The sequence below is a fragment of the Silene latifolia genome, chromosome 2, assembly GCF_048544455.1.
Source record: "Silene latifolia isolate original U9 population chromosome 2, ASM4854445v1, whole genome shotgun sequence".
Lineage (NCBI taxonomy): Eukaryota > Viridiplantae > Streptophyta > Magnoliopsida > Caryophyllales > Caryophyllaceae > Silene > Silene latifolia.
In genome coordinates this window covers 192,548,757-192,689,088 of record NC_133527.1, presented here as the reverse complement: position 1 = coordinate 192,689,088, position 140,332 = coordinate 192,548,757, and the positions used below count along the sequence as shown (strand labels likewise).

General features: G+C 37.5%; 15 protein-coding genes, 1 long non-coding RNA gene and 4 other non-coding genes across 25 annotated transcripts; 13 read left to right on the top strand and 7 right to left on the bottom strand.

Annotated features, from left to right (window-relative positions):
• Positions 1–26,691: 26,691 nt before the first annotated feature.
• Positions 26,692–31,806, top strand: LOC141644094 (uncharacterized). Its single transcript, XM_074453541.1, has 9 exons — positions 26,692–26,936; positions 27,999–28,119; positions 28,203–28,270; positions 28,425–28,484; positions 28,850–29,008; positions 29,597–29,743; positions 30,015–30,229; positions 31,218–31,326; positions 31,419–31,806. Exons 1-9 carry the CDS (start codon positions 26,802–26,804, stop codon positions 31,509–31,511), a joined length of 1,107 nt encoding a protein of 368 aa, XP_074309642.1. The 5' UTR covers positions 26,692–26,801; the 3' UTR covers positions 31,512–31,806.
• Positions 31,807–32,158: 352 nt separating this feature from the next.
• On the top strand, positions 32,159–32,230 carry TRNAP-AGG (transfer RNA proline (anticodon AGG)). The gene has a single exon. It is a non-coding gene; the product is annotated as a tRNA-Pro (tRNA).
• An 8,696-nt stretch (positions 32,231–40,926) lies between these two features.
• On the top strand, positions 40,927–43,430 carry LOC141644093 (ureide permease 2-like). The gene is made up of 5 exons (XM_074453540.1): positions 40,927–41,413; positions 41,575–41,713; positions 41,820–41,994; positions 42,079–42,214; positions 42,580–43,430. The coding sequence occupies exons 1-5, from the start codon at positions 41,177–41,179 to the stop codon at positions 43,108–43,110; spliced, it is 1,218 nt and encodes a 405-aa protein (XP_074309641.1). The 5' UTR covers positions 40,927–41,176; the 3' UTR covers positions 43,111–43,430.
• A 475-nt stretch (positions 43,431–43,905) lies between these two features.
• Positions 43,906–43,979, bottom strand: TRNAN-GUU (transfer RNA asparagine (anticodon GUU)). Its single transcript has one exon. It is a non-coding gene; the product is annotated as a tRNA-Asn (tRNA).
• Positions 43,980–45,958: 1,979 nt separating this feature from the next.
• LOC141644092 (N-glycosylase/DNA lyase OGG1) lies at positions 45,959–49,834 on the top strand. Its single transcript, XM_074453539.1, has 2 exons — positions 45,959–46,264; positions 48,124–49,834. Exon 2 carries the CDS (start codon positions 48,242–48,244, stop codon positions 49,568–49,570), a length of 1,329 nt encoding a protein of 442 aa, XP_074309640.1. The 5' UTR covers positions 45,959–46,264; positions 48,124–48,241; the 3' UTR covers positions 49,571–49,834.
• On the bottom strand, positions 45,978–46,051 carry TRNAN-GUU (transfer RNA asparagine (anticodon GUU)). Its single transcript has one exon. It is a non-coding gene; the product is annotated as a tRNA-Asn (tRNA).
• Positions 49,835–50,551: 717 nt separating the features above from the next.
• Positions 50,552–57,467, top strand: LOC141644091 (putative inactive purple acid phosphatase 1). The gene is made up of 13 exons (XM_074453538.1): positions 50,552–51,043; positions 52,528–52,722; positions 52,860–52,951; positions 53,075–53,141; positions 53,277–53,399; positions 53,704–53,796; positions 54,038–54,167; positions 54,789–54,870; positions 55,060–55,192; positions 55,453–55,658; positions 55,744–55,869; positions 56,255–56,564; positions 56,959–57,467. Exons 2-13 carry the CDS (start codon positions 52,552–52,554, stop codon positions 57,262–57,264), a joined length of 1,839 nt encoding a protein of 612 aa, XP_074309639.1. The 5' UTR covers positions 50,552–51,043; positions 52,528–52,551; the 3' UTR covers positions 57,265–57,467.
• Positions 57,468–58,059: 592 nt separating this feature from the next.
• LOC141644090 (putative inactive purple acid phosphatase 1) lies at positions 58,060–61,606 on the top strand. Of its 2 annotated transcripts, XM_074453536.1 has the most exons (12): positions 58,060–58,313; positions 58,412–58,503; positions 58,640–58,706; positions 58,835–58,957; positions 59,096–59,188; positions 59,292–59,421; positions 59,571–59,652; positions 59,726–59,858; positions 59,949–60,154; positions 60,235–60,360; positions 60,809–61,118; positions 61,199–61,606. In XM_074453536.1, the coding sequence occupies exons 1-12, from the start codon at positions 58,137–58,139 to the stop codon at positions 61,502–61,504; spliced, it is 1,845 nt and encodes a 614-aa protein (XP_074309637.1). In that variant the 5' UTR covers positions 58,060–58,136; the 3' UTR covers positions 61,505–61,606. The 2 variants fall into 2 exon arrangements, with proteins under 2 accessions (XP_074309637.1, XP_074309638.1); XM_074453537.1 differs by lacking the exons at positions 58,835–58,957; positions 59,096–59,188.
• Positions 61,607–62,348: 742 nt separating this feature from the next.
• LOC141644089 (uncharacterized) lies at positions 62,349–64,890 on the top strand. Of its 2 annotated transcripts, XM_074453534.1 has the most exons (3): positions 62,349–62,610; positions 63,360–64,303; positions 64,387–64,890. In XM_074453534.1, exons 2-3 carry the CDS (start codon positions 63,438–63,440, stop codon positions 64,745–64,747), a joined length of 1,227 nt encoding a protein of 408 aa, XP_074309635.1. In that variant the 5' UTR covers positions 62,349–62,610; positions 63,360–63,437; the 3' UTR covers positions 64,748–64,890. The 2 variants fall into 2 exon arrangements, with proteins under 2 accessions (XP_074309635.1, XP_074309636.1); XM_074453535.1 differs by having other exon boundaries at positions 63,360–64,507.
• A 39-nt stretch (positions 64,891–64,929) lies between these two features.
• LOC141644088 (ninja-family protein AFP1-like) lies at positions 64,930–69,674 on the bottom strand. Of its 2 annotated transcripts, XM_074453533.1 has the most exons (3): positions 69,311–69,674; positions 68,093–69,108; positions 64,930–65,635 (listed from the first exon to the last, which is right to left on the bottom strand). In XM_074453533.1, exons 2-3 carry the CDS (start codon positions 69,084–69,086, stop codon positions 65,205–65,207), a joined length of 1,425 nt encoding a protein of 474 aa, XP_074309634.1. In that variant the 5' UTR covers positions 69,087–69,108; positions 69,311–69,674; the 3' UTR covers positions 64,930–65,204. The 2 variants fall into 2 exon arrangements, with proteins under 2 accessions (XP_074309634.1, XP_074309633.1); XM_074453532.1 differs by having other exon boundaries at positions 68,093–69,620.
• A 7,450-nt stretch (positions 69,675–77,124) lies between these two features.
• On the bottom strand, positions 77,125–81,632 carry LOC141644087 (nuclear transport factor 2). Its single transcript, XM_074453531.1, has 9 exons — positions 81,510–81,632; positions 80,407–80,645; positions 79,270–79,579; positions 78,959–79,182; positions 78,648–78,864; positions 78,402–78,523; positions 78,245–78,304; positions 77,982–78,045; positions 77,125–77,657 (listed from the first exon to the last, which is right to left on the bottom strand). Exons 2-9 carry the CDS (start codon positions 80,626–80,628, stop codon positions 77,449–77,451), a joined length of 1,428 nt encoding a protein of 475 aa, XP_074309632.1. The 5' UTR covers positions 80,629–80,645; positions 81,510–81,632; the 3' UTR covers positions 77,125–77,448.
• Positions 81,633–84,426: 2,794 nt separating this feature from the next.
• On the bottom strand, positions 84,427–84,498 carry TRNAT-CGU (transfer RNA threonine (anticodon CGU)). Its single transcript has one exon. It is a non-coding gene; the product is annotated as a tRNA-Thr (tRNA).
• Positions 84,499–84,552: 54 nt separating this feature from the next.
• LOC141644086 (uncharacterized) lies at positions 84,553–93,211 on the top strand. Its single transcript, XM_074453530.1, has 14 exons — positions 84,553–84,877; positions 85,382–85,709; positions 86,432–86,610; positions 86,719–86,854; positions 87,287–87,547; positions 88,020–88,117; positions 89,004–89,115; positions 89,280–89,385; positions 90,187–90,280; positions 90,845–91,038; positions 91,513–91,612; positions 91,695–91,811; positions 92,542–92,598; positions 92,769–93,211. Exons 1-14 carry the CDS (start codon positions 84,776–84,778, stop codon positions 92,874–92,876), a joined length of 1,992 nt encoding a protein of 663 aa, XP_074309631.1. The 5' UTR covers positions 84,553–84,775; the 3' UTR covers positions 92,877–93,211.
• Positions 93,212–93,881: 670 nt separating this feature from the next.
• LOC141644085 (cell division control protein 48 homolog B) lies at positions 93,882–101,553 on the top strand. 2 transcript variants are annotated; one of them, XM_074453528.1, is made up of 12 exons: positions 93,882–94,083; positions 94,238–94,282; positions 94,901–94,956; positions 95,332–95,481; positions 96,074–96,178; positions 96,905–97,004; positions 97,123–97,404; positions 97,844–98,013; positions 99,000–99,128; positions 99,576–99,663; positions 99,896–99,973; positions 101,013–101,553. In XM_074453528.1, exons 1-12 carry the CDS (start codon positions 93,955–93,957, stop codon positions 101,481–101,483), a joined length of 1,803 nt encoding a protein of 600 aa, XP_074309629.1. In that variant the 5' UTR covers positions 93,882–93,954; the 3' UTR covers positions 101,484–101,553. The 2 variants fall into 2 exon arrangements, with proteins under 2 accessions (XP_074309629.1, XP_074309630.1); XM_074453529.1 differs by having other exon boundaries at positions 93,931–94,083; positions 94,238–94,277.
• A 3,902-nt stretch (positions 101,554–105,455) lies between these two features.
• Positions 105,456–106,291, top strand: LOC141641854 (uncharacterized). The gene is made up of 2 exons (XM_074450501.1): positions 105,456–105,688; positions 105,745–106,291. Exons 1-2 carry the CDS (start codon positions 105,456–105,458, stop codon positions 106,289–106,291), a joined length of 780 nt encoding a protein of 259 aa, XP_074306602.1.
• Positions 106,292–107,300: 1,009 nt separating this feature from the next.
• Positions 107,301–109,301, top strand: LOC141644084 (protein SPIRAL1-like 1). 2 transcript variants are annotated; one of them, XM_074453526.1, is made up of 3 exons: positions 107,301–107,466; positions 108,418–108,696; positions 109,038–109,301. In XM_074453526.1, exons 2-3 carry the CDS (start codon positions 108,430–108,432, stop codon positions 109,116–109,118), a joined length of 348 nt encoding a protein of 115 aa, XP_074309627.1. In that variant the 5' UTR covers positions 107,301–107,466; positions 108,418–108,429; the 3' UTR covers positions 109,119–109,301. The 2 variants fall into 2 exon arrangements, with proteins under 2 accessions (XP_074309627.1, XP_074309628.1); XM_074453527.1 differs by having other exon boundaries at positions 107,316–107,403.
• A 151-nt stretch (positions 109,302–109,452) lies between these two features.
• On the bottom strand, positions 109,453–112,569 carry LOC141644083 (ubiquinone biosynthesis protein COQ4 homolog, mitochondrial). The gene is made up of 3 exons (XM_074453525.1): positions 112,428–112,569; positions 111,121–111,320; positions 109,453–110,221 (listed from the first exon to the last, which is right to left on the bottom strand). Exons 2-3 carry the CDS (start codon positions 111,301–111,303, stop codon positions 109,718–109,720), a joined length of 687 nt encoding a protein of 228 aa, XP_074309626.1. The 5' UTR covers positions 111,304–111,320; positions 112,428–112,569; the 3' UTR covers positions 109,453–109,717.
• Positions 112,570–117,364: 4,795 nt separating this feature from the next.
• Positions 117,365–120,711, top strand: LOC141632164 (uncharacterized). Its single transcript, XR_012537764.1, has 3 exons — positions 117,365–117,432; positions 117,891–117,941; positions 119,749–120,711. It is a non-coding gene; the product is annotated as an uncharacterized LOC141632164 (long non-coding RNA).
• Positions 120,712–124,648: 3,937 nt separating this feature from the next.
• LOC141644082 (serine/threonine-protein kinase 1-like) lies at positions 124,649–137,124 on the top strand. The gene is made up of 18 exons (XM_074453524.1): positions 124,649–125,649; positions 126,507–126,595; positions 126,688–126,795; positions 126,880–126,987; positions 127,234–127,324; positions 127,778–127,830; positions 128,386–128,448; positions 128,567–128,611; positions 129,182–129,217; positions 130,400–130,455; positions 131,979–132,060; positions 132,718–132,846; positions 132,938–133,085; positions 133,942–134,092; positions 135,229–135,424; positions 135,835–136,032; positions 136,130–136,218; positions 136,857–137,124. The coding sequence occupies exons 1-18, from the start codon at positions 124,929–124,931 to the stop codon at positions 136,954–136,956; spliced, it is 2,463 nt and encodes an 820-aa protein (XP_074309625.1). The 5' UTR covers positions 124,649–124,928; the 3' UTR covers positions 136,957–137,124.
• A 509-nt stretch (positions 137,125–137,633) lies between these two features.
• LOC141641853 (F-box/kelch-repeat protein At3g06240-like) lies at positions 137,634–138,332 on the bottom strand. Its single transcript, XM_074450500.1, has one exon. The coding sequence runs from the start codon at positions 138,330–138,332 to the stop codon at positions 137,634–137,636; it is 699 nt and encodes a 232-aa protein (XP_074306601.1).
• Between the last annotated feature and the right edge of the window lie 2,000 nt (positions 138,333–140,332).

Here is a 140,332-nt window from a genome sequence, read left to right as displayed (position 1 = left end):
TGGTAGAGTGGAGTTGAATGGAGGAAGTATATATAATGATGAGGTTTTTTGTCTATAATATTGGCCGAAGTTGGTGAACGGAGTAGATGGTTGATTGGTGTTAGTGACTCGGTGGTTAAGGGGATGAAGGAAGTGGGAAAAAAAAAATCAATTTAGTGAGTGATGAAAAAAAATGAGAAGGATAGTATGGTAAAAAGCATAAGTAAAAGAGTAAAATCTATATGTGAAAAAATATATTCCTAAAAATATTGCAAAAGACGGGCTTGCTAAGCCGCTGGTTTATGGGCCTGAAAATTAACGTGAGTCTAAGTGTCTAACCAATATCTATCTCAAAGGCCGTATTTAATCATTTCTAGGCTTCTAGTTATTGCAAGATTAATTGGAATACATTTTTTACAATAGTCTGTCTCATTATAGATGGATACTATTCATCTATACCTATAGATGAATAATGTCCTTCTCATAAATGAACGTGGGTAGTGCAAGTAGGGGTATCTATTTCCCATCCACTTGCGCTATTCACTTTCATTTGTGAGAGAGACATTATTCGTCTATAGGTATATACGGATAGTGTCCGGCTATAATAAGAATTTGTGTTTTTACAATAACACACATCCAATGGCGTACTATACATACATTTAAAGTGAACAAAAAGTACGTCCCATGACTACCCCCTATTTACTAAAAGAATAAGTGATCTCAAAAGTTTTCCCGCCAAAATGCACATTTCTCAAATAGGGGAACTAATGATAATTAAGTGCATTTACAAAATAAGGAAACTAATGATCATATCATATATATTTCTTTAATGCAATAGCCAAGTTGCTGACGTGGCATCATAGATTTTCATCAAAAGTTGTCATGTCATTTATTGAGAAACAGTTATATAAAGAAAAAAATAAATCTAGAGAGTAATTAAAAGTTACCTATTATAAAAATAGAAATTCCATGATATTCCCTATTTTATTTCGAAAATTCAAATTTAAATGTTCACACTACTAAAATAACTAAAATAAGGATTTTATTAGTAATTAACTGAATTCAAAAATATATATTGGCTTATTTTTTAAGAAATAAATTAAAATATTTTTCACATAAAATGGGTAAAATGTTTTCCCAAAATGTTAGAAAATTTTATGCATACTATAATAACCATATTTGTCAATATTACTACTGGGTTTTTCTAAAATGTGCCCAATAGGCACATGTTAAGATGCTAAGAAAGTAAATATTTACATTAATATATCATGAAAAATTGCATCCAAACTCATTATTACCATACTTGGAGAAAATGATATAAATCTTTCCTTTCTTAGCATCTTAACATGTGCATATTGGGCACATTTTAGAAAAATCCCTGCTAAAAAGATCAATGTGTGAAAAAGATTTGTAAATTTGAATATGTTATAATTTTATTAAGGCCCTGTTTGGTAAACAGCGGATTCATTTCAACATAAGCAGATTGCAAAAGCAGATTATAAATGGCAGATTTTATCAGAAGGTTTGACTAGCATATTATAGTTAGCAGAATTAATTTGAGTGTTTGGTAATTGGCAGATTACGATTAGTATATTGTTACTTTTCTTTGTAAAATGGAGAAAAATTTCTTATTTTACAATATGCTAACCAATATGCTAGGGTAAGCAGCATATTGTAAATCAGCATATTGACCCCAAATATGTTGTTTCAATATGTTGTCTACCAAACACTAAAATTAGCATATTGATTGGTCAAACATGCTAAAACCCTTGAATATGCTAAAAATTGGCCAATATGTTGTTTACCAAACAACGCCTAAATACTAGCTTTATTTAAAAATGAGCAGTATAAATGGAATTAAGTTTCTAATTTTCAGACTATAACCACTCCCAATTTAATTAGCAATTTTGAGTCAATATACTCATTACTTATACACCCAATTTCAAAATGATTTTTCAGAGCATGTATAGATTTAGTTTATTTGTGTAGATCTTACGAATAATATTTCCCAATAATAAAAAAACGTAATTATTATCTTAATATGCTTAACAATAACAAAATAATAAAATCTAATTTTTTCTTTCATTTTCGAATATATATAACTATGTTTATCGCCATTAGTATTGACATTATTATCATGACTATTAACAATGTGTTATAATTATATAAAATAAGTCCTTAAATAAGGAGTAAATTTTCCATGTAGTTGTTAATATTAAAATTATTAAAGCAATCCCGTGAATTTTCACGGGTTTAAACCTAGTTACAATTTATTTCATTTAATTATTATCATTTCATTAAAATTAATCTTTTCATCAAACTAATTTTAAACCCGTGCAAAAAATGCACGGGCGTTATCATTGAATATAGGAGCATATAAATAAGATTCAATATCATGACATTATAAATAGTTGCAGTGAAGTATCTAGTTGGGGATCAATATGAACACACGCAGGTAATGATACTCGCTTGCTTGTTGCTTCGTTGAGCTAATATATAAGATATGAATATTAGGTAATATACACTCATTTTATTTTAGTCATTTCAAAAAAAAATTCAAAAACGTCTACTTACAATAAAATTTAACATGGTAAACTGAATATTGATAATAAAACTAATTTAACATGTTATATATAAATAGTGATAATAGAAATAATTAAGATGAAAATAATTATGTTTTTAATAGAGTTATAAATAATAAAAAACATTAAAAGAAATAACCCGTTTAACAAACAATTGGGTCGGGGGAAGTAATAAATTAGAAAACAATAGCCCAATTACAAATTATAAAATTGCATCCCATATACCCGACCAACCATATAAACGTCTTCAGCGACCCTACTAACCCTAAAGCTCATATCAGACACTATAAATATGTATCATGCTCTTTATTTTATTTTGTAGATAAACAAATCAAACATCGATTTAATTAGTTAGATTTTTCAAGGTTAGATGTTTTAATTGTTGCATTTTTCATGTAAAATTCGTTTTGTACACGACTCTAGTCATTTTTATTGATTGTTCTACAAATTGAGTAATTGTCTAAGAAAGATTGTAATTATAGATTACTTGAGATCCAAATTTATTTGTAGAACATATGTTTTTGCAGTTATTTACACATCGTTGTTTCATTGAAATTTAGATTTTGTTTTGCATGTTACATTTACGATACTTTATCAAACTCAAAGTATTTTTTTTTATGTTTTATATACAAATTTGACATTTTTTCTGAAATTGACCAAATAGTTCCATATATTTACTTCTAATTATTTTACTTTCAACACAAATGTCATATCAATATATATATTTATTTTGTTAAATTTGTGATGTTGGAGTATAATATATAGTCATGCTGATTTTTTTCGTTTGATTTAATGAATTTGACTACTAATTCCGGATGATTAATCAATATGCATTGTTCACATTTTATTTGTCTAGCTTAGAAATAGGAGGACGATTATTTGAAATTTTATTAATTTTTTTAATTGTAATTTATTAATGTGTAATTGTATAATATATGGTTTTATATTGTTTTGTGTAAATGTGTAATCTTAATTAAATAAGATTAAGAGAGTAAGAGTGGTATAATTAATTCTATAGAGATAATGGGGGGGGGGGGGGGGGGGGGTGGCCATTAAAAAAAAAAAAAAAAAAAAAAAAAATTAGCCAATAAAAATCCTTTAAAAAACCCAACTTTTATACTATGTAGATTATATTATTTTTACTAAATTCTAAATTATTAAAATTTTTAATTAAAATAAAATAAATTTGATATAAAACTATAAATTGTTAAAATTTTGATTGATGGTGTTATTAGATAATACTTGACCCATATCCCGTATAAAAACAAAATTGTAAATCGTTGTTATTAGTTTCATGGCAAAAATATTTGAGAAAAAAATTATAAATTGAAATCATTAGCTTTGTTGTATAAAAATATTTTCATTAAAATACATTTTGGCTATTAGTCAATTCTCTTGATTAATTTTCAGTTCCAACTTTTTGTTGTCAAAACTAAAAAAATGTGAACAATTATGAGATACTTATTTATACTCCCTCTGAATTAAAATACTTGCCCTATTTCATTAAAATATAAGACTCATATAATATAGAAAACTCTAAATATCATGCATGTATTGCACGAGTCCAAACTAATTATTGATAATGTGATTTGGATGTCATTTCTCAAACTTTTAGTCAATCGAACAAAATGCTAACATTTTTCTTCGACCCAATCTACCGATCCGTCTCGTGAGAAATACTTGTGTCCTCCTTACATTAAAGGAGGAACATCGTCCTCCTTATTTTTATTTTTACAAATTCTCATTATAGACGGGCCAAATACAATATTACTTTCCTAAAACAACAAGTGAGGTGGCGGGGGCAAAAAATGTGACCACTTTCATTGTATTGGACCCGTCTATAACAATAGACGGATATACCCATCTATAGCAAGACTAATTATTCTATTTTATTCCTTTTAAGTGTAAGGAGAATATTTTCCCCGAGGATACTAGTATTTTTCTAGTCTCATTGGTAAAGATTACAAGTACTATTCTGTCACAAGTACTATTCACATTTGCGACGGCTAAATGTGACAATTTTATGAGAAAATGTGACCATTTTTTTATAAGTAATATTTTATGAATAGTACTTGAGTGGTTATATTTTTTCAAAAAGTGATCACATTTATCCGTCGCAAATTGTGACAGTCACAAGAGAGAATTGCTGTAAAATGTTTGTACTTCGTACTTTATAGTTGTCTAGTCTAGCTATAAGTAATATGACTTCAACCTATAAAATATGTCATACTCCAACGAAAAAGGAGAAGATTTACTACGTTATAAACGAGTAAGCTACATTTATGCAATTGATTAATTGTTATTCATTGGTGTTTTAACCCTACATTTTATTGGGCGTGTTTGGCCTAGTTTGTAAAAGTGTTTTGAACTCAAAAACACTTTTTGGCCAAACACATTATTTTCTAAAAGTTAAACAAAAATTCTCAAAGGCTGAAAATCCATATTTTTGCTCATAGAAATAGAAGCAGCTATTTGTTGTTTCTGCTTTTGAAAAACACTTTTGAAAAATTAAGTTTAAAAAACAAAAACTCATTTTTAAAAATCAAGGCCAAACATGCTCTTATCGCAACGTAACAGTTGAGTTTTATTCTTTTGTATTGAAACTAGTATAGCTCCCGTGCTACAACATGATATTTTTTAAATGTTATTGTCAAAGAAATATCATATTGATAATACTTAAATTCACGGCATTTAAGTATTACTTTCAACTCATTTTGAATTTGTTGAGGGTTCATATTGATAATATTTCGTATTAGAAGAAATAAATAGAAAGATCAATTGTTGATCCGGATGAATTAATGAATTTTCCATAATATTTAGTATTGAAATGGTTGGTCATACCTATTTCATTTCTATAACTAAGTGAATAATACTTGACCTATATATTTTTTTTCCTGGCAGAAGGTAAGTATTGTATTGATAAAATTATCGTAACCATATAAGGTAGAGACCTATGTTAGTGAATTTTCCATAATATTTCGTATTGGAATGATAAAGGTTAATAATTTTGGAAAAGATTGCATAATATATTAGGGATATTGATTGTTTCCTTATAGAATCAGTAAAATATGTGTAATATAGATACTGATTGTTTCCATGTATAGGAGTTAAAGTATACGGAATACGTTTAGATTAACGGGCATGTTGTAGTTTTTTTTTTTTTGGTGCGTAAGAGGGGCAAAGCCCCGAAATTAACTACGAGCTATTACACGGGGAATAGCCACCCCAAAAATGTCCTCCCTAAGAATAGGGCTTAACTCACTAGAAGGAGAATCTAAATGCGTAATTAAAGTACTAGAATTAACTCCCTTATTAGCAAGGAAATCTGCAGCTCTGTTTGCTTCCCTATATGAATGCTCCAGCTTGATCCTCCAATGGCTCTCAGCTATCAAATCTTTGCAACTTTTAACTATGAATTTTAGACTGTTGCTCACTAGTTGCTCTTCATTGATGAGATCGACACAGGGGGAATTATCCATATGAACGGGCATGTTGTAGTGATAATATTCAATAAGACAGGTCCATCAGAAATTAGTGAATGTTAGGCGGGGAAACTACTTTGAGATTTTATTCTCTTAGTAGTAAGGGAGAAAGGAGATTGTTTCAATTGAATAAACTGATCAGACAAAATAAATTAAATAGTACTACTAAATTAAATGGAAGTCATATGAATTTTATAGTAAGCATAAATTAACTTAAAAAAACCTTTAATATCCTACTAAAAAAAGTTTACCAAAACAATAAGGGGAGAACAAAGATATTGACTTTACAATCACTTATGTGGAATAGTCTCGTAGCATGAATCGTCCCATCACCCAATAATTGACAAATGATGTGGAAATATTGGACCCCATTTTTAAAATAATCTAAAAAATAAAGTATTTGTTGTTTTGGGTCGGTTTTAAAAATATTTGTCAAAATGGTGTTCATGTAGGCTCGGGTTTTCAAAACCTGAAATACGGAACATACACGCCATTACTAATGTATTTATAGTACGTAGGAAAAAAACTTTTATAAAATGGATTAAAGGAAACACGTCATTGTGAATGGCGGGTTTCGGGGAGGAAACACGCCACTCCCAATGGCGTGTATGTATATTTTTTTTTTCTTTTTTAAGTTCATGAGAGTCTATCAGTTAGGAAAAAATTGTATAGACACGCCCAATGCTAATGACGTGTTTCCTTCATAAAACACGACATTGATAATGACGTGTTTGTTCCATATTTTAGATTTTGAAAACCCGAGCCTACGTGGACACCATTTTGACAAATATTTTCAAAAGCGACCCAAAACGATAAATATTTTATTTTTGATCATTATTTTAAAAAACCGTTCGAAATATTGCCATTGAAATTGGAAAAATAGCAAATGGATCAAGTCATCAAGGTAGCGAATTACATAGAAATTGTGCATATAAATTAAAAGAAGGCTTAACATTATTAATGTAAATTTTCTATCATATGCCGACATGAAATATATGGAATATTCGTCTTTCTTCAGATGCAGTCCTTTTAATAATTACACAAATTTTTGTTTGTGACGGCACATATTCGTCACTCTTGAGTAACGGATACCATTTACCTCACAAAGTACCCATTTTTTCTCTCTCTGCAACACTATTTATGTGGTCCCCTTTCTCCACTAACCCATTTTGTTACCATTTTAACTCACAAAATATCCGCCACAAATGATAACCCGTCACAAGGGAGACCAATTATAATAATTATTAAAATTAAAATTGTCAACTAACATATCATTTTAGTGTCATATTGCAAGTCATATTTTTCAATACTCACATTAACATGCACATCGATCTTAATTTACTTAAACAATTTAGGTATATTACTTACTCTATATCTAATTAAGTTAATTTAATCAATATAACCAATCATAATACTAAATTCGGTTTTTCTAAAATGTGCCCTAAGGGCACATGTTAATAACCTTAATATGGTAAGATTAACAATATATTCTCACTAATTATGGTAACAATGCGTTTATAGTTAAATATCTCATGAGAATATGTTGTCGATCAACCCTCCACAACCCCACCCCCACCGACCACCCCTTCCTGCTACGACAACCCCTCCCCGCGCGCCTACAACCTACAACAACCACCGAATTCGACGACGCATCCCTGACATTCGACAACGCATCCCTGCCCCTCCGACCATCCTACCCGGCCTGATTACCCTACAACCACCCCTGCAACAACCAAACTCAATCGAAATCCTAAATTGTTGATAAAACGGCACGGCGAAGGGATGAGGGTGGTCGACGGTTTGTGATGATTCTCATTGGAGATGGGTGGTCGACGGTGCAAAGGGTGGCCAGGGATTGAGATGGGTGGTCGGGGATGGTGAGGAGTTGCAGTGTGTTTTTTTTTCTTTAATTTCTTTTATAAAAAGGGTAATAACGGAATAATAGTGGAAAATGTGTGGGATTTAAGCAAAAGGGTGTGCGGGATTTAGCAATTGCGTAAAAATATTGCAAAAGACTAGCTTGCTAAACCGCTTATTTATGGACCAAAAACTTAACGTAAGTCCAACCCAAATATCCAACTCAAAGCCACATTTAATTATTTCTCAATAAGTCTTGGTATAGACGGGTGGGGCGAACAAACGGATAAAGACCTCTAATAAAATGGGTAGAGGGACAAGGTGGGGCACCCCTAGGGATGTCAATTTCACCCGCATCCATCAAAACCCGATCCACCCGATCCTAAAAGATGAATGAAAACCCGACTTAAATGGATGATGGATGGATGACGGATGAGACGAATGATGGATGACGGATGGGTTGGATGAAGAAATTTCATCCGACATCCACCCGACATCCATCCATCACCCGATTTTATTATTTTTTATTTAATTTTTTTTACATATAACACATTATTAAGATATAAAATATTTAAATTTTCATATTTGTCTACCCTCAATATAGATATTTTGTGAACCTACCCACTAGAAAGTTAGATTAAATAATTATCTAACTTTATTTTTGTAGAGAAAAAAAATCATCATTTTTTTTTACTTGAAATATATAAATACACAACACCCGTTTATCACCCGATCCACCCGTTTCATCCATGGATGATGGATGGATGGATGACGGATGATATGTTTCACGGATGACGGACGGGTTGGATGAGATTTTAAAAGGACGGATGAATGATGGATGAGGCTTCACCCGATCCGAACCCGATCCATTGACATCCCTAGGCACCCCCATGTACTTCCCACTTTATGGCAAATGGGTATTTTATGAGGGAAAATGATATCCGTCTATACACTTATAGACGGATAGTGTCCGTTTATAATGAAAATTTGTGATTATTTCTAGGCTTCTAGCTATTGCAAGTTTAATTGGAATACATTTTTTTTCCAATAACAAGACAACCAATAGCGTACTATACATACAATTAAAGTCAACAAAATGTACGTCCCATGACTAACATCATGAGAAATAATTGTGTCCTTACATCAAAGGAGGAATACCATCATCCTCATTTTCATTTTAGTTCTCCTTCTTTAAGTGTAAGAAGGACGTTCTCCGGGATGTCACAAGTATTTTTCCGTGTCTAATTAGTCATTAGTAAAGATTATAAGTGATTTTATTTTCTAATCTCCTTTTTGTCATATTAAAATGTTTGTATTTCGTACTTTATAACTATCTAGTCTAGCAACTTTGTGAATATGACTTCAACCTATAAAATATGTCATTCTCCGTATGTAATAGGATGGAACTTGGAAGTAGACCTGTCAAACGGGTCGGGCGGGTCGGGTCCCGGGTCGGGTCATACGGGTCGGGTCAAATACGGGTCAGGTCAGATACGGGTCGGGTCATACGGGTCACGGGTCGGGTTAGGGTCAGAATACGGGTCAAGAAATAATTTTTAACGCCTTTTTTAGACGATTTTTTTAATTTAAAAAATATATTTTTAAAATTTAAAATATGTTTAAAATTATTATTTTAGTCATATTCATCATATACAATAATTATATTGACATAATTATTAAAATAAAGTTTTTTTAATAATTATTTTATTATTAAATATTATAAAAATTATATAAAATTGACTTTTTAGTTGAATTTTTAATTTTAAGTAATAAAAAAATAATTTTTTAACTATATTTTCAAATATAATACATAAATAATAATATTTTTAATAAAATTCATGATTTTCCCTTGACCCAACGGGTCGACCCGTTCGGGTCGGGTCTCGACCCTAAAATAATGGGTCATTTCGGGTTCGGGTCAAACGGGTCGCGGGTCGAAAAAACCGGGTTTGTAACCCTAAGAAAACGGGTCGGTCGGGTCGGGTTTTCGGGTCGGGTCGAGTTTTGACAGGTCTACTTGGAAGTGTCTATCATCCAACGAAAAAGGAGAAGATTTACTACGTTATAAACTAATAAGCTACATCTGTGCAATTGACTAACTGTTATTCATTGATGTTTTGAGTTTTAACCCTACATTTTGTCGCAATGTAATAGTTGAGTCTTATTCTTTTGTATTGAAAATTGTTTCAGTTGAACAAACTGAATTTTATCAAACAAAATAAATTGAAAAGTACTAAACTAAATGGAAGTGTTCTACATTTTATAGTAAGTATAAATGTATAATAAATTAACTTAAAAAAAGCCTTTAATATCCTACTAAAAAAAGTTTACCAAAACAATAATCAATTAGGATTATCTCCATTTCCTAAGAGAAATGGAGAGACCATTTCCTATAACAATAAGTCTCCCTTGTGACGGGTATATCCGTCACAAGCTTATGACGAGTCAAGTATCACCCACATGGGTAGATAAAACAAAATTAAAAGTACCTAGGTAATCACAAAAGTTTGTCTTTATCTTCCCAAGTGGATTTTATTTGATCCGTCACAAATGAGAATTTGTATTCCTATAAACGGTCTAAATTTCATCCTGTAACGATCTATCGGACCCGATTTTAGTATGAAAAATAAAGGAAAAAGCAAGCGGAATCAAAACAATAATATTAAATTGTATTGTAAAAGGGAAATGAAATCTCATTCTTTTAGGAAATCGAGAGGAAATTTGCCCAACAACAAAACAACAATGGAAGTCACTTATGTGGAATAGTCTCGTAGCATGAATTGTCCCATCACACAATAATTGACAAATGATGTGGACATATCGCCATGGAAATTGGAAAAATAGCAAATGGATCAAGTCACCAAGGTAGCCAATTACATAGAAGATGTGCATATAAATTTAAAGAAGGCTTAAAGTTAAAACAAGGCTTAAAGTTAAAACGTAACCTGGCAACAATATTTGGGAATATTTTTGTGTACCTTTTTATTGAACAACACAAATTCTCATTATAGACGGACACTATCCGTCTATACGTATAGACGGATACCATTTTCCCTCATAAAATATCCATTTGCCATAAAGTGGGAAGCACATGGGGGGTGCCCCACCTTGTCCCCCGACCCATTTTATTAAATGTCTTTACCCGTCTGTTCGCCCCACCCGTCCATACCAAGACCTATTGATTGAACAATACAACGTATTTATAGTTTACAAACTTGACGATATTAGGAAAACTAATATTTACCAAATAACCTACGACCCAATATACCATAATACAATATACAATAATACGGAAATAATATATTTCCGCAACACCCCCCGCCCCCCTTTCAAGTTGGTGTGTGGGGATCAAGCACGCCCAACTTGGACATTAATAACTGAAACTGACGCACACCAAGAGCCGTAGTAAACAAATCAGCGAGTTGTTCGGTAGTATGAACATACGTTGGACATAGAATACCATCCCGAATAGCATCACGAACCACATGACAATCTATCTCAATATGCTTAGTGCGGGCATGGAAAACCGGATTCCGGGCAAGAGACAAAGCAGACTTATTGTCGCATCGAAGAACAGCTGGACGAGCGGTTGAAACACCAAAACAACGCAACAGACCACGAACCCATTTGATTTCACACGTAGCAGCTGCCATAGACCGATACTCTGCTTCGGTGGAAGACATAGACACGGTAGGCTGTTTCTTCGTTTTCCAGGATACAGGACAACCACCCAAGTAGACCAAATAAGCGGAAATCGAACGACGGAACACCGGACAACTCGCCCAGTCGGAATCACAATACACTGTCAAATCTAAACTGGAATTAGGACGAAACAAAATACCTTGGCCGGGCCCTTGCTTTAAATAACGAACCACCCGAAGGGCAGCGTGCCAATGAGACATACGAGGCTGATGCATAAACTGGGACAAAATATGAACCGGATAGGATAAATCAGGACGCGTAATAGTAAGATAAATAAAACGACCAATGAGACGCCGATACCTATCCGGGTTTGTCATAATAGAATCATCGGCCAATGCTAGACGATGATTTTGAACAATAGGCACATTCTCCGGCTTCCCTCCAATGAGACCAGTTTCGGTCAAAATATCAAGACAATACTTACGCTGACAAATAAATATTCCCGTCTTACTTCGCGCCACTTCTATGCCCAAAAAATATTTTAAAACACCCAAATCTTTTATGTGAAAACAGCTTCCCAAATATGACTTGACATGACGAACAGCCTCAGTTGTGGTACCACCAATAACTAAATCATCGACATATACTAAAATATACACCTCAACACCATTTTTAGTATAAGAAAACAGAGAGTAGTCAGAGAGACTTTGGACAAACCCGTAACCGATTAGTGCAGCGGAAAGTTTAGCAAACCAACAACGGGGGGCTTGACGCAGACCATATAGAGACTTCCGCAACCGACAAACTTTCCCGGGACCTTCCACAAAATAACCCTGAGGAAGCTTCATGTATACTTCCTCTTCTAAGTCACCGTGCAAAAATGCATTATGAACATCCATTTGATGCAACTCCCAATTTCGAGACGCGGCAATAGCAAGAAAAATACGAATCGTAACTGTTTTAGCAGGATTTTCCTGGAAGGATCCGGCTTGATTATATAGTAATCAGGGTATCTAGTTCTATATGATTGGAATAATACGAGTAAATAACAAAGGAAGAATTAAGTATAAGGAATAACGTTTTTATTGTCTTGATAAGCTGAGTACAATATTGTATGTATATCTGAATATTCAAGAGTAGAAAGAGATAAAGTGTAAAATAATTGACTAAGATCGAATGCCTCTACAATTGTTTAGTTTCTGCTATTTATAGTTCTCAACACTATTCTCAACGTTACAATGAACAACGTTACAATGATCAACCTCCTCCCCAAATGTAGGAGTTGTTGCCGGATTAATAGGGCATGTCCCCTATTAATTCGCTTGACTTATTCTTCTTTGAACAAATCTTAGGCTCTTTTTCTCCTTTCCGTCTTAATTCATAAATGATAGGGTTTTTTGGTTGGACTTGGTCTTCCTTGAGTATAGGACACGGTTATTTGACTTATACAACTGTATTTCTTGTTTATCTTCTTAATCCAGCCTGCTTTAATAATCTGCCAAGCTATTCTATACCGACCATCAGGCTTCTCTTCCAGGATTTAGTAGCCTGCTTGCCATAATATTCTTCAACAGCTAAATAATAGTTAGATTTGTCCGGTCTTCGTTTCCTTCAATCAGCCTTGTAAGGTCAGGCCAGGTTATGGTCAGGCCAGGTAAATCTGGGCCTAACAATTGCCCCTTGACATTTTACCCGTGCTGGATCAGGCCAGGGGTGAGATGTCAATTTTACCGGGTTGAATAATAAAGAGACTTACACTTAATCAATGACTCTTAGACTCCTAGTTACCGTTGAACACTATAACGGCTAGGTGATGTCATGCTGAGAGTTTTGCAATCCCTAGGGTTTTCACACCGTTATAGATTTTCTATAAATACGGTATTTAGGGCAAGGTTATTTTTCACCAAATTTCCTCCACTTTCTTTGCTAAATATTCTTCTGAAATTCTTCTGAAATTCTTCTGAAATTCTTCTCAGCAATCCTGTTCTGCTAGTTTATATTTTCTCGACAATTTCATCACAATAAATCAAACACTCAGAGATATGGGAGCCAAAAAATGCCCTACATCCCAGAAAGCTGCTGCTGCTGAGCCTGAACCTATAGACGCCCAGGAAGAAGAGGTGATGGAGATTGATCCTCCTGCTCGTGCTGTGGCTTTTAAGTACAAGGATTCTGTTTTCACTGCCCTTCAATCTTTGGATTCTTCTTTCCCTGAGGAGAATTTACTAAAAACAAACTATGACAAGATTCTAAGGGAGAAGAAAATAATTCCTGAATCTACTGAGGTATGGATCCCTGAGTCTTGTCCGGTCAGGGCTAACTGGGTATCACCTGGCTGGTTCTGTATTTTTGAATGGGCGTTCAAAGCAGGTTGTAAGTTGCCTTTTACTCCCTTGATGATTGATACCATTCGTGCTATGGAGGTGTCACCTTTTCAGATTATGCCAATGGTTTGGAAACTTGTCCATTCTATTGAAAATTTATGTGCTAAACATAATCTTGTAATTACCATTAATGATATCAAGGCAGTTTATCATATGAAAAATCCTGTTGATGGTCGTTTTAATTTGAGAATAAAATCGAAAATGTCTCCATTAATTACTAACCTGGACTCTGGAGATGATAAGAATTGGGCAAAGACTTTCCTGTTTGTCCGGACTGAGACTTTGGGATCAGGCTTTGATTATTTGAGATATCCTCCCTTGGAGAGTGGTAGGTTCCTTGTACTTTTTATTTTGCAGTATATATTATATGAAATTAATGGATTCTGATTCTTACCTGTGTAACTTTGACGGTTTTTGCAGCTCCTGATTGGAGTTGTGATCCCCTTGATGAGGAGGTGGTTTCCAGGATAGAAGCTTTCCTTGCTATTCCTGAGGAGGAGAGGACCTGGCCAGCTAGTTTGGGCAGGGAGTTGTTGCCCCGGTATATGAAGACCAAGTTGACTGGGGTCAGAGTACCCAAAGGCAAGCCTAGTTCTACTGCTCTTTCCTGTACGTCTTCTGTATGCTTTTATGTTGGCCGTTATCTTCATGTCATTCTTTGCTTGATATTCACGTATATTTTCTATATATTCAGTATTTAGGTCTTCTGCTAGGCTGGCCAGCTTTTCTGCAAAGGATTTGAAGGCTGGGGTGGCTAGGATTGCTGAACAGTCCAAGAGCCAGGAAGCTAGTGGGAGCGACAAAACGCTTGATATTCTGGTTTCTGAGATTCAGCCTCTTCAAGATCCTCCCAAGATAGTATCGCCTGAGGTCGTCCAGGCTCAAAAAAGGAAGAGGGAAGATGTGATCCTGGAAGAGGAAGAGGGAGGGAAAGAGCCTATTCAGGCTCAGCCTCTCAGGAGTATAAGGCAGGTGCCCGCCAGGATTGATGATATGGATGCTGCCCGGGCACAGATAAACGAGTTTTCTGAAAAGATGGGCGGCCAGCTATTGTCTGCTAGTACCCTTGAGTCGTCTACCAGGGCGGTTTCTATTCTGGCTTCTCTCGTAACAAAGGCTGTTGAACTTGCTTCTCAGGCTAAGGAGGTTGGTTGTAAGGGAATGTTTTTAATTGTTTATGTGTGTGTGTGTTTTTTTTTTTTTTTTTTGTTTTGTTTTGTATTTGGCTGATTGATTTCGTTCTGTCGTAGGGATTGGATGTTGGTTTGGCTGCCGCCTGTCAGTTCAATGATGCCCAGGCCAAGGTTGCTAATTTGGAGGAAAAGTTGGATAGGCTAAACCATGATCTGCACACATCCAGGGGTAATGAAGTGGTACTTCAATCTCAGTTGGGGACAGCTAAGGAGGCGGTCAGGGCTGCTGTAGTTTGTGAGGTGGCTGCAAAAAACGCTGAGAAGGTTGTCAGGCAAGAGTTGGAGGCTGAGAAGTAGGCAATGCAAGATCAGTTAAGAAAAAACGAAGAGCTTGCTGTTGAAAAGGAGTTGGTGGAGGCACGGTTGGCTGATGCTGCTCAGTATTTCTTCGGGAAAGGCCGGGTCGATGCTATGAGGGATCCAGAATCTGACCGGGCTGGTTGGAATCCGGACCGGGATGAGATGGCTTTGGATGCTCAATATCCTGATTTGGCCAATATAGGTCAAGAAGAAGAAGTGGATTCTCCTCCTTCCAAGGCAAAGTCTGATGATCAGGAAATGGCGGATGGTTGTGAGTCGGTCACTGGCTCAAAAGTAGCTTAGTTTTGTTTTTCTTTTTGGTTTTGGTCTATCCAGGGGGAATGTCCCTGGAATGAATATTTAGAAAACATTTTTTGACCCATCCAGGGGGGATGTCCCTGGAATGGAAAAATTTTTTAGGCGTGTGGTAAGGCCATTTATTTTGGATGAATAAATATTTGGTCAAATTTTCTTCTTGTGTTTTCAAAAGGTGATGTTGAATGTCTACTGGATCTGGCCAGTTATTCAACTGGATCGGCCGCTTTTTTGTCTTTGGATCTCGCCGATTTAATGTGTTATGGGTGGGATCGTTGCACATGCCTGGAGGGCTTATGTCCCTTGCCTGTCTGGAGGGCTTATTACCCATTTATTTTATACAATCCAGGAATAGATTTTCCAGGTTTGTATGATAAGTTGAGCTCAGTATTATAAGGCCTGTTTTGCAACTGAATTTTGGATATCAGTTGGATATTAGTTGAATGTCGGTGGGGGTGGCCCCCAATCTTTAAAATTTGTTTTAAATAGAATGCAGTATGTAAAAACAAGTATTGAAGATTCTACTTGGTAAAAATATGGGAACATAGATCAGTACTTTGGCACGTAATTTTGAAGAAATCATATATTGCATTTATTCACGTAATGGCAAGTATCATACATGTAATTTCATATCAAGTTGGGCAGGAAATGTGAACACAAAGGTTATACCTGAACCGGGAAATATATTTTATATGTGGAATAATTTTAGGTGTGCAATGTTCCAAGCTCTTGGGATCATTTCGCCTTCCAGGATTTGTAATCTGTAGGCTCCCTGGCCGACTATTGAGTCAATTAGGTAGGGACCTTCCCAGGTTGGGGCCAGTTTGCAAGCATTCTTTTCTTTTGTGTTTTGGAATACTTTCCTGAGGACAAGGTCTCCTACCCTGAATACCCTGCCTTTGACAGTCTTGTTATAGCTTTTTGCAACTCTTTGCTGGTATGCTGCTAATCTGATGCTGGCTGCATCTCTTAGCTCTTCTGTTAGGTCCAGGCTGTCCTCCATTAGAGGTATATTGCTTGTGATTGTATTCAGGGTGCATCTGGCTGATGGAATGTCCACCTCAGCTGGGATTACTGCTTCACATCCATAGACCAGGGAGTAGGGGGTTTGGCCTGTGAATGTTTTTGGTGTGGTTACTCGGCCCTAAAGGACCGGGGGAGTTCTTGACCCATCTGCCTTTCTTTTTTTCCACTTTTTCTTTATGCGGTGATTACCACCTTATTACTTTGGATTCTCGCTTGACCGTTGGCTTTTGGATATCCTGGTGTGGATGTTACTAGATTGATGTTCCATTGAGCACGAGAAGGTTCTTCATTCTTTTTCCCACAAATTGCGTGCCATTATCACATACTATTTCAGAGGGGATGCCATATCTACATATGATGTTGTGTTTAATGAATGCTATGACATCCTTCTCCTTAACTTGCCTGTATGATTCAGCTTCTATCCATTTGGAGAAGTAATCAGTCATTGCTAACATAAAAACCTTTTGTCCGGGCGCTTGAGGTAGTTTTCCTACTATATCCATGCCCCACTTCATAAATGGCCATGGTGCGGATATGGAATGTAGTTCCTCAGATGGCTGATGGATATATGGTCCGTGAATCTGACAAGCTTTGCATTTAGAGCTAAAATCCAGGCAATCGGCTCTCAAGGTAGGCCAATAATATCCTGTTCTGAGTACTTTGCTTGCCAGGCTTCTTCCACCTTTGTGATTTCCACAGTATCCTTCATGGATTTCTGATAATATCTGCTCAGCTTCCTGTGGTTCCAGGCATCTGAGGTATGGCCCGGCCTGCGATTTCTTAAAAAGCACGTTGTCAATAATAATATATGAAGCAACTTTTATTTTTAGTGCTCTGGCATCTTGCTTATTTAAGGGAAGGATTCCCTGTTGTAGCCAGTCATAATAAGGTTTTGTCCAAGAATTAGGAATGTAGATTGGGAAACTCTCATCTTGTTTATTTATTGCAGGTTCTAATAAATGCACGATGGGTATTTTGTCGAAGTCAAGGGGACTAAAGTTGGATCCTAGGCCGGCTAGAGCATCGGCATGGGTATTCAAATCCCTGGGAATTTGGTCAATGTTAAACTTTTGAAATTTACCTTTTAAAATTTGGACAACGTCCAGATAAAGCATCATTTTGGGGTCTTTTGCAGTATATATCCCATTTACTTGGTTGGAAATAAGAAGGGAATCAGTACGTACCTTTAGGTTTTGCACACCCAGGTCAATACATACCTTTAATCCGGCTATCAGGGCTTCATATTCTGCCTCATTGTTGGTAGCCTCAAATGCACAGCTTATAGCCTGTACTATCTTATCCCCCTGTGGCGATTTTAGTACTAACCCCAGTCCTGTGCCCCTCATATTGGCTGCACCGTCGACGAATAGGGTCCATTCTAGGTCTGTTTGGTCGCTGGTCAGTTTATTTACTTCTTTTATTAGGTCGGGTTCTAGGGTTGGACTAAAATCAGCCACAAAATCAGCTAATGCTTGTGATTTAATTGCTGTTCTTGGTTCAAATGTTATATTGTATGTGCTTAGCTGGACTGACCATTTGCACATTCGTCCGGACAATTACGGTTTCCTAAGTACAGACTTGATAGGAAGATTGGTTCTGACTATTATTGGGTGACTCTCAAAATATGGTCTTAATTTTGTGCAACTCATAATTAAAGCTAAAACATATTTTTCAAGTAAGCCATACCGATCTCTCGCATCCATAGACTTTTACTTACATAATAGACAGTCTTTGTTGTCCGTCTGCTTCTTTGACCAGGATCGCACCGACAAAGATTTAGTGGTACGGATATCTTGTCGGGGTTCATCTTTGACTGGTTTTGCCAAAGAAGGGGGAGAGGATAGATATATTTTCAAGTCTTCAAAGGCGGCTGATGATCGGGGGTCCATTGGAAGTCCTTGTTCTTCCTTAGCGGTTATAAAACGATTTGCATCTTTCTCGATGATCTTGAAATGAATCTGTTCAGTGGCGCTATTCTTCCAGATCGCTTTTGTATGTCTTTGACTGTCTTTGGTGGTTCTAGCTCCAGGATAGCTTTGATCTGTTCAGGGCTGGCTTCTATTCCTCTTTTTGTCACCTTGTAGCCCAAGAATTTGCCTGCTGAGACTCCGAAGTGGCATTTTTGTGGGTTGAGCTTCATATTGAATTTTTCCAGTATTTGAAAGGCTACTTCCAGGTCTTTGACGTGGTCTTCTGCCTTTTTTGATTTGACTACCATGTCATCTATGTAGGCTTCCATGGTGTCTCCTATCTGATCTTTGAACATCATGTTGACTAGCCTTTGGTAGGTTGCACCTGCATTTTTAATCCAAAGGGCATAGCAAAGATAACAATATATACCTCTTTCAGTGATGAAAGCTGTGCTTTCCTGGTCTGCTGGGTGCATTTTTATCGATTGAATCCATTTGGAGGCATCCATGAATGTCAACATTTCGTCGTGGCTGCAGGTGGCATCTACCATTGCATCGATGTGTGGTAAGGGAAATGGATCTTTTGGGCAGGCTTTGTTTAAGTCAGTTTAATCTATGCAGACTCTCCATTTGCCATTTTTCTTTTGGACGACTACCACGTTTGCAAGCCAGTCAGGGTACATTACTTCCCTGATCATTCTCATGTCCAGTAGCTTGTCAACTTCTTGGTTGATGATTTCGTGCCTTTCTGCAGCAAATTTTCTTCTTTTTTGCTGTACAGGCTTAAAGGATTTGTCAATGTTCAACTTATGAGTAATAACATCAAAGATCTATACCATCATATCAAAATGTGACCAAGCAAAACAAGACATTTTAGTTTTGAGAAAGTGACCAGATTTGGTCCGATTGAGTCGGTGCATCGACCCTACAAGTACTTTCTGTCGAGGGAATTCTGGTCTAATGTGACTTCTCCTGTTTCCATCTGTGTTTGTGCTATATATTCTTCCCTGACAGGTGACTTTAATTGCTATGCAAGGGACTTACCTGACTTTGAGGGTTTCAAAGCCTGAGGGTAACATTCCTGACCCGTCCTTTGTTCTCCTCTGATGGTGGTTATCCCCCATTCTGTTGGAATTTTCACGCATTGATGGTATGTTGATGGGATTGCTTTGACATTGTGGATCCATGGTCTGCCCAGGATTACATTATACGAGGATAGGCAATCCATTACTCCAAATTTCTCATATGAAGCCACGCCTTCCACATAGGTAGGCAAGCTGATTTCTCCCAAGGTGTTCTTTGTTTCTCCACTGAATCCAACCAGGACGCTGGATTTCTTGATGATCTTCCCTTCGTCTATCCTCATAGCTTTAAGGACGTCAAGCATCACCAGGTTTATTGAGCTGCCTCCGTCTATCAGGATTCTTGACACCTTTGCTGTGCCGATTTGCATGGTGATTACCAAGCTGTCATGGTGTAGATCTGATATTCCTTGAAGATCCGAGTCATCAAAGGTAATAGCAGGCAATGACTTGGGCCTGGGAGGAGGTTGGAGTCTGGATTCCCTGGATATTCTTTTGGCGGCTGAGCTGGTTAGACCACAAATTTTTGATCCTCCATTTATGAATTTGACTTCATAGATGGGAGAAGGAGGAGGAGGGTCTCTGCTGCTTCCTGGGTCTCTCTTGTTTTGTCCTTCATCTTTGTTCTTTGGCTGCTGGATTATGTCTTTCAAGTAGCCTTTCTTTAGAAGATATGCCACCTGTTTCCCGAGCCGGATGCATTCTTCGTGGTGTGTCCGATGTCCTGATGGAAGTCACACCATCTTGTTGGATCTTTCCTGGGGTTGTCGGATTTCTTTGGCCATCTGACTGTATCTCCCAGGTTTTCCAGGCGTTTGATTAATCCTGCAGTATTAATAGAGAAGTTATATTCAGGAATAGTTGGAAGGCTAGAAAGGTTACCTTTATGTTCTTGTGCCATATTGACTTGGATCGTTCGGGCCTGGAATAGGGTGCTTTGATCTGGGATTGCCTCCTTTCTGGTAGGAGCTTTTCCTGTTAGTATGTCCATAGCCTTGCTTTCCTCCGTATGAGTTCATCCTGAAGTTGAGGTCTTCTTCTAATCTGACATGCTCTAAGGCGATGGATTGAACATGGCAAAGGTTGGACATGCTTTTTTGGTCAGATCTGCATAGATGTCACTCACAAGGACTCCTTACCCGAATGCTTCTACCGTTGTTTCTTCATCGCATCCGGGAATGGCCACCTTTTCTTTGACAAATCGGCCAGGAATTCTTTGAGAGATTCTTCGGGAAGTTGTTTTACCCCGAACAGTTCTTTGGGTCTCTTGGCCATATCTCTGCTACTTGCGAATTGTTGATTGAAGGCATTGATCAATTCTGCAAAATTCTTGATACCTCCATTTGGTAGATTGATGAACCACTGTAATGCTGCTCCGGTCAGGGTTGTGCCAAAGCCTTTGCACATGCAGACTTGCCTGAGTTCACTGGGTATTGAGGCAGCCAACATTTTTTGTTTGAATATGGCAACATGATTCTGTGAATCAGAGGTTCCGTCATAAGTTCTCATGGACGGAACAGTAAATTTCTTGGGGAGATCAATCTTTGCAATTTCATCTACAAAGGGTGAATCTGCAAAGCTGTCGACTTCTACTTGACCACGAGTGGTCCGCACTCCGGGTATATTTTCTATTTTGTTGTGGAGTTTTTGGATTTCCTGAAGCATAGCCATCATTATTGCTGCTTCAGTTTTGTTTGTCTCTTCATTGGGAATGGTTGGGGTACCGGATGATATATCCTTCTCCGGGGTTCCAAAATTGGAGAAATCTATGTTTTTGATAATGGATGAGAATGGGGTTCCTGGTTCGAATCTGGTTTTGGAGCCCGAAGCCTGATTTTCCAATTTCTTCTTCAGGCTAGATTCAGATTCTTTCAGCCTATTGATTTCTGCTTCAGCCTGAGCTGTCCTCTCTTGGATTGTTTCCAATTCTTTGATCTTGGCCAAGGCGGCCGCTAATTGTTGTTCTGCGGTGAGTTCCACCATTTTTGTGTGTGAATATTAAATGAAAGATGATAAGGAGAATTTTATTGGTTGAAGAACTAGATGCCCCACGGTGGGCGCCAATTGTTTTAGCAGGATTTTCCTGGAAGGATCCGGCTTGATTATATAGTAATCAGGGTATCTAGTTCTATATGATTGGAATAATACGAGTAAATAACAAAGGAAGAATTAAGTATAAGGAATAACGTTTTTATTATCTTGATAAGCTGAGTACAATATTGTATGTATATCTGAATATTCAAGAGTAGAAAGAGATAAAGTGTAAAATAATTGACTAAGATCGAATGCCTCTACAATTGTTTAGTTTCTGCTATTTATAGTTCTCAACACTATTCTCAACGTTAAAATGAACAACGTTACAATGATCAACCTCCTCCCCAAATGTAGGAGTTGTTGCCGGATTAATAGGGCATGTCCCCTATTAATCCGCTTGACTTATTCTTCTTTGAACAAATCTTAGGCTCTTTTTCTCCTTTCCGTCTTAATTCATAAATGATAGGGTTTTTTGGTTGGACTTGGTCTTCCTTGAGTATAGGACACGGTTATTTGACTTATACAACTGTATTTCTTGTTTATCTTCTTAATCCAGCCTGCTTTAATAATCTACCAAGCTATTCTATACCGACCATCAGGCTTCTCTTCCAGGATTTAGTAGCCTGCCTGCCATAATATTCTTCAACAGCTAAATAATAGTTAGATTTGTCCGGTCTTCGTTTCCTTCAATCAGCCTTGTAAGGTCAGGCCAGGTTATGGTCAGGCCAGGTAAATCTGGGCCTAACAGTAACCATCTTGGCAGTTGGTGCAAATGTCTCACAATAATCTATTCCCTCTTCTTGACGATTGCCAAGAACGACAAGCCGCGCTTTGTAACGTTCGACAGACCCATCAGCTTGAAGTTTCACCTTATAGACCCATTTATTCCCAATTATCTTCTTTCCAACCGGCAAATCCACAACATCCCAGGTTTTATTGCGAACAAGAGCCTCAATCTCCGCATCCATAGCCGCCCGCCATTTAACATCCTTTACAGCCTCACGGAAAGTACTAGGTTCAACATTATTATCGAGAGTAGACAAAAAACAACGATGTGGAAATGAAAATTGTTCATACTTTACACTATGCGCTAAAGGATAAGGCGTACCTGAGGATGACGAAATTGAGGAAGCAGACGAAAAGCTATCTCTGAGATCATGTGAGGGAACGATTTTTGCAGAAACTGTGACATATTCTTCTTTGTCATAATGAGACCATGGCACATGTGGCCGTTTACCTCTACCATATTCAGCATCAATTCGGCCAGCATCGGTGTTAGTACCACCACCACCACCCGTGGGCTGACCCGTCTCAACATGCGCACCCTCCTTAAGACCACCATTGGGAGTGTTTATCGGGACACCAGACTCGACATCGATACGACCCTCGACATCCGGCATAGCACCATCTCCTGTAACCTCATCAATATTCTTATCACCAAACAAGATCTCCCCGTCATTAGCAACCATATCCTCGGGACGGGGCTCAAGAGAATCCAATACCGCATCACCACCATTATTAGTTTCAAGGAACGGAAATACAGACTCGTCGAAAACCACATCCAGAGAGATAAAAAACTCGTGGGTTTCAATATCATACACTTCCCAACCTTTCTTTCCATATGGGTAACCCACAAAAACACAACGACGACTACGGGATGCAAATTTGTCACCATCACGACGAGGATGCTTAACAAAACATAAACATCCAAAAACTCGAATATTATCGTAAACTGGCGCTTTCCCAAACAACAATTCGAAGGGTGTTTTACCATGATGCAAAGCGGAAGGTGTTCGATTTATCAAATAACTCGCAGCTAAAGCACACTCACCCCAAAAATTTATAGACAACCCGGACTGAAAACGAAGTGCCCTAGCAACGTTTAATATGTGACGATGTTTCCTTTCAACTCGACCATTTTGTTGAGAAGTACCCACACACGTGGTCTGATGTATAATGCCCTTCTCAGCAAAATATGTTTTTAAACAAGTAAATTCAGTCCCGTTATCAGTACGTATTATTTTAACATCCTTGTTAAATTGTCGATGCGCCATTTCGACAAAATTCTTTAAAATTTGCGAGACTTCATTTTTTGTTTTAATTAAATACACCCAAACTGCCCGTGAATAATCAATCATCAACCACAGTAAAAAAATACCGACTTCCACAAGATGATGACGTACGATAGTCACCCCATAAATCACAATGAATTAACTCAAAAATTTGAATTGCTTTATTTTCACTAATAATAAACTTTTCTCGAGTTTGCTTAGCACGAAAACAAATTTCACACAGTCTAGAATTAACATTCTTATTACTAACAAAAGGTAAATTTTGTATTACTCTCTTTGAAGGATGACCCAACCGACGATGCCATAACTCAGTCTCATTGTCACTTTGTCGCGCAGTATGAATTTTTCCCGTCGTTCCCTCAAAGAGATATAGCCGTCCGTGCTGCTCACCCGTACCAATCGTCATCCTCGTCACGCGGTCCTGTATGATACACGAAGCATTAGTAAAATGAACATCACAATTTAAATCCACACTCAATTGATAGACCGAGACCAGATTACATTTAAATTCGGGCACAAATAACACATTATTTAAAACAAGACTGCCACCCAAATTAACTGTGCCCGTTTTACTCGCTTTGGACGATTTTTCGTTTGGAAGTGTCACCATACACGGTGCAATGTCCTTAATTGCACTTAGTGACTGATAATTTCCAGTCATATGGTGCGTGGCACCCGAATTGAACAACCAAAAATTTTCATTCATCTTACCAGACATACGATTGTTAGTACCGGATGTAGAGGAACCTTTGGCACTGTTCACATAAGCGTCCCACTGACCCTTTGGAACGCTGACATATTCTTCCTTAGAATCGTTCACATCCTCAGACGCACTGCTGGAGTGCGCTGCACCAGACCCACGGCCTCCTCCACGGCCTCGTCCACCACCACCTCGGTTGCCTGAGTAGCCACCACGATATCCTCCTCGCTTAGTTGGATGACCAATAACATCATAACATTTATCTCGAGTATGACCCCAACGTTTACACTCCGAGCACCGAGGCCGTGAATTGTCATCTCTGTCATTCGAAAAACGCGCCCCTGTTTCAGGACGAGGGATATTATCACTACCCGAATGCTGCCCTGTTCGTGCACTGAACCCGACTGGTTCTGCCCGGTTCTCACTCCACACACCGGACAGACCTACACCAACATCCCCTCGTACCCCTTCTTCTTGTATTATAGTCGCATAAGCCCTATTAAGATTGGGTAGAGGCTCTTGCAGCAGAAGACTAGAACGAACAGTGGCATACTTCGAGTCTAACCCCATTAAGAAATCATGCACCTTTTCTTCATCTCGCTTCTTATCCAATTTTCTGTCGATATTGCACTTACATCCACCACAATCACAAATTGGATGACGATCATATTTGTCGAGATCATCTCACAATCGCTTCAACCTTCCATAATAATCAGACACGGACTCCTTATCGCCTGGTTTACAGGCCGATATTGAGCATTTGACCCTATGCGTTTTGGGTCCATTACCGACACTAAACCTCTGCTCAATATCGTCCCACAGAATCTTCGCTTCTTCCACATATGTGATTTGCGACGCCAGTGATGGTTCAATCACGTTGAAAATCCATGCCACAACCATTGCATTGACCATATACCAATCTTCCAAATCCTCTGAGTCTTCTGCCGGTCGCTTAATTAACCCGTCAATGAACCCGGTCTTCTTTCTCGAACGAAGAACACCACGAAGTTTGACTGACCACTCGTCATAGTTCTCACCGTTTAACATGACGTGGATTATCTTGTCTCCCGGTTTGTCACTGGTAGGGAGAAAATATGGACTAAGAATAGACCTAGTCTCCTTGTTTTCATTAGAGAACTGACCGCCGGAACCAGATTTACTCTGACCGGATTTTGGACCCTCACCACCAGACTTTCCTTCTCCAGTTCCAGTCATATTTGACGGCGCAGACAAGAGAAGAGAAAAAAAACCTAACCTCGCTCTGATTACCAAGTTAAAACGTAACCTGGCAACAATATTTGGGAATATTTTTGTGTACCTTCTTATTGAACAATACAACGTATTTATAGTTTACAAACTTGACGATATTAGGAAAACTAATATTTACCAAATAACATACGACCCAATATACCATAATACAATATACAATAATACGGAAATAATATATTTCCGCAACACTTAACATTATTAAATGTAAATTTCCTCATCGTACGACTTTATATAAAGTATTCGTCTTTCTTCAAAAAAAAATGCAATCCTTTTGATAATTTTTGAAATTCCCGTCTAATATACGTACCATTTTAGTGCCAAATTGCAAGTCATTTTTTCTAGACTCTTATTAACATGCACATTGACCTTAAATTTGAAATACGAGTGAGTTGACTCTCGATTATTTTCTCTAAATTTGACACTTAAACAATTTAGGTATATTATTACATCTAATTAAGTTCTTTTAATCAATATAGCTTATCATAAAACTAAATTATGTAAACTTGTTGAAAATAAGTTTTTAAATGTACAAGTTTTTGAAAGTCATTAAAAATTTCACAGCGCCGATAAGAAAAAAAAAAACAGTCTATTTTCTAAGCATAACAAAGACTAAAATTAACAATGACATTCACAATTTCCATAGACTCCCCATTTAAAATTTTAAATTGTCCAAAGTGTCCATACCTTTATCAAAATTACCCCATCACATACAACATAATTTCCATGAGATATTCCACCAACAAAACTTAAGTATAGAGAAAAGTAATGTACTCGGAAAATGTAAATAGTTTACATTTGCCTTATTTTGTAACGAAAAATAAAACAAATGTAAATTATTCGCCGGGAAGAGGAGTGAGATGCATCTCTCTATATATACTCCATTAATTAACATCTAAATAAAAGGAATATAATACTTAAGTGCCTTGCAATTTAGGAAACAACCAACTTTACAAGAATTAATTAAAAAATTAAAAATGAATCCACAAACACAACAACAACAACAACAAATTCCAGGTCAGCGTCCACCTCAGCAACCCATCGGAGGTGGTGGTGGCCCACTTTCCGGTTTATGGCCGTTGGGTTTCTTCTTCGCCGCTGCTTTCACCGCTGTATATTACTTTTTTTACTGTTTTTTTCTTTATTTTCTGTGAGGCATTTCGTCGAACAGTTGGTGTGCACTTGCTTGTTCTTGAATTATGAATCTTGGGTTTGATATTAATGTTGTTTTCTGTGATGGGTTTAGTAGTTTGTTGTAAACTGAATGATCAAACCCTTTGACCCGTTTGATCATTGTATTTGTCGCAATTGCGAAACGACACTGAATCATCCCTGTTTATCGATGAGATTGTATCATTTAACTGTCATTGTGAGATGGATTTGTTTTGTAGTAATGACTCATACAACGATTTTAAGTGTGACCAAGGTTTACGGTTACTCTCGGGTTTCGATTTTATTAGGGCTTATAATGTGGGGTTTTGTCATTTGAATTCAGTCTGTTCATTCAGAATCGCGGATCAATAAACGGATTGTAGTAGATTTTGGTCATGTATTTGGTTGTCAAGAAACCATCTCAACCAAAAGCTTAAGCTGATGGTTGGAATCCCATGATTGGTTTTATACTTGAACATATATTACGATGTTATATAACGTGTTTGTGGTCCTTACACTACCAGTCTACCAGGGTTTGTTAAGAAAACTAGAACTGTATCAATTTTTTTGAACCAGCTTGTTCAGCAACAATGCAACATGCTGACACTTTATTTTCTTGCTCTTTTTTCGAAAAAACAAAAATCGGTAACCATTATCGTGGTGGCTGTAATTGTGACAACAGTATGCGGAAAATTTAATGCAGATAATGTCAAGCTTATATAATGAACTTTCAGTCAGTCGTTTTAATCATAATTAACCCCTTTGTGTTTAATTAACAAAGGGATAAGGCGCTGCCCTTTGAGGCACTAGGGTAATAAAGTTGCAGTCAGTCAGTCAGTGTAGTATCTGATTCTTGTTTTGAGTGTCAAGCGAAAAGAATGAAGGATTATCTGCTTGTTAATAGACGCTTCACTCGAATATTAATCTGTATGTTTCTTTCTGCATGAGGTGGATTGTTTTTTTTATTACATTCCGTTTTGACAGAGATCTTATCTGATGTGGGCTTCTTTATATTCTACCAGATTGTACTGTCGTCGGCATCCACAAGCAAGATTAGCTTCACTATCTTGCATCAAGTGCCAGAAGGTCATGTTGGTGTCTACTGGAGAGGGGGTGCTCTTCTGAAGACCATCACTGATCCTGGTTTGTTTTTGCCTCTTCGATAATCTTTTACCTTCGTCAAGTTTTGTTTGTTATGAAATATGCTTGATCCATTGCGTTTTCAGGGTTTCACTGGAAGTTGCCTTTAGTCACACACTATGAACCTATTCAAGTTACACTACAGACTGATCAGGTAGTTCCATATCTCCCATAAGTTGTCATAACCCTAAGAAATTTTCCAGCGATCACTTTTAAGAGTGTATTTTCCCTGTTTTGGTGATGAGCGGGATCCATGGATCAGAAATCTCATTGTGGTTGAACTCACCTTGGAACTTGTTCTTGTTTAGGTCAAAGATATTCCATGTGGAACAAAAGGAGGTGTTATGATCAACTTTAATAGGATAGAGGTATGTTCTTTAAATATTTTTAGCTTGGAGGCATTCTCTGCATGATTAGCTAGTCGGGACAGTTCTGTAGCTATAGTTATAGTATTAAATCTCTATTTCTGTCACGGTTGTTGTATTGGCTATCGTGGCCTGATGCCCTGATCTGGGTATATGCAGCCAATATCGCCTCAAAATGCGTTATAAGGTGGTCACAGTGAAGGTCACAAATGCGTTAAAAAGGGGGTCACAGTAAAGGTCGAAGACCTTTACGAACTGCTTTTTGCGGCGTTGATTTAGATACTGTGGTTATAGTTTGTGCTCATTTCTGGATTACCTGATTTTGGGCGAATGACTGGTTTTCATTAAGTTTTTACTACTGTCCTCAGGTTGTCAACAGACTGCGGAAAGATTTTGTTCATGACACACTTCTGAACTATGGTGTCCACTATGATAAAACATGGATATATGACAAGATTCATCATGAGATCAATCAGTTCTGCAGTTCTCATTCCCTTCAACAAGTTTATATTGATATGTTTGATCAGGTCAGCGATAAATTGCAACATTGTTGATCACTTGATTGTGCCTGGAAATTAATTAGACATTTCCAAAATTTGAATGGACTAAGCTAGGATTACTTGTTTATGCGGTGACAATTTTTCTTTTGTATTTATTGTTGGCGTATGTTGAAGAATTTGCTACTTAGCCAGTCAACTCCTTTGATCCTTGTCACACTTGGTACTTTTTCGACAACGATAATGCCGTACTTCAGTGAGGTTCAAATATAGCGCAATCTTATCCTTGATGAAGTATAGGGTTTCTTTTGGATGCATCTACAGAAATTGGCCAGTTGTGTTTTTTTTTTTCTCATTTGTGTCATCCACGTGGTACTCCATTGAATGTTTATTCATATTACTCTCTATAATTGAATTTTACAGTCTTTACCACAATGCTTATGTAAAAATTCCTGGATAAGTGTAGGAATACAACTGGTTTGTAAAATGTTTTTGTTATTACGTTCTTATGCGGACTACATAATTTTGAAGCCCTTTATCCCCCTTCCCACTCCTTTCCTTCAATGCTCGTCTGCCCTTCTGTCTGAGTTTTGCTCTTGCTCTTGAATCTTTTCTTAGATTGATGAAAGGATGAAGGATGCTCTTCAGGGAGATTGCACTCGTTATGCTCCGGGTATTGAGATAATCAGTGTACGTGTAACGAAACCTAACATCCCAGAGAGTATTCGGATGAACTATGAACAGATGGAGGAAGAAAGAACAAAGGTACTTCTAAAATTACATCTACCTCCATCTTAATTTATTTTTTTTTCCCTTGAATTTTTATTCCTGAGATATTTTATGTAATGGCTTTAGTTTTATTGCTTTAAAGGAGTAAGTTTATATCGTCCACAGGCTCTCTCTGTCCGCCATCCTGATGTAGCTACTTGTCTATCGTTGCGGTTTCTTTTAGCCAACTTTTTTGGTTCCTGTTTTGTTATGCTTCTAAATTTGTTTCACTTTGGATGATTTCTGCTATTTGATTACACTTGAGTAGGCTTTGATAGCCATGGAGAAACAAAAAGTTGCTGAGAAAGAAGCAGAAACACAAAAGAAAATTGCAATTTCTGAAGCCGAGAAAAACGCATATGTGAGCAAGATCATCATGGAGCAAAAGCTTACGGAGAAAGAGAGCTCTAGAAGGCAACAACAAATTGATAATGAGATGAATCTAGCACGGGAAAAGAGCTTTGCTGATGCCTATTATTACCGGTGATTCTCTCCTTCCATAACACTTTTGCATTTACACCCCTTCCCTAAAAAAAAAGAAAATGAAAATTTCTACTTTTTGCCTTGAGGTTTTGCTAATTCCGCTTTGGTTGCCTAAGGTTTCAGTAACTCTACTTCAGTGACCTGAATTTGCGAGTTATTTGACTATTTCTCAATTTGGTGCTAGTGTGTGCCAGACCTGCCGGTGTGGTATAGCCAAAATTTTCAAATAAGAAATACGTTTGAGCATTGTTGTCAGAATCGCGATTCGATCCAACGATTCTACGATTTTACGATCTAAAAATGCTTGACCGATCTTGGATCCTACGATTCTATCATAGTTGTAGAATCTTACGATCCTATTAATTTGAAAATTTATAGAGATGAGATCATAATACGATCCTACGATTTTACGATCCTACGATCCGATTCTATAATAAAAAAATTAATATATATTTTTATATAATGACACCGTAAAACCCAAATTTCGTGTAAGTTGTTCATACAATGATACAAAAATCATTAATTACCAATATTTTATGAATAAGTATTAATAAATAAGTGTTTTGATTTTCAATTATATGTTTTCACCAAATAAAAAATTATATTTAGTGAGTTTGTAGAATCTTGCGATTCTACGATCCGATTCTACCGATTCGATCCTACCCTCCCCATCGATCCAAAGTAGAATCCCGATCCTGACAACATTGCGTTTGAGTGACTAAAACCGATTTTTAGAAAATTATATGTAACCGTTTGATGCTATTTTCTAACTTAATTATGATGAAACTAATTTCGTTGAAATTTGACTATACCACATTTTAGGCCACCAAAAAAAAAATTGTTACTCGGATTACCAACCAAAGTGAGAGATTAGGCAAAAATCTCATGTCACCATTGTGAAAATTTTCCAAAAGAAAAAAAAAAGACCTGTTGTTCAAACCTTGCAGTTGCCACTTGTGTACATTAACATTGCCGTCGACTTTTACAGGTTAATCAAAGAAGCAGAAGCTAACTCATTTAAGCTTACCCCCCAGTATCTTGAGCTCAGATTCATCGAGGCAATCGCTAACGACACCAAGATTTATTTTGGAGATAAGGTAGTCTACTAATCTCATGAAGTTATAAGTTAATTTGACTGACTCAATTTTTTCCTACATATTTAAATCCTGATAAAATACATGCTTTACAGATTCCTAATATGGTTTTCGACCAAAAGTTGCTCGGGCATTTCCTAGAACGCGCACCCAGATCATCACAACAGCCACAACACCCAGACGCTTGACTTCCACCATGGTGAACGCTAGGCGGTCGGATAAACTGAGAACAATGAAGGGTTTCTGTCTTTTATATCTGACTCTTAGTTTGAAGACCTTTTGTTCTTTTTGGCTGGAATGAATCTACGTCTTTAAACAAAAAACATACATTGTGCATATTCAGATATACGTAGTGAAAACAGGTGGAATGAGGTGAATTTTGTTATTTGTTTCTGTTTGTGAAAAAAGGGGGCTTCTTCGGTTTTCATTATTTCTGTAGATGCTGCCATCTAAACAAAAGTTAATAGATTATCATTTGATTTAGTATTCCCTATTAATCGAGTTAATTATTTGGTTCATGTATTCAACCGTCTCACACAAGACTTAATCTCCCATCCAATGGTTTCTTGATTCTTTATTTTGGCTGTCCTGCTGTATTCTATTTTAGCCTAATATTTATTTCAGAAACGTATATATTTTCACAAAACAAACCGTTTTCAAAATTCCGATGCGTACTGTGGAGTCTAGTCCCGTGGGATATTGGAAATTTGGAATTAGTGGCTGATTTTTTTTTTTTTTTTTTTTTTTTTTTTTTCAATTGAAAGAAAATAAAGTATTTGGTTTAAGTAGAAAATTATTAAATATTATTACTTATATTTGTCTTAATTTACAACAAGGGCATTTGGTCTAGTGGCATGATTCTTGCTTAGGGTGCAAGAGGTCCCGAGTTCAATTCTCGGAATGCCCCTTTTACAGTTTTTTTGGAGTATAGATTTCATAATTTTGGATGTGTTTAGTCAAGGTGGCCCATACAGATTAGTCAAAAATATCAGCCCTTATGTCGTTATGCGTAGTTATCAATCGTAGTCCGTCACCCTCTTAAGTCTTAAGCCAACTAGTCAACTACGAGTGGTACTTGGTAGATGTTGCAAGCATTGACTTAACAACTATTGTGATAGACTGATAGTAAAGTCCGTCTTGCTTCGGACCGCAAGATCCGTCTGAAATAAGAATTTGTGCTGATAGTAATATGGTGTCATTCGAAAGCGCCATCTCATTTTTCATAATACTATATGATGGGGCATATTCTGCACCACTGACCAAGTCAACACACTGAGCAAGGTCAAAGATATCCACAGCAAGTCAACGACTTAGTGGGCCTAGCCGATGTCTGACCCATCGGCTCATCACACCGGTCACGGCCCGACAACTAGCCAAATGGAGGGGCACATATATCCGCGTACTCACATCCAGACCCTACGCCCGCCATAGTCCATCTACCGAGGGTAGAACTGTCTTTTCCACCGATAGCCACTTGGCCACTTGGCCACTACGTGACAAAAGGTGAAAGCCTATAAATACTCCTCAACCTTCATTGAGGAAAGGATCCCACAACTAAACCTAAATACACTATTCATCTGGTAATATCTTCCTTATCTCTCTACAATACATACCTAGCCAAGTAACACAACTTAATCCTTTAAGTTTACTGACTTGAGCGTCGGAGTGAGTACGCTTGGCACAAAGCCAAGCCCTCGCCTTCGTTCATTGTTGCAGGAGAGGCCGAGAGGAACGATAAAGACAAGAAGGGTTCAACTCAAGACATTATTCTACAAGTCACGGTGGTAACGATACTTGCTGCGGAATTACACCCGAACAATTGGCGCCGTCTCTGGGGAAAGATACTAGAAGCTAGTCACATTCATTCCCAAACAAAAAAAAAAAAACCAACAAAAACCCACCCAAAAAGCTAAGAAAATGTCGAAACAACAAGATGCAGTCGTAACCGACGAAACTGCATTTTACCAAGATGATACTTTCAACAATTCTGGAGTCATACAGCCCTCCATCGGCGGTGTAATCCAACCGGAGTTCGGGATGCCATCAATACCCGACACGCCGCTGCCAGCCAACCAGGTCACCATCATGGGACATGTGGTTGACGTAGCAAAGCTGAAAATGCTCCTAGACCTAATTAGTAGTACGCCTGCTCACACTGTCACATCGACAAGAGCGGCGGAAACTGTCCGGGAGACCAGGGCCCAAAATGTGACTCCGAGAAATTTGAACGGAGCACTAGGAGAAGCTGACCCAGCCAAGTCGCCGGGGGAGCCCAAAGTGGGCGCGGTAGACCTAAGTCCTTCCCGCACTCGTGGGAGGACAGCGTCCCCGCCGCACGAACGAGGCTCACCCCGAAGGAGCCAGAGGAGTCCGACTCAGCAGAGTTGGAGAAGAAGTCCGAGTCGAAGAAGGAGCCCCTCCCGCTATGGGGGGAGGAGCCAGGTTAGAGACGCAAGGAGCCGATCGCCGCGTATCGTTCGACACGTGGTTAGGCAGCCCCTCAACGCCTACGTCCTAGAAGTCCCGGTGCCGAATAAGCTCAAGCTGCCACCTCTCGTCATACAAGGGAGATGGTGATCCGATCGACCACGCCGAGGCCTTCGAGTCTTACATGTCGGTATGGGAGCAGCCCGATGAGGTCAGTGCCGAATTTTCCCAACAACTTTGCATGGGATGGCTCGTAGCCGGTACAAAGGGCTTCCCGATGGCTCGGTGTACTATTACGCCGACCGAAGGGCGCTTTCCTAGCCCAAGACTCTGCATAAGAGAAGGGCCGTAGAGACATCTGACCTCCTGACCATCAGACAAGAGGGGGGCGAGTCTCTCCGGAGCTACGTGAAGAGGTTCGATGGAAAGGTCCAGCAGATTCGAGAAATTAATCCCGAGCTGGCGGCCTTCGCACTGATGAAGGGCCTCCCAAGGGGAGCCTTAAAAAACGAGCTCATCAAGAGCGGAGGCCTGGGCCTGGACGCCGCCAGAAAGTTGGCCGACCAAGCCATCAAGGTGGAAGACTACCACAAGACCTGGGAAGATCCCCGCGAAGCCGAGCAATCAGAAAAGAAGAGTCACAGCGGGACGATCGGGACGAAGGACGCCGCGACAACAACGGCTCGCGGTCCGACGAGACGCCGTGAGAACAACGATCACGGTCGGACGATCCGACCGGAGGCAAGACTCGGCAGCGCCGGTGGAATTCGAGAACGTACCACCGGAGGCGGTATAGTGAAAAACCCCTCTCGTCGTATCGCCGCCGAAGTCTTCGCCCGAGCAAAACGAGGGCCGAAGTGGGAGAGACCCCCCAAGCCAAAAAGTGACGGTGACACGAGCCAGTACTGTGAGTACCACGGCCACACCGGCCATTTAACCAACGACTGCCGCCACCTGAAGAATGTCATAGAAGAGCTGATCCGGAAGGGAAGCCTCGGCAAGTACGTTGCAAAAGGCCAAAAGACTGACGCCGGCAGTTCAGATAGGAAGTCCGTCTTCGAGCGGATAGGCGTGATTCATGTTGTCATCGGGGGCAACGAGAACGGAGGGTCCGCTCATGGGCATAAGCGGCACCTAAACGAGCTATATCAGGCCATCAACTTTGTGCCCAACTCAAGGATCCCCTCTGCAAGCATCCCCGATATAACTATCGAAAGAAAGGACTACGAAGGGGTCATCGCCCCTCACAGCGACCCGCTTATAGTCAATTTGGACATATCCAACCACCTGGTCAAGAGGTGCCTGATTGACACAGGTGCATACACGAACATCATGTTTAGAGAGTGCTTTCTCGGCCTCGGCCTGAAGATCAAGGACTTAAGCCCCTGCACCAACCCCCTATACAGCTTCTCTGGGGCCGGCCTGGTGCCGCTGGGATCAATTAGACTCCCGGTGACGTTCGGCGAGAAGAACGCGGCTAAAAACATCCTAGCTGAGTTCGTCGTCATTGACGGCTCGTCCGCCTACAACGTCCTCATAGGCCGAGTCACCCTGAGCGAGGCTGACGCAGTGATGTCCATCCGGGCCCTAACACTGATGTATGTCTCGGACCGGGGGGAAGCGCATAAGCTCGTCTCCAAAGACGAGAAGGATGAGGTGGTCAACGTCCAGATAGCTGCCCGAGGTTGCAACATGCAATCCCTCAAAGAGGCGAAGAAGTCCGAAAAAGGAAAAAGCCCGTCCTTACAACAGGGGGGCGACCTCATGGATACGACTAGTGGCTGATTGGGGGATGTGCCTGTGATGAGCCAATAGGGCATTGGTAATCTTGTAAAATTTATGTAGCTACGGAGGTGTCCAAGATAGCTGTGGACACCCCAACGCATGTTTTTACCTAGTGAAAAAAAAAAAAACCATCCAAGCCTTCCATCAAAGCAAAATTTTCCCATCAGTCATTTATCAAGAAACAGACGCCGGCTCACACTGTCATACCGACAAGAGCGGCATTCTCTGTCAAGAAATTAGCGCCGTCGCAGTCACCCCAAGTAGTAGACGCCACGGCAGTCACCCCAAGAGGTTTGATGCCGTCGCAGTCACTCCAAGTGGTAGACGCCACGTAACACGCTATCAAGAAACAGACGCCGGCTCACACTGTCATACCGACAAGAGCGGCATTCTCTGTCAAGAAATTAGCGCCGTCGCAGTCACCCCAAGTAGTAGACGCCACGGCAGTCACCCCAAGAGGTTTGATGCCGTCGCAGTCACTCCAAGTGGTAGACGCCACGTAACACGCTATCAAGAAACAGACGCCGGCTCACACTGTCACACCGACAAGAGCGGCAGTCTCTGTCAAGAAACCAGCGCCGGCTCACACTGTCAATCCGACAAGAGCGGCAATCACCCTCGTCAGGCGGGTACCATGACAGCAACGGCCATCGCACACTACACTCGCAAAAACAAACGAAGTGTCTTGGAAGCGTTGAAACACAGTTGAGATACGCACTCTAAAACGGCCCCGGCCAAGCCAATCCGAAAACAAAAAGGGCGCTCAATTAGGAATACAGGAAGACAACTCTGACAAAGATGAGATAAAGACCTCGGCCAGGCCGGAGGCGAAGGAAACGAATTATTATTAGAAGATAAATTACAAGGTTACAAGTGAAAAGAATGCAGACGACGGCCCTCCCCACAGGGATAAGCCGAAACGCAACCTACCGAGGTTGTACAAAAAAAACCTACTATTATGTTCACGTACAAAGAGATAACGGGAGGAAGGGCTGAGTAACTGGCCCCCGGACAGCCGAAGCAGGTCTGCTGTAAACTTGTTCTCATCAAGCAACACATGGTAGCATGTGAGGAGCTGAAACAGATCTGCTGTAAACTTGTTCTCATCAAGCCGCATCTTCTTCAGCGGGCAACCCAGCAGCTATTCTAGCAGCCTCAGCCTTGGCTTCGGCAGCCTCAGCTGCCCTCATCCTTTCGGCTTCTTCCTTAGCCACCCGAGCCCTCTCAGCAAGAGCTGCTTTCTCCGCGGCCGCCTCCCTCTCCATCTTTGCCTTCACCGCCTCCTTGGCCTCCTCCACCGCGGCTTTCTCCTTAGCCTCGAGCTTGTCATCAAGCAACGCGTCGAACCTGCCCCACGGGAAGGAACCATCAAGAGGGAAAAGCTCCCCGATAACTTCCCTAGCAGCATCTTCGGCCAAATCCCGGAACTTGGCGCACAGTTTGGGAAGCATGTCGGTTTGCAGCATCTCGATGTCCGCCTCCTTTTGCTTGATGATGGCATCTCTGCCCCGAACCACCTCCGCCTGAGCCTTAAACAGGTCCCGGGACTCGTTCCTCTGCTTGAGGTAGAGGTCGGCGCGCCCCTGAGCGAGCTCACATTTCCTCAGCAGTTCCGCAGCTTCGGCAGCCGCAGCCTCGGCTTTAGCCCTCTCAGCAAGGACCTCCTTTTCAGCGTCCTCCCTAAGTTTTCTCTCAGCCAAGAGCGCTTTCTCAGCTTCTACCCTGAGCCTCTGCTCATTAAGGAGACCCAACTTCGCCGATGCAGCCACCTGCTTAGTGGCATTACGCTCATGAACAGCCCGAGCCACGGCCTTCTCTTGCTCCATGAGACGAGCACCGGTAACCACATTCCACCTCGCCAGCTCCCTAATTAGCTTCGTGCCCTCCTCTATAAGCTCGGAGACGGAAGCCTTCTGGGATGAAGGGACGATGGTGACAATTTGACCACTAGCCTGCGGCTGGGAGACAAAAGCCTTCTGGGATGAAGGGTTGACGGTGGTGCCTTGATCACCAACCTGTGCAGAGGACCCCACCGCCTGCTGCCCAACGTGAGCAATAGCCGACTGCGGCTGGTCTGCAGAAATTCAATTAAAACATCAGTATCAACATCGACTTATCAGAAACACCTAATGGTTCGGCTAAATTTAAGCCACAAGCTAGATAGGTACCATGTTTGGCCTTCTTGACCGAAGAAGGCACTTCCTTGCCAGCGGTAGAAGCTGTCCCTTTCCTCTTACGGATTAGGGGAGATCCCTCCGCGTCAGAATCCCCCTCATCGGGAATATTAACAATCTCCACCTTCTTAGGGGAGGGGATGGGGGTTGGAACCGGTGTCGACGCCGGTGCCGCTGAAGACCTTGTTTTCCGCGTCCGACGTACCACGCCGCTAACAACCCTCGCCTGCGCCTCCTCCTTGCTCAAGACCTTCAGCCGCCGATCCATAAGGTCATTCGGCGACATCCTGCGGTCATGGGCTAGAGCTTTGGGGTGCAAGTTAGCAACGGTTTTATCTTTGTGCAGCCCCATTCTCCGAAGAAGATCCTCAGATAGGTCCGGTCCAAAGTGGTCTGCAAAAGAAACAAAACAAGAGTCAAGTAGAAGAAATGAATCGGAAGTTCGAAAATAAAGAAACATTGAGAGCGGCGGTGGGCCTCACACCGACCCCACTCACCCCGTGCAAGGGCCGGTATGAGGCCGACATAGCAAAGCGGCTCATCCTGAAGAATGATCTGCGTCGGGGGAATCCATCTTTTCGGCATCCCACTCTTGTCCACCTCAAAGAGCCTCATTGCCAGCCTCTCATCCTCCTTAAGAAGGACCCTGCCAGCATCCATTTTAAGATGCTTCCGAGTGACCCATCTGTCATGCTCCGCCCTAGTCTCACACCGCAAATTAACCTGATGCTGGAAGGAGCGGGGCAGCGGATAGTCCTCCGGCACTTTAACATACACCCACCGACCTTGCCAGTCCTTGCAAGAAGAGGGTTTGTCGGCAGAGACATAACCCTGCTCCGTTTGTACACTGTACCATCCAACACGGCCAGAAAGTGACGGTTTGAGATGATGAAGCCGGCGGAATAAATCCACCGTCGGAGCCTCTCCCTTAAAAAGACAAAGCCAGACAAAACCAATTATGGTCCTCATGGCCAGCGGGTGCAGTTGGGCAACAACAACGTTCATGGCTCTAATTATGGCCATAACGTACCCATTCAGCGGAAACCGGAGCCCGTACTCCAAATGCCGCAGTATACGCCAAGATACTGACCCGAGGGAGGATACGGCTGACCCTCCTCAGGGATAACAATTTCGTATCCCCTACCAAAGAAAAAATGATCCTCGAGAAGTTTCCCGCCGGAACAACGGGCAAGCTTACAAGACCAAGCACGATCAAGGTGGATCTTACAGACATAGCCGTGATCCATGACGTACCGTCTCCCCTCACTAAGACGAGACCTTTCCGCATCATCACCAAAATCATCACCAAGATCACCAAAAGAGTCGAATCCTCCCATTCCTCCGCAATTTGAGGATCAACTTCAGAGAAGGAGACCTAGGGCCCCCCGACACGGGTTTACTAGGTCCAAAGATCGTTGAGAAGACATGATTCACAAAAATTACTAGCAAGAAAAAATAAAAAGTTTGCTTGTTTACCTTAAAAGAAAAACACTCGCCGGATCAAATTTTCCGAAGATTAAGAAGACAAAGACAACCCTTGAAAGTTTGGAGAGATGAAGATTTTGGGGAAAATTTTCGAAAATAAAATGGAGGCCAAAATCACGGAATAACTGCCCTATTTATAGAGAAAAGCCCATGAAGAAGGACCAATCAGGGCACAGCCCATGAAGCGTCAACCAATCAACGAACCCACACACGTGTCAAGCATGCAACCGCGGGATGTCAATCGTCGCAACAGTTGAATGTCAATCAATGCAACAGTGACCAAGCGTCTTCAACACGCCTATTCACATCTCTTCGACTGTCCATCTCCCACAAATTCCTAGGTATCTAGTCTCCGCCGGCTATCGAAGAACCAAGCCAAGAAGCATCGGCCGGGGGCAATCAAAGTCAACCGGCACTCTAAGCCCTGGTCTCGGCCAGCGTCATGTTCTTTTCCACATCGGATACCCTTTACGCATCCATGTGGAGGGGGGATATGGCATATGGTACGGCCTAACAAGAGCCCCGCCGATACACAAGAAGACACCGATACAGAAAAATTTGCGAAATTTACTTAGTGCGAGAATATATATGCTCAAGATACATCGGAGCCCATACCACGGCATAGACTACGCTGGGGCAAATTGATGGGGCATATTCTCGCACCACCGACCAAGTCAACACACCGAGCAAGGTCAAAGATATCCACAAAGAAGTCAACGACTTAGTGGGCCTAGCCGATGACCCCATCGGCTGTCACTGGTCACGGCCCGACAACTAGCGCCCGGGGCACATATCCGCGTACTCACATCCAGGACCCTCGGCCGGCCTGCCATAGGTCCATCGGCCGAGGGTAGAACGGTCTTTCCACCTGATAGCCACTTGGCCACTTGGCCACTACGTGACAAAAGGTGAAAGCCTATAAATACTCCTCAACCTTCATTGAGGAAAGGATCCCACAACTAAACCTAAATACACTATTCATCTGGTAATATCTTCCTTATCTCTCTACAATACATACCTAGCCAAGTAACACAACTTAATCCTTTAAGTTTACTGACTTGAGCGTCGGAGTGAGTACGCTTGGCACAAAGCCAAGCCCTCAGTTCGTTCATTGTTGCAGGAGAGGCCGAGAGGAACGATAAAGACAAGAAGGGTTCAACTCAAGACATTATTCTACAAGTCACGGGTGGTAACGATACTTGCTCTGGAATTACACCCGGAACACTATAATTTGTATTTGAGTAATTTTAACATTTTATATAAAGAGAATGATCGTTTTAAATAATATTTTTAACGGTATACGAATATGAATGATTTAAAAAGTTAATATAGTTAAGTAAATTATCAAAATTTCGATTTTAAATTTCCCCTTTGAAGGTATTAAAACTACCCAATTCGACTACAAAATTATGTGATAAAATTGAAATCGCTTAATTGAATTCATGTATTGTTCCACCATTGAAACAAATCAAAACAATCCCGAACTTAACGAAATCATTTATACTAAACTGAATGTAAATATATCTTAAAATATCTAGATAAAAAATGCTAGATTACTAATCACATTACCGGCTAAGTCGATAACCAGCAACCACACTTAACGAGTTCTAACACGATCGCAACTAACACGAGTGCGTAAGAATTGTTGCGAAAATAAATAATTTGTTACGTCGTTGTCTAGGAATAAACAATCACGTATTAAAACGCCCCATGAAGACCGTCATTTAAAGACAACCCACCAAACACGACTCAAACAAATGCAAAAACACATCTTTACACTTTCCTAATCCATTGACCAACGATGTTTCTTACAAATGACTTCTAAACAAGAATTATCAAAATTTATCACACAAGTAACCGTAAACAAGAATCACATGACGTTTTATTGATTGAGCTTGAAACTAAAAACGACTCGACAGTCTAGAAATTCCTGGCTCCGCTACTGATTCCTTAGCGGTCTCGGGGGACATTGTCCGAAGAAGATGTATGTGGTAGAAAGCAAAGGAGGAGCCATAATATGCATGTTGCTATCTCTATTCTTCTTAGGAACATGGCCTGCTGTTATTGCCTCTCTCGAAAGGCGTGGCCGCCTTCCTCAACATACTTATCTTGATTACACTTTCACTAATCTCTTGGCTGCTATTCTTATTGCTTTAACATTTGGTCAAATTGGTGACAGCAAACTTAGCATGCCTAATTTCTTAACTCAACTCTCTCAGGTAATTACTATATATATTATTCTGGATTACACTTAAGTTGTCAACTAGCTTAGTTGGTAAAGTCATGAAATGTGGTGCTCGTGACCTGGGTTCAAATCTCGTCAGCATCAAACTCGCCCTTACTGGAATGGTTAATTAACATGTTAAAGCTGAATATACAGGACAATTGGCCCTCTGTATTGTTTGCAATGGCTGGAGGTATTGTTTTAAGTGTCGGAAATCTATCCACACAGTATGCTTGGGCTTTAGTCGGGTTATCAGTCGTCGAGGTGGTTAGCTCTAGCATCACTGTTGTAATAGGTTTGTATTTTGTAATGAATCTCGTTCACTTAGTAAACATGATTAGTGTACATGTCAGCTAGTTTAACTGGTAAAGTCATTAACTGGTTTAAAACTCGTAATGCAGGGACGACATTAAATTATTTCCTTGATCACAGAATAAATAAGGCGGAAATTCTGTTCCCTGGGGTCGGTTGCTTCTTGATAGCGGTATTCTTAGGCGCAGCTGTACATAAATCCAATGCTGCTGATAATAAAGCGAAACTCAAAAGTTTACCTAGTGATCTTGAAGAAGAATCAGGGTATTTTAACTTCATTTCGACCTTTATTGGTTCGACTTCTTAGATGATTAATGATAATGATGCCTCCATGATCATTCTTTACAGAGATAAAAATCAGGACATTCCAGTTTCTGATGGATTATCTGAAAAAATCGATATTGAAAAGACAGATGATACAAGGGATCCGAAGTTTGGAACCGCAAAATTCCTCATTTTACTTGAGGAAAGGAGATCCATAAAGGTCAGTAATTCACATTTAATTTGTTGTTGTAAGTTTTCTGAAAGACGGTCTAACAATAACTATGGTCAGGCCAAAGTTATTGATAGACGGTCTTAAGCAAGTTTTTTTTTTTTTTTTTTGATGACGAGAGGGTTGAATCTCCCGGGCCCGTGCATTCCCGCACCACCACATGGACCATGTAAGCCACCCCATTCGGGGGCTGCAGTGGCCAAGTGATTATCGCCCAGCTGGTAGTCGAACCCGGGACCTCTCAACTCCTGCATTTCTGCAAGCTTCAAAGTTTAACCCGGCTACCACTGGACTAACACAACTTGTTTTTTTTTTTTTTTTTTTGTGATATTGAATATACGCGGATCAAATAACAGGTATTTGGGAGAAATATATGGATCGGGATGACAATAACAATATTTGCTGGTTTATGCTTTTCTCTCTTCTCGCCGTTGTTCAATGTGGCTACGAATGACCAGTTTAAGTTACTGAAGAAAGGGGTTCCTCATTTGGTTGTATATACAGCATTCTTCTACTTTTCAGTCTCGGCTTTTGTGGTTGCAATCATTTTGAATGTCTTGTTTCTATATCACCCGGTTCTAGACTCACCAAAATCATCATTTAAGGCATACATTAGCGACTGGAATGGGCGAGGCTGGGCTCTTTTAGCGGGCCTGCTTTGTGGTTTTGGAAATGGGCTTCAGTTCATGGGTGGTCAGGCTGCAGGATATGCTGCTGCTGATGCTGTTCAGGCACTTCCACTGGTGAGCACTTTCTGGGGAGTAGTAGTATTCGGCGAGTACAGGAAATCCTCGAGAACAACATATGTACTACTTGTAAGCATGCTGTCTATGTTCATCTTAGCTGTTGGAGTTCTTATGGGATCGTCAGGACACAGAAATTCCTAATTTATCACGACGATATCATCCTAGCTGCTGAAGTGCTGAACACTGGAAACATTATGTTAAATCAAGAGGCATTTCATTATTCTCCATGAAAATATTATGATTGTTAGTTAGATAAGTCGCAACTTCCTGCACAATGTGGGAGTTACCAGTTACCCAAGTTTCGGGATTTGATGTCTGGGCATGTAATTTGTCACCAGTGTTCAGTGAATGTATTTTTCTTGCTTGAATTATGCCATCTTGAATGATACAGAAAACAGTTGAGTTTATTGTCATCCGAATGAATTTTAGGACGTAATCTATGCGTGAATTGATATGTGAAAGCGATGCACTTCCTAGCTACGATTTAACCAGTTTCGATATCTTGGCCTCAACCTTAGAAATCTGACACAATAGTCCTAATACTGATTTTGACATTGATCCAAGTAAAAAGATTTATCTAGACTAATAAATGCAATACAGGCAATAACATTGAAAAGATTATATATATGCATGTTAGATTGTAAGCCAATCCCGAGCACACTATTATTCGTGTACTCAAACTCGTATTGAGTTATGTTCGTGTCTGATCGACACACATCTCAATATCTCATTACGTTTTGCAAGTTTGAACTCGTGTAAAATAGAGGGGAAAAAAAGTAACCTACCTAAACATCTATTTCGGAACATTCATTATACATGAACTAAAATCGTGCCATGATAAGTAGCCAAAGTTAATGATAAACTAATTAAAAATCAAATTTACACATAAATTCTGACTAGTTTTATTTACTGAATTTAACTGAAAAAGTTAAAAAGCGCTAGAAGGAGGGCTTGAACCTCCGACCTTGTGGTTAACAGCCACACGCTCTAACCAACTGAGCTATTCCAGCTTTTTGACATACATGAATGTTTATAATTATTTATTATACTACTAATAAAAGACATCAGTATACACGTGTCAGAATCTCATGTTCTCAAGCAGATCGGACGGCTGATGAAGACTAACCGTTGAGAATGAGACCCTCAAAAAATTCCACACATTTCATTACCCAAATCTTAATTAACTGAATAGAGTTGTGATTCATCAAGATTTGGATGTTAATGTGTTATATGATGATCTAGGTACTTAATTTCTCTACACCTCTTAATTGGGTTTATTTAATACTTTCCATGTCAACCAATTCTGTACTTTGATTAAAATACCAGTCACAAATGAATACTACAAACGTAAAGAATTAATTGAGACGGAGGGAGTATGCAAAGTTTGATACTTTAATATCTGAATAGAATAGTTTGTCTGCTGGTATTGCTTTAGTTACTATAATGGGTTCAAATTTGTTGTCTTTGTTGTTCATAGATCAATCATGTGTAGAAAATGGTGGATCAAATTCTATGATTAGATAGCAATCAAAGTATGTATGTATGTTTGAAGAATCATTATCACCAAATTAGAATTCTGGGTTTTGCAAACTGGGTAATGTATGTAGTACAACCCGTCTTGCTTGTGACAGTTATAAGCTTGTGACCTCTCACAACCTTTCCCACATGGCCACATGCCCCTCCCACTTGCCCTATTATCTGACGTTACAAGCTTGTGACGGATTTTATCCATCCGTCACAAATGCTAATTTGTGATGTATGTATGTACTTGGGATTATGTGAATTTAGTTAGTGGCGGAGCCGGAAGTTGGAAAAATATGGGGTAATTGTTAGGTTTCTTATCATTTGAACCTTTTTAGTATAGGGTTGTGAATTGTGAGCTTACTAAGCTATAAGTTTTTTAGATTAGCTGAATTTAGTTGAATGTAAAACGTGGGGTCGTGAAACCCCATAACCATAAGGAATGGTTTGAAATTGCCAGTGATCCTATTAGGGGCGGACGCAAGAATTTATCGAAAGGGGTACAAATTTTTTCCCGATACATTATTTTTATTTTAAACCGCATTTTTTTATTACTGATTTTTTTTCCTCCCAAAAAATAGAAAAATAACTAATTTTAATAATTTTTTTAGTTTAAAAATTAGTATTTTATTTTGAACTTTCTTCTGAAATATTTAAATTTGAAATAAATGTACTTTGTAAATAAAAATAAATAATATCTCCTATGATAAGATATATTATATTCTAATATTTAAATAAATGCTAAACACAAGTGGTTCAATGGTAGAGAAGGTGGTATGTAACCTCGAGGTCAAGGGTTCAAACCCTGGGAGGAACATTTTTTACATATAAATTGTAGCTTACTAACGAGATGGGCCTTGAAATCATTACACGGTCAACTAAAGAGCTTACCAACTGAACCACATAAACCTATTGATTATTTCTGTTACTTATAAAAAATTCAGCAACTCTCCTATAGGACCGTCCTATAGCATAGGACTGGCCCAAAAGGAGAGAAGTCCAATTATAAAATATAATTTTATTTATATTTTAATTTTATTTTAACAACTCGACATTTAATTATAAAAACTAACACATTTAAATATACAAGTTATCAATCTAAAATTTGTGGTTATCAAAATAAAATATTTTTATACAAATTTATCGAGTAATCTATTTGGACTTTTGATTAATGGGCTAGTCTTATGAGTAAAAAGGTCTCACACAACAATTTGTGTAAAAAATTTATCCCGAAAAATTCATGGTGGGCACGTGCCCACCCGGGAAAGTTTTCATCTTTGACTCAAAAGTTGTAGAATTGTTGATGTTTTTGCATTTCATGCTACTTCAGCAGTTCAGCTCTTGTGCAAACCTACCTCTGCAATAATTGATTAGTTTTTTCACTCCTGGGAAACCTGCTGATCTTTCTGTGCTCTTGGAAGAATGGTTGCATTGAAGCAACTGCTACTGTTTAATATGAATCATTTAGACTGAAAAAATTCAAAAAGCGCTAGAAGGAGGGCTTGAACCTCCGACCTTGTGGTTAACAGCCACACGCTCTAACCAACTGAGCTATTCCAGCTTTTTGACATGCATAAATGCCTATAACAATTTACCTTATATCAACCACAAGTTATTGGTAGACACATGTCACAATCTCACGTTTTCAAGCCTATCGGACGGCTGATGATGACTAACCGTTGAGAATGAAACCCTTGAAAAAAATCCACACATTTCATTACCCAAATCACAAAATTGTGATTCATCAAGATTTGGGTGTTTTACAATGATCTAGGTACTTAATTTCTGTACACTTTCTAATGGGTTTATTTAATTTAATGTTTCCCGTCTCAAGCGATTCTTTACCTTTGATTAAAATACCCGTCACAGATTAATAAAAACTTAAAGAATCAGTTGAGACGGAGGAAGTATGCATTGAACTACTTTATTAGTTTCAATACTCATCCAATGGTTTATGTCATCAAAGTTTGATACTTTAATATGTGGATTCATATGGTTTGTTAAGTAGTTTGTCTGCTGTTAGTGCTTTAGTTACTATCATGGTTCAAATTGTTGTCTTTGTTGTTCATATCAATCATTTAATCATACTTCCTTCGTCCGAATCATTGGTTTACCTTTGAAAATACCCGTAAATATATAATTGGGACGGAGGGTGTATGTATTAAGATGGTGCAAATTAAATTTCTGAATGTTTTTAGAAAGTGGTGGATTAAGTTCTATGATTAGGGAAAGGAGTACCCTTTTAGGAAGATTTAACTTCAACAAGCATTTTATAGCAATCAAAATATGAATAATCATTATCATCAAATTAGAAATCTGAGTTTTGCAAATTGGGTAATGTATGAACTTGGGATAATGTGAATTTAGCTAGTGTCGGAGCACTTAGTTCAACTGGAGGGGTTGCTCTAGCTTAACTAGATGTCTCGTGTTTGAACCCTGGCATAGCCAAAAGTCCGAGATTTTGGGGTCCATTTTCTTTTTTTAGTATAGGGTTGTACTTGTAAGCTCTAAAATTTTGTGATTAGCCGGATTTAAGGAATATGAGTATAGAACCGTCATTTGTATAGAAATCTGTGGGGTCGCCTAACCACGTAAAGAATGACGTGATATTCCAGTGTTCCCACCACGACGGGTGCGGCTCAGGAATGTCTGTTGTCTGTACTCTAGTCATAAAAGTTGTCATCTTTGATTCAAAAGTTGAAGAATAGCTGATGTATTTGTTTTCCGCAAAACTCCAGGCAGTAACTGATTAGTTGTTCCCTCCTGGAAAAACTGGTGATTTGTCTGTGGTTTTGGACGAATGGTTGCATTGCAGCTACCGCTGCTGCAACTGTTTAATATAAATCTGGATCTCGTATCAGACGTGATCATAGTCTTTTTTTTGAGTTTAAAGTAGATCACAGAAACACACCTTGTGTCAGTTTGCAATCCCTCGGTAACCAAGTTTCGAGTTTTAGGGGTTCCAGGCCTCCAGCTCCATTATCATCTACCGTAAGTGAAACTAACCCATTTTTGGCTGGAAGGAGATCCGTTGTTCTCCCACCAACTTAGTTAAAGCCATCTAACATACGAAATATTTAGAATGAAAACATGATAGATCAATTCCTCGTCCCCTACCCTTCCCTCCCAAATTTGTATCCAAACAAGCTCTAAAGATTATTACTTCGTACTTGTCGTATACAAGATCCGCCTTTGTCATGTACCATATTTTAAACAGAAGCATACTTAGTAGCAGTCATTTGAAGCCATTCTCAACGTAATTTTCATTTTGTGCTATTTGTAGTTGCTCTCTGTGTTAGCAACAGAGGAGTAAGGTTGCTATTGGGGTAATGTTGTTAGGTCCCGTTGCCAATTCACGTTGGCACATAATATCTCGACATCTTAAAGAAGTATTTTTTCCTCACAAATTTGGCCACTCCTTTGATTATATGTATCTAAATGAATTGACAATATTTATCTTCCTTCCTAGTTTGCATTTTTAAATTTTTGTATTCAAACAGGCAATCAAATGACCGTTACTGTATTTAATTGTGGAAAACATACCGTCAAACTCAAATATCTTATCAATGGAACCCTTTATTTTATAACTGCAGTATTATGTTGCTTTCGTCTAATATTCTAGTGTTAATGCAGATTTCAAGGAGATACAATTTTGAAATATCCTGCTGCCCTTTGAACGAGGCTATTAAACGCAGTCGGAATCAGGATTGAGCAGTTTCACACAACAATCAACACATCAAATTACCGTTGAATGCGCTGTCTGACTTCCAGAACACTCCCGCTTCCAACACCTAATCTCATGAAGGGAAGAAAACTCTTTTCGTCTTCTTCCACTTCCCAGCTGACACCACCAACCCCACCTAAAACACCACTTGCTCTTGACGTTACTCACCTCCCTAAAGCCTCTGAAATTCTCTCCTCAAAAAGAGCCAAACGATCTCTCTCACAGATCCTGAAAACACACGACACACCTAACCCAACTCCACCTAAAACACCACTCACTCTTGACATTACTCACCTCCCTAAAGCCTCTGAAATTATCTCCTCGAAAAGAGCCAAACAATCTCTCTCACAAGTCCTGAAAACACAAGACATACCAAACCCAAGTTCAAATGAGTGGATACCTCTTAATTTAGGCAAATCAGAGTTGTCCTTGCCGTTAACTTTCCCAACAGGCCAGACCTTCAGATGGAAGAAAACAGGCCATCTTCAATACACGGGTGTCGTCAAGTCCCATTTAGTATCATTAAAACACCTTGATAATGGCGATGTTGCTTACCATATTCATGCCACTTCCAGTAGATCATCTGAGTGTGATAATGCTAAGTTGGCTTTGCTTGATTTTCTCAACACGGGTATTTGTTTGGCTGACATGTGGGAAAATTTTGCAGCTTCTGATGATAAGTTTGCTCGACTAGCACCTCATTTGGCTGGTGCGCGGGTTCTTAGGCAACAACCCTTAGAGTGCTTGCTTCAATTCTTGTGTTCTTCTAACAATAACATTGGGAGGATTACTAAAATGGTAGATTATATTTCTTCATTAGGCAATTTTTTAGGGACAGTTGAAGATTTTAAATTTTACGAGTTCCCCTCATTGGAACGCCTAGCTATGGTCTCTGAAGAGGATTTTAGGAAGGCGGGTTTTGGTTATAGAGCAAAATATATAGTTGACACAATAAAAGCCTTGAAATCAAAACCAGGTGGAGGTGATCAGTGGCTTATTTCCCTGCGTGATAAAGGTCTAGAAGAGGTCATAAGCGAGTTGTCTACTCTGTCAGGTGTCGGTCCAAAGGTGGCAGCTTGTGTAGCTCTTTTTTCTCTAGATCAGCATCATGCGGTTCCTGTAGACACGCATGTTTGGCGGATTGCTACAAGAGATCTCATACCAGAGTTGGCTGGTGTTCGTCTGTCACCAAAGCTGCACATTCGTGTTGCTGAAGCGTTTGTTGAAAGATATGGGAAATATGCTGGCTGGGCACAAACACTTCTCTTTGTTGCTGAATTACCTTCTCAAAAGGCCCTCATTTCACCAGAGGTTCTTACAGTTAAGGAGAAGAAAACTGTGTTATTGAAACAGTAATTAAAAATTGCAGCATTTGGTAGTTCATTCAAGTGTTCTTCAGTTGGTTACGAAGATGTTCGGCTTGAGCTGTGAAATGCGAAGGCCTTATCATTTGGAAGTCTGGAGTAATTCTGAAACGGCGAGTCTTCTGTGCAGTTTAGTTTAACCGCGAAAACTAATGTATTCCTCATCTTATTACATGGTTGGTGAACTGTGTGTTTACACACACTGTCTTTAAGAAGTTTTTGTGATTCTAAAAAATCGGTTTTATGCAGGCTGTCATTTTTGGATGTGAACATAGCAATACTCCATGCATGTCAAAATACAGATGAAGACAATCAAGAGAAAAATCCACTAGCATCATTAAATAGGTTCAATGCATTGTAATTTTTTCAACCTTTTCCCATTCAGAAGTAGGACTTCTTATCAACTAGGTTCAGCTATCAGACAAATTCAGACAATGTAACTCATATCAAGATCTTCATTATATATATGTCTTGGTTATAAACCTCACAAATGGGTCAACCAGGTCGAGTGCTAGTCGGGTTAGTTTTCGGGTTTGCAAGAATTTGGGTCAGATCGGGTCGGACCACTTTGGATTCGAGTCATGCTTAGGTGAATTATTATCAAATTATTTTAAAGAATATTTTTTAGGTCCTCCAGGACGAACATAAATGTGTCCTTCCTAACCAAAGATAATGATCAGTGTGCAACAATGAGACATTCGGGTTGGGTCATAATGAGCGGGTTAATTCGGATTAAAAGTGAAACTCGAGTTCTCAATTTGGTGTCAGATCAAGTTATTTGGGTCCATTTTATCAGGTCTATGTCTCCTCGATAGGAACATACATAACGGTGTCTATAATGGAAGTTGACTAAGCGAAAACGATTCAAACTGATTCAACTTAATTTGTGTACTCGAACATGACCCTCAGTCCAATTGACTTAATCCAACAAACTTTGTTGGCTCTAAACTAACCACTACTCCTAAATAGAAGTAACTCGATAACAAATCAACAATACTCCGTACAACATAAGCATACCCTAACTAAATAACTCGATTCAACCCAAACTTAATGCAAACACAACCCAAATTAATCCAGAGTCAAACTCACCCGATCCATATCCAATCCGAATAACCGTTTATCCGTCCCGATGACGTAATTCTTAACCAAGTGGGTCTATCCAAACTCTAGATGACTCAATGTGACAAAATTGACCACTTTGTACAAAATCTAGTGATCTTTCCCATAAATATGATCAGCAAATAACGGAATTATGGATCAGGAAAGGCATATCCTTTCTTAAGTTTGAACCCGCAACGCCGCAGTATCCGGAGTATATATTACCTAAGTTTATCATATTTAACGACTTTAGTAAGTCAAATACTAGTATAGTCAACTCATTTCCCTTTCAATTCTTCTTTAAGAATCTTCCCTTTTTTTGTGGATTACCCAATACTGCAATTACCCTATTCAAACATTCACACAGGTTAGTGTTCATTGCTGCAGGAACTTTTAGATTTTTAGTTATAAGGGTAATTTTTGATTGAACTTTAATTAATGTTAGTATCACCCCGTAGGCACACGTTAAAAAAACCGTTCTTTTGTTTAGAGTTTAATTAATGTTATGTTGAAAGGGTAGTTGTTATATTTTCTTGCTTTGGTGTGTTTGATGCTAATTACCCATTTCTTTTGTTTTTTTAATTGAACTTGATCAATGTTAGTATCACTCGGCACACGTTAGAAAAACCGTCTTTTTCTATAAAGTTTGTTGTTTTGTTAAAAGGTGTAGTTGTTATATTTGCTTGCTTTGGTGTGTTTGATGCTGATTATCCATTTCTTTTGATTGTTGATTGAACTAGGTCAATGTTAGTATCAGACTGTGAGCACACGTTAGAAAAGCCGTTGTTTTATTTAGAGTTTGTTGTTCTGTTAAAAGGGAAGTTGCTGAATTTGCTGATTACCCTTTTCTTTTGATTGTTGTTTGAATTTGGTCAATGTTATTATCACCTTTTTGTTCAAAATTGATTCAAGAACGGTCTTTTTGAATCTAGGGATGCTATGGGTGAGAGTTTTTGATTAAAGTTGATAGCTTTTGTGATTACTGCTGATATTAGTAATATAAAAGGGTGCGAGGAGTGTGCAGTTGTGCTTTGATTCGGTATTTTCGGTGCTTGGAAGCAGTATGACATTTTTTAGTTACTAGGGTAAGTATGGTTGAGTGAGTAAATCTGAACCATCGGAAACCCTGCATTAGCAGTTTATGCATTCAATGGTTGCTGTTGTTGATAGTGTTGGGTTTTAATTTTTCATTTGTTTTTTTTTTAAATCCAAGTAGTTGCGTCTTGCAAGCATAATGCGCCATTGGTTTACTTGAGGGTTGAAACTCTGAAAGCTACTAATTTTCCGAGCTGAAGACTTCGAGTAACCTTCAGTAATACCCTAATTGCATAGATGGATGTTTTCGCAATGTATCAAAATACTTGACAGTTTACTTGCAGTTCAGAGTCTTGAGACTTGATATTTGTTTGTTACAGCAGTCAGAAAAAAATATTTTGAAGTCAAAAAAATGCATCTTATCATTTTTGTGATGAGTAAGCAACTCGAAAAGTGTATCTAAAGATTTTGACCATAAGGAAAAGACAATTACACAAGATGGAGAATTTGTTCCAGTTGCCTAAAATTTTAATAATTTCTCATCTAACAATAAAGGGTAGAAAATGTTTGTATTAAAGGATCTCATATCGTTCTTTTCGAATTTAGAACTTGCTAAGCTGCATGTAACCAACTCTGTGTGAGTTTATAGCCTCTTCTTTGTATGATTTTGTCATGGTTTGTTCTGCTTCCTGTACTATCATATACTTTAGTATAATTCTGCAGAAATACTGTAGCAAAAGTGATAGGAAATTGTCAGCTATTGGAGGGCATAAAAGCATTTCACTAACAGTTTGTTGGCTCTTCGACTGTGTGCAGTCAATTTTGTCAGGAGTCAAGGGGATGAGAGGATTGTTATTTACATTATTTGCAGTTCTTTGGAGTGGGACAAACTTTCATTGTGCAGTATCCCATGGAGATCAACCTCTGTCGAAAATTGCTATTCACAAGGCAACAGTTGAAGTCCATGAGAAGGCTTATATCACAGTTTCTCCTTCGATAATTGGACACGGGGTAAAGCTTTTTTTTTTAAAATCGGGCAAACTTAGCCTGTATATGAGTAACTGATATTTCATTTTGTTTTTATCTTGTTAGATTTTCAAACAAAAATGACCATATATGCCATTAACGTGCTTTAAACTTTTATCTAGAGGAATAGCATCGAATGGGTTTCTGTGAAGTTCAGCTACCCCAGTCCAACAATTGATGATTGGATTGGTGTGTTTTCTCCCGCTGATTTCAGGTAAAGAGCATTTGTCTTCTTAGGCTGAGCCAACTTGATGTCAATTTTGTTGCGGTTATGTGACAAATATGAAATTTTGTAAGAACATACTAATGACCCTCCCTTTTGATTAATGATCTTCAGTGCATCTACTTGCGTACAAGAGAATTCGAAAGTTATACCTCCTGTTCTATGCACTGCTCCTATAAAGGTGGGTGTGATGTCTTTAATTTGGTTGGTCGATCAAGGCCTTCCATTGATTATGATCAATCATGAGCTTAAGTGCATTTAATCACGACCACTTGATTTATATGGTTCTAAAGGACAACTAATGATTTGCTTGCAGTTTCAATATGCAAATTTCTCAAGTCCTAAGTATGCGCATACGGGTACTGGATCTCTGAAGTTTCAGTTGATCAATCAGAGGAGTGACTTTTCGTTTGGACTGTTTACTGGTGGACTACTATATGTGCGTTTTCGGTACTTTTAATCACCTATTTCTAGATTCCATGTGCATTATGTTCCTATCGGATGTATTTTATTACTCCGTAAAACATAAGTCACGTAACAAGAGGTGATGCACGTTTTGAAATACTTCGTTGTGCAGCTTATACTGCACTTGATTGTGTATTGTGTACCAATACTTGAAATATGAGTTTCTCAAGAAACCTTAACTAGTGATAAACATGTAGTATTGTTTTTATCTTTGATTATATCCTTTAAAAATGAACTAAGACTGGTCATTGCCGTGGTTTTCTCCTCTTCAACAACAGCCAAAACTGGTTGCTGTATCAAACGCCGTGTCTTTTGCAAATCCCAAGGCTCCTGTTTACCCCCGCTTGGCTCAAGGAAAATCATGGGATGAGGTAAGCTTCACTTTATATTAGTTCTTGTTAATCATGCATATTTAATTTTATTCCAGAGAACCGAAGCGAATCATATGACTGTTTATTCAACAGTGCATATCAGGCATGTACAGCAGTACATAGTGACTAAATTTTTTTATGCTGTAATTTAAGCTATCAGTCACTGTTCTAAGTGTGTGATCCTTAACGTAAATGGTAGCTTATATAATTTCCCTGAAAAATATTATGAATCAATATTCAGATGACTGTTACATGGACAAGTGGGTACTCAATCGATGAGGCAATTCCTGTTGTTCAATGGGGTTTGCAAGGAGAAAAGAAGATCATTTCCCCTGCTGGAACACTAACTTTTGATCGTACGAGCATGTGCGGTATGTGCGCTCTAAACTTCCTCTCATGTATTTGTTGACTCGTTCATGCTATTCGCTATATAGACCCTCTGACATATTTTACTGAGGTAAAAATTGTAGAGGGTAGTCAGGGCTCAAGCTGTTTGAGTTTTAGATATGTTTCTTCATGCTGCACCATCACTATCTAGGATGCCACTGTTTTCAGGATCTAGATGTGTCATGTATTAATGTATAATAGTGTCCTCATCCGATACCTTTTTCAAGGTGTATGGTGATGCTTGTAAAGTTGTAATGCATGGTTTTGTTCTGTTATTGTCTTCTTTAAAATTTGTTTCTGTTTTCTCGTTCAATGATGATCGGATTCACTAGAAGATTCAATCCTCTACTGTATATACGTTCCTAGTATACCTTTTGTGCCAAGTCTATGAATTCCTACGCTGATTTTGTACGGCTGATATTTCTAACATGTAGTGCCACAGGTGATTAATTTGATTGCTTATTTAGTTATTTGGCTCATACTGTGAAGTCGAAATTCCCATGAATTTGAGAATTTTATGAATTTGCAATTCAACCATATGATCTTACATCATATATCTAAGTATCTTTCAACTTGTTAATAGTCCCATTGACATTGATATACAGGTGCACCGGCAAACACTGTGGGGTGGCGTGATCCTGGCTTTATACACACTGGTTTCTTGAAGGAGCTGTGGCCCAACTTAATGTATGTTATTTTAACTTTGGTGCTTTTTTTTTGTTGAATAAGCTATGACTACAGTCAACATTTAGATAAGAATCAGAACATATACAAGCTTTAGGGACGGGTCAAATTTTATTCCTCGATCAAGTTAATACGTTTAAGCTTCTTCGCATCCATTCTTGTTATAGATTATGGTTTTTTTCATCTATGCAGGTACAATTATAGGGTGGGACACAAAATGCACAATGGCACGTATGTATGGAGTGAAGGAAATGAGTTTAGAGCATCCCCTTTTCCCGGTCAGGATTCTGTGCAAAAGGTCGTCATTTTCGGAGATATGGGAAAGGTAACATACCTGCACTGTGGATACCTTCTTAGTTCTTAACCAGTGAGTCTTGTATAAAACAGCCTTACATGTAAGACCAACCCAAGTCCTTTTTAATCATCATTTAATTATAGGGTTAACGCCTTAATAACGGGTTAGCCTCATATGCGAGACTCGGTCTAATACGTTTTTGTGTTATTGTACTAATTGCATTGTGCAGCCATGTTTTTTTCCTTGTATTACTTGGTAGTAAGAGTAATTTCCCCTGTTCCTTCATTCAGGACGAAATAGATGGCTCCAATGAATACAACAATTTCCAGCGCGCTTCTCTAAATACCACTAGGCAGCTTGTCAAAGAATTGAAGGACATTGATATAGTCTTCCACATCGGTGATATCTGCTATGCTAATGGCTATCTATCTCAGTGGGACCAGTTCACCGCACAAGTCGAGCCCATTGCCTCAACTGTACCATACATGATTGCTAGGTCACTTAATTTTTTCAACCTTTCTCTAAACATCAAGTTTGTATGTCGGTGCTTATCAAGTCTCATAGTTATTTCATTATTGCAGTGGAAATCATGAACGAGACTGGCCTGGATCAGGGTCCTTTTACCAGAGCTTGGACTCAGGAGGAGAATGCGGTGTCCCGGCTCAGAATATGTTCTATGTTCCTGCTGAAAACCGGGAAAAGTTCTGGTAGGTCTACACTTGATGTCCTAAATTCAACTTTGTCAGTGTATTGTAGTCGGGTTTTGCAAATCAGCTTTGGTGACCTGATGTTTGAGATAATTCCCACTTTGGTGACCTAAAATGTAATTTAACCAAAATTTCATCCAAATAACATTTTTGGTAAATCATACTCCGTAATAAAATAGTCTTCCTTTTTGGCAAAAAACAGTGAAAGTTCAACTTAATATTTACCTTTTTTATGAGTTTTGCACTTTATATCGAAGATATCCTTAGTATAGATGGGACTTGGCCGACCAAATTGAATTTTTCTTTTATTCATCTTTAACATTGAAATTACTGGGACATACGGAGTATCATCTGACTAAAACGCGTCATCAATTTCCATGGGCAGGTATTCCACAGATTATGGAATGTTCAGGTTTTGCATAGCGGATACAGAACATGATTGGCGGGTGGGAACAGAACAATACAATTTCATCGAGAATTGTCTTGCATCTGTAGACAGACAGAAGCAACCGTGGTTGATTTTTCTTGCGCATCGTGTTCTTGGTTATTCGTCATGTGAGTTTTATGCTGCAGAGGGAACATTTGGGGAGCCTATGGGTAGGGATAGCCTTCAGAACTTATGGCAGAAATACAAGGTTGACATTGCCATTTATGGCCATAGTCATAATTACGAGAGGACTTGTCCCGTCTATCAGGTTATATTCCTTTCCTCATCTACTCATTTTTGTCTGTGCATTGAGGATTGCTGTCAAACCAGTATAGTTGCAGAGCCAACGCACGAGTTTTAAAATTTGATACTCCCTCCGTCCCCGTCATTTGTTGTCCTTTTCCATTTTTGGGTGTCTCGGTCATTTGTTGTCATTTCTATTTTAGGAATGCATTTGATGAACAATTTGCTCATTCACACTCAATTTGGTCCACATGTCATTTAGTAATTGGCTCTCTCCTCTTTTCTTGGTCTTTATGCCAAAACAAAAGGACAACAAATGACCTGACCGGGACAGAGGGAGTATTTTTCTATAACATTTTGAAAAATCATCTTCTGATTAATATTTTGAGAAGTTAAATCGTGGGTGATACTTTTTGTAGAGCCAATGTACGAGTCAAGAGAAGAGTCACTACAAGGGAAGCTTAAATGGGACGATACATGTGGTCGCCGGAGGTGGTGGAGCCAGTCTAGCAGAGTTTTCAGACCTGCAGCCAAAGTGGAGCATTGTGAGAGACGTCGATTATGGATTCCTTAAACTCACTGCATTTAACCACTCGAGTTTGTTGTTCGAGTACAAGAAGAGCAGTGACGGGTCAGTACACGACTCGTTCACAATCACTCGGGACTACCGAGACATATTGGCGTGCGCAACAGATAGTTGCCCTGCCACAACCTTAGCATATTAGTGAACATGTACAGGTACATCAGAATCTGGGATAAACACACATACCGATATTCAAGTAATCATGTATCCCTTCAACCATACCATCTTCATAGTTAGTTCTCCATGCTTATTGTTTTGTTGCGGACTTCAGATTCGCACTCTTTCAGTTTTTCAGATAATGAAATTTTAATTTGGCCTGGTTACCTCGGCGCTTAAGTCCAGAAACCGAAAGCAACTTGGTCCGATCCTGAACAGGTTCACGTGTTCTTGTGAACCTACAGCTTTTATGTTTGATTTTGTCATGCATAGTTTCACTGCTTTTAATCGTGCCTCAGACTTTTTTTCGGAGGTTACATCTAAGAATGAGCGGAAAAATTCTCGTATTCCCTCCGACAAACCGTCGCAAAAACCTTTAGTCATGATTAACCAAGCTACTTTGTCAATTACTGCAAGTTTTAGTCTCTTTTTGTGGTACTGGTACCTTTTTTTGAAGTATGGTGCAATTCTTAGGTAAAAATAGCGTAAATTTGTATTTTTATGTAGAAATAGGTACACTATATTTTTCATGGGAACCACAAAGAAATTTTTCTGAATCCGCTACTGACTGGCACATACTACATACGAAGTACTACATAGTCAAGTAAACGTAATTGTCTAAATGTTAATCATGCAGCTGTGCAATAAACAACAAAATCAAAGTGGAATCTTCTCAAAAATATTCTCAGATACTCCCATGTTTCAATTATTTAATTACATAAAACATAAAAAATAAATAAAAACATAACTTGGTAGTATTTGAAATTCTAGTACTCCCTTGTTTCAATTATTTAATTACATAAAACATAAAAAAAAAAAAAAACATAACTTGGTAGTATTTGAAATTCTAGTACTCCCATGTTTCAATTATTTAATTATGTGAGTTTACTGTCAATTTTATGGGTCTCTTTAGCCCTTCAGCAAGTAAGAACAGATGGTGATCAGCCTCTATCAAACATTGCAATCTATAAAACCGAATTTGCGCTTCATGATATGGCCTACATCAATGCATCTCCATCTGTTCTTGGAGTCCAAGTAAGTTTTCCGAGTTTATGTTCTAATGATACCGCGATTATTATGCTATGCTGTCATTTTTTAGTCTTCTGATGTTGTTTACTCTTACTGAGGTGAAGGGTGCAAACTCGGAATGGGTGACCTTAGATTTTGAGCACAGTGAGCCATCTACTGGTGATTGGATTGGAGTATTTTCGCCTGCTAATTTCAGGTATATCATTCATTCAGTTATATAATCAGCATGTTTGCTATGGAGTAATGTTCAGAAACTCGTGGTAAGTTTGTGACAGACTAAGAAATCGCTGCTACTGTATACTCCGTATTAACTAATGAGTTATGGTTTGCAGTGCTGCTACCTGTGCACCTGAAAGTGCAAGAGCATTCCCTCCTCTGCTCTGTACTGCTCCGATTAAGGTTAGTGCGTGACTGCGCAAACACGCCTAGGCTTCTATACTGTCTAATACTACCTGAAATTATGAAATCTGAAACAAATATGAAATATCTGAACTCTAATTGATAATGTTTCGTATGTAACCTTGTAGTTTCAATATGCAAATTACTCGAGTCCTGAGTACAACAAGACTGGCAAAGGGACACTGAAGCTTCAGCTGATCAATCAAAGATCCGACTTTTCCTTCGCCCTATTTACTGGCAGCTTGTTGACTGTACGTTTGATATTATCGCTTTCTGTTGCTTCGGCCAATTTTCATTATGAATAGTTGGAAAACATATCTGCGGTTTCAGAGGCTGTAGGTTGATGTCTTAACAGAAACTGCGGTAATGTTGTTATTATGCTGTAACAGCCGAAGCTGGTAGCAGTCTCCAACCCAATAGTGTTTGCTAATCCAAAGGCGCCACTTTACGCAAGACTAGCTCAAGGGAAACTATGGAATGAGGCAAGAATCATTCCACCCTTTTGCTATTTATATCATCTTCCTTAAACTGTAGGCCGCAAAAAAAAAACTGAAGCTTAAACCTGATGCTTAACACTAAATGCAGATGACTGTAACGTGGACAAGCGGGTATGGGATCAATGAGGCAGAACCATTTGTTGGATGGGGACCTAAAAAAGGGGAAAGAACGCGGTCACCAGCTGGGACCTTAACATTTCAGCAAAATAGCATGTGTGGTATTTGAATTTTATGAGCTTCAACTGATTTCCCGAAACTTCTGTAACTATAATTGTCTTAAATACACACTGCTGTCAAATAGTGTTTATTTTGGGTTACTGATTTCGAGACAGAACAGTGGGCTAAATCGCAAATGTGCGCTGCACAGGTGCTCCAGCAAGAACAGTGGGCTGGCGTGATCCCGGGTTTATACACACTAGCTTTCTGAAGGAGCTTTGGCCTAATTCTAAGTATGCTATTCTCCCTATTAGAGTCCTGGAGTCTAGAATATTACGTGACACCGTTTTCTAATATATACTGCAGGTATACTTATAGATTAGGCCACAGGCTATTGAACGGCACATATGTGTGGAGTCGAATGTATCAGTTCAAATCATCTCCTTACCCGGGTCAAGCGTCTTTACAGAAAGTCGTCATTTTTGGAGATATGGGCAAGGTCATAATATTTCTGTTTAGTGGTTTTCACAGGACGATTGCCAAACGTATGACTGTATGAGCATCAGTAATTTAAGCAGTGGTTTTGCAGGATGAGATTGATGGGTCAAATGAGTACAACAACTTTCAGCGTGGCTCGCTGAACACCACTAAACAGCTGATCAATGACTTGGAGAACATTGACATTGTATTTCACATAGGAGACATATGTTACGCGAATGGGTACCTGTCTCAGTGGGATCAGTTTACTGCTCAGATTGAACCCATTGCCTCTAAAGTTCCCTACATGCTTGCCAGGTTCCTCACTTTCTTCTGATCCTTGACGATATATTCTGTACCCGCTTTTGTCCTGACAGAATCCCATGTTGTCGATACAGTGGAAACCACGAGCGAGACTGGCCAGGATCAGGTTCCTTCTATGGGAGTGAAGATTCAGGAGGAGAATGTGGTGTGCCTGCTCAAGCAATGTTTTACACTCCTGCAGAAAACCGAGCCAAGTTCTGGTATGGCATGGTAGAGATGGCCATCAGCACGGGCTGACCCGGGCCAGCCCGGACCCAGCCCGTCTTAACCGTTATTTTATGCAACTTGGCCCGACCCGGCTTTAGCCCGCCGTTAACCCTGGCCTGGCCCAGGCCATGAAATTCCAGTCCGGCCCGGCCTTGGCCCGCCATTTTAGCAAAAATAAAAAAAATAAAAAGTAAAATGGTTAGGCCCGCCAGCCCGACCCACCATTGGCCCGCCTCGGGTCCTGGCCCGGGTCAAGCATATCACAGCTCGGCTCGGCCCGGCCAAGCCCGCCCTTCCCCCTGGCCTGGCCCGGGTCTGACTTGGAGAACCCGGCCAGCCCAGCCCGAGTACAGGTTTTTGGCATCTGAAAAAAAATCAACTCTCTCTTTGAATAACAGCAAAATAATGACCAGGTCCATTTGAAATTGACCCCACCTGCAGGTATGCAACAGATTACGGAATGTTCAGATTCTGCATAGCCCACACAGAAGAAGACTGGAGAGAAGGGACAGACCAGTACAAATTCATTGAGCACTGTCTCGCATCAGTGGACCGACAAAAGCAACCATGGCTTATCTTTCTTGCTCATCGTGTACTTGGTTATTCGTCTAACCAGTATTATGCTAACGAAGGAACCACGGAGGAACCTATGGGAAGGGAAAGCCTTCAGAAGCTATGGCAGAAGTACAAAGTTGACATTGCCATTTTCGGCCATGTCCACAATTACGAAAGAACATGTCCTATTTATCAGGTAAGGCTAAATCCTCATTTTTAGTCAGTAAATCTTATCACTGTATGCTGAAATTCTCCTCCTGACTACTGCTAATACAGAATACCTGCACGCGAAAAGAGAAAGATCACTATGAAGGCCCCTTGAACGGTACCATTCATATTGTAGCGGGAGGAGCAGGAGCAAGTCTTACAGAGTTTTCCAGTGTTCACCCCAAATGGAGCCTATTCAGAGACTTTGATTATGGCTTTACGAAACTCACAGCATTCGACCATTCAAACTTGTTGTTCGAGTACAAAAAGAGCAGAGATGGTAAGGTTTACGACTCCTTCAGAATATCGAGAGATTACAGGGACATCTTGGCTTGCGCTGTTGATAGCTGCGCCCCGACCACTCTTGCTACTTGATTAAGCAACTCACTGCATTCTGCTGTTACTGTTTTGTGCTGTTACTGGTATTGATCAGGCCATCAGGGACGTCTTAAAATAAATGCAGGCCCCGTTCTCCAAAAAAAAATGAGGCCTCAAATATAAATGAACAAACGTACTATAGTTCCAAGGTTTGGACTGAATTCCGTCAATAAAGCTTGTAAATTTGATGACCAAAACCAGCAGTTATGTTTATATAATACGATTTCTTTACAATTTGAGACTTCATTTTACAGTAAGTGGATTATATATCTGATATATTATACCAGATGGTATAGTTTTTGAGCATAAGATAAAGTTTTTGAGTTTTGTTTTAAAAATTATGAGTTTTATTAGAAAGTTTTTGAGTTCATTCTTTTCAACATAAAACTAAAAAAATTACAATATAAATCAAAAACATTACCTATAAACTCAGAAAAATTTGAGTTTTGACGTCAAAAAACTAACATGTAACTTTTAAACTTTATAAAGCTCGAAAAAAATACACAAAAACTCAAATATATATGGAGTCTGATGTAATATATAATCCTTTTTCTCCTCATTTTAACAACAATAACTGGATCTTTCAAATTTGTTAGACAACCCAAATCTTTACAAAAACTTCCTAAAATAGAAAAAATTGTTAATAAGCAAACATGATAAATGAGACAAAAGATGATTAGCAATTGTTAACCGGATTTACTCAAGTATGAGTTGTAAAATTAAAGTTTTACACGTTGTAAAAAAAAGTTATATTGGGCATAAAGTAGTTAAAATTTCATTTAAAAATATCATGACAATAACTCTTATTTATTTTTTTAGTTTTTTATTCTAAATTTCATTTAATCCACATAATTAAAATTGTCTTGAGGTTTAATATTCTTTCTTTTCTCCTATTTGATAAACATATGTTCAAAAAAATAGGTTTTCACAAAGAACATATAATTCTAAAATAAAATTAAGGTGATTAAATCTATTTGATAAACATATGTTCAAAAAAATAGGTTTTTACAAAGAACATATAATTCTAGAATAAAATTAAGGTGAACATTTTTAATCGAATATCTTTTCGATTGCTTCATCTTTTAAGATTCGTGAAAATAAAGGTAAATCTTTCAAATTTTATGAATGATATATATGATATTTATTTGTTAGTATAATCCCTTTCTTTTCAATTATCGTGCATGTAACCTATCTTTAATTTATCATGTATGTGATCAGAAAACAAAAAAATGTCCATGGTTGTGCCTATTATTCATTTAGTCATGACCATGATATATTATACGTATAGTTATATACGATCACCTACATGCATTTTCTATTAGGATATGAAATTTCTCAATTTAATATGAATTAGACACGAAATTTATTATTGGAAAGACTTTGAAAAGCTTTTTTTTTTTTTTTTTTTTTTTGAAAAGACTTGGTATATCTGATGTTACTTTTCCTGGATATCTACGTTATCTAGTTATTAAAAGTAACATCGGACGTACTATCTACGTTGTAACATTGGAAAGACTTTGAAAAGTAACATCGGATGTACTAAGTCAAGTCATGAAACCTGGATATCTACGTTATCTAGTTATTAAAAGTAACATCGGATGTACTATCTAGGTTATCCAGGTCTCATGACTTTACTTTACGTTAGCCGACATCTGCATGTCGAGTTAATGGTTACTTGTATCATATGGAGTAACAATTTGTAATGCTAGAGAAATTGTTTAAGAATGCTTACATTTCCATATGATGCAAGTAACCATTAACATTTAACTCGACATGCAGATGTCGGCTAAGATAATGCTAGCAAAATTGTTTAAGAATGCTTACATTTCCACAACCTTACAATATGATACAGGAGACGAAAGGAAAGAACTGTGACGATACTAAACACGCCTCATATTTCTGAAATTCGAAAGAAAATTACATTGTTGAGATGGTTGATGATGATCTAATACGTCAATTATCAGAAAACGGAAGCAATCCTATCTCAGCAACTTACCTTTCCGATACTCCGGAGCACGAATCCAACTCGCCACAAAAAAGTTGGCGTTTGATGTTTCCTGAAGCCGCAAATGACAATAATACAACAGAGGACGATTCACCACCGTCTCCTCTGGATAATGACGCCCTAGACGTTATTTCCCCGTCTATAGAAGATTTAGAAAGTGCGCGTAAATCAACTTCCTCGTTATCAGGGTCTTCATCCGATGATCTGGTTTTCCCTGGAGAAAATCTTCTCAAACATTCAGATGCGAGTAATATTGAGGTTCACAGTGGTACGAGTCCTAAAACATGTTCATTATTACTGCACAGTCCACCGGTGCAGGAAATGTGCAGAGACGGAAATTATGACGTAAATAGGATCCCTTCTGCAGTATTTAAAAGGAGTAATTCTGGTGTACCAGGAGAATGGAGTGTAGCGTCTAACGACTCTTTATTTAGCCTGCAACTCGGTAATAATGCAAGTATTGATAGAGAACAATCCATATTGCTAAGCGGAGAGTTTAAGAAACTCGAGGATTTAAGTGAATCCAGTGAAGAGACGGAACCACCTAAGTGTCCGCCAACCATACCAACCAAGTCGGGTAAAACTTCCATTAGTTTATCTGATTCTAACGATGTTGAAAGTGAAGGTAGTGAAGAACAAACCAGTAAAATAATAACAGAGGAAGCTCATGAAATGTTGACGAGAATAGACGGAGAAGAAAAACAGCAACAACGACAAAGCGTACATTCGTCTAGTGTCTCCTTAAGATCTAATACAAGCGAAGATAGCAATTACTCTTTTGCGTTCCCTTTGTAAGTTCCTTAATTTCTCAACTACGCGTACTTTCTTGAAAACACGCGCTAAGATTCTCATAATTACGTTTTTTGTTCTTTAGATTAGACGAGGGAGAAAAGAATATCATGCCCAAGGGACCTAACTTTCCAATGTCGCACCAACCGATTATCTTCCCAGAACAAAAAATTTCGCGCAGAAAATGTTGCTTTTACGGATTACCATGTTGCGGTTCTTTATGTTCGTTGTTCTCGTGTTTCTCATGTTTCTCGTGTCCCTCTTGCACATCCTGGACGTCGTGCTTCAGTTGCAAATCTTGCACATCATGCTTCTCTTGCGGTTCTTGCAGATCGTGCTTCTCTTGCTTTTCGTGTAGCTTATGTCCGTTTTGTATCTCTTGTCAAACATGTCGACTTTCTTCGTGTTGCTCAACAAAAAAGAGCCTTTCGCTAAAATGCTGCTAGATGATGTATAGTTCTAAATTAGGTGCTTTTGTATGTGAATTGTAGACGAACTTCGATTAGTATCAAACAGAATAGGAGGTTCTCCTATTTTTTTGTATGCTCGTTTAATTCGATTTATTCAATTTTATTATAAAGTCGATTGTTCTTTGCATTAGTGAAAATTTCGTACAAAACAACATAAATATAAGAACACGGATATTTGACATTAACTAATTAAGTTAAATAAGCTTTGTATTATTCTGACATTAATATAACATGCCGTTGTCCTTCACAACGCCGTTTCTCATCAAACAAAAAAAAAAAAAAAAAAGATCCGTCGTAAATATAATTCCTCTTAAGAAATATGAAAAAAAAAATTATCCTGGTACATGAAATAAAACTCTACATGAAATATCTCAATAATAGTATACCTTTTCGGGTTAAAGAAGGGAGATGAGCAATAAAGGGTATGGATGCTTCATTGGAAAACCGACGAAGAAGGGCTAACAACAATGTGCCTAAGGGGATGCTCAACGTCTCTCCCTCCGGCATGCTTGACGAAATCTTTGGGCGACAGGAAAGTGCCGTGACAAACACACATTATCCGAACTTGCTCTCCTTTACCGTACCTATATAATATTCCCTCGACTTTTCTCCCGTTTGGTCCGTCCCCTATCGTGAACACGCATGGCATGTCCTCAATCCCGCTACTTGACCCCGCCTCTTGTTTCTTATTCTCACTCGCAATCATAGGTTGCTTTGATGAGCTCTCAGTCTCGGGCCCAGTCCCGCCTCTTTGGGAGGTGTCGCCTTTGTTAGTCAAAGGACTGCCCGACATTTCCTGGCTAGGTCGGTCTTGCAGGGATTGGATACTAGCCGGGCTTCTTGCTTCACCACAGCTGCTGGAGGCTAGGAAACAGTCCCATAATAGTAGGTTAAAAAAATTTATATTACAATCACGTACGCAGGAAAACAGCCTATGATAGGTAACTTTATATGTTTTTACCAAGGGTTAAGAGTGATTGCCATAAGCGGGAGCCTTTAAGGAACTGACATAATGTCTGTTGAATAAAACAGTTAGAAAAACATAACATGCTTACACTGTCATATAAAGATGTCATAAGACGCAAAACAAATTACTCTTTTCAGGCATATAAACTCGAGTAAGTTGAATTAAATCTCCTAGAAGGGCGGCAACACCAACGACATCAACTCATTACAGCATTGCTTTTAAAAGGAAAGTTCAGAAAATAAAATTAACAATAAAACTTCAGCAGATGATCAGGAATCAGGACTCCAATGTGAAAACAGTTTCCATAGTCGAGTAACAAATTGCCACAATTGCACATAAATGGACTCACCGGAGACAAAATCAGATCTGTGCAACCAACCACGGATTTAATTTTATGCGTAACAGAAACCATGGACGATTTTTAACATTGCCTAGATTCAAACAGTTGTCAAGAGGCCCCGCGTGATTTTTCAGCTATGTTCGCAGACATTTCTACCTTTCATGAGTGATTATATTCTCTAGTCTCTACTCTCTCAGGGAAGAAAAATCAACCCCTCGGCCCCTCCCATACTTTCGATAAAAGGCCTTCAAAGGGTAATCAGCGTAATCATATTAGATGGTAGCGTTAAAGACAACTTTGCCTTATCAACTATTAACCCCCACCCAAAAAAAAAAGGAAAAAAAAAAAGGAAAAGACGGTAAAAAGTTTACAAGTCACACTAGGAGTCTTACCATTCTACGGTATGATGAAAAAACAATCCTGAGTGGAGATACTGTAGGATGCTTAATCATAAAGGTATGAGACATCTTCCACTTAGAAGGGGGGGATCCATTTCAAGGTTATTTATTAAGATGACGACATGACGTTGTATCCAATATAGATAAATGGGTCCCTTCAATCCGATTAATCGACCAAACACAAGAATTGTTCCTTAATTTTCGCTCAAATCCCATCATCCAAACAAGGCAAGGCGTAACTGTAAGCCTCTTTATTTACACTCTAAAGTCCATAAAGAAGGCACAAACATGCAAATGCTACGGTACAAGTAGCAGCAGTCAGAAAAAGGATAGCATTTCCCTCAGGGACGAATTGCTACGTCATTAAATCTACTGTCCGCATTGCATTCGAAATGCCAAAGATGTAAAATTTAGGTCCAACACTCACATATGCTTCAAAGCTGTGCATCTAGAATAATACTGTATTTGTTATTAAGAATTACCTTTAAGGGTTATCCTGGGAACAACTAGACAGATTGAGCTCTTCAATCGGAAAAGCTATAATTGTCTCCCCATTTCAAAGCATTAAATTACCACTCATTTAGGCAAGAGTTGTTACGGCGACATTACAGCCCTAGGTCTTGCCTTGTTTGGAGGACAGGAGAGGGTAATTCCACGAGTTGGTCGGGTTAATAGGATAGATTGATCAGTTCAAAGAAAATAAAATAAGATGGATAGAAGGGAGAGAAATAGGACAGAAATGGAAGGATCGTTGTATTTCTATTTTCTAGATCTTCCATGTGTTGAAAAAATCCTCCATTTACCTCAAACCACCCGCTGACCAACCAAGAGAAATTGTCCCTCTTTATATCCCTTCTCTCGCTTTCCCTCCATATCCATCTATCCAAACAAAGTCAAAACGAAAAAGCATACACAATCCTTCAATGCTCATAAAATTGAGATTACCATACCCATATAAGGATACGTTTAAAATATCATCTTGATCAAGCGACACCATAAAAAAAATTAATAATAAAAAAAAAAAGCCAAACCAACAGAGTAAATAGGCATGGCGTGATCGCAAAGTCACCCAGTAGATTTAGATTTAACAATAACCTATGATACAGCTCACACTACATGGCCATATTCATAAACATCGACAGAATGAATAGTCATGACGTGATCGCAAAGTCACCGAGTAGATTTAGATTTAACAATAACCAATGAAACAGATCACACTACATGGCCAGAATCATAACCATCATCGACACCTCTAGGCCGAATACTGTGCTACAAATCTATTAGGGAAATTAACCCAAACTAACTTCAGCATTAGATAGCCTGCGCAGAGCAGATTAATAATCAGTCACAAAAACTCATACCATCACTTTGACTTCATCCAGATTACACCACAGAAAACAATAAGACGACATTACCCCATTTCCTCAAGGGCTACGGCAAATTGCGTGGTAAGGGGAGTCGGATGTAAACTAGATCCAATACCAGATCTCAGTAACTCAAGACAAAACACACAACTAATCATAAGCATCACATCTCAAAGATCCAAACTTTAAAATTACCAAAACAATAAATCAACATAAATAAATTATAATTATAATTAAAATTAAAGTTCTCACCTTGATGAGTTTTGCTCTCAAGCTCAGAAGTCCCAGAAGATGCACCACCCCCTTGTGATTCCCCTGAACCCTGAGAAGACCCTTGCTGACCCTGACCCTGACCTTGACCCTGACCCTGACCCTGACCCTGGGCTTGGACTTGAGCTTGGGACTGACCTTGGGCGATCAAAAACCCTTGCAAACTACCAAAAGTAGTCCTCCTCCCCTTAACCTCAACATTACTAGGAGGCGGTGGCGGAGGCGTAGATGAACCAAACAAATTCCCCATTGATGACCCAATAAACTTATTAGTAATCCCCAAACTTTGTTGCTCTCTTTCCAACCTCCCTCTAAACTTCATACTCTCCACATTCACCCCCTCACCCCCACTCCCACTCCCACCACCACCACCACCACTCCCACCCACCCCACTATCCTTCATAGCCCTTTGTTTTTCGGACCGACGTCGTTTTGCTTCCATTCTCCTCAATGTTTGAATCTCCTTCCTTTTCCTCCATTCCTCCTCGGTTTCGACTGGTAAAGATGATGTTCTCACAAGACTAGACACACCACTCCTAGTACTATTTGCCATTGTTGTTACAATTGGTGGTGGTGTAATTCCTCCTCCTCCTCCTACTACATCATCATTATCCCTAAATAAAGGCATAGTACTTGCAATTGATGATGACCTAATTAACCCTTTATTAGATTTATCAACACCAAATTTTCCACCTAATGATAACCCTAATCCAAGATTCAAACCACCTTCATCTCCATCACCATCACCATCACCAACATCATCTTCATCATTATTTTCAATAATATTTGAATCATCTAAACTAATTATCCTTGATGATAATCTTTGTAAAAGATCTCTTGGATACTTACTAATTTCAAATGACATATTCTCCATTTCCTTACTTCTTACCCTACTACTACTACTACTAAGATTAATATTATTATTATTGCTAATACTAATGCTTAAGCTTGTGTTAGAGCTCACTAATTCACCCATGGGTTTTTTACTCTTTGATGAACTGTCCATCCAACAACAACAAAAACATGAAATTATCAATAAAAAACAGATTAAACCCACCAAAATTTGAGCTTTTTTTTTTGCTGAAAAAACATGAAATTATGAATCAAAAGCAGATAAACCCAAAGAAAAATTGAGCTTTTTTTGGTGGAAAATATAAAAAGATTGAAACTTTGATAACAATAGAGAAGAAAAAAGATTACCCAGATTTAGCAATTCAAAGAAAACTTGAAAAAACTTTGAATTTTGTTGAATTGCTTCAAGAAAAGACGCAATCTTGTACAGTTCAACACGTGTAGAACTTGAACTTGTTGCTGCAACAAAACGTTTTTTCTAGGGTTCTGTTTTAATTGAATTTAATTCTCATTTCATTTGCTTGCATTTTTCCATTTTTCTTCACACAATTTTTGTTCTTTTTTTTTGAAAAAATTGTTTTTTTTTTTTCTCTGAATTGTTCAAAATTCAGAGAGGGAACTCTCAACTATGCAAAGAGATGAAACCCACTCTTCCTCCCTGAATGATTGGAAAGAATAGTGGAATTTATTTTTTTTAAAAATAACGTTAATTAAATCAAACTTATTAAAATTATTATTATACAGTTCACCCTTTTCGTTTTAGGCAATTTATTTGTGACGGACACTATACGTCACAAGCTTGTGACGGATAGTGGCCGTCTCACAATAATGTTTACAGTCTACTCTTTTACGTTTGCAACAAATAAATCGGATTTGCGACTAAGAGGGAGTATATGGTTTTGGTTCGCAATATTATGGTTTTGCATCTTTAGTAGGTCTTGTAAAATTGACTCAAATTCGACACTTGACTGAGAATTCGAGCATAACTCGTAACCTGAATTACTATCCATTATCCCTAAATAAACTTATGATAATAATAAACTCGAAATGACTCAATCTTACACGAATTATGTCAAACCTAAATGATGCCCCAATTGACTCAAACTCGACACTTGAACTGATAACACGAATTTAACTGATAATAATAAAGTCGAAATGACTCAATCAGTCAATCTAACTCGAATTTTATCAAACCTAAAACTATCGGCCCAAATTGACCTGCTTGTCATGTGTAAAATAAGGTCTTGTTTGGTAAAATAACGGATTAATTTCAGCATAAGCAGATTATAAATGACAGATTTTATCAGAAGGTTTGACTAGCATATTACAATTAACATACTTAATTTAGTGTTTGATAATTGACAGATTAGAATTAGTAAATTGTTAATTTTCTTTGTAAAATGAAATAAACTTTCTTATTTTACAATATGTTAATCAATAAGCAGCATATTTACCCCAAATATCCTATTTCAATATGTTATTTACTAAACATTAAAATTAGCATATTAATTGGTCAAATATGTTAAAAACCTTAAATATGCTAAAAATCGGTCAATATACCATTTATCAAACACCCCCTAATATTCATTTAATTTAATAGTGAGTATGAAGTCCTCCGTAGTATTTATATAAGACCATCTTAGGGCATTAGCAATAGAGGTTTGTCAAAGAATTTGTACGATGATGTGTCCATTATTTTAGAGGTTTATCTACAAACTCTTTATCGTCTATTGCTAAATGCCCTTACATAGTAGTCTATTCGGAAATGGAAAGAGTATGATTAAAGAAGAAAAGAATATACTAAAAAGACTAAAATACCCAAAAAAAGGAGACAAAGAAAGTAAAGAGAAATGCCATGTGGCAATGATATGATGGTGAGAGTGACACGTTTCGTCTCCCTGTTGATCCAAACATAATATTTTAAAATATATTTTGGAATAAGTGACTATTATACATTAATTAATCAAAATTAACTATTTCTTCATTAAATAATAAAAAAGAAAAAAGGAAAAGAAATAGAATGAGATGAGTAATTATTTCAGGGGTTGTTCGGTTGTTCCTAGATGATGAAAGGGTTGACACGCGTCCAATGACATTCTCATTAACTACTTGTTATAGCTTAAAAAATAACACTGGTGATATTTGGAGTTAAGGTGGTAATATTTGGCTTATTCTGCTTTAAGTTGGTGGATATTTGGTCCATTTATAACTATAGAAGACGGTTATGCACCGTCTATAAAGAGAATTTGTGATGTTTTAATTTGTTTGAGATTAACGTCTTGTTTGACTGTCCACCCAATCTATGGAAATTCTAAAATTCAATAAATTATTGTTTTGGGAAAATGAACGCGGTGCCCTTCAACTTTGATGTTTTGTCCGAAATACCCAATTTTTTGATCCAGAGAACTTTAAGAGACTATAACTCGTGTTTACGAGCTCAGAAAGTGACGATTTTTTTTTTCAAATTTATTATCTTTTCGAGAACTACGACTTGAAAAAAAAAATTGTCGAGTTTGGAATTCGTGAGCAAGAGATATGGTCACTCAAAGTTTGTTCGGTAAAAAAAACTTTGACGTACAAAAACTCCTAGCCACGGGTTCCAAATACGATAATTTTTTTTTCAAATCGTAATTCTCGAAAAGATAATCGATTTGAAAAAAAAAAATTATCATTTTCTGAACTCGTAGACACGAATTATAGCCTCTTAAAGATTTCCGGAACCTAAAATTGGGTATTTCGGGCAAAAATCGAAACTTCAAGGGCACCACGTGCATTTTCTCTATTGTTTTTGGAGATTGTTTGATTACCCGTTTTTAATAAAATGTGGGAGTTTCCAACTCCTATATAATGAATGAATTTAACTATCAACCCCCTCATGCTTATTGGAAATTCCTAGAAAATAAACTCCCGCATAAATAATCAAACGTATATTGTCATTCATGTGAACTTCGAGGTAAGAATTTAAATGACGTGCATTACAAATTAACATATCCGTTTAATTATTTTATGAACTAAATGAGGCATAAGACAGATATATTTGACATTTTGTAATAAAATATAAATATTTCTTGATACAAATTTTATCATGGATCTTTGCTTACCTATCAATTTTATCATTAAATTATTACTTTTTATAACTTCTGTCTTGTTCAATAATTTATAATTGTTTTATACAAAATTATTAAAGTAAAGACAATAATGAGTTTATACCAATAATTATTAAAAAAATCAAAATTAATTTGAAATGAGGAAACTTAATGGTCCATATTCATATGAATTGGTTTATTTACTAGATGAGTAAAGTCTAAACTATTTACTAATACATTTTAATTAGAAAATTGTAAACTATTGACCGACATAAAAAGAATTTTAAATTAACACCACCTTAAAAGAAAACACAAAATTTTATTTGTGACGGCACGTATCCGTCACTTTGAAGTGACGGATACCATTTTCTCTCACAAATGACCCAAATAGAGGAGAGAGGGAAGAAAATGGGGGTGCCCCCACCTTGTCCCCCTTATCCGTTTTGTGAGTGGCATTACCCGTCATTTGCTTTGACCCGTCTTCAGCAAGACTAACTGAAAAGAAAATAGTTGATAGAAAATGTTTACAAATAGTACTAGGGTTGAGCAAAACCGGTTACCCGGCACGGTTTTGCAAATCGGTTCGGTCCCCGGTTTTAAAAAATCTTAAATTTCTTAAACCTCATCCGCACCTCTTTTAATCCGGGTAACCGGTTTTTCTGAAATTTTCAAACCGGATTTGAAAACCGGTTACCCGAACCGGTTTTCGAACCCGGTTTTTGGTTGAATGCTTTTGAATGGCACAATAAACATGCTGCCAATTTGACTTTTGAAGACCTTGGTTGTCAAATGTTAAAATTACTTCATAAAAAAGTCATACATATTAAAGTTCAAAGAGTCATAGACATGTAAATGATGTTCAAAACTACAATTAAAGAGTCACACATCTAAAATTACTTCATAAAGAAATAGCGTTTTGATGTTTTGGGCTTAAGTCTTGGCTTGGGTGTGTTTAATTCATAGATGAAATTATATTTTTGAGAAAAAAGTCAATCCGGTTTTAAAAGCGGTCTCCGGTTTGGTTTTATTTAGACCTGCACCAGCACCTCATTTATGCTTAAAAATTCGGTTCGGGTCCCGCACCGGAAAAAACCCGAATTTTTCGGTCTCCATTATTCGGGTTTCGGTCCGGTTTCGGTTTAAAAATACGGTTCAATTTTTTTTGCTCAGCCCTAACAAATACCACATAATGTGATATTAAAAAATCGTCTCTTAATAATTTATTGAAAGACCGTTACTTTAAGCTCTTAAAAAAAAGGAAAAGAAATAGGAAGAGGTGAGTAATGGAGGTGAGGGGTTTGTTCCTAGATAAAGACAGGGATTGACACGCGTTCATAAACCAAAGAAAAAGGAAGAGTAGTAAACCACGTGTCTAAAAATGACAAACTTAATTATATTCAAACACGTGTCCTTTTCGTTTTGCCCTACCCGCTGCGTTTTTCTCTTTCTTCCAACTTGTTGTCCTTTCTTGGGCAACTAGGTTAGTTTTAATGTCGCCCCTACTTGACTATTACTTTATTCTCAATCAATTAACCCTTGATGATTTATTAATAAATAAATATAAATAATGTTATTATTTGTCAAATTAAGACTATCATTTAGATGATCACCAATTCTCATTGAAGACGGACACTTTTCGTCACAAGCTGAAGACGAGCTAAATGTCGCCATTTTAACGACAAAATGTAACTATTTTAATGACAAATTATTATAGCTTAGAAAATTGTTCTGGTAACTTTTTAGGTAAAATGGTTACATTTCCATCTTAAATGTGTCACATTTTACCCCGTCTTCAGCTTGTGACGAAATGTACCCGTCACAAGCAAGACGCTTTGTTAGATGATTTAGGTATTGTTCGAGACGGAGTATCCGTTTTAATTTTTAAAATTAAATATGTCACTTCGTGATAATAAAGATAAAAAAAAAATGTTATTTTCTATGCTATTTAGGCCCTGTTCTTTTGGACTGAAACTTATAGGATCTGAATTGAACTGAACTTATAAGATCTCGAATCAATCGAATCAACTTATAGGATCTCAACTTAACTTATAGGATCTCGAATTTAATCAACTTATAAGATCCGAACTTAATCGAACTTATAGGATCTCGAACTAAACTTATAGGATCTCGAATCAATCGAATCAACTTATAAGATCTCGAATCAACTTAAATTAAGTGAGTATAGGATCCGAATCAAACTTATAGGATCTCGAATCGAATCAACTTATAGGATCTCGAATCGAATCAAATTATAGGATGTGAATCGAATCAACTTATATGATCTCAATCAACTTATAGGATCTCGAATCGAATCAATCAACTTATAGGATCTAAAGTTAACTTAAATTAAGTGATTTGAAATCCAAAAGAACAGGATCTTATTACTATTAACTGTCTCGCAATCATGAGTCACATTAGTAATTTCGAAGTTTATATTCAGCTTAGGTTCTATCTTTCAACTTATTTTTTCTGAATTAACTTATATAATTGTTGTCACACTAATAAAAAAGATAATTATATTATCATTTCCCTAAATTAACCTTAAATTCGCATATGTCATGATATTGTACCTAGTGGAAGCTATGAATGGGAAGAATAAAGGAAATAAATAAAAGTGATACGTGTCACGTGTGTAGTAAGTAGGGTTATGTTTGAATCGGGTTTCGACAGGAAAGGAAGTATGAGTTGTACGTCAATATATGATTTAATCAAAAGATTTTATAAAAAGAAAATCTATATAGTCATCACTTAGTCTATAGTAAAGAACTAAAGATAGAGATTAGATTCCCGACATTTTTAAGCCCACTTGTTCCACCACATCTACTACTTAGATTGGTTTTTGTGCAACTTGTCTTATGTCACAAATCACAACTAGATGGTTCAATAAGTCTTAAAAATAAACGGTTAAATTTCATCTCAATCTTTATGCATTTTACTTTTGTCTTAAACCATCCTTAAGTAAAAGGTCGACTTAATCGGGTCAATTAGAATTTTACTCTTAATCACTCCTTATTAACTTGACCTATATTCACCCTCCTAAGTAAAAGGTCACGACCTGGGTCAATTAATCCAATCATTTTCCACTTTCCAACATTTCCAATCATTTTCTACACTCTACCCCACTAAAACCTCTCTCTTACTTTTTTCAATTATTATTTACTAACTAATTATACACAAGTTTTTATTGTAATTTAAAAAAAAAAAAGTACTCCAATATATTAAACATTAATTTAATGACGTACACTTCGGAAAAAAATTATTAAATAACAAAGTTAAAATTTAATAATCGAAAAGCCGATTTCATTGACAATAAAAAAACCGCATACATAATTAAAAAAGCCGCATACATAATTTGAGCAATTAAAAAAAGCCGCATACATTAAAAAAAACCGTATACATAATTAAAAAAAACCGCATACATAAATACATAATTAAAAAAATCGTATATATTAAAAAAACCACATACCTTTTGTACTTTTAATGTTAATATATTATTATTATTATTTTTTATTGGATTTTAAATATTGTAACCAATTACAATTTGACACATGTAAGGTCAATTCTTAGGTCAATTTGAGCAAGTGAAGGTCACCAATTGACCTTCTCTCACCTTTTCAACCCTTGAGTCACCCTAATCTTTTGCTTAAATGTGAATTAAGGTGACCTTTCACCAATTGACCCCCCCCCCCCCCCAATTGACCTTGCTTGAGGGTGGTCTTATGTATGTACTTGACCCGTCTTAAATGAGAATTTGTATAGATGGTTATATACATATTCCATCATATTGGCAAACTTACCCGATTCGAATGATCTGATTCAATAAGCCTGATTTAAGATGTGAATATGATTTGAAATGACACAACTTCACTTGATAGTCTCGAAACGACCTGATTGACCCGAAATGAGCAATAGACACAACAACTTAGTTAAGACAAAATCTCAACCCGGAATAACTCAAAGCAACCTAGAACAACCCAATCCAAAAAGACCTGATTTGAAGTAAAACGAACTAAAATAAGTAAATCCGAAAATGATACGATAAGTTATTGAGTTGATCCGAACCAGACCCAATGACCCATTTATCAAATCTATGCATACTCGGAATCCCGGAGTATACAAAATTTTTTATTGAAAGTAAGAAATACATAAGAAATATATATCGTATCGTACTCAATCATTTATTTACCTGTAATTAGTAATTAAATCGACCAACTCAAAATATAATGATTAGCTCGAATCGATTGTTAGAGATAGTCCCTCCTAAATCCTAATCATAAAAAATGTTACCAAGATTTGCTTATTGCCAACTTACATGTTGCATTCTTAATAAATTGGATAACTACTTGTAAACTTGACACACTTGTAGTTTGTTAAACCTAAAGCGTTAACACGAGGATGATCGACCCTACCTTAGTTGCAAACTTGACACACTTGTAGTTTGTACCAGTTGTACGTTAGAGATAAATTGTGTGGCCCTAAATAAGGACCACTATAGCACACCCAAAAAAAAATGTACACGTTTTATACTTACATCTTTCTTAATAGCTGACCATACTCAAGTGTCTTCAAAACTTCATACAATCAAATGATGGCCAATTTACCTGCTTGTCTATTTCATAAGCCCATTCATGTTCGTATCAAACATACATTTAATCACCTCTTATACTCGAGTTTTTCGTCTAATATATACCACATTTACATTTGAGGACCTGTAGTTTGTATCAGTTGTAGTTTGTATTAGGTTTATTGGTCCTAACTCCTAAGTGACTTTTATCTCCGCTTTTCAAAATTCTACTCGATATTTTGAAAATTAGCAAGTATACGATGAAAGACGCAAAGTGAGCTTGCGAGGCAGAAAAGAGCCGAGCTTTACTGAATTTAACAGTTCCATGGAAATAAATTGATAGGTTGAGACGGATAGTGGCGTCTTAGAAACTTGCTGTTTAAATTGATAGGTTAACTTTAATTAGGTTTATTGGTCCTAAGTAACTTTTATCTCCGCGTTTCAAAATTCTACTCGATATTTTGAAAAGTGGGAAAAAAGAGCCGAGCTTTACTGAATTTAACGGTTCCATGGAAATAATAAAGAAGCTATTATAAAAGATGTTGCATAACCACAACAGGAAATAATACCATTCACAAAAGACCAAACTCAACGAAATGCCCATACTAGTATTCCTTCGGGCTAAAAATGATCAAATCACTAGCTTGACTTCAAATAAAAAAAATTAACGGCTAAAAATAAGAATCGCTCTTCCGAATTCTCTCGTAAATTTCAGGAGAAAATGCTGCCTAAGCTTCAATCAATAAGGGAAGATGTTGAAGAAACCCACCTAATTACTACAAAAACTCTGTATCAAACCCACCCAAGAATAAGGCTCCGGAGCAAAAAACCTTGTTCTACTTTGCGGCACTTGCTTGGGGGGCACCTCTTCCACCGCCATTCTGGTTAACATATCCATTGCCATTACGGTTTCCGCGGAAATTACCTTCCCCGTTACGTTGGTTGCCGTAGTCGTTTCTCCCGTTGCCACGACCATTTGAATAGTTGCCACGTCGGAAACCATCATTGCGATAGCCTCCTCGTCCAGAGGGGTAGTAATCATCAGCTGGTTTCATTTAAAACCGGTAAGCCATTTGTACGACGACATAATAATGATAGTATTCATCAAACCATCTCACATGACCAAAAAGGAGATAGAAATGATTACTGTCTGACTAAGAATCACTATAAATACAGACGAGGTAAGTAATTACAACTATTGAGTAAAGTGATCGAACAAAATCGAACACCGTCTCGTTTGAAAACAAAATGCTATAAATACCAAGAGGCTATAAACAAAAAAATTGTAAATGGAAGTGCTGAATTTCAATACCATTTCCGTTAAAAAAAGCTCTCAAGGTCTGGAGTTAAACACAAGTGTAGTACATACCTCGAGCAGTTGTTTTTTTCTCCTCGATAGAAACATCTTTGCCGCCAATTAGAATCGTGCCCATCTGAACAGAAGACATCAGGACATGCGGATGTCAGAATATATGTTTGGAATATGAAAAATACATACAATGTCAACAAATGCCGGAGCCCTTAAGGTGCTTCACCAAGAGATTGTCAGAAAGTTATGCACAGATGCTTGGTCAGTAATTTAAAAGTAAACCTTGAATTAAATCAAAAGAAAACCAAAAGTAATATTCTTACTTCAATCGCTTTCTCTTGACCGCTAGCATCCTCGTACTCAACAAAGCCAAAAACATAACCCTGCCAATAAGACACAGTGGAAGAGTTCTCAATCAAATAATAATGTGCAAAATACACAGATAACAAAGATAGAAAATGCGTACTCATGACAGCGTACCTTATTCGATCGGACTTGGATGCCATTCTTTTTTATTCGCCCAAACTTATTAAACTCCCGCTCAACAGTGTCAGCTGTGGCGTCAAAAGGCAAGTGTCCAATGTATATGGAATGGCTCTTAACTACACAACAAAAAGAATTTACATATAATATAGAAAATGAAAAAAAATTCAAAAACATTGGATGCGAACTCTTGCTAACATGCCACATCACATCTGTACCATTAAACAAATTTACAAGATATACCTGCAACATGGCCATTGCTACTTGCATTGCCATTGCTAGGAGCTTTGCGATTTGCAGCGGAGGATTGTGAGGCAGCAGCTGCTGGTAAAGTACCAGCTTGAGTTTGTTGCCCAGGAGAAGGCACGGTTTTTGGAGCTGCCTTTGGTTTCACGGGTTTAGCAGGTGAAGCTGGCACATGCACTGGGAATGCACTGGCACTTTGTTTACTATTCTTAAGCTGGAAGAAAGAACCACCAGAGAAACAATAAGACGATGACGGCAACAACAAGCGCTAATTCTATGACATAAATCCCAGACAAACATGAACTTACCATTGATGCATATGACTTCTTAGGAGCATCCTGCTCACCATTAGATGAGGCCTCCACAATTGGTTGTACAACATGATTAGACTCAACAGCGGGCTGAGGAAGAGCCCTCTCAATCACAGCTGGTTTCTGTTGAACTACAACCACTGGAGCAGCTTCTGATTTTTCTTCTACAGCAGCATGATGTTTCTCAAGCGAAATTTCTGCAACCTGGGCTTGCACTGTCTCTGCAAAAAGAAGGGGCATTTACACACTCAAACAGTGAGCCCTTGTTTAGCACGGCTTATATGGCAGAGGAGGAAAGATAAACGTACCTTGAACAGGTGCCACTTCAGCCACGGGTTCCAGTAGTGCATGTTCAACACAGTTCACTTCCACTGAATCAATAATTGGTGAGCTATCTTCAGGAAAAAACCTGAATACATCATTATGCACGAAATAACCGTTGTTTTGAGGAGCTAAAAAGAAGGATTCAGTGAACTTCCTTCGAACATTGTCTACTCCGGTTAAAAATCCGGTCACCAAGACAGTTAGCCCCTTCATATGAGAGGCTTGAGTATCTGCTGTCAGTATCTCAGCTTTGCACTTTGCGCAGTCTAATGAGAGTATTAGATCCTTAATCCCCTGCAGGAAGACAAATTAGTTGCAAAAGCTTGAAAATACCTACACAAGAGACAAATATTGCATTTATGCCTTCTCTATAGGCACACATCAGTTCTCTAGAAGATAAGCATACGTCTGATGAAATCTCTAATTTGGGAAACAAAAACACTATTCAACTAGAAGTGACAGATTGATAGAGTAAAAAAAGGTAGCCTGTGATACATAGGATCAACAACAAATGGCACAAACAAAAATTCCTTAGTAAAGCACACATGAAGAACAAACAACTTTCACAATATTCTGTCTAGTTCATTTATTTTCCCCTTCTGGCTCCCCTTTATCTGTAGGTTTTTACTTATCTTCTTGTTAACCCGGTTAGATAATTTCAGGCTACTTGAAGGAGCGATATATACATTGGGATTCAAAGCAACAACGCTGCAGCGTCCACAAACATGACTACGGCATACAAGTTATCATGTGTTTTACTAGGATTGCCTAATTTGTTTAAAATAAGCCAAATCCATTACAAGACACACTCGTAAAGACTAAAGACTATTGAGTGTGTATTCTATTATATAGGTTATAAGTGTCAGGAATTCAGGATGGCAAAAGCTAGAAATGATTCCATATACAATCAAACCTTACCACGTAAACAGATTATAACAAAACATGGTTACCGAATTCGCTATGATTACGTCTTTACCAATTCGCAATTCGCTCCTATAGAATGTGTGTTATATGTATTTTTAGTAAGCAACATGATAGAATTCGCTTTTAGATTCGCGATTCGCAGGGCACCGAGCGAATTCGGTAGCCATGAACAAAACTATCCAAATTAAGGAACTTACTTTCATGGTTGTAACAGTTATTGAATCGCCGGTGGGACCAGGACGACTCATTGTACTCGAATCATTGAAAAAATGGTAGGCATGCTCTGGCGAAATGTGCAGCATCTCGTAAAACTGATTAACAAAAGCTTTCCCTACATCCTCGTCACTGATATCCGGCGTTTCAGTCACAATCATCTCCGGCATTTCAGTCGCCATCATCTCCGGCGTTTCAGTCGCCATCTCCTAAATAACTCAATCTGCACACGAAGTGACAAAACTATTAACACATATACCGCCAAAATAACTAATAACATACATTGCCCCATCTTTAAAGTACAACATTGTGGGTAATTCAAAATTTAACATTAGCAAAATCAAGAAAAGAGCTAAACCCCTTGATCTAAACCCTAGAGAAACCCTAATTTCAACGATTCGAGTGGACAATAACCAGAACAAAAACAAATAAAAGTGCTAGAACATTGTATTTAAATACCACGAAATAGATCTAATAGTTAAAAAGTTGACAACTTCATGCTATTATAATAAAAACCCATCAAATAAAAACAAATTAAGTAAAATTACAATTGAACCAACAAATTATTAATTAATAATACAGTAGTAACTAAAACCCTAATTTCAGCGATTTGAATAAACTGTAACAAGATCAAAATCAAATCAAATTGCTACATTGTTTTAAAAATAATAATACAGTAGTAACTAAAACCCTAATTTCAACGATTTGAATAAACTGTAACAAGATCAAAATCAAATCAAATTGCTACATTGTTTTAAAAAAAATACCGCGAAATCGATCATAAAATTACAAAGTTGACAAATTTACATCACTACAATAAAAACCCATCAAATAAAAAATAAATTAAGTGAAATCAAGTCCAAATTAACAACAAACTATTGATTAATAACAGTAAGTAATTAATTAAAAAGAAAAACAATCACATAAAAGTGCTACATTGTAAATTAAAACAGCGAAATCGATCATTCTACTACCATAATAAAAACCCATCAAATAAAAGCCAAATTAAATCAAATCTAATAAAAATTGAAACAAAGACGACTGATTAAAACTAGGGTTTAATTAAAAAGGGGGGAAAGAGAAATACCTAATTTCCGAAAGATCGGAGATTTGAGAAGAGAGAGAGTGGCGCCGCCGAAGGAGAGAGTGGAGAGAGCGTCGAACTTAAGATTGAGAATTGAAGAAGACAATGATAGGGTGACTTGGCTTTATTAGGGTAAAATTCTATTTATATATATACTCACAAATTGAAATTGGAATTTTAGTGGGAATATTAAAAGTTTTTTTTTTTTGGAAAAGTAAAAAAAATAAAAAAAAATTGCGTGGTTGGAATTTGAATGAGAATCGGATTCGTATTAGGGTTTTTGATTAGTAAGTTGAAATGGATTTTAAAATTGGGGTTTTAAATAATTAGTTGTTCTAAAATTTGTTTAATGAACTATTTATGTGTTACATGTGTAAAAATAGTTTTCTTTTTTTTCAGAAAGTTATATATTGGAAGAGAAAAATTTGATCGAAATTTGATGTTAAAGCGTTGAGTTACTTGTATATGGCTACATGTAGAGGGTTTAACCATCTTTTTCTTAGTTGTCTGCGTCGGAGTCGGATGATAACATTTCATCATCGTCATCCTCCTCACCACCTCCTTGTTGACGTTCTTTTGCTTGATCCCAATCTCTTTTACATACATATATTTTTACAAAATTGGGGGACAAACGAGATATCTTTTCATCTAAAAAATCTATACATGTACTAAAAGCAGACTGAGATACGGTTGTTGACACAGGAACTGCAAGAACATCTCTTGCAATTCTTGAAAGTACGGGGAATTGAGCGCTACGGTTACGCCACCAAGAGAGAATCTTGAAATCGGAATAATTGGTTTCATACGTAAATGATAAGTACTGAGTAATAACAAACGAGGAAGAAGCGGTGGAAACGTTAGTTGATTTCCCAAAAATAACTGAAGCAAGTTCATCATCAAATCTCGGACTCTTAAACTTAGGAGAAGAGCTTGACCCACTATCCTTTGCATATATATCATATAGCTTATGTAAAATAGAAACACAATAGTCAACATAATTTTTAACATTGTATTCAATCCCTAAAGTTTCATAATAAAAGTCTAGCAAATTTGTTAAACCATCAGATTTAATCCCTGGATCAAGTAAACATGCGATGCCACATATAACGGGAAATTCATGAAAATATGACAACCATTTTGTTTTCATTTCAAATATAATAGGTTGCAAACATGGTTCATTTTGTTCGCAGTCGCACATAGTCTTAACTATATTTACGCATTCCATGATAATCAAATTTACATTTGGGTCATTAACCATTGAAAAGACATTAGTAGCATGGTAATATGCTCCAAGAAGTGTACAAATATGTTGAGCAGTTTGCCATGAATGATCAAATGTTTCAGAATTTGCATGAAAATCATTGTACAAATCAATAATAATATCCTTATATGCAAGAGCTTGAACAAGCATTTTATAAGTAGAAATCCACATAGTTGGTATATCAAGTAAAAAATGTTTAGGCCTTAATCCTTTTCCTTTACACAAAGTCTTATATTTTCGCCTAATTGAACCAGTTATTCTAAGCCATTTAAGAATACGTCTAATAGGTGTTAAAAGAGGGGCTATAGAACTAATCCCATCTTGGGCAGAAGAATTAATAACATGTGCACAACATCTAACATGCAAGAGCACATCATCTAACAATAGTGAAACACTCTTTTTAATATGGTCAATACAGTCAGTATTAAAAGTAACATTATCAAATGAAATAGAAAATACTTTTTCACGTAAACTAAACTCATCTAAAGCTCGATAAATTTGAGAGTTTATAGCATGACCCGTAGGAGAGTCTTCCATGACATCAAAACTAATTGTACGTTTTTGCAATAGATAATTACAATCAACCCATTGTGCGTTAATGCATAAATATGATTCACCTTGTTTTGAAATCCATATATCACTAGTTAAAACAACACGACCATCAAAATTATCAAAATACTCTATCAAATCACTCTTAGCAAGATAATATTGTGATATAATACGATGTTTGAGAGTGTTTCTACATACCCTTTTATAGGCGGGTTGTAAAGAAAGTGTAATAAATTTTTCCAAATGATAACTTTCACAATAATTAAGGGGCAAACTATTAAGAGTCACATAAGTAGCCATGTTATCAATCATTGTTTCTCTATTATAAACAAAAGGGTTACCTCCACCGTGTAGATTAGACACATACCTTTGGAGATGAGTTTGAGTAGCACCTAAATAATTTAAACGAATTAGTTAAATTTTCATGTATTCAAACCCAAAAAAAAACATAAGTTAATTAAATAAAACAAATAAATCAAAGCAAATACCATGTTGGGATGGTTGAGACGGTGAGCCTTGTGACTGACCTAATGACGTTGGCGTAACATTTGAACCTTATTATGATAAATGAAGTAAAAAAAATTAATTATAAACTTCGAAACCACTTCAAAATTAGTCACTTACCAAATGTATTACTTAATTAAACAATTATTATAACTAATAAATAATTATAAGTTTACAACTAAATAAATGAAATAAACGTAAATTAATTAGTGAATAACATACCAGTGGTAGCATCTTCCATTTTTTTCCGATAAATTTTCTTTCACTTGGTGACTTTGTATAGTAAAATGTTAATATTAATATGAAATTTAAATTCTAATTTAAATTCTAATTTATATATTTAGTGAATAATTAAAGAATATTTCTATAAGCAGGATAATAACTAGAGAATTGAGATAGAGATTATAGAATGTAATTGTAATGATGTGAGGATTATGAACTGGAAAACTGAGTATTTATAGTGTAAAAGTTGCATTGAATAAATAAACAAACAGCTAATAAAGTATCCGTTGCAATAGTATCCGTTAAACTAGCCGTTACGGGTCGGGCGGGCCGGTTCACGGGCCGGTTCCAAAACAGAGCGAAGTAAAAAACCAGAAAACAAAAAGCCCCCAGCGAGGATCGAACTCGCGACCTTTCCCTTACGAAGGGAACGCACTACCACTATGCTATGGAGGCTTTGATGCTATCCTCTTGATAATAAATATTTATTAGCTTTTATAATTCAGAGAAAAAGGAGGCGTTTTGACTTTTGATAAAGGCTAATTTATGCTTTATTGAAAGAGTATGCTTTTTTCTTTTCTTTGATAGAACCCAGAAGCGGGTTTTTATTTTTGTCTTCTTTAAATCGATTCGGAGTGCGGTCTTAACTTAAAACGGTTTTAATCGAGAATTTGTGTTGAAAAAAAGAGGAACTTAGAAAGCAGTAAGATTGAGAGATTTGATAAGAAAAAGAATGTGTGGAATTGCATTGGTGGTTGATGGAGTTCACATCCATGGTTTATGCTCTTCGGTTGATAGTAGTAGTACACAAGAGCAACATCATGGTTCTAAACCAGTTAAGTATTGTAGTCAATCATTTGTTTACGTTTGATTAAAATACCGCTCATAAATAATAACCCAGTTTATTGATTTATTGATATTTGTTATATGTTATATTTGTTATTCCATTGTTTTTTGATGGGGGTTCAAGGGTTTTTATTGTTTTGTATGAACATGTTCAAAGTTTGAACCTTTATGGTTTAGTGTACTTGAATTGATGGAGAAATGGACAGTAAAAGTTCTGTGTAGTGTAAAGTTATGAACTTTTGAAGGGTTGATTGGTTGGTATTTGAAAATTGTTGTAGAACTGTGAAGAAATGATTGTTGTTTGTGTTTTCTGCAAACTTCAATCATATAAGAATTTTGACCAGAATCGATTATTCGAATCAGTTTGTGAACTAAGATTATATAACTGGTAATGTGAGTAGTGAGCTTGGCTTTAGAGTTTTCAAAGTTGTGATCTTTGTTTGTTGTGACTGTGGTGATTGGCAGTAAGTGATGGATAGTTGTACATTTGCAGCTTACGTTTACAATTGATGACTTGAAAGCCGCTTTAAGGAGACGAGGTCCTGATAGCTTAGGAACCAAAAAGGTTGTGCTTGAAGTGAACAATGGGGGTGATGGAGAAGTTGTTTCGCATGTTGCAGAATATGAGGGGATTGAGGGGGAACGATCTTGCTCTAATGGTGTAAATGATTGCAAGCCTTGCACTAACGGGGAGAATGGATTTGGAATGTGTCGAGGTGTTGCTGAGATGTACTTTTTTGGTGCTGTTTTACAGTTGAGGGGAACAAATCCTGTAACACAACCTTTAGTTGATGCATCCGGGAATGTTCTCATTTATAATGGTAAGTTATATTCATTTATCAATATGGGAATGGAGAGGGTTCCAAGCAGTGATGAATCTTGGAGCAAAATATCCCAAGTTTGATTAATTACCACTTAACCATTGAGTAAAGGGGGTCAATCAATATTTAAGTACGGTAAGTGTAAATGAACTGAAAAAAGTCAGAAGAAGCCGCCCCTTCCAACTTAAGCGAAATCCGCCTTTGGTTTGAACAGTGAAACATTCACGCTATACTAATGAACGGGCTTAACTTTCAGCATTTTACTTCTTCTCGAAGTGGCTGTTAGTTGTAGTAGTAGTAGTAGTAGCCAGAAGGTGTAACCCTGTATTCGTTAGTTTTATTTGTCCACTCAAAATGGCTTCTGGTCTGTAGGTGCTTGCACTCTCTTGATGGAATTCAAAAGACGTCTGCTTTTTTTACCTTGAGATAATGATGTCTCATCTACTAGGATGACTGACCTTGGAACGATATTTCGAGATGTCTAGCCTGCTTTATACTATATCCTCATAATTTGAAAACTTTGTCTCGTGTCTCATTTTGTACATGTGCATATGAGAGCCCATATGATGCTACACTTAACTGAAAGTCTTGTCTTATTGTGTAACCTGAAGCTTCAATTCAGTGCATTAAGAGATAAAAGGTTGACAGTGTATTAACATGTTCTTTAATTTTTTTTATTTTGTTCTAACATTCCTTTTGATTTGTGGTTATATCAATTGAAGGTGAGATATTTGGCGGAGTTCACATGAGCAGTGACAGCAATGATGCTGAAGTCCTTTTTCAGCGTTTGAGAAACTGCTGTTGTTGTCAATCTCATGGGAGTGTAAGCAGCTGTAGTGGAGAACCAATTCCGTCACTTCTTTCATCTATTAAGGGGCCATGGTCTGTGGTATATTGGCAGGTATCTTTTTACGCTGGTAAGTTTCTATTGTAGTGTCCATTTGACACACTTCAGTCATTTTTTCATGTGTTGCATTTTGAAGCATAACATGTAGTCTGTCATTCTTAGAATGTCTCCAGAACTCTCTGGTTTGGAAGGGATGCCTTTGGAAGGAGGAGTCTTGTGGTTCATTGGCCCACATCAGAGGACTCTAGATTTGTCCTCTCCTCGGTATCACCACCCCATTCTACTGCTATGAGCCCTGGTAATTTGCTTCTTGATTCTTTCCTTTGATCTCTACGTTGAAATATGTCATTTGAATATCTCTTTGAATCTCTTACTGCCGCATGTGAACATTTTGCTGTAGCTAAAGTGCTATTTTCTTTCGGATTTTGAAATTTAATTTGACTTAAGTATCATTTTCTTTCGGTTTTTGAGAAAAAAAAAAATCTTGTGATCAACTTTAGCCGATAAACTAAACAAATATATATGTATAATTAGACAACACTTTTCATGAAAAGGGAAAGCACGAGGAATTGTTTAAAGAGAAAACTGTGTAGTTCAATTTCTCGTTTTATCAACTGTCGATTGGGAATGGTACCTTTTCACTTATTGGTCATTCATGAGTTGCTGCAGCAGCTATGATTCTCTCTCCAATCTTCTAATTTCTCATCTATTCCATTATTTGTGTCTGTAGATCCTGAAGTCGAAGATAGAGCATGTACCCTCCACAGCTGGGAAGAGCTTCCATGTGGTGTGTACAGTGTATCTATTGATGGTTCAAATACTGATGCATGTTTGATCGGTAGAGCTGTAAAACATGAATGGACGAATTGTATGCTAAAAGATCTTATTAAGTGGGACAGAATGCTTGTGGAACCCAAGCAAGGCCAGTCAGATCCTTCGAATCCTCTTTACTCTTCACTGGTGGCTGAGTTGGTTCCAGCTTCTGTTAATGGTATGCTACTTAGATATACTCCCTCCCAGTCACTATAATGTTCCCTCTTTCCCAAAACGGATTATTCAAGTAATGTTCCCCTTTCTATTTTTAGAAACTTTTACTCTTATTTTATTCATTCCTCTCTCCTATCACCAAACCCCACACAACTCTTTTACTCCTATTTTATTACTTTCCTTTATGTTTTGACCCCACAATTCTTTATTTAACTACTAATAATACATCCCTTTCTCCTATCACCAACCCCACACAACTATTTTACTCTTATTTTAATACTTTTCCTTAAGTATCGTGCCATTATCAAAGGGGAACATTATGACGACTGGGAGGGAGTATGATAAAACATTATAAGCATCTGAGCTTCTTCCGAGACTTCTGACCTTAATTTGAACTTCTTCCTCATTTCTGTAATAATTGCATTGATGTAGATAGTATTTTTTTTCATACTTATCTGTCTTCTCTGTTCATGTAGGAACCTCACGACCCTCGAGTATCACACCGGCTCATGTTGTTTTGGCAGCACTTAAAAAGAGTATTGCAAGGCGGACTACCAAACATACAATCTTCAAGGTTATGTACTACTTGTCTTTCACTTTCATAGTTACTATATTCCATTTTATTTTTGTGATGTTAATATGAATGCTGTATTTGTATCAGTCTGTATTTCATTCCTTTAGCTGTCTAGAGCTCATTACAACCTCTTTTTCGCCCACTCCTTTTGTAATGCTTTGCTTATTTCTTGCATTCCTAGTTATTATGAGCGCACAATTCCCATGGTTTGAAAATGCAATACGGAGTATTATTTTACGTGATAAGTTATTCTGTTTGATGGATGCCTCTAGAGCTGGCCAATAGTGCGGGCCAGTCCAGCCGGGCCCGCATCCCCCTTGTGGGCCAAATTTTGGCCAGCCCACGAGCCCACTCCAGGGGCCCAGCCGGACCCATCACCCTGGACAAACCACATCTTCCACAGTCTGGTCCTGGGCCAGGCATGAAACAGCTCAGTGCACTTCGCCCCTTGGCCCTTCCCATGGATAGGTCACAAGTCAGGTTGGCCTGGCCCAGCCCATAGCCAGACCGGCATGGCCCGCACTGACCGACCCACTTGTCTGCTCTAGATGCCTCTAGTCTCTATGATTTCAGTATACGAAGCTTTGCTGTTTACCAAAACTCTTGCGCTTGATTTGTCATTTTACTCGACCTCTATTTGATTGTCTTAGCCTGGTTAATGTTGTTATTGTTGGAGTTGACATTTCTATAATTTACTACTAACAGCTACTGATTGGGGGTACTTCTAAAACCTTTGTAGGGTTGTGGACCCTTAGGTGCTTAGTTATTTAATCACGCCTCGTTTTCCATCTTGAGCGTAACTGAAGTTTTATAGTACAATTTTTCAACTCTTCTGGCAGTTGTCACTGAAGCTTCATCATAACTGACATAAATGTTTGGATGACAGGTTGATAAAGATGATAGAGAACAGAATTTTGTTCCTGTGGCTGTCCTCTTCTCAGGAGGGTTAGATTCCATGATACTTGCTGCAATACTTCATGAATGCCTAGATGCCAGTTGTAAGTGTCTTAATCAACTCCTCCTCCAACAGATATTTAATATGGAGTACTAAGATATTTTATACGGAGTACTATGCTGCGTTTGTAATTAATGTCCCTATTTTAGAGACTAGTTAGAGATCTTCATAAGTAGTCTGATTGTATGTTTCGTACTTTCCCAACAGATGGCATTGATCTGTTAAATGTCAGTTTTGATGGCAAAACGGCTCCAGATAGAATCACTGCCAGAACAGGACTAAAGGAGCTAAAAAGAATTGGGCCTACAAGAAGGTAAATTGATATGAGTTTCTTAGTGGCTTGATATACAACTTTATTTCTCTCTTTTTGTAGTTGATTGGCCATAAGTTGGTTCCCTGTCTTTGATGAACTATGTTGAGTTATTGTCAAAATACTTGCCTGTTAACCTTGCGATGTGGCCGGGGAGCCAGGTAATTAGGAGAGGGAGAACGGTTTACATTTAGAGTGAAATTTGTTAAGTGCCAATGCTGCAAGGGTTTCTATAGTGGATCTTAAATGTCGTGAACGGATAAGGTTAATTATAGGAAACACCAAAGTACTGCAGAAACTTCCAAGGCTCCACTTTCGTTTCTTTTTTTTCTTTTTTCAATTTTTTTGAGACTAGATCCGATCAGAAAGCTGAATCTGTAGAGCATTTATGTAAAATTATCTGGAAATGCGTTTGAGCAATGTGGATTGGGAATGTTTTGGAGATGCAGAGAACATTTTGCGTAGTTTGATATCTCGAGTTTTTATGTAAAAGTCCCTGAACATGTGTTGACACGATGGTACTTGCATTGACGCTTCTTGGGTGCCATAAACTTCAACTACTGTGGTAGTCATTGGGTTAAGTGAGTTACTGCGACTGTATTATATTTTAATAACTAAGAAGTTGGTTGATGAGATTTTGGCGCAATTTTCATCACGGATAATCTAGAAACTCTGTATGTCTGCAACATAAGGGTAAGACTATATACATATGACTATATGAGCCCCCTTTACCCTGCCATAGCCGGGAGCTTTTAAGGCACAGGGGTTAAAGTTGTTGTACTCTAATCGTTCTGGAATACACAGGTGGAGACTAATTGAGATTGATGCTGATTTGTCGAATCTGACCGTGGAGATGAAGCATGTCATGTCACTCATTAATCCTGCAAACACTTATATGGTACACTCGTCATTTTCTGTTTCTTATTACTTGTGTTTAGTTATTACTAGGAGTTTTACATAATAAGTAGTTCAGTTTTTGTGGTCTTTTTTCTGGAAACACCAGGAAGGCGCTCGTTCCCCCATAACAAAAACACAAGACGTTCCTTATTTGCATACAATCTATTGATATAGATACCCTCCTATCTCACTCGTTTGCTTATGGCTTACCTATTCCTTTCTTGTCCGGGCCTCAACCATTTGCTTGTGTTCTCAATTTAGGCAATTGTTTTTGCGCTAAAAGACTATTTTGCTCTTATTTTTCCCGTTAATTTCGCAGTGACCGGTGGACCCATCTACTATTGCTCTTTAACCTACTCACTATAAATACCTTTATCCCATTTGCATATGCTTGTATAAAAAACGATCCAAAAACAGATGTAAACAACGAGATGAGACAATGGAATATCGTTTAGTTATGCTACTGTTAAAAATATGGGGGGATTTTCCTGGGTATATTTTAGGTATGAATAATGTCATATATTAACATATAGTTCTTCTGAAGCTTCTGTTTGGCTATGTTTAGGACCTGAACATCGGTCTAGCGCTGTGGCTGGCTGCTGGAGGTGATGGCTGGGTGTATGAGACAGAGACATCTCAGCACGACAGTTGTCACCGCTTCAAATACAAGTCTGAAGCAAGAATATTACTCGTTGGGTCTGGCGCTGATGAGCAATGTGCCGGATATGGTAGACATAGAACCAAATACAGAAACAGCAGGTAGTTAAGTAGTTTCACTTTCATCCATGTTTACATGTTTTCAGATTGTTTACCCTTGTCAAAGATTTACTCCCTCTGTACTAGCAGGTTGCATAGACGATTCCAATAAATATAAAGTTCGGCTTTTAGTTATATATGTACCACTTTATAGGGTCTTTTATATTCAAAGGACATAAAAGCTACGAAGTACTTCCCAAAATGGCACACAACCTCACTTCCAAAGACCTCTCTTTTAGATACATCAATTTCTGCCGCTCTCATTGATGTCCCTCCATTAGTTCGTTGGAAGTTCAAAATTACTCCACTGAGAAGGATCTTTGTAAAAAAATGTCATTTCAATTTTGGAATCTCCTCAGCCGCTCAGCGTTTGTCAGTCCGCTTTTTAAGCAGCAAAATTTGAACTCTTCAGATTTTATCAGGTTGTATGACATTAGTTGTGTTTATCGACTTTTTTTTTCCGTTCTATGATCTCAGTTGGCTTGGCTTGCATGAGGAAATGAAACTGGATATGCAGAGAATCTGGAAAAGAAACTTAGGGAGAGATGATAGGTGCATTGCTGACAATGGAAAGGAGGTATTGCTGGAGTTCTTGTCATAAAATAAGTATGATCTCTCATTCTGTATCAAAAAAGACAAGTTTCTTTTTTTTTTTGTAGGCAAGATTTCCGTTTTTGGACGAGGATGTTATAAAGGTTTTACTTGGTTTCCCTCTGTGGGAGATTGCCAACCTTGATCAGCCTAGTGGAACAGGGGACAAGAAGATTTTGAGAGAGGTGGGTATACAACTCTACATACATGTTGACTGTATCAGTACTCGATACTGCATCTAAACATTCATGCTGTGTGTATCTGACATCATGTGCATCATATGCTAGTCCAATCCGTAAAATAACCTTAATAAACACAACATGGAATGACTCGACTTAAACTTGAGTGATCCAATCCATAACTAGCAATGACATACCCATAATAATCCGATAGAACACGTGTGAAAAAAGATCCTGTAAGAACACTACATGTACCTGATTGGAATGACCTACTTGCTAGCTGTACCGCCGGCCATGGTATCAAATCCTGGTTTAAGAGTTGTTCTCAGAAACAGGCTGATCTTGAAGTTGGTCGTTGCAGTTTTATTTCCGTTGTTGCTCCACAATTGTCCCAATGCAGTTGTGAAACCTTCATAAGAAATAACAACTCAATTGTGATGTTATGTCGCGGTCCGTATTTGATACGATGGCCCCAACTGGAACTATGTTAGTTGTTCATAGTTGTAGGTTTGTGAAAACAATGGTAGCTTATTACGGTATGTGTTCTGTGCATGAGTGTTTGTCTATCTGGGTGCTACATAGCATTTTTCTGTGGATCATCGAGGTTTCTGTAAGCCTCAATTTAGAAGCGGTTTAGAAACATGTTTTGGGATTTTTTCCAGTATGCATATGCTAATATCATAGTTATCTAGTTTTCAATACTTGCCATTTCACTTCTCTCATTCTCTGTGTCAAGGTTGCGAGGTTGCTTGGAGTCTATGAAGCGGCTGCTCATCCTAAACGAGCCATTCAGGTAATTTCTTTTTGACAGACTCATACCCGAAGGTCATTTGTAATTTAGCAGTTGAACTTATATTTTCACTCAGATTTACTATTCCAAAATCTTCAGAGAAATGTAATACTTAACCTTTGTTCTAATTATTGCATGGTAACTTTAACTAAAACTAGTTTTTGTTGGCTCAGTTCGGCTCAAGAATAGCGCAAGAATCAAACAAGAGAAACTTTGGCAGCAATCGCGCTGCCAATCAAGTATCCGCTGGCAGTGTAACGTTTTACAGGTCATCAAGCTAGCCAATTGTTGACTGTTCACCCGACATGTGGATGGATTCTCGAACTGTATGAAGTTCGACACATTGGGCAAATTCTAGTTTCAAGCTCAAGTGTTCTACCAAAAGTTATACCGACAGTATGAAGTTCAACACACATTGGGCAAATTCTGGAATCGGAAGACTGACTGGCGAGCAAAATGTCGTTTGGGTTTTGCTTGTTTGCGAGAAATCAATGTTTAATTGCAGTTTTATTTTTTCAAAGCCTCCTGTGGCGGTCACAGGCCTGTAGATTTATATCAGTTTGAATTTTAATCATATGGACGATGCAATTTGAAGAACTTGTGTCTTTTGGGTGCTAACATATTATGTTACTCCGGCATTTCACTTTAGTCACGTGTTCGACACTTATAGCCGAGTCAAAGTAACATGACTAACAAGACATCGTGTTATCCTGCATGAACCGGACATCATGTCTAACATGACATCGAGTCAAAGTAACTGTCCCAAACATGAATTCGAAAACCTGAGCTGACTTTGGCTAACCAAACCAGTGGCCTAATGTTGATGGACCGATATCGACTTAACTTGATTGTTCAAAACCGGATATCTAGATGTTGCAATTTTTTTTTTTTTTTTTGGAAAACGATGTTAAAATTTCACTATAACCTTACAGGATCTATGATTCGTTTTAACAAGAAACACTTATTATAAATCCGGTTTTGACTTCTTTCATAATAATCTCGTTCCATAATACCAATCCTTAAAACGATAAATCAAATACAATGAAAGGACCGATAAAACCCCGGGAGTTAAACAAACTCGTGAGAAACCTTATTACTACGAGTGAGCAGAAAAACCGAGCTGCTTTTATAACCCGAAAGCGTAACCCAAAAAAATAGGCAAACCCTTGGATAAAAATGTGCAAAAGTAAACTTTTTTTTCGGTGTAAAAGGAAAATAAAATACTCCCAATTTCAGTATTGACGAGATTTGAACCTTGGTCGTAATTATTACGTCTCATGACTTTGCCCGTTAAACCTTGACCAAAGACAATTACCCTTTTGTTTTGCGTTCCGCAACATTTGCTGGTGCGAAATAAAAATGGAGAGCAATAGTGAATGGAGAGCAGAAGAAGCCATTGCAGGAAACAGTGAAGCACTTGAAGCTCTCAGAGAACTAATTATTTACCCACTTCACTATTCTTCTCATGCTCAACTCCTTGGTCTCAAAGTATTCTTCTTTTTCCCCCCTCTCGTTTTAAGTTTAAGACGGATATGCCCGTCTTAAACAGGAATTTGCGCTTGTCTTTTTTTTTTTTTTTTTTTTTTTTTTTTTTAATGTATAATTTCTTTCTTAAACTATAAAGTTATGATCTTTTTTGCAGTGGAGACGTGGGTTGTTGCTCTATGGTCCTCCTGGTACTGGTAAAGTATGTTCCTTCGTTTTTTTATATTTGTTTTCATATTTAATGGATTACTTACTGTTGACCGTGGACACCCCGGTTTATATTTAACGGGTAAAGACTGTTTTAGCCAATAATTGTTGATTGATCGTTTGATTAAGTTGTTGTGAATTTTCATTAAATTGGGTTGATTAATTATGTATCCAAGGGCGGAGCCAGAAATGAAATTTTTGGGTAGCAAACTTTCTTCTTGTAGTTTAATATCTTTGCTAACGCCTCATATTCGAAGATTTTCGGATAGTGGGAATCGATAATTTTAACTATTTTTTGAGGATTTGGGGGTAGCGAGTGCCTTGAATCCGTTTTGTAATGCTGAAAAGCTGGATATGTAGTATGGTGAATTGGGATACTCGTAAAAAAATTAATTGTGTTTTTGAAATAGGAATTTGTGAAGAAAGAATTGTCTTTTTATTTCCATTTGCAAGTGAAAAACTTAACTGTCTGAGGCTGGCAGTATGCCTTTATGTGCTAGCTAGGGTTGTTCTAGTAAATTGATGTCCTGTTACTATAATTACTTGTTCTTGAAAGAAATCGAGCTAGTGCATTGAAATTTATGTTCTATGTTGTGTTTTGTTTGTATTGCAGACGAGTTTGGTGCGTGCGGTGGTCAAGGAATGTGATGCCAGGCTGACTGTGATCAGGTTGTTCATAATTATTTTTGTCATCCCGCACCACCATGGAAGCAACATTTCCATTATCATTAAACATTCAATATTCTTTGGCTTTGGAATATGATTGAATAAAGTATAGGGGCTCATTAAAATGTCTGAGCTTCATATGTTGTAAAATAGCAGTCACTCAATAGAATTTAGGATATAATTTCCGTCGTATGCTCATTCATATTCCCAAAAACATCTTAGTGCAGGGAGTAAGGTTGCTCTGTTGCATACATCCTACCTACGTATTCTGACAATATAATTTGTTGATATCGTTGGGAGCAAATGTCTGAACTTGTGGGTATTATGATTTATGTTGTTGATTTTCCATCATCTTATCTGCACTTGCTTTGCCTGCAGTCCACATACTGTTCATAGAGCACATGTAGGAGAAAGTGAGAAAGTCCTCCGAGAGGCTTTTATGGAGGCATCTTCTCATGCAGAGTCAGGCAAGCCTTCAGTTATTTTTATAGATGAGATTGATGCTCTCTGTCCTCGTCGCAATTCTAGGTATGTGAAGTTGTATGCAGTTATGCATATACATCTATGGAAATATTTAGTAATTTCACCCCAAAAAATGAATGATAGTATTACATTACGAGAAGTGAAAAGCTGTTCTTTTTTTTTTTTTTGAAAGGAATGTATATTTTCACTCTAGATAGCACCTTCTTGTTATTCTATTGTTAAGTCCATATATATTTGGAATTTGACATTTTGATTTTGGACTGGTAAATAAATATTTTCTAGAACTTCCTAGCCTAACCTACTGGGCCACTATGCCTGTTGGCAAGTTAATTTTTGTTTCTCAAAGGTTAAATATATTCAAGGGGTTTGGATAAATATGTTGTCGAAAATTCAATTTGGAGACGAGTCTAATTTCGCTGTTGTTGGGATATCTCACTTGAGTTTAATTACGCCAAATGGTAGCAGATGAAATTCATGACCAAGGGTGGCGTAATTGTTGTATAAGAGTCTTGCCTGTTTATGAAGAATAACTCATAGAGTTAGAAGCGTTAAACTTGAATTATCTTGCTCGTGATAGCCTTGGTATGATTGATTTTTTTTATATATGCCGAATATCATTGGGACATGTCAAATGCAGAAGGGAACAAGATGCTCGTTTGGCTTCTCAACTCCTTACACTTATGGACTCCAATCAGGCCACATCATCTGTACCCCCTTTTGTTGTGGTCGCATCAACTAACAGGTTGTTCTTCATACTGGTATCCACTCTTATATTGCATGCCTAGTTTTTTATACATACATTACATTCTAATCTCTTAATCTATTGTAGCTTCTTATGCTGTTGTCGAGTCATCTTTTTCACAAGTGACAGATAGTGAAATAGCAATGTATTAAATGTTCAATTATCTCTTCGTGATTTTATTAGTATGAATGCTTTTGTATGTGGTGCTGTTGTAAGCTGAAATACAAAGTGCTGATAAAGTCATTGACCAGTGGTTGTACTCATTACGTAGGTTCCAACCCGTTAGCATCAAACCTGCCTTTGTGGTTCCCTTTACCCTAAAAAGAATCTTCAAAACCGGGAAATTTGCTAACTCCTGTCCTTTAAACTGGTTTGTTTGAGATAGTAATAGGGGAATCCTAAATCCCAGTTGATGTCGAATATAGCTAAGCAACTCCTCTTTTGCATCTCATTGGCTTATTGTTCATTTTCATCCCGTTTGATAGTCTACCCCAAATCATAGTGTGTTTCAGCTTGGTCAAGCTGTGTGTTAGCCTACCCCAAAGCATAGTGTGTTTCAGCTCTCCAATTTATTTGTTCTCTCTGCCGTTATTTAATTTTAGCTCTGTATGGAGCTGTGTTTGAACTTTTGGCCTGAAAATTTGGATTTTGTTTCTGATCTTTTATTTGGTAAATCTATAAATTAAATTCACATATTTGGCTAACACTAATTGCTGATGTCAAAAGGGTTGACGCTATTGACCCAGCACTGAGGAGATCAGGACGTTTTGATACTGAAATTGAAGTTTCAACTCCAAATGAGCATGAGCGCCTACAGATCCTGCTGGTGAGCCTGGCTCTTGATCCACTTACATTTCATTCTTAATGTAGAGATGTTTGGCCATAAATTATTTTTCGCCATGAAAGGACTAAGGCTGTGTTGCTTGTCGTCGTTTTTATTGCAGCTTTACAGTAGAAAGCTTAGACTTGACTCTGGTGTCAACTTGCAAGCATTAGCTGCCTCATGTAATGGATACGTCGGGGCTGATTTGGAAGCTCTATGTCGTGAGGCCGCAATGTCTGCTGTACAAAGAGCAACTCAATCTAGTGACGATGGTTTATGGTGCATCATAGAAGATGACTGGAAGGTTGCAAAGTCTATTGTGGGTCCAAGCATTACAAGAGGTGTGACGGTTGATATACCAAATGTGTCTTGGGATGATATTGGAGGCCTAAATGATTTGAAGGTTGGTGCACTATGACCAATGTTTTTCTAAGTGTAAGAGTGACCTGAAGTAGATGATGAGTCGGAATAAAGATGAATGTTAAGTTGCATTTATGGTCTGATAAAGAACTGAATTAAACTCAGGATAGTAAGTTTCACTACGGGGAAGAGAATGGAGCTTTAGGCTTTAAGAGCATCAATCAATGACCATTTTGGATGATAATTATTTCGAGATGTTAGAAGAACATACATGATCCCTGAGAAGGAGAACAAAGTAGTTTATTTTTTGTGTCATGTTGCACGACTGATTTTAGACAATATATGTTTCACAAACTGTTGTAGCCTGTAGGTATCTGGTGACATTCAAACTAATTTTACAAACAAGAAGTGTTTATTACGGGCTTAGGACTAATTTCAGGACATTGTGTTTGTTTTTGATGTGTTCCTCGGATGGTTTGCAGAAAAAGCTTCAGCAGGCAGTTGAGTGGCCTATTAAACATTCTTCTGCATTTTCAAGGATGGGCATATCTCCCATGCGAGGAATTCTTCTTCATGGACCTCCTGGATGTTCAAAAACAACCCTCGCTAAAGCTGCAGCCCATGCAGCTCAAGCTTCCTTTTTCTCACTTAGGTAACTTTTAACAGTGCTTTTTCCCTTTTACGGTGGATTTTCTCATTGATGTAATAGCGTTCACTATTAGAAGATAGTAACCAGATGGAATGATGCTTGGGTTTTGCTTATATGTTACTCCTATTTGCATTATGACTTGGTAAGATTGAAGTTGTTGATGTTGCGCCATAGTAGACACGTAAATACACAGCAATAACATTATTCCATTGCCGCAAAGACTCTCACCCATGGCAAGGTGTGGTGGGTAAGATTTTATGCCAATCGACCCCTCTGTTCTTCTTCAGCACATATAGGATGTTTCTAAATGATCAATAATTAAAAAGAATTTGCACCCATTGGTTGTTACTTCATAACATAAGAAGTGCAGAGTGCAGACGCTTTAGTGAACCATTCATTGACTCTTTGTAGACCTACATATAAGCCAATTTTAAGTGCAGACGCCTTTTAATTTATGCTGTAAGAGTTTTGAGAGGAGGGTTAATTGAATATGATCTTGCTTCTTTCTCGTGTAGGCTCTAAAATTTTGACACCATTCTGAAGTCATCTCTTTATTACTTTTTTGTATGGTCATGTGGTTTAGTCTAACTTAAACTGGGACCGGGAGTAATTTTGAAGAATGAACCCACATTAAGCATTTTGTTCCTCAACTGTAAGGAGACTACAACAATATCTTCAATGTAATAGGGCACATTCATATTGCATTTGTGAAGCTAGTCAAGCTACTAGGAATATTTGACGTCAAGGGAGACTACCATGTTGCCGATTGTTTTTCGTCTACACTTAGTCCATGACAATATGACATACAATATTAAGGATACAATTCTTTGAAAAAAAAAAAAAATTTGAGGCAGTTTCTGAGATTTTATTTTTCATGGTTTTTTTTTTGTCATTTTCCTTTGAAATAGTCCACCTTTTCACATTTCTTTTCCCTTTTCGGAGTCTTGTACTATAGTTGTGTTCTCATTATGTTGGTTTACTTCGAACAGTGGTGCGGAATTATATTCAATGTACGTTGGAGAGGGTGAGGCTTTGTTGCGGCACACATTCCGGAGAGCAAGGCTTGCAGCACCAAGCATTTTGTTTTTTGACGAGGCAGATGTCATTGCGGGAAGGAGGTTGATCTCTATATAATACGGAGTATATGTATACTAGCTTTTGCTGGAATTGTTTGTTTAATATGTGCATCACTAAAAATTTTGAATGTCTACTTGTTACGGCATCCTCAAATTTAGACTAGGCACTTAATTTAATGCAAATATATACGCCATAAAGATATCTCGAAATAGTGATTTCAGCACTGATATCCCGACCATTTTGCATGGTAATTGCAGTCAGAAGACTGAGAACTATGAAAATGGTGGTGATATATAGAGCGGTGAAGTGCAGTCAGAAGTCTCAGAACTAAAGTGATGACTTTTTTATTTTATTTTTTTTTCCCTCGTGGGTTCTTTCCTAGGGAGGTCTTTTTTCGCATTTTCCTCTGTTGTGTTAGCTGTGTAACATGCAATCTTTTTATTACAATGTCAAACTCAAAAATTTTAATGGTGATTGTTCAATTGCAGAGGTGGGACTGCAAGTGGCAATATTTCAGTTGGCGAGAGGCTTTTGTCAACGTTGTTGACTGAAATGGACGGTTTGGAGCAGGCAAAAGTATGTAATAATCTTGGATTAATTAGATTTCATCTACATTCTACATATAGAAAGATTGTCACAAAACTAATCACACATTTTCTTGGAAATCAATTTGACTGGCAGAATACTCCTTAAGTGGACTTGATCATCGTCACACATTATTAGGACTGTGATGTACCTTTTTTTTTGTTTTCCAAATATCAGCCACTGAGGCAACTTATGTTTCCCGCCTCTATCTTGTATATTGCAGGGAATACTTGTACTGGCTGCCACAAATAGACCTCATGCAATTGATCCCGCTCTTATGCGCCCAGGGCGGTTTGATTTGGTAAATCAACTCTTTATCTCCTATGTGCAAAAAAATTACCTGTGCCTAGGCTGTCGGCTTCTGTAGTTGCATGTTAAATTGACCATGATAGGTGGACATCTGTGGTAGAATTAAATTTTAAACGTCAATGGGAATTGGCTAGATGTTTTTCCTCTGTTGAGATGATGGGGTTTGTTTTCATTTTTCAGCGGGGCCAAATGACTCACTATTCTTTGATTTGGATCATGATGGAATAACCAAAAAAAAAAAAAAAAAAAAAAAAAAAAAAACGGTAGTGTGTCTTAGTTATGGGCCATTGCATATTTGTCTAAGAGTCAGTGAGTGATCGAGGTATTTTGGTAATGTCGTTGTCGTCATTGCTGCTGTTGAGACACTGGGTTTCTAGTGTTTTTACCTTTGATTATGCCTGGACATGCCTCTCATTATTTAGAAAAGAAGGGGTTGGGCTTGGTCCAGAAAATGGGATTTGCAAGATTTGTGTAGAAACGACTCCAATGAGGCTCACCGAGCCTTTAGCAGTTTCGGAATTATGTAGGGCTTATATTTAATGTCTTAAGATTTATTCCCTTATGGGATATGCCAACTACGGAGTACTATGTTATCTAGGTGACTCAAAGGCTCGCAGTCTCGCACCATATACCTCATATGGCGGTGTTGTTTCAGATGTATGCTACCTTATTTAGTTAACAAATAGACTGTTGCCTTGCGAGTTGCGGCCTTTTTTGGCTAAATTGCATCGAACGACTGATACTTTGCAGTAAACTTAGTGAGCCATTTTTCTTTATCCTATGTAATCCAGATTAGCAAAATGGCTGCGCTTCTTTCTCTTGTGAAGTAACAGTTCTCGGCGCAATTTTCATCTTGGGTCATTCGGAAACAGCCTCTTTGTGTTTCTAACACAAGGGTAAGGCTGTGTACATCCGACCCCCCCCCCCCTACCCCGCAATTTGTGGGAGCCATTGAGGCACTGGGGTAATGTTGTTGTTGTTGTTGTATGTAATCCATTTTTCTGACCATTTACGGATTCGGCTCTGTTCAGGTACTATATGTACCACCCCCAGACCTCGAAGCTCGACATGAGATATTGAGAGTACATACAAGAAAAATGAAACTGGGATCCGATGTTGATCTGAAACAAGTAGCAGAAGAAACCGAATTTTTCACAGGGGCCGAGCTAGAAGGACTGTGTAGAGAAGCTGGAATTGTCGCTTTAAGAGAAGACATTTCTGCCACAATTGTGAATGATCGACATTTTCAGACTGTGAAAAGCTCTCTGAAGCCCGCTCTGACAGGGGAAGAAGTCGATAGGTACTCGAGATTCATGAAAAGTTCATCTTTGCAGTTGCATCAGGTCCAGCTCGAGACTGAACTGCCCACTAAAACCAAACCAAAAGGCTACGGTCCTGTAAGTGCGGTCACAGTTGGTGCTTTAAGCTTGGTCGTAGTAGCTGCTGCCAAGTATTTTTCTTATCGTAGTAGTATAAGCATATTTGGAGCAGCAGCTACCTGAACCCGAGAGTTTTTGGATCATGCACTATAATACTCAACCCATTTTTTTAATGATTAAAGAGATAGTGAGATACAAGATGAGACACGTAAATTGGGCGGAGAAGCTGGACTCAGAAGGAAAACGTTAGAAGCACACCGCATGTTGTTGCCCATACCATGGCCCATAGGCCAAACTAAAACAGTAATGAAATGCTAGATGCCAAATAAAGCACAAAAGAAAATAGTGGCCTACGTACTGGGATCCGATTCTTATGTTTTTCTCATGCTATCAAGAAAATCAGTAGGTCTCCCACCCTTCAGACGGCCATTTCCGTCTGAAGCCTTTAGGTAGGCTGTATGTGATCATTTTTAGTGAAAAAGTGACCATTTAAAAATGGTCACATCTGACCATAAAAAAGTGACTGATTAAAAATGGTCACATTTGACCATAAAATGGTCACATATGGCCCGTCTGAAGGTTTCAGACGGAAATGTTCGTCTGAAATGAGAATTTGTGCAAGAAAATAGAAGGTGGTTTTGTCCTAAGATAATTGAGTCGAATATGCTTTCTAGGCATTTTTCTTTTGTCCCATTTTCTATCTTAAAGTCATAATTTCATCGTCAACGGTTTAATCAACTGAGATGTATAAACAAATGATTAAAACCATTGTTGTCAGAATCCCGATTCGATCCTATGATTCTACGATTTTACGATCCAAAAATGCTTGACCGATTCCGGATCCTAGGATTCTATCATGTTTGTAGAATCTTACGATCCTATCTATTCGAAATTTCCTAGAGGTAGGATCATAATACGATTCTACGATCTTACGATCCTACGATCCAACTCCACAGTAAACATATTATATATAATATCGTAAAATCCAAATTTCATGTAATTTTTAGAAACATGTTCATGAAATGATACTAAACTTATTAATTATCAATATTTTGTGTATAAATAAGTGTTTTGAGCTTCAATTATATATTTTTACCAAATAAAAAACTATATTTAGTGAATTTGTATAATCTTACGATTCTACGATCCGATCCCACCGATTCGATTCTACCCTCCCCATCTATTCGAAGTAGAATCTCAATCCTAACAACATTGATTAGGAAAGGGATGTTATTTCCGACAAACATCATATTTGGACGTGACAAGCAGACCCCATAACAGAGAATCACTAACCAGAAGCAGTGAATCAGCACAGTCAGTCACTACTATCACGTTATTGCTGCTTCTTCCACCTTCTTTTTCTCCCTTTTCTTTCAATTTTCAAATAATTGTTCTAATTAATATTCTTTAATTTAATCCACCCATCTAAATATCTAATCAATCCTATTTATTAAAAGAACAACCACAGAGCTGATGTGTCAGTCTGTGGTTGAAAGTAGAATTTTTTTTTTGTTTAAAGAATGGTCCCACCCACGTTCAAGCCATCCTCTTTATTTACACAAAATCAGTCTGATAGAAGTATGTTTGATATTACTCATAATTTTAACTTGATTGTGATATAAAAAAGATCAACAGTAGAAAAAAAAATTAAATCCCACAAATTTTATAAACAATAACAGAAATAAACTTAATAAAATAGACGTAAGTAATAAATCTGTTCTTTTAAATGTTAATTTGCACATTTTGGTATATGTGAGTATGTGACAGAAAAAAAGAAAAAAATTACTAACGAAAAAAAAAGTATTTATTGGAAAAAAAAAAAAGTAATGCTATAATAATAATAATAATAATAATAATAATAATTTAAAACAATCACTAATATTGAAAAAAAAAAAAAACCTAAGGACATAAAAATGAAAACAATATTCAGAAATATTTTCTTAAAAAATGACATAAAAATCATTGATGACAACTTCAATAAATGATCATTAGATCTACACAATTCAAGAGTTTATGAGTAAACATTCATATGATTTTTTTTTTGAAATAAGGTTCAAAATAATTAAATATATTAAATTTGCATGAAAGGGAAAAATACCATAAAAATTATTTCATAGTCCGTATTAAAGATTGAAGAAATTGTTAGAGAATAAAAAAAAAAAAAATACACAATTTCCCGAGAAAAAAATGATCAAAAAAACGTGAATATCATCTGCAAAATGATCGAATTTACCAATTGAAAATGTGAGTATCATCTGCAAAATGATCGAATTCGTTGGCAAAAAGATCCATCCATGCTTTTCATGAATGAATTATCAAATTGTTTTGATTGAGGGTTATCTGAATAAGGGAAAAGAGGCGTTTAAGATTTCCGTGTATTTTGATTTAGTGAGACAAGCAAAAGGGGGCGGCAGAAGAGTACAATATGAAAATCATCAGGAAAGGAGAACTAAAGGTGGGGACTAGAAAGGGGAATTAGGGTTCAGGTCAAATAAGAAAGGGCTAATTTGTAAAGGCAGATGGAGTTAATTGGGCTTATTTCAGTTTGGGTCGATTATATTAGTTAGTTAGGTTTGTTTGGAAAATTTACAAATTACTATATACGTCTTAAGAATAAAACGGGTCAAATACATGTCACTTGCATCGATAAAGACAAGTTTTTTGCTAATATTTGGTCATTTTATTTTTGTCTTATCTATACGAGAGTATTAGCTATTTAACTCATCTTAAACTTGAGACGGATAGTGTTCGCCTTAAATGAAAATTTTTGAACAAATTATTTCAACAAATTAAGGTATAAATAACACGTACTGATTTTTCGGTCAAAATATAATTGATTTTTGGGCCAAAATATAATTGATTTTTAAAGTACTAAAACGAACATTTAATTATCATTTCAAATTTAGTATATCATATTCATATCTCAAAAATATTTGTGCCTTATATATTTTAAAATCACATTTATCATATACTTATTTTTAGTTTACCGAGTTAAATAGGAGGGTCGAGTTTCAACCTTAAATTAACAGATCGTTTTGAGTTTGGGAAATGGGTCATAGATCAAGATTTATGAGTCTATCTCGGCCCTGTAAAAAATGGTTGACTCGAATCGGGCTTATGTTCGAGTAATATTTTGATAGGCCTGACTAAGATGTGTTTATACCATGTTATAAATTGCATGAATAAATTAATGGGATCCATACACATTATTTCCGAAGTCCTTATTGTTACACTTCATTCATGGAGCTCTAATGGTGAGATTAAGGGTGATATTAAGTTAAAAAGGAAGCGGTATTTAGGTCCAATATTTCATTTTAAAAATGCACGGGTTAAAATTTCATTTTAAAAGTGCATGGGTCAAAATTTCATTTAAAAGTGCATGGGTCGAAATTTGTATTTTAAACGTGTTTGACTCACAATTTACATTTTAACATGTCTACTAATTAACAATTGGTACTAAATGAAAAACAGAATAAAATTTTCATTTTAAATGTACATGATCACACGAGTCAAAATTTTCATTTTAAACTAGCACGACTTCTACAAATAATGTCACGAGTTTGGAAAAATGAAAAACATGCCTTTTTCCGAATCATCCACACCTCATCCCGTGAACACGTTAGTATCCGACGAGCTATCTTATGACAAAGTTTCTTTAGGGGAAGAACATGTGCACCTTTTATCTTCCATGACTAACGAGCAAAGGGTCGTCTACAATGAGATAATAGACGCAGTCCGTAATAATCGCGGAGGTGTTTTCTTTGTATATGGATATGGAGGGACGGGTAAAACGTTTATTTGGCGAGCCTTATGTGCGGCTTTGAGAAGTAGAGGGCGGATTGTGATGGAGGGACGGGTAAAACGTTTATTTGGCGAGCCTTATGTGCGGCTTTGAGAAGTAGAGGGCGGATTGTGCTTCCTGTAGCATCCAGCGGCATTGCAGCTACCTTACTTCCCGGTTAAATAACTGTTCATTCGAGACTTAGTATCCCACTCAATGTAGTTGAAAATTCTACGTGTTCAAGGATTAAACCAGGAAGTGATTTCGCCGAACTCTTAATTGGGACAAAGCTTATTATATGGGACGAAGCACCAATGACGCACAGATATGCTTTCGAGGCTGTTGACAGAAGTTTAAGAGATGTCATGCGTTTTTCAAACGACGGAGATATCAATCAACCATTTGGTGGTAAGGTTGTCGTATTTGGAGATGCTTTTCGACAAATACTCCCCGTTATCCCTAATAAAGGCAGCAGATCGGAAATTGTGAATGTGTCACTACATATTTGTGGTCTACTTTGTGGTCAAATTTGTGGTCTACTTGCAAGGTACGAAAAAAATGCACGTTTTGAATTAACTATTTCATATTTCCATATGTAAAAAGTTACTTTACTTTATATGACCTCATAAAATACATATTTGTTTATTCATACAAGGTGTTGAAATTGACAAAAAACATGCGCCTTCGAGGCGGAGATTCGTGTTCCGAACTTGGTGAGATAAAGGAGTTTTCAGAATGGATACTAAAAGTTGGAGACGGGGTTGCTGGAGATCCAAATGACGGGGAAGTTGAATTAGAGTTGCCGAATGACATGTTGATTCAGCACACTGGAGATCCTATCGCTTCGATTGTAGATGTCATTTACCCATCCCTCGAGAATCAACTATCGAATCCCGAGTATCTTCAGGAGAGGGCCATCCTTTCACCTACACATGAGATCGTTGATTTGGTTAATGACTACGTATTATCTCAAATAGATGGAACAAAGAAAATTTACTTCAGCTCAGACGATGTTAGTAAAAATGAGAGTAATATTGGGGTCCGTGATTTGTACTCCACAGAATTTCTTAACTCTATTAAGTGCTCGGGGCTTCCAAATCACGAATTAAAGCTGAAGGTTGGTTATAGTTATGCTTCTTCGAAACATTGACCAATCTCGCGGATTGTGCAATGGCACTCGACTGATAGTGACAGATTTGGGATCACGTGTGATTAGAGCAGCAGTTTTATCGGGTATTCATAAGGGCGAAAAAGTGCATATTGCCCGTATTACACTTACTCCATCTGATTCCAGTAAATTTCCGGTACAGTTTGACAAAAAACAATTCCCTGTTGCAGTGTGTTTTGCAATGACAATAAATAAGAGCCAAGGACAGTCACTAGCACATGTTGGTCGGTGTTTACGCATGGTAAGCTCTATGTCGCTATTTCAAGAGTGATAAGCAAAAAAGGATTGAAGGTTCTGATTTGCGATAATGATAAACGCGTGTCCAATAGAACAAATAACGTAGTGTATAAAGAAGTTTTTGAGAAGTTATAGTTCAATTAACTTATGATTATACCCCATAACAGCTTTTTGTTGTACTTATTTCTTTCCAATATGTCTACTTTTATTAACTCTTAAAATTTTGAGAATTTATTTCCGTATTTTCAGAATTCTCAAATTGATATTACTATGAAAGAACATCCCCTATTAACAACACTACTTCTCAACCTTAAATAACAATCCCGTGCAATTTGCACGGGCATAAAACTAGTCATTATGTAAAGAGTAATCCTTTATTACCATCAAGTATAAAGATTATTACTCCTTTAATAGGATTAACATATACTATTCCATGGCAAATTCTCATTTCAGACAGGTGGTATTCGTTTGAAATTAAGATGGATAAAATGTAATTGATTTACGATAAATTGAACATTTCTTGATAAAGTGTTCCATTCTTTTTATTGTTAGAAAATGACTAATATCAATTGGTTTTTCCTAAGACGGTCATATTAAAACAGGTCATAATTTCACCTATATATAAATAAAGGAAATGAGACAAGTTTATTATCAATTCTAAATCATTTTATTTTTTATTTCGTCTATTTATTTAACTTGCTTCATATTTAAGAGTTTAAAAAATATACGTTTTTCAAAATTCTCGTCACATAGTATTATACGTTTTTCAAAATTCCCGTCCCATAATTGGAAAATAAAAATATATTATTTCCTTCCTATACAAATATCCCATTTGCCATTTCATAACATTGCCTCAGGTATCTCCTTCCTTTGCTTTCCCTCAACTTTCTCGCTTTCATCCATTTCTCAGATCTACCTAGGTACCCTTTTTTTAATTAATCTTTATTAATTTCGCTTCATTTCTTTTATATTTGTATGATTTCTGTTAATGTTATATGTTTGATTTATTCAAACAGTTTCAAATTTTGTAACTTTTTGCTTTTGCTCTATCTGTATGTATGATGATTGTTTAACTGCATTTATTTGTGTTAATAATTCTGGGTTTTATGAAAAATGAATCATGGAAATTGAAATTGTCGAATTTTCGCCGTTATAATTGTTACGTTTTTCCCTTTATTTTTGTTGCTGTTCATGTTATTTTTTTTTTTTTTGGATGAATTTTGATGATCAAATTTGCTGCAACTTATTTTATTTGAAGGGTCTTTGTTGTAATTCGGAAACAAGGGTGGGTAAGACTGCGTACATTCGATCCCCCTTAACCTGCAATTTGCCGGCGCCCTTGAGGGACTGGGGTAATGGTTGTTGGTTTGTTGAGGGTAGAACTTGCATTTTTTACCTTCTCTAGATCTGTGGTAAAAGATTCTTACCATTTCATATCTTGTTAGTTTGAGGAGTGATGTTGAGATGTGCATAGAAATTAAATGCTGAAGGAATCGGTTGTGATTCGTTGTTAATATCCAAAATTCCGAATTCTTTTGTAGACTGTAGACATTAAACAAGATGGTCTTTATCAGGTCTTTAATTTGCATGTCATTTAGAAATGTCGAAGTTGATCGATGCATTGGGTTTGAACAAGTACTATAAGAGTATAAGGTGATCTTCTCTGTGGGAGAGAAACATGTTTATTCTTTTCTCATCGTGCTGCACTTAGCGTCTTTCTGAGTTTTTGTATGCACTGACCCTGTCATAACCTCATGAGACGGTCTTGCAACCCATTAACATCATTATTAAATGAGGATTGGTCTGTGATTGTCTCGTACAAGATTCGCTCTTTCTCTATACTTAACTTGCGAAACAATGACCGTTGTTAGGGTTCATAACAAATGGGGCGTGGTGTCAGCAGTGGAGGTGGGCAGAGTTCCTTGGGCTACCTGTTTGGAAGCGGAGAACCTCCTAAGACTACAGCTCCAAAGCCTGCTTCTAACAATGCTCCATCAACGACTGTGAGAGAGGCACCTTCTGCGCCAGCAGAAAAGCCTGTCAGTCAATCTGTTGAGGCCAAGCAGTCTCCTGCTGTTCCTGCTGGGGTTAATAGGCCTACAAACAACTATCATCGTGCTGATGGTCAGAACACTGGCAACTTCATCACGGTAAGATTATTTCCATAATAGCTGTTGTCTCCTCGTCCTATGCAAGCCTCAAATTTCGATATACTGTTGACAGAAAAGAAAAAAAATTGCGGCCCCAAATGTCTGATGAAGACTTTTCAGCCACAATTTTCGGGTCCTTGGACTAATACTTGTGTGGCCAGCAAGAGTATTATTTTGTACTAATGATTTTGATTTAGTTATTGGAATTGTTCGACAACACGTTCAAATAGCATTTTCCTATATTGGCTACCAAAAATTTTATTGACTGGTTTGACGATGCATGTACTCCGTAATAGTTAACTCTTGGTTAGGTGAATGACTTGTTTGATTTACTCATGCAGGACCGACCCTCAACCAAGGTGCATGCTGCTCCTGGCGGTGGATCCTCTCTGGGTTATCTCTTTGGTGGTGGCAGTTCTTAAACTACTTCCGTTTTTCTGTCTTGAAAGGATGTTGCTATTTTTTTCTGGTATTGATGTAAGATTTACAAGTGAGTTACTGGGTTATGTAATGCAACTAATGTAAGTTGTAGATTTTCTGAGAAATTGATTTCGGAACCAATGCTTATGCTTGAAGTGAAAAAATGTCGTCAATTTTAATGGCCATGTAAGAATGCGTCTTCTAAGTAACGTTCTTCTCTGAGATTCATTCGAGTGCAGAACCACCAACTATCATTTCTGCAGCTCCGACTTAATGTCCTACTCAATAGTATTGCAAACCTGAAAAAAAAAATCTGTGACTTCATCCAAAACGATCGAGTAACAAGAAGCTGCTAAAGTCGCAGAAGAGAATTTTTTTTTTGAGGGAAAAAGTCGCAGAAGAGAATTTTCGACTTGTATAATAGTGTCATCGTATACAAATATAGTAATTCCAAAATAGGAGCTTCATTACAACTTATGAAGTGGCTACTCTAGATCAAGACGGTCACACGCCTTTATGTTTCTATGATCCAAAAACTATTCTAGTGACCTGAAATACACGTAACAAAAACACGGATTCTATGTCTTGAATGATGCGTAATTTAGCCTGATCTAGTTGGTAGAGGAGGGGCAGGAACGATCCCCCATTTCTGGCGAATAGTGTCCAAATCCTCGTCAAAGTGGCGCTCATAATACAAGCACATAAGATCTGAGCAATTCATTCCAGCACGGAGAGCCCAGGGAAAATAATGTTGAAAAAACAGGGATCTTTGTTTAGGATTGAATCTTGCTGAGCCTCCGATGACTGACATGAAGCACATTGGAAGCTGCATTTGTTGGAACTCTATGACCTTCAAAGCCGACTCGCCCATCAAGTTGGTAGGAAGCCCAAAGAGGGTGTGCCAAAAGTCGTGAACTTCTCTAGACCGCATTGCCACGTATGCTAGCTCCTCGGTATCCATGAATCGTACAGGTGGCCGGTCGTCTGGGGAGAAATTCCTGGACCCCATGAACTTCGCATAAGCTGCTCCGAAAGTGTTTTCAGGTAGGTCCCACGCGTGCCCAACATTTGCTGATATAACTCGTGGCCTTTCCAGGAGTACCGCCTGAATATATAGAAGGCATTAGATAAAGTCATTTAGAAATTACTAGGAACATCTCAACCACAAACCAAGGCATTTAAAATCTAACCAAGTTGGTTGATTCGAGTGGTAAATCCTGTGCGCCTCTCATCTCTTCACAAGTGGTTAGAGGTCCAATTCCTGACTCTTGTGAATGAAACCAACGGCGAGAGGTGTGCAGGTCGAGGATGCTAGTCAAGGCGAAAAAAAAAAAAAAAAAAAAAAAAAAACTAATAACTGATTCTCATTACATTAGGAATTGTAGGCCTAGAGATCAAAGAGCTGTCTATCCTGTTATTTAGAAATGTTATGACCACAACAGAAGTTTCAGAGCAGCAACATTAACTTAAATTTTAAAGGCTCATGGAAGCTCATCTAAGTAGCTAAGTTACAACAGACAACTTGTGAATGAAACCAAACATGGAATAAGTCCGCCTATAATTTGACACACGCACATACACAATGCTATGACCATAACACATGTTTTACGGCGATAATATCAAACTAAGTTGTTAGACACACACACACAACCAAATGCTATGACCATGCCATGTTAAGATCAAATTAAGTTGTTAGGGCACACCAAAGCTCCACTGAATAGTGAAGTTCCAACAGACAGAACTTGTGCTCTTCTAAGAGAAACCCACAAGATAGTCTGTTAGTTGTCCAAGAGGAGGAAGGTTAAACTGCTAAAACCGAAGACACAAGGAAAGAGCAAGTTACGTGAATAAAGAGCTACCATGATCGGCATTATATTCCAAAAAAGACTAGGCTAAATTTAGCATAAGAATGACAGCCGAACACCAAACATTTGACTAACCAATGAACATTTCAAACAAGATGAAAAATTGAAATTGGTCTGATACAGTAAACTACAAACATACTCTGCCTTCAGGATCCCTCTTCATCCTCTCAAGAACCCTTTCAAAAGCAGGCTTCCCAGTAGTCTCTCCCAAGGCCGCTATGAGGTCTGCTCTTCGTGGGTCTAATAATGCACCAAAGGCCGAACCAACAGCAACTGCAGCCTGCTGCCAGCCATTAAGCCGGACGCGAGCACCGCCTAGCATGGCTGCCAATTCAGTCACTGCAAGCCAAATGCCACTAACTTATCATTACTAGACGAAAATTATTATGTGGCAGATTATGTAACATACCGAAGGTGCAAAAAAAAAAAACATTTCTTGTGGAGATTTAGAGACCAAGAACAGGGATTTAGATCCATTTTCCTTCCAAATCTTCCAACCACGGAAAGGTTGAGTTATTAAAGAGGAAGTAAACTGAATTCCTCCATTTATCTTCCCTCCCCTTCTCCAATCCCATATCGAAAAAATAGATATAGTCCTCACCAATCCCTTGCTTCTCCAAATCATGTGTTATTTCAAGCTTAATACAACAGGTATTTCAACAAATGCATCTAACATTTCAAGCGAATCTTTAGCTAAATAGATTTGCCTAAATACTACTGTAAACTGCAACACAAAATGGATAGTCTAACCGCTCTGGGAAAAAATCGGAATTCAATGGAGCATGTTTGCCAATTGGACGTGGTATTTCGGAAGACAATGAATGTTAATAGAACAATTCATCATTAAACGTGAGTTCAAGTTGTAAACTTGAATGTGGAACTATAAGGGTGATTTAATTCAATTGTTCGTCTAAGGATTGTTCATCCATTTCGGTATTCCTAAAGATTGGAGAATTTCCCTAGTTGGTTGCGCTATTTCCTTGTTTCGAACTCCTATCACCAAGAGGGCAAGATAACATGTCAACAAACGCCATCACAGAAAACAAACCAAGGATCCAATTCCCGTAATAACCTGTACTCTCTTTAATTCTAGGGGTTCTTAGCGTTTTTGAGAGGTGAATTATAATGAAACGTAAAGAATCTATTGAATATGAGAGAGTATAATACTGATGTCAAGATAAATTTACTCGAGCTTAAACCCTAAACTGAAAAGGTAAACATTCAAAATCTGGTCCAACTTGAAAATTAGCTCTCTAATCAACCAAAACCAATGCTCATAAGTTCAGAAAATGTATGCCTCATCTATATAAAAGTAGCCTTCAGCAGCAAATTGCAAAATGTGAAACGGAATATACAAACGCAAATCAATAAAGATCGTACCAAACATGAGCTATAAACTACAATAATAAAGCTAATAGTCGAATTAAAGGAGTTACGATGAATTACCTATAATCTAGGATGAAAAACGAGTTAGGAATCGTCACTAGAATCAGATAAAAGACATTTGTTTTCCCTTCTTGTTGCTTGCGTCGCTGCTCTCGTCCTCACCCTGATTTCTTTCTGTTTTTCTTTTTTATTTTAATGTTATAAGATATACAGTATAAACAATGGGCATTTGGGCTCTTCCTTACTTACTCGGCCCAACACCTCTACTCGGTCCAATCCGAGTTATGTCCTTTGTTTTTTTTTTCTAAACCGTCTTAACTTATTAATCTCGACTCATAAATATAATATAAAACATAAAATGCCAATTAAACTTTATAAAATTACGGGTATTACAACACCAACCCGTTCACTCTCATGTGCATCCACAACCACATCGGCACGCGCTGCGACGACCATCATGCCTCCTTGCACGTCACCCTCGGCCGACTCTGCCCCTTGTCTCCCCTCCTCGGCCACCACCAGATCCACCTCCTTGACATCCCAGCCACCCCTTCCTAATAAACTCTTCTTTTCACGGTCACTAATTTCATCAAATAAAACCTAATTTAATTTAATCTACTTAATTTGGTCCAAAAAAGTTAGTATATAATCATAAAGTTACGAATCATGGCTTAAATAAGAACTGATATTTATGGAGTATAATCAATAATTTATTGTGAATTTGATTAATTGAGATGAATAGTAAAAGAGATGATTTTTTTTTTCCCATTTCTTAAGGAGAAATGATAAATGATGGAAAAGTTGTGGTAAAATGTACACGAATAAGTAAAACTTGTATATGGATTAGCAACTACTCCCTTTATCCCACTGATAAAGAAAGGTAAACATATCACTTGGACGGAGGGGGTACATTTTTAATTTCCACCCCTTCAAAACAATGATTTGTGTAAATATTAAATAATGGTAGTAGCCAATACTATATATATATATATTTATTTCAGAAATCAAGGAACTTCTATGTAATTAAATAAATTTATACAAATTAATTATACTATGTAGTTTTTAATTGATAGCGTTGTGTGATGGACCTGAATAAGATATAGTTTTGGTTGAAATATAAATTTAGATAACATCAAAATCTGGTGATTTTCCTTTAAATATACATGCCCCACTTATGGTATTAATTATTATATAAAAATGTCAATTATTTAACATATACAAATATAATACCAATATGTTATATTTTGGAAACTATTAAAAAATAAATAAATCAAACTATATTTCCATAAAAATATAATATTCCATAGTTATCTAGATTTGATTTAATACATATATGTAATATGTTTATATAAATATATAAGCCTCTAAAAATTGCATGACTAAATAGTAAAAGTAATTATGTTAGTAGTGAAAAAAAATGTAGTAACATTGGATATATAATAAGATAGTAATCGCCCGCAAGGGTGGAGTCTAGTGGTTAAAACTTGGGTGAAAATCTCAAGAGACTCAGGTTCAAGCCTCTCCGATAGCAAAATCTTGTGGAGCATTGTTCATGCCTAATAGACTCCGAGCCTGTCACCCTCGAGTGGCTTACCTGGTATACGTGGTATACGTGGTTTGAAGGCTATCACCCCTCGAGTGGCTTACCTGCCCGAAGAAGGCTATCACATACACCCGAGGGTTTACCCAGTGTGCACCGGAGATGGAGACTGGAAATTTTCATTTTCCTTGGTCTTCTCTCCGGCATCTCCCATCTTCAATCCCTTTATACATATAACCACCTCTTCCCTTTTTCATGGTTGTGTAAACTCTTGTGTTATCTAGTCCTTTAATTGAAAAAGTGTCAATTTTTTCTTTAATTTTCTCCTTCTTAAAAACTCGACTTTAATTTACTCTCCATTTTAGCCTATAAGAGTTTATTTTAGTCAAATGTCTTAGTCAAATAAGGCTTGAATCAAAGATTTAATGGGGTGTTCAGTTGACTCTATTGGAATAGATTGAAATGGATTTGCTCCATTTCAATGTTTGGTTGGAGTAGTTTGGAATGAAGTTAAATACCCAATGGATTCTAACTCCATTCCAACCCCCCAGAAACTCATACCAAACTTCCCCCTTGGTATCAAATTTCATTCCTCCCTTCTGCAATTTTAAGATGAATCAAACAAGTTTCAAAATGAATTTAGAACCCCTACCATTATGGATTCATATTCCAATCCATTTCATTCCATGTTATTGAACCAAACGCCCCCTAAGAGTAATAATTCAAGAGCATCTTCAAATGGATTGTATCTAAATCAATGTTGATAGTAGAAATGTGGTTGAACTTTTGATCTTTTGGGATTTCTACAGAAATCTGAAATTATTGTTGAGAAAAAATAGAAACCTGGTTGAACTTTTGGATTACTACTGAAATCCGAAACTTTTGTTTTACTGAAATCTGAAGTTATATTTTCGTTACAATTTGGGATCTCTTTGTTTTCCCTTTAGAAATACTTGTTTTTTATGTTTATTTTCTTTATTATTCTTTATTTATTATTTATTTGTTGGGCTGTGAAATGACTTTTTTTTGGATTGAGAGTTTTCTCTTAAATGCCCTTTTATTATGTTCGATTCTTGGTTGTTTGAAAATCATGGATTTCCTTTTACCTTTCTCATCCGCAAGGATGACCCTAGTTTTTTTACCTTATAAAAAATAATAATTAGAAGTTATGCAACTTTAAAATAGTTTTATTTTATTAAAAATAAATTTAATTATAAATAAAGGTAGCTCAGAGTCGGGCATCAACACTAGTTATACCAAAAATACGTCCAATTGATACAATTATTTGTTTGGTGCAAACAATTGATAAAATTGATACAAATATACATGAGTGTAAGTAGACAATTTTGGAACTACCGAACTTGAATAAATCGACCCAACATTTGGATTGAGGAACCGAACTTAACCTCCCAAAATAATCTATCTATCTATACACCTTACTAAAATATGAGCAAGGCATGTTACTATTCCTAATGAATAGTGCTTTTTTGCTTGACTTTGCTTGACTTTGCGGCAGGCTTAAACTAATGGACTGGACATGCGCAGATTTAAGGAAGTAGCCCAATAATTTTAGTCGTTTTATGACACATCCGAAGCTTATCCTTTTTCTCTTACTTTTATTCTCGTCTCTCCCCACAGGCCACAAGTCCACAACCACACATTTCTCCTCCTTTTTTTTTTTTTCCTTCCTAAACTCTTTTTATTTCATCTCTCGTTCTCTCCCCATAACCACGCCTTTTCCCTGAAAACTTTCCAGGAAAAAATATGAATAGAAAACCTAAGGGTTTTTCCCATCTGTACCCCCGTGGTTTTCACTTTTCCCAACTGTACCCTCGCGTATCAGAGATTACTAATTGTGCCCTTAAACTTAATTAATAACTCCTATCCGTGACTAAACTTGGCTACTCCGTTTGTTTTGGCCGTTAAGTGCTACCATGGCACGCCTTATGCCAACATGGCTGCTTACATGGCATTATATCGACGGTTTTTCTAATTTATCGTCTCACTTATGTTTTATCGACTTTTAATTATTTGCAATGACCAAACTACCCTTATTATTTTCAGATTTCGAATCAAAATCGATCTAATTAAATCCAGAAAATTTCGCCCAAATCTTCTTCAAACCACCCTCTAACTCAGTCTTATTCAAACTCAGAAACCCGACTTCACATCGTTATTGAGCCCAAATCCTTAATCGCAGCATCCAGCACCCCAATTGCTTCACACAATAAATAACATGGATTTGGGGGTTAGGGTTTCAAGGGTACCTGAGAAAGACGCCGCAACAGTGAGCGAATGATATCGTCCTAATTTAGGACGGTTTAGCCCCGTCCTATTACCTTATTCCGACTCATTTTGTGTGCTTAATTGTCTAATAAGCTCATTTAATTACTAATTTATACTCCCTCCAATTTCATTTATTGTTCCCCTTTCTTTTTAGCATAAGAAATAAGGGAATCAATTTGGACCACACAATACACATGACCCCACAACAAATTGATTTTGGACCACACAAAGTTGTCCAAAAAAGGAAAGAGGGAACAATAAAGAAAACGGATGGAAAGGAAAAGAGGAACAATAAATGAAATTGGAGGGAGTAATAATTAGTCGTATTAATTTATAACTAATAATTAATTGTATTTATGTATAATATTAGTATTATTATTATTATATTAATTTAATGTGCATGCAAGACGGGAAAGTGAGGCGGAAGAGCAAGACGGGATTATGAGAAGAAATGGCGGAGGTGAAAATAGGCCAAATCATGGAAAAATAAACTAACTAAAGGAGCAAACAAAATTTCAGACGGTCTTTGCTGAGCTTTTACTACCACCTCCGGCCACCGTGGCAGCCACCACTCACCACCACTCACCACCCTCCACTTCCAACATCACATCCCAACCATCCACGACCACCATGGACCACCGCAACAGCCACCACGAACCCTTCTTCCACCCCCGTCCGTAAACAATACAAACAACAACCATCTCATGCAACCATCTTTCAACCACCCACAACAGCCACCTCCAGCCACCGTGGACCTCACCTACGACCACCTACTGACCCACGGAGGCTGACAGAGGTGGGGCAGCAGAGTAAGGTAGGAGGCGGTTTGGGTTGAGGAATAGGATAGAGTGAAGAGGTTGGTGAGTGTGAATAAGGCGGGACATTGCAAATAATTAAAAGTCGATAAAGCGTGAGTGAGACGATAAATAAGAAAAACCGTCAATATAATGAAATTAAGGGTATGACTAGTGAATGGTAGAAGGGGTTTTAGTAATGCCATGTTGGCAGCCAAGTCATGCCTTGTTGGCGCATTAAGCGTGCCATGTTGGCAATTAACGACAACATTTGACGGAAAATTGGAGATTAGCCACGGTTGGGAACCATTAGATAAGCTTAGGGGTACAATTAGTAATCTCTGATACGCGAGGGTACAGTTGGGAAAAGTGAAAACCACGGGGGTATAGATGGGAAAATCCTAAAACCTAATGTCACCAAGAAACTCGCGCAAGTAATCAGAAGGTATTTTTTTACCACCCATGTTTCTTATTTTAATTTATGGGTTTGTTGTTTGATCTTTGGGTTTATTTATCTTGTTGGTAAGTATTGATTTTGATGGGTTTATTGTATGATATTGGGTTTTGTTTAACTTCTCTAGATCACCTCCATGCTTTTGCAAACCTAATTTGCCATTAATTGATACCACGATACTTGCTCTATGTTCTTCTCACTTATCCCTTTATCTTTAACTCCCTATCCATTTTGCTCAGTATAGTTATACATCGATAATTATTTCGGTCCAATCAAAGTTCAGAATACCGCCTTTTTCCTTTATTTTATGCCAGATCTTAGCTATAGCCTGCTTGTGACTTTCTCCATTTTTATTTTTGGCGTTTAATGTGAAGTTATCGTGTTGATGTTTTTTGGTTTAATGGGTGGTTTTGATTTTCTGTGCTAATTGATGTTTGTTATTATTTCAGATTACTCCCTACTCATAAGTCGGTCAACGATCTTCGTCGGGATCTACCGAGGTGTGTAATTAATTACTTTCTCCATGTGTCACCTTTTGAGTGTTCATTTGTTGATGATTAATGATCCAGTTTAGGCTCTGATTGATCAGTGTTCATTTGATTAATGTTTCGATTAGTCAACGTTTCTTGCAACTTTATTGCACTGCTAATTTGATATGTGCATTATAGCTTTCAGTTTACTTTGATTTTCGATTCCTTCGTTAGGTTATCTGGGTGCTTGACATCTGAAGACCTAGGCCTTCGTCATTATTTACGCTTTTATTGTTGTTTACTCTTTGCTCATAAAACCGCCTTCTATGGTTATATTCAGCAGGATCTTCACCCGGGGATTGATTTGTTTTATTTTGTGGCCCTTTTTTTAGCCATTTGCACCTCTCTTCAAAAATCGCTTAATTCAGCCCACGAAATCTATCATTGCATCACTTTGAAGGCTGACCTCTTTTGATTCTCCCTATTTGATTTGTTAGTCTATTGCATCTTGTCTACGTTTGCTTTATTTGACTGTAGTTTCGAATTTGGATTAGGGGGTTCGTGTTGTGCAGGATTTTAGCTGCATTTTAAAATCGCGTTTTGATAATTATTTTTGTCAAATCTGCTTTCAATCTTCACCTTGCAGAGGTAATGTCTCTTTTTGTACCATAGCTGTCATATCACTCACTTAGTCGAATTGTAAATCAAATCAAAATATTATGAAGTACGGAGTAGTATTTATCGTGTCAAAAATGATTTGGGTATTAGGGAGATATAGGAGTCAGGAGATATTTGCTTGTGGGAGTTGTTTGCGTTGTTTGGGGATTGGATTTTTTTTTTTTGGTGATGGTAATGTATGTTTTGAATATTGATGATTAAGTGTCGAAAATGATTTGGGTATTAGGGAAATCGTAGCGATTATTTGATGTAATTTAGCCCATTTGTTTGTTTTTGAGGTTGTTACATTTTTGTGTGTGTGCGCACGCGCTTGTGTAGATAGAGCGTCAACTGTTGAATGGAGTCCATTGCTTTAGTTTAGTGCAGTGTATTGTGTTTGATTCTCAAGACTCTCAACCATATTAACTATGTCATCGTGTTTTAGTAGTTATGTAGGGTAGAGATCAATCAGCTCAGTTCAACATTTTCTTACTTTTAGGTGAATACAGATAACTTTTGGCCATTTCTCTGATTTTGGTTCTTTTTTTGATTTGATAAAGGGTGGATGTGATGCTTTGAGTGAAAATAAGAAAGGCGTCTTGTCGATTACGAATTTTGAAATCTTTTAAATGGTGTTCCTCAGTGGGTTGTTTGCTTGTTTTTGGGACTTGTCGAATTTTGAAATCTTTTAAATGGTGTTCCTCAGTGGGTTGTTTGCCTGTTTTTGGGACTTGTCCACGTGAGATTTTTTTTAAGCTATTGTTTGACCCTTTGTTTTGATGGCGGGAGGTGGGAAATAACTCCCTTTGTTTGGTAAGCAAATTGGGATGGGGGGAAATGGAGGGATCAATTTTCCTGTCTAGAAGCCTAATTTAATCTATTCAGCACATAAAACATTTGGAAGGAAAATGACATAGTCCCATTCCCTATGTTTGTAGCTTGAGGAGGAGGAGGAAGCATGATTTTTCTCTCTTTATTGCCTATGTTTTTTGTTTGACTTGAGATAATGAAGCATGGGTGACAGCACCATAATTCAGTTAACTTTTATGTTTGTTTCTTTCGTTTCTTCGCGCATCAGTACTCATTTGCACAGTTGAGCATTTTCAATCATTTCCTTCTCGGTTACACTGGCAGAAAAGGATTACTCCTTTCTTTACTCTATCTTATTGCATATTTCCAGGCATGACGAATGCGCCAATGGACTCGACGCAAGCGACGAATGTGGGTCTTATTTTTCTCAGCCTATAAGGGGAAATGCTTTATGGTATCGTTGAGGGCTTGTTACCTTGTGTCTGGCTTCTTTTATGAGCTGGCGCTCTTATATCAATATTCAAAAGACATAAAAAACTTGAACTGTTACTGGATGCTAGGTACTGAAATTTACCAATTTGGCTGTTCAATTTATGCACATGATCATTAAGTGAACCGTCTTTTATCCACCTTTTTATGTGCATAAGTGCATTACAGAAACGGTATTGTGCTGACTGCCCTTTTCCTTGCTTGTGACCTGCTGTTCAATACTATAGGGAAAAAAGGGCTAAATGGATTCTTTAGAAGGTCTGTATTGGATTGCAACGTTGCTAATGTGTTGTATTTCACCAAAGGGGAACTTTCGTGAAAAAAATTGACTGAAAATTGACAGATCAGAGCGATTTGTGAAGGTGAAAAAAAGGTTTTCACTTCGCTTGTTTATGATTTCATTCCATTTTTCTTTTTGGCTTATTCCCGTTTGAATTGCACGTTGGTCAATGTGCAAAATGTGGCCTGGTAGTGCATGTATGGCGATATCAGTCTGGGTCAGTGATATGTTTGAGATGGTTGAAAAAGGGACAGATCTTCCACAACTAGCAACTCTTGTTGTAGTGTAAGCCTTCCTGTACTTGGATGCGTGTGCGATAAAGGACTGGTGAATCTCCAAAAGAAAAGGGAGTTCATGTCTTTTCTTGTGGTCTTGCCTTCACATGTACACTGTTGGTTAGGTTGTTCAGAAGTTTTGGGTTAAAATAAGAATGTAACTTCAGAGAACACAGCTTGTAAGTCAAATGGAGTATAGCTTTTCCTACTTGTACCATTTTTTATGACCACCTGTTTATCCAAAATCCGAAAGGCGCATAGCTTTAGACATTTGATGTATCATGTTGTCGGAGAAATGTTTTACTTAATGTATCTCTTATGTGTATCCGTAGTTTTGTATCCGACTCTGTTTCTTTTACTACCAAGTAAGATGTCAAATCTCGGATTCAGTTTTGATTTCAGCATTGCTCAAAGTGAATGTCGCTGATAACTGGCTCAAAATGAAAAGAAGTGTCAATTATCAAAACATTTGGAACTCAAATTATGGTATAATGTTCGCTTTGCTTTAAAATATTGTAATACAGTCATTGTTTGTGAGCCGGTCATATCAGTATACTAGCAGTTGTCGGATTATATATTGCGTTATTGAGAATGGGGTGTTGTTTGTTGAATTTGCTGTCTCATAAAAAAAAATACACCTGTGTTATTGTTGGTTTTCTAGAACAGGAGCTGCTTCGTGGTTAATGGTTCGGTGGAGTAAGGTGGTCAGAAAATGCTTGAATTAATAGGAGAAAAGTGCATGAATCATGTTTAACTTCTACAGTATTAATATACAAGACATAAGCAATGTGGCATTGGTGTTATAAGTTAAGGAAAAACAGTATATTTGCTTATTTTATACTACATGCAGTGATCTTATATTAGACCGTTTTAAATATTTTTGTTTTCTCATTAGATTAGTGTTATAAGTAAAAGAAAAGTTTAAACTTTGCTGATTTTATATGTAATTGTGAATTATTTATAGTACTTGATCTATGAACATGAAATTTTGAACCATTTATATTTTTGCTGGATTAGTTGTAAAACTTGTGTGTTCCCCAGTTCCTCAGATACGACCCGTGTTACTCAGACACGGCGACAGGCGTGTCCGACACGAAATTTCTGAAATTTATGGACACGCCGACAGTGTGTCTTGACCAACAAAGTGGACACGACACGACACATTAATCTATAATAACATCCCTTGAATTTTAGTAACCAGTAAACAAATAGGCATGTGTAAAGACAAGAAGCCCATTAAATACATCTCTTAGACCATGTTTATCCGTAGTTCTTGCAAACCTAGGTCTTACATTAAATATTAATATTTTTTCTAAACCAAGATAGAAGCCTTAGTTCTTGTTTTTACTCTTTTATCAAGCCCTACCTTAACTTACTTAAACCATCTCCTTATCTTTTTACTATATACAACAAGAATAACAAAAATAAATAAATATTTGTCCCAAAATTTGTGTGTATACATATATTAATGTAACATATAATATTTTTGAATTTTTTAAGTTTTATGATATTTTTTCATTTAAAAATAATGTTTTATAAACAATACAAATAAATTATAATGTGCTCCAAAATATGTCAAATGTGATCTCATTTTATAGAGCACGAAAAATTATAAATTTTTATATAATTATAATTTTTTTTTAATATGTAAAATTAAAATTAAAACCATTTTGAAAAGAATAACAATAACTTCTTTTTTCCAATAAACCTTCTATCCATTCACTAGCTGACATGTGGCATGGAAGAGGAGGTCTTGAATGTGGGCTAAGTGTTCCATATTGGAACGCATGGAACGACTTTGTGAAACAAGGTCTACATTTTATTTTTGTTTTCCTTTTTGTTTTTTAGTTTTTTTGTCCTTATTCAAGACCTTGCCCATGTAAAATCTACCTATAAACATGGTCTTAGGCTGCCAACTAAGAGAAGCCCAATATAAATGTGGCTGCCAACTAAGAGAAGCCCAATATAAATGTGCAAAGCAGCCCAACCATTCACTTAAAACTTAAAACCCTAACATAGGTTTACTACAATCACAGCCTCTTTTCATTTACTTTTCTTTTATTTCTTTTACTTTTTTTCATTTCTTTTACTTCTTTCTCTGTCCCGTGCTTCTTCAATGAAATCTAACTGGTAAGTCCTCTTCAATATAAAGACCCTTATTCTTCTCTCTCTTTTCTTTCTAAACCAAGCTTCACCCAATCAATGTTGATTTTGTCTGTGCGTGTCAGAGTCGTGTCAGACACGTGTCACTTGTCGTGTCGGCCACCGTGTCGTGTCCGACACGCCACCTGACAGCCGTGTCGGAGTAACGCTGGATACGACAGTCTTAACTATAAGTAATGGGCTAAAGATGTGTGACAATCTTATACTCCCTCCGTCCCGATCAATTGTTGTCCTTTGGTTTTGGCACAAAGATCAAGGAAAGAGGAGGGGCCAATTACTAAATGACAAGTGGACCCAATTGTATGAATGATCAAATTATTCATCAAATTCATTCTTAAAATAGAAAGGACAACAATTGACTGAGACACCCCAAAATGGAATTGGAACACAAATGACCGGGACAAAGGAGTATAAGTCTTGCTAATGGGTTGTCTCCAACTTTTAACAGTCGCATACTCCTTCCAATTCTATGTATTCTTTCCCTTGTTTATGGACACGGGAATTAAGGAGAGTAATAAAATAAGAGTAAAAAGTTGGGTGGGGTTTGGTGGTTGGAGAGAGGGATGAATAATTATGAGTTAAATAAAGAATGGTGGGGCCAAAACTTTAAGAAAAGTAATAAAATATGAGTAAAAGTGTTGGGTGGGGTTTAGTGATAGGAGAGAGAAATTAATAAAATAAAAGTAAAAATTTCCAAAATAAGAAAAGGGAAGAAAACCCGAATAATCCGTTTTAGGAAATAGGGAAGAATATATAGAATAGGAGAATAGGAGGGAGTATAAATTAATGTGCAGCTCTGGTTATTTTCTCAATTCAGACATGGACAACACTACTCCACCAAAAGGAAGTGTAGCTGCTGCTGCAAGTCTTCGCCGGAGAAGGACAGCGGGTGTAGGTGAGCTGGAGGGTGCTTCATGCTCCAATTTTATAAGGACGATTCCCCTGGTTTGAAGATATCTCCCATTGTTGTACATATGATGAGCGTCCAGTTTATGGCCTTTTTCGCCTTGCTTCATAAAGCTGGCAAGCTCTGGTTGGTTGGTCCAGAAGAACCGAAGAGCTCACATGCTATATGGATGTCTGCTTTAAGTTTTAGAGAATTTTCGTATTTCTTCTGTCGTGTATTTCACTTTGTACTCAAAGAGTAGATTACTCAGTTATGGAAAGGTCTGCTTTAAATTTTAGAGATTTTTCTTATTTCTTGTGTCGTGTATTTCACTTTTATACTCAAGAGTAGATTTACTCAGTTATGGAAATCGTTCTAAAAGACTACAACACACTGTGATACATCAACATTTTCATGCACCACCATTTTCATGCACCAGGCTGTTAAATTGAATGCACTTGTGAAATTTCATATTATTGCCCGAGAGTATTTTGGTGATGGGGAATTGTTCTCCTAGGTGAATTGTTTTTTTTTAGTGAAAGAAAAGGGGATTTTTTTAATTTTGAGTGTAGTCCGACATGAAAATCGGAAAAAACAATATCTGCTAACATCTCCAGGCACATATCTACCCAAACACGAGTGAAGTAGTCAATAGGCATGTAGTGAGCCATACAATGGGCTGCCTCGTTCCGCTTCTCTGAACAAAAGAATAGCTACTGAACTCAAAACTACCAGCTATTAATATATCTCGTTAGCTAAATTACCCGATTGAAGCATTTGGATGAGTTGGAGAGAGTCAGACTCAACATTTATAATTCGTGTGTTTGAAAACTCTTCATTGAATATTAATTTTAAATATGATCACTACTGTGTTTTGATTTGTCGCTATTGTCTCCTTTCACAAACATACATACAAAACAACTGCACTCTATCTATGCATGAATCAATACTAATCGAACTAAACGAGTAACAATATCTTGGGTATCGCGCGCGAAACTTGCGGTGTAACAATTAGGATTTAGACCCAACATATCAATATTCATCTTTCTTTACGCGCGTTATTAAACTAAACGAGTCACAATATCTTGGGGTATCGCGCGCACCGCGCGCGATACAACAACTAGTGCATCCTAAATATATATAAGTTAAATCACTATTCTTAAAATAACTTGATTATAACCTATAACAACAACTCAAAATGATCAAAACTCAAAAAATCTCAAACTCAAACATACTTGAATTTGGCAAACTCAAACTAACTCAACCCAAACCAACCCGAACTTAATCGAACTCGAATGGCCGTTGGGCAAGAGTGCAAGGCTGTAATTCATCGAGACGGTGAAATTAACGGTAACAGCACCAGCTACATCAACTTACAAGTTTTACAAGTTTACAAACACTAAAACAGTTCCACGGTAAACATCACGAACACAAACCCGAACACGAACTCGATCACGATGGATTTCTCCCCACGGCGAGGTCGCCGCCCACCTACACCCAACCTACCACCACCATCACCGTCGTCAAAGACGGCGAAATCCGCCGACATATACTCAACCTTCGTCGTTCACTCCGACAATTCCGATTCCGGCGGCGACATTGACGACGAATCTCTCCCTCCTCTCCTCAAACGCGTTCCTAAAGACTTCGGTGGGCCCGATTTCGACACCTTCATATCCAAACCCCCAATTCCTACCCCTAGGAGGCACATCGTGCCTCACCGATACGACGATGATGACGATAACGATAGCGATAGCGATAGCGATAACAATAATGATTTCAGCACTTTTGTTGTTAAGAAAGGGAGGAATGTTGAGGAAGACGATGACGATAGCGATGTCGATGGTGATTTTGGCACGTTTGTGGTGAAAAAGACGGGAGGAGAGAGGGAGAGGGAGAGGGAGAGTGAGTCGGTGTCGGGGACGATGGTGAGGAGGACTGGGGGAGGGGGTGGGGGTGGTAGTGGGAGTGGGACGATGAGTAGGGCGGTGGCGAGTATGCAGGCGGTAGGGGAGTTAGGGTTTGGAGGGAAGAATAGAAGGAGTGGTGGTGGGACGGGGAATTCGGAGGAGGTTTCGCAGGCGAGGTCGTTGCAGAGTAAAAGGTCGTCTAGTTCGATTCCTGATTGTATTAATAGAGAGGATCCTTGTTTGAAGTATGAGTTGCTTCATGAGCTTGGTGAGTGAGTTTCTCAATGTAGGTGTCATGGTGTAATGTGTTTGTTGAATGTTGAAGAATTTCGAAAAATTTGTGCAGGATTTAAGTCAGTTCATCGAAAAATATGCATAGTTGATTTTAACTGATGTTACTGCATTTTGATGATAGGCACTGTTGAGATGCCTGAGTGGCTTCATGAATTAGGTCATTTGAGTGATTGATGATGATCAATGTTTTTTTTGGTGTAAGCCATTTGGTTTAGTCCGGATTCAAGCCGGGTAGGACCACTAGGGTGGTAACTCTCCCTCACGAGTTTTAACACTGCTGCATTCCCAGGTCTCGAACACGAGACCTCTGGTTAAGCTAGAACAACCCCTTGCCAGTTGATCTAAGTGCTCATGGGTAGTGATTGATGATCAATGTGAGGTTGAGGTTTTTGTTTATTTGATGTTGTTGATCGACTTGTGAAAATTTTGAATTTGATATATGGGATCTTGTCGATTTTCTTTTGCATGCTTTTTATAAGCAATTGATGATGTAAATTGTGTGATCCTGTTGAGATAATTTTTGTCTGACATTGCTAGACTAGTGTGGCGTAAATGCCACAGATAATACTAGTGTGGGTGTTCTGAAGCCATTACTTTTCATACATGATATGTGTTGTTAGTTTATGGATGAATGTGGATTGTGTTATGTTGCAAAGTTCACATTGAACTTGCACTAGTTTTTTGACTGAATCAATGGTAGACAGCGTTTGTCAGTTTCATATAGCTTAGATGATAGCATGTTCAACAGCTTTGGAAATGACTTCGTTGAAATGCTATGTTCTATTACCTTTGCTGTTGTGATGATTTGTGATGGGTATTTGTGAAATGCAGGGAAAGGGTCGTATGGGTCTGTGTATAAAGCTAGGGATCTAAAGACTTCAGAAATGGTTGCAATTAAAGTCATATCATTAGCTGAAGGGGTTGTTTATTTTTCTTATCATCTTTGAATTTGATGTTTGTTTGGGTAATGCAGTGAGATATCTTTAATAATTTTACGTGAGTTGGCTTGTAGGAGGAGGGATATGAAGAGATACGTGGCGAGATTGAAATGCTTCAGCAATGTAGTCATCCCAATGTTGTACGTTACCTCGGAAGTTACCAAGGAGAAGAGTATCTCTGGGTAGGTTTTTTATTTGTGTTTTGATTAGAAGGAATTATGCACTTTAGTACGTGATATGTTGTAACGTGGAAAATGTTCTCGCAGATAGTGATGGAGTACTGTGGGGGTGGAAGTGTTGCTGACCTGATGAATGTTACTGATGAGCCCTTAGATGAAAATCAAATAGCCTACATCTGTAGGGAAGCATTAAAGGTATGACAAATTCAGTTTTCTTCAATTTCTGATGAATCGAGTGGTGTGCAAGTGTTTACAATTTCATTTCTGAAGGTTTCCTATCCACACTGCTGGTATCCTTGGAACTACTTAAATTCTTTCTTAAAGTGTTTGATCCTCGTTCTGTTGGATGGCTGGCAATAGACAGATGTCTCATAAGTTCTTTTGTGATTATTCTACTGTCAGGAACTAATTTCTCTAGTTCGTTCCCCCTTTTTTTTGTAGGGTTTAGCTTATTTGCATTCAATCTTTAAGGTTCACAGAGATATCAAAGGTGGTAATATATTATTGACTGAACAAGGAGAGGTGAAGTTGGGTATGTATACTTCTGGTTTATTTTTTCCAATATATTTTTCATGGTATTGCTCTCCAACTTATCCTTGAACTAAGGTTTTGTTGTTGTATTTTTATGGCATTTCTGTCGATTTCTTTTTTTTTTTCGGGATCCTAGTAGCTCATTTGATACAATCTTATAATGTGGAAGAACAGTACAGTATGAGTAGTAATGAAATTTGAGATTCAACTTTTCTCAGGAGGTCCATGTGGACACTGTGAATGTCTGTGATACTCATCTTCATGTTTACAAGTTACAAATTACAAACTCACTCCCTGAAATTATGTCTGAAAAACCAATTCTGTAGTTTTGTGTGCCTCTGGATTTGGAGGTTGAGTTGGTGCATTGTAGTAATCAGCCTCAACCACTTTTATCTTTAGCTGATGATGATATTCCTGCACTTTGTTTCTAATGCGACTTCCTTAATTCTGACAGGTGATTTTGGCGTTGCAGCACAGCTAACAAGAACCATGTCAAAACGTAATACGGTATATCTATATTTCGTGCCTAATGTTGAGCGTTGTATGTCGTTCTTAGAATGCCTTCATAATCAGTCATTAGCCTCTGTTTATGTCTGTATAATCTGTCAATTGCATTTGTCACGTAATGTCTTGGACTCTTGGCTATTATTCTATGCCAAGAGAAAGAAATAGGACACAGATTCAACAACATTTGAAAGTTGATGTCACATATGAAAGCCATGTCACAAAATACTACGGAGTAATTTTCAAGAAGTCTCGACTGGTTTCTTTGTTTGGTTGAATACCTTGTAATGCCCGATGAACTTGCTACAAATTTGTGGTAGTGATTTTTTCTTTTATGGAATTGTCCATTCATGCATTATTTTTCTTTGTGCTATTATTTTGTGAGTTGCTATAGAGTCCATTCGGGCCACACTGTTTTGTTAAGTTAATTTGAATGAGAGAAAGTCGGTTCCATAATGAAGAAGATGCCAGGCATTCAGTTTTATATTTACTAACATTTCTTTGCCTTTGTATCTTTTGTCCAATCTACTGATCTTGTATGCTTTTTTATGCATACAGTTTATTGGCACACCACATTGGATGGCCCCTGAAGTCATTCAAGAGAGCCGCTATGATGGAAAGGTATGCAGACGTTTTGGGCAGATGTTACTAAATCTATGTTCAGCTGTAGTATTAAATATATACTGCTTACTAGGAAACCTTCAAAAGTGACTCACCAGGTTATGTCGTGGCCTGTTAGGTGGATGTTTGGGCTCTGGGAGTGTCTGCAATAGAGATGGCAGAGGTACTTTTCCTTCTCAGTGAGCATGTCTTAATGGAATGAGCTTATGTTTCTAGAGTTGTCTTTCCTACAGCCGCTTCTGTTTTGCATCTTCTTCTACTTCCTTTACTCTACGAGCGATTTATTTACTCTTTCTAGGATGTTCACTTCAAAGTTGAAGTTTATTCTCTATTAAATGGAATATTGAAGTTGATTCTGACCTTTCAGTCCAGTCGTAGAATAGTTCTGGTCTCCCCAAGTTAGTAGAAATTAAGACTGCTTACATCTGGCACAGTGGATCCAAACTGAACTGTTGTGGTCATTGCTGTTGTTCTCCAGTCTCCTGCGGGAAGAGAGTTTTTGGGATATATGAATATATCCCTTTATAATGATAAAAAAACCATTAAAACATATACGCTTTAACGAAAGTAATACCAAAGTGGAAATTATTTATGGGTCATTCGTAAACAGCCTCGCCATATGCGGGAGCCCCTGAGGCACTGGAGTAATGTTGTATTTCACTGTGCTGTTAAAGTGGATTTTGTGTAGAGTTGTTCATTCAGTTTTACCAGTTCTTACTGTTTTCATCTTCAGGGACTCCCTCCAAGATCAGCAGTTCATCCTATGCGGGTTAGTGAGCAAATTTGTAGTAGCTTGAACACTAATTTGGTCACATTATGAATGTCTGACTATTTTTTTTTTTCCGTTTTATGATTTAAAATGCACTTTGATCCAGTTATATGTATATGGCTTCAAACGATATGTAGACCCTTTGTTTTAGAACGCTTGAGATGTACGAGGTAATGAGGACCGCGTAACAACGTAATATTATGTACCAAGAAGATCCCCCTCGGCCCTCTTGTGGTCTTTTAGTTTTAAATTTTTAATCTTTAAATTTAGGGTCTTTGTGGTGGTTTAACATTATTTATAATTCTAATGTAGTCAACGACACTATTATTTTTTGCTTTGGATTCTGATTAAAAAAAGTAAGTAGTTAATTGTCCTCGTTGTATTGTGAACCAGCGGTAGGTTGGTGCAATTGTCGGATAATTTTCATTATGGGTCCTTGTGAAACACTCTCTTTGTAAATTCAACGCACCGGTAAGGTTACATATTGGATGAGGTTTTACATGAGCTTTTCAAAAGCATAAAAATTGACATAGAGTGGCAAAGACAAGGGTAGAATTAACTAATAAAAAGAAAAAAAAAATGCACTTTTACATAGAGATCTACCGCGGTGCACCTCAACACTCACACTCACTACTCACTGACACCTGGCACCGCAATTGTGGTGTGAGGTACGTCTACTGGAACCTGAGTGTGCCTTGCGCGCCTTGGCAAACATTTTGAAACTAAATTAGATGTAGATGCTGGTCATGTGGTTTTGTGGTTGCTACTCTTAATACCAAGATCCTGCATTATTTGAACCTGCGCCGATTCAATAGAATAATTTAGCAGTCCAGAAACAGAGATGGAATTTTGTTTAGGTGCTGGTTTGCTGTTGGGGTCTGCGGTGAAGTGTATACATTTTTCTGATTGGCTGTTTCCTTACTGTTATAACTGTTATTTGGACACTTCATGTTACTCCATATACCCATGTCCGACACTGGACACTCGACTCTCGGTACTAAAACCACGAGTGTTTTTCATAAAATAGCCGACTCCAACACTTGTCTTAACACACATCCCATTTATCCAGAACAGTAGCTGTTCACAATGTTCTGCTCTGTTATTGTCTTGTCCAAGTTTTTCATCTTAAAATTTTGCCGAAGTTTAGTTATTATCTCTAATTTCCTGTTGTTCGTCTACTAGGTCCTTTTCATGATATCTATTGAACCCGCACCAATGCTTGAGGACAAAGAAAAATGGTGTGGTAATCGAGGCTTATTTATTTGTTTGTCCTTTCAATTCTTGCGTTAAATAAATATTGTTTGTTATGATATTCTTCATTTCATCTCATTCAGTCGCCTTCCTTCCTGTTTGCTCTGAACATTATTCTTTGCTTCTGCACTTCTAGAGTAGTAATTTAGTAGTGTAATACGGAGTACTATTTTTGATTTTCTTGTGTTCTGCTCCTACGTGAGGATTTTGGAGAAGGTGCTAGGTACAAAAAGTCTTAACTTGTCATAGTTGCCGTGATATGTCTGAATTTTATGGTTGTTAACATGGTAATACACTCAATATCTCAGAAAGATTCTGCTTTTCTGTTGATTTGCAGCCTCATCATGTGTCACTATGCTTCATTTGCACTCTCGTGAAGTCTGGATAGTGCTTCTCTCTCTCCATTAGTCTTATATCTTTGGTATTGTGATTTAATTATTTTATTATCCCGTCCCTGAGCTGCACTGTGTGTGACGAGACTTCTTTAGACTTTCAAGACACCACACTCCCTTTGGTTTTGGGAATGGAGAGGAAGGAAGACTGATTGGATGAAATAGATGCTGTGCTATGTTTAATTTTTTTTGACATATTTAGTGTTTTCATTTAATTTTTAAAAAAAATTATTTGTTCCTCTCTCCTTTATTACACCTTTTTTTACCAACCTCTTTCTTATATATTTTACTTGGTTTACTTTTAAGGTATTCCGGATCCTTAAATTCCACTTCGGTTTTCAAAATGGTTTTAATCTTTATTCTCGATTTAAATTTTAAGTTTTTATAAAAAAAAATTCCGGATTTCGATTTTAAAACCTATAAATTTTCCTTGGCTTTGTATTATGTTTCGCTCTCCCTTTTGTTTTTCATTTTTTCCCTTTTTTATTTTTTTCGCATTTTGAGGTGTGCGTTCACCCATGGACGGTTCTAAAGGATGATTCATGTCAGCCGACCCCAAATCATTTTGGGATTAAGGCTCTGATGTTGTTGTTGTTGTTGTTGTTGCAAATCAGTGTTCTTATAAAATCTTAAGAGAACCTTATCTACTCGTTAAAATAGGAGATACGGAAACCAACAGATCAAAGTGACATTCCATCTAGACCATGGTTTCTTTGGCATGTCATTTTAAATTACTGTTTTGAAGTCGTGAATTAATCATTAAAATGAAGTCTCTAGTAACTGGACTGAATAGATCATAAATTCTATATTTTTCGCATGGAAATATATGGTAGCTGTCGGTCAAGGTTGATGGTTTCTTTGTTCACCTGTTTCTGTTTCTCCATTATTTTTTTTTATTTTTGAAAATCCGAGTCACGCTGAAGAGGGATATTGGTTGGTATAGCTCTTTCACTTTGTTTTTTCCTTCTGTGTATTGTAACTTGTTTGGAATCTCTTATCGTTGCCCCTATTCAAGTTTTCACAAACTCTATCTTATAATCTCTTTTATCGGTGGAAGATTGTTACTGCTTGAAATGTCTATCTGAGTACTTAGAAAAAAGATTTTGGATGCTTCACAGGTCTTTAATATTTCACGATTTTGTGGCAAAGTGCCTGACCAAGGAGCCACGCTTGCGACCTACTGCGTCTGAAATGGTGAAGGTATTGAATGCTTCTTTTTCACGATGTCAAATTTACCCCTCTTAGTTTCATGATACCACCTCGCTGCTGCCTGTGTTGGATCTATTCTTTAGATACCTTTCTCACTTGTAAAAGAAATTTGCATTCCACAATTTCAGTCTCTGAGCTGCTATTTATCGCTGGCTGCTACCAATCCCGTTATAGTAATTTATCGCTCCTGATAATTTGCAACTGATTTCAGCTGTTGGGATGTATCTCATTGATTCTTCTTTGATAATGGGCTATGTTTATGATTCTATATATGCTACCATGATGGTCCATACTGATATTTTTAATACAAGACCTTTGGGGTTTCTTGAAAAAAATTATACTTGCTGAGTTGCTGTACATAATATACACATGATCTGACATGCATATATGGACATAGATCCATCTTCGTAATGCCTTGGGCTGAGCAATGGGAACATTATAGAAAGAAACATAATTCAGTGTTGTGCACGCTCCCGGGCTTGATAATCATTAACAGGAAATAGAGCAGTCCGATATCAAATTATAAATCATCGCTTCGTATTTTGGTTTAAAGAGAGTGTTTTTCCTTAGTAGTACGTTTTAGTGTTTTTTTCCGTCACTTATTTGAGTAATTTGCATTCTCACTTGCTTGTATTCCAACACATGAAGCATAAATTTACTGAGAGGTGCAAAGCCGGGGCTTCTTCAATGTTGGCAAAAATTGAGAAGGCCAGACAAATCAGGGAATCTATGGCACTTCAAGCTGAAAGCCTTCATGATGGAACATTATTGGCCGGAGTATGTCTATGTGTCCCCAAAGATCCTTTCGCTTACAGTGTTGGTCTTTTCTGTTCTGATCTCTTTCTGTAATCCTTGCTACGTATTACAGGAGATGGAGGGTCTTAAAGTGAATCAGGACTATGGTGACACAGTTCCGTCAAAGCCTATTAACATTGGGCAGACAAGTAAAAATGAGGCATCCAAGGTAGCTGGCTCAGAAAAGTGGCAGACTTCTCAGAATCCAGAGCTGGCTGGAGGTGTTCCATTTTTCTTTTTCACTTTGATCTCTGAGTATATTTTAGATTGTAGTATAATTGAAATGGCCGTTTAACTTCTCTCTTATCAACGTTATATAGATACATGCAACTTTTCTTTATTGACCTATGTTACTCCTACTCTCCAAATTACGCGTGTGCTTTTGTCGGAAATTCAGCACTCGGACATAGGTTTTGACACTTGGATGTCTCATTTTAAGCCAAAAACATTAAGGCTGTTTTTCTTTTTATTTACCCCGACTCTCTATATTATGTGCGTGTTGTTGGGAATTCAGCACTCACACATAGGTTTCGACACTTGTATGTCTCATTTTAAGCCAAAAATATTTTAGATTTTTTTCCTTCTTTTTATTTATAAATAGCCAAGTCAACACATCACCCCTGCCTGTGTCCGGTATTTCTAACCGAGTATGTGAGTAATATAGGCCCCGTATATGTGATAATTATATAGGTTCCTTTAGGGTGGTTCATGAACACACAGTCCACCGCCCACCCCTCTCCTTGTAACAAATACAAATAACAATAAAACTTAACTTGTGATGTGTAAAGTTTGCTACATTGACCTCCATCAAGCTTACTCTAGTGGTGTCCCATGTTAGATCGTGGTTTCCTTTATATCTATTACATTTGACTTATTTTTAGTTCCGTCTGTCATTATAAGCATCATGATTATGAGTTTGTCAATGAAGCCCCTTAGATAAGAGCACTTTCGTTTTGGACTCCTTTGACTGAATTTGCTGGATTTGTTATTAAACTTCTGCACTACAGTTTGATTGAAGCTAATTTCTTATTTGCGTTGTCATAACATCCGTGGACTTTTGTGGTCTTTTGTCTGTAGGTGATTTTGGGACGGTGGTTGTTCATGGTGGCAATGAAACAGATAAGCCATTCACTCAAATATCACCATCTATCAAAGAACATTCTTCGTCTTTCGAAGGTGCTACTGGAGTTTCAACACATGGCGGTGTCAGAGAATCAAGGGATTCCAGGTATTCTTTCTCCCCCTGCCATGAAAGCCATAAAAGGTTTGAACATAGATGTTCGAGTATCCTTCACGGCTAATAGCCTTTGCAACTCAACGATAATGAATGCATGTCCGTACTGACCTATTAAAGGAAAGAACACTTTGCTCTTTAAGGAAACAGTACTCCCTCCATTCATTTGGACCTCACTACAGTTCCACTTCCATATAGCACAAGTTTTAACAAATAGGCAAGTAGAAGGATTAGATATGTCTAGTTGGTAAAGAGTAAAGTGAAAGGGGATGGGCAGTGGAAGCCACAGACCTTCGAGAGAATATTTTGCCTTTTTGGAAAAATTTTATCCAGACGTGGAAATGTACAGAATTGGTTTTAATGACCTGAAAAGGAAACTGTGCTGAACCCAAATGTATGGAAGGAGTATTACGTTGTCAGCAATTAATCAGATTTTGTTCCTCAGATTTGCTCAGAATAGATTCTGGCTAATGAGTTTTGTCTGAAGCACCCTACCATTCAGATTTTTTAATTTTAAAAGTCATGGGGCACACCAAGGTGACTAGGACCCATGACAAAGAGCTGCAAAGCGAGAGGCGATTGCCTGTGCTTCATGCGCACGAGGCACATAGTGTTTTCAAACAAATTTGTACTTTTCAAAACTGAAACAACAATACACCGTTTTATGGATGTTAAAGAGAGGAAACATGTATAAAAGGAAAACTAGGGATAATGGCTCACAGGGAAGAGGGATAATGAGAGAACGAGAAGGAAAAATATGAAATTTTAATTTTAGTCGTCTCACTTCTGCGCCTTATGTAAAAGGCGGACTTAATGTATCCCGGGGGTCTCTAGGTGGTGCATTAGTGACTCTTGTGCCTGGGAACACTTCTTAACTAAGCTCCCTATGTACTCTACTGTCTTTCCTCTTGTTCTTAGATCAACCACTGTATCTTGTACTCTTGTAGAGATAAGTGCTACTTGTCTCATTAATTTTTTCGTCATTGTGTTGGCATTTATAAAATCCATGTAATGAAGAACAAGATCCTGTTGACTTTGAGGTGATAGAATGTGTCTAATCCTGTTTTTCTACCGTCTTGCCATGATATATAGCTCTTTGTTCTGCTCACTGAGCTTTTACCTTTTTCCAGGGGAGATGCTGCTAGTGGTATGAGCGATAAATCTGTGCATGCTTCTAGCACTGTTAATCAAGAATTCCTTACATCGACCTTGACTCAGCCAAAGCTTAAAGAAAAAGATGCAGTTCAGGGGCGAATTGCTGGCTTTGGTAATAAATCATTTAGAAATGAAACTGTCAGCCAGAAAGCATTTGCCGTGCAAGACAAGGTGACCTTTTATGCTCTTCTTGAAGGAATACTTTATGTAATAGACTAATTGTGCTTACATCATCAAGTATTTCCAGAAAACTCATATACGAGTATAACATAGTCAAGTGAAGGAAATCTGATGAAATTATGGATAAATTCTTCACCATGCTTATTGTTAATTTATTTCTGTAATGCTAGAGAAAACTAGGGTGCCTAAAGAGCAATTTATTTCGATAAATGATCCAAGTTTTCCAGTTTTTTCCATCTCTAAATTTGCTGAAAGAAATTACTGTCTGTTTAAATTTTCTTAGATTCTCTGGGCTTAAAGTGCATCACAAACCGACCAGAATATTAACCAGACTTACTAGATTCATTGAGCTTTTGTCATGTTGATCACATCTGCTTAATTTGCTCATTTCTTTTGTGTAGCTTTGGTCGATATATGCTGCTGGAAATACAGTGCCTATTCCTTTTCTAAAAGCAACTGATATTTCACCAATTGCCCTCTTGTCTGATAATGTCTTTGGAGGCAAACAAAGTGAAAATAGTGGGATGGTAGCTGCCGAAACGTTGCAAGAACTTTTTGCTGGGGATGCACAAGCAAGAAAGAGGAGGGGTCAAAATGAGGTTTCGAAACATACTGTCTATTTTTGTGTATATTTTGTAACACAACCATTGATTCTCCCCTTGCTCTATATACTCAAGTCTCTTTCCTTGAATGCAGCCGATGGCCCTTCCTCCAAGTGTTTACCAAAGACTCACCTCCAGCCCCACACTAATGAATCTTACTCAAGCTCTTGCTTATCATAAAATGTAAGTTCGCCCTCTTTCTACCTGGTATTTAATTCCTTTTTGGCAACATGCTACTCAGTGCCTTATGGGCTCCTGCAAAGGGCGAGGTAGGGGTCGATTGCAGACCCCCTTTCTCTTGTGTTAGACCGTTAGCAACACAACAAAGAGGCCGTTTTTGAACGACCATTTTGAAATTTTTGTCGAGAATTGTAGCACATGGAATTTTCACAATAAAAAGAAATGCAATGTGTATCTAGTATAAATCATTTTGTTTTATTCCATTATAATCCAAGAACAACTCGAGGAAAAAATGCCTCTCTCACAATATCACAAGTGGGAGGGCAAGTGGGGTGCTCCATTTAATTCCCACTTGATTTGCCACTTGCATATTGTGAGAGAGGTACTATCCCCGTCTTCAGCTTATGACGGATAATGTCTCTCTTCAATGAGATGAGAATTAGTGATCCAAGAATGACTAGTCTTAGGCTCCATTGGAATTGAAAACCTTGTGATTCTTTTATGGCAAAAAATTTCGGTGATTTTGATATTCATTTATATTTCCGACAATGGAATGATTGAAATTCTATGAATTTTTCTGGTTCTATTGGTGAGTTATCGGAAGGTTTTAAATTTTATAGACATCATCTCACTTGACACAGGTGCTATGAAGAGATGCCGCTTCAAGATTTGCAGGTAGCACAAGAACAACAGACAATTCAGAATCTCTGTGATACGCTCCGAACCTTATTGCGCCTGTAGATTATTCCTGATTTATGTTTACCTGTGTTTTATCGTTCACCCCTATTTTTTTTTTAATTTGTATAATCTTGTATTTCTGGTGTCAGTAGTTTAAAATATATAGGAAAATGTACAGGTTAGTCTTGCCTTTTTTTTCTTGTTTTTATTGAAAATGAGGCTTGGGTTAAATTGGTACAGTATCTTTTTAGAATGACAAATTTGAATCGTGGATGCTGAAAAATCTATTATCTAGGGAGATTCAGCTGATTCATGAAGTTTTTTCACCTCACCTTCCATATTTGAGTTTTTTTTTTTTTTTTTTTTTTTTTGGTAATTTTCAATTTTCATGTAAAACTATTTTGCGACCTGTTTTATTTTTCTAAGAGCATGTTTGACGTAACTTGTTAAAAATAACTTTTTTGTTTTTTAAGCTTAATTTTCTAAAAGTGTTTTTCAAAAGTAGAATCACCAAATTGTTGCTTCTATTTTTATGGGTAAAAAGATGGTTTTTTGGCTTTTGAGAAATTTTTTTAGCATTTAGATAATAATGTAAAAATACGCCAAATCTTGTTCAGAAAACTGATTGTTACACATCGAAACTGACTCGATGAGATGAAAATAATTAAAAAGCACATCATTCAAACAAGCAAGTTTCGATTCATCAATTCGATGACGTAATAGTTTCGTGTAATGTAGGTTCAGGGGAGAACTAGGCTCTCCTGAAAAGGGACCAAGTCTTGAAGAGAAGCGGCTAAATATTTCTGGATTTCCTCTGCCTCGTGATCACTAAGAGAATCGATGAATGGGGTGGTTGTTCCCAACATGAAATACTTTTTCTCGGTAATTCCCCATGGCTTATAGTATGCATTCCTTAACATATTCTTACCCCAGTAGTGTTCCTTTATGTGAACTTTCTTAATCAACGTCCAACAACACGAGTTCAAATTCGAATAGTCCTTGATAACCCATATATTTAGTGCGAACATTGTCCCCTCCTTTGTTGTCTCCGATACTGAGAGCATATCTTTCCAAACTGACATCGTGAACGAATTATCATAATCATCGCCGTATCCACATGGTGGGGACTTTGGTGGTAAGTCTATATACCGGAAGCATTGACCACTAAGATTAAACGACAAGACTATCTCTTGCCTACGTTGTACATCAATACGTATCCAATGACAAGCTCCATTGACATAAGTTGCATGAAATTTCTGGCCTCCGAGGTCGAATTTGAGACTTATGGGTTTTAAATCTATGTCGATTTTAATCCATGAACCCGTTTTTAAGGAGTATATGAAGACACAACTCACTCCTTTGTCATTGTCTGGACTTACTACCACAAACTTATACTCTTTGCATTCGACATCTAATCCAAATCCGTAGCACAAATTCATGTCCCTGTATGTATTTCTATTAACAATTCTATTCCACGGCAAAAAGACCAATAGATGGATTCCATAGGCATATTAACATGTCTAGGTTTGACAAGTCAAGTAATACCAAGACTTACAAACGGACTTAAATCGTAATAAGCACTTAGAAGGCAATCTTGAAAGGATGTTCTCAATCAAGTCATTAGGGAGGTAAACTTGAATTTCAAGGTTTGCATGATCTTCCATGGCCATAGCTCTTCCTCGTCAAGGATAGTCCACTTTTATTAATTTTGCTGTATTGTATTGAGGTAAATAAATATTCTTATGAAAATAAGAGATTAATCTCTTATTTATATTGGTTAAGGTGGACTCCTATGGAAATAACTTCCTAATAAGAAAATACAATTACAAATTATTACAAACAATAGTATTCCTAATCATATCATCATTAGTTTCCTAAGCTGAAACTCGGTAACTACTAGTATTATTTTGACAGTGTTAAAGCCTGAATATTTCAACTTATAATTGTTATTGTTATTTAATACAAAGTATAAATCCTAAATAATACTCCCTCCGTCCCGGTGAATTGTTATCTATTTCTATTTTGAGGTGTATCATTCATTTGTTATCTATTTCCTTTTTGGGTAAGTAATGAGCAAGTGGCTAGTGTAAGCAAGTGGGCAATAATTCGTTTATTTTATTGGTTTGTTTCACATGCATTGATCTTTGTGTAAAAAGTAATAGATAACAATTCACCGAGACGGAGGGAGTAATAATAATAATAATCACAAGGCAAATTACTAAAAGCCATCAAATAATAAGGCAACTATAATTTGAATTGATTTAGGATAATTAATAAATAAAAATCAAGATTCCTTTTCTATGATAATGTGTATATTGCCCTAAACTTATTCTTCCCAAAATTGCACTACCAACTATTCCAAAAATCACGCACCCACCAAAACTGATTTCGAGTGATTGACTCAAAGTTCCAAAATTTTCAAAACTAAAAAAAGATAATGTATTCCCAAATATCGTGTGATACAATTGATACATAATAAAAATTGATAAAAAAATTTTAAAAAATTACATCTCAATTTTGCTGCCTCTTTGATATGGTCCTTACACTTACATTGAATCTGTTTGCTGCCTCTTTGATTGCATCACGCTTCAGTTCTGGTTTCTTCAGACATGCACTTAAAACCCATTGATGTTGTGTAAAAAATTCAGTAATCTTGTGAAATTTAATTTTAGTAATGGACTGTAATTTATTGTAGAAAGATTTTTTTTTGTTGTTGTGTTGTTAATGAATGAGGGTATGACCCTGTTTGGTAAATAGCGGATTAATTTCAGCATAAGCAGATTGCAAAAACAGATTATAAATGACAGATTTTATCAGAAGGTTTGACTAGCATATTATAATTAGCAGAATTGATTTGAGTGTTTGATAATTGGCAGATTACGATTAGTAGATTGTTAGTTTTCTTTGTAAAATGGAGACAAATTTCCTATTTTACAATATGCTAACCAATATAGGTGGGGTATGTAATTGTAGGTTTAAGGCGCCTTTTTTTCTCGGCTTATTTTCACTTACTTGATTCAAAATTTCACTCTATTATTAAGTTGATTCGATTGATTCGATTCGATTCGATTCATTTCTTATTTATTCGATTCATGCAGCTATTTCGATTCGATTCAAATTCAAATTTTTTTTTGATCATCATTTATTTTCATTTGCGTCCGTCAATTACACAAATCCGTCTCGCCTACACATAAAAGCAATGAAATAATAACAATACTAATATTATATAAAGACCGACTAATAATTATTAAATTTAACCAAGACGACTAATTATTATAAATTAGTTAATAAATTAGTAAACATGACCCTTAGTTTCTAAACCGTCAAATAAGAATGTTAATGCATACATGACATGATGACTTGGACGACTTATGCTATGTGGCTTAATGACTGAGCAATGACTAGGGAATTTTTAACTATTTACATAGTTAGGTGTAAA

Bases quoted from the DNA above. Each gene is read 5' to 3' on its own strand.
- LOC141644094 (XM_074453541.1), top strand. From the start codon at position 26,802: ATGAATCCACAAACACAACAACAACAACAACAAATTCCAGGTCAGCGT. The intron at 29,744-30,014 runs GTACTTCTAAAA...ACACTTGAGTAG, and splicing joins TGGAGGAAGAAAGAACAAAG to GCTTTGATAGCCATGGAGAA. The intron at 31,327-31,418 runs GTAGTCTACTAA...CATGCTTTACAG, and splicing joins AGATTTATTTTGGAGATAAG to ATTCCTAATATGGTTTTCGA.
- LOC141644093 (XM_074453540.1), top strand. From the start codon at position 41,177: ATGTATGTGGTAGAAAGCAAAGGAGGAGCCATAATATGCATGTTGCTA. The intron at 41,414-41,574 runs GTAATTACTATA...CTGAATATACAG, and splicing joins TCTTAACTCAACTCTCTCAG to GACAATTGGCCCTCTGTATT. The intron at 41,995-42,078 runs GTATTTTAACTT...CATTCTTTACAG, and splicing joins GATCTTGAAGAAGAATCAGG to AGATAAAAATCAGGACATTC.
- LOC141644092 (XM_074453539.1), top strand. From the start codon at position 48,242: ATGCGCTGTCTGACTTCCAGAACACTCCCGCTTCCAACACCTAATCTC.
- LOC141644091 (XM_074453538.1), top strand. From the start codon at position 52,552: ATGAGAGGATTGTTATTTACATTATTTGCAGTTCTTTGGAGTGGGACA. The intron at 53,142-53,276 runs GTGGGTGTGATG...ATTTGCTTGCAG, and splicing joins TATGCACTGCTCCTATAAAG to TTTCAATATGCAAATTTCTC. The intron at 53,797-54,037 runs GTAAGCTTCACT...ATCAATATTCAG, and splicing joins AAGGAAAATCATGGGATGAG to ATGACTGTTACATGGACAAG.
- LOC141644090 (XM_074453536.1), top strand. From the start codon at position 58,137: ATGTTTCAATTATTTAATTATGTGAGTTTACTGTCAATTTTATGGGTC. The intron at 59,422-59,570 runs GTATTTGAATTT...TGCGCTGCACAG, and splicing joins TCAGCAAAATAGCATGTGTG to GTGCTCCAGCAAGAACAGTG. The intron at 61,119-61,198 runs GTAAGGCTAAAT...CTGCTAATACAG, and splicing joins GAACATGTCCTATTTATCAG to AATACCTGCACGCGAAAAGA.
- LOC141644089 (XM_074453534.1), top strand. From the start codon at position 63,438: ATGGTTGATGATGATCTAATACGTCAATTATCAGAAAACGGAAGCAAT. The intron at 64,304-64,386 runs GTAAGTTCCTTA...TTTGTTCTTTAG, and splicing joins TACTCTTTTGCGTTCCCTTT to ATTAGACGAGGGAGAAAAGA.
- LOC141644088 (XM_074453532.1), bottom strand. From the start codon at position 69,116: ATGGACAGTTCATCAAAGAGTAAAAAACCCATGGGTGAATTAGTGAGC. The intron at 65,636-68,092 runs GTGAGAACTTTA...ACTGTTTCCTAG, and splicing joins TGAGAGCAAAACTCATCAAG to CCTCCAGCAGCTGTGGTGAA.
- LOC141644087 (XM_074453531.1), bottom strand. From the start codon at position 80,628: ATGGCGACTGAAACGCCGGAGATGATGGCGACTGAAATGCCGGAGATG. The intron at 78,305-78,401 runs GTACGCTGTCAT...TCTTATTGGCAG, and splicing joins TCCAAGTCCGATCGAATAAG to GGTTATGTTTTTGGCTTTGT. The intron at 77,658-77,981 runs GTATGTACTACA...AAATGAAACCAG, and splicing joins GAAAAAAACAACTGCTCGAG to CTGATGATTACTACCCCTCT.
- LOC141644086 (XM_074453530.1), top strand. From the start codon at position 84,776: ATGTGTGGAATTGCATTGGTGGTTGATGGAGTTCACATCCATGGTTTA. The intron at 84,878-85,381 runs GTTAAGTATTGT...GTACATTTGCAG, and splicing joins AACATCATGGTTCTAAACCA to CTTACGTTTACAATTGATGA. The intron at 86,855-87,286 runs GTAATTTGCTTC...TTGTGTCTGTAG, and splicing joins TTCTACTGCTATGAGCCCTG to ATCCTGAAGTCGAAGATAGA.
- LOC141644085 (XM_074453528.1), top strand. From the start codon at position 93,955: ATGGAGAGCAATAGTGAATGGAGAGCAGAAGAAGCCATTGCAGGAAAC. The intron at 94,084-94,237 runs GTATTCTTCTTT...TCTTTTTTGCAG, and splicing joins CTCAACTCCTTGGTCTCAAA to TGGAGACGTGGGTTGTTGCT. The intron at 99,664-99,895 runs GTATGTAATAAT...TGTATATTGCAG, and splicing joins ACGGTTTGGAGCAGGCAAAA to GGAATACTTGTACTGGCTGC.
- LOC141641854 (XM_074450501.1), top strand. From the start codon at position 105,456: ATGACGCACAGATATGCTTTCGAGGCTGTTGACAGAAGTTTAAGAGAT. The intron at 105,689-105,744 runs GTACGAAAAAAA...ATATGTAAAAAG, and splicing joins ATTTGTGGTCTACTTGCAAG to TTACTTTACTTTATATGACC.
- LOC141644084 (XM_074453526.1), top strand. From the start codon at position 108,430: ATGGGGCGTGGTGTCAGCAGTGGAGGTGGGCAGAGTTCCTTGGGCTAC. The intron at 108,697-109,037 runs GTAAGATTATTT...TTACTCATGCAG, and splicing joins ACACTGGCAACTTCATCACG to GACCGACCCTCAACCAAGGT.
- LOC141644083 (XM_074453525.1), bottom strand. From the start codon at position 111,303: ATGCTAGGCGGTGCTCGCGTCCGGCTTAATGGCTGGCAGCAGGCTGCA. The intron at 110,222-111,120 runs GTATGTTTGTAG...CTATATATTCAG, and splicing joins AGAGGGATCCTGAAGGCAGA to GCGGTACTCCTGGAAAGGCC.
- LOC141644082 (XM_074453524.1), top strand. From the start codon at position 124,929: ATGGATTTCTCCCCACGGCGAGGTCGCCGCCCACCTACACCCAACCTA. The intron at 127,831-128,385 runs GTATATCTATAT...TTATGCATACAG, and splicing joins CCATGTCAAAACGTAATACG to TTTATTGGCACACCACATTG. The intron at 136,033-136,129 runs GTTTCGAAACAT...CCTTGAATGCAG, and splicing joins AGAGGAGGGGTCAAAATGAG to CCGATGGCCCTTCCTCCAAG.
- LOC141641853 (XM_074450500.1), bottom strand. From the start codon at position 138,332: ATGAATTTGTGCTACGGATTTGGATTAGATGTCGAATGCAAAGAGTAT.